This window comes from Neomonachus schauinslandi, chromosome 11 (assembly GCF_002201575.2).
Source record: "Neomonachus schauinslandi chromosome 11, ASM220157v2, whole genome shotgun sequence".
NCBI lineage: Eukaryota > Metazoa > Chordata > Mammalia > Carnivora > Phocidae > Neomonachus > Neomonachus schauinslandi.
The window spans coordinates 74,319,987-74,464,165 of NC_058413.1; the positions used below are offsets into that span (position 1 = coordinate 74,319,987).

General features: G+C 38.3%; 1 protein-coding gene across 2 annotated transcripts; it reads right to left on the reverse strand.

Annotated features, from left to right (window-relative positions):
- Positions 1-6,413: 6,413 nt before the first annotated feature.
- On the reverse strand, positions 6,414-121,070 carry MTMR2 (myotubularin related protein 2). Of its 2 annotated transcripts, none has more exons than XM_021679109.2 (15): positions 120,739-121,070; positions 76,995-77,100; positions 52,974-53,049; positions 49,442-49,536; positions 49,176-49,286; positions 45,494-45,595; positions 40,694-40,777; positions 33,678-33,827; positions 32,731-32,919; positions 21,900-22,085; positions 18,803-19,009; positions 13,535-13,627; positions 10,206-10,319; positions 7,908-8,084; positions 6,414-7,227 (listed from the first exon to the last, which is right to left on the reverse strand). In XM_021679109.2, exons 1-15 carry the CDS (start codon positions 120,816-120,818, stop codon positions 7,066-7,068), a joined length of 1,932 nt encoding a protein of 643 aa, XP_021534784.1. In that variant the 5' UTR covers positions 120,819-121,070; the 3' UTR covers positions 6,414-7,065. The 2 variants fall into 2 exon arrangements, with proteins under 2 accessions (XP_021534784.1, XP_021534783.1); XM_021679108.2 differs by lacking the exon at positions 120,739-121,070 and adding an exon at positions 111,157-111,172.
- Between the last annotated feature and the right edge of the window lie 23,109 nt (positions 121,071-144,179).

The window sequence follows — 144,179 nt, forward strand, 5'->3', positions numbered from 1 at the left end:
CTAGTGACATGGAAAATATTTTCTTGTGTCTCAACCACCATCTCAACTATTAAACTTTTGTTATCACTGTTTGAATTTCAGGTCATTAAACTGTGTGACACTCATTTTTCATTGTAGTGGCTCTCAGTCCTAGTTAGCAGAAGTTTAATGGTGTTAAAAACCTACCCCATCCCACAGGTAGGAGTCAGACTCTCAACTCCAGCTTTTAATACCTTCAGGTGAGAGTTGAAAACAAGAAGATACCAATACCTCAGTCTCCTTATCTGAGAGTTTACAGCGGAGGAGTATGCTGTTCTCCATCTCTCTTGTGAGAGTGCTATTGCAGTGGATTTCAAATACAAGTATCTTCTACGTGGAAGATGCCGATATGAATACCAGGCTAAGTAAGAAGGGTATGATCCAAGGTAGGTGGTAGACGTCTGAATTATTCTAACACTTGTGTGGTGAATGAGCACAGGGCTGTGAGGATGCAGAAGAGGAGGTTAACATCCTGGAGGAGGAAGTGATGCTAGACTCTGGAGAACTGGAATTAGTCATAAGGGAGAAGAGTTCCAGGTCAACAGGATAAAATAAAAAGGGAAGAGGCCAGATTCTGCAGTTCACGTGGGAGAGCTGCGAGCAGCTGAGTGGTACTGGTGCGTAGGAGTCGAGGTACGCACGTGAGACTAGAAGGGTAAGCCGACGAGTTACAGGGGGCTAAAGAGCTTTGACATAACCACACGGGTCTCAATTTTGTATCCCAGATCATAAAGGAAGAAGTACACCTGCACAACCGCTAGTCATAGATACAAAGTTACAAAACATCTGTCAACGCAAATATGAAGGTTGCATAAGCTGCTGACTTGGACGTAGTCCCACTGGTTAATTTTTCCTTTTCTTTTTTGTGCTTTTGGCATTATGTCCCAAAAAATATCAGGGAGCTTCCTCCTATGTTTCCTCTAGGAATTTTACAGCATCTTGTCTTATGTTTAAGTCTTTGGTAGATTTAAGTTTTGTGAGTGGTGTGAGGTAGGGGTCCAATTCCATTGTTCTCTGCATGTGTTTCTCCACAGTTTTCCCAGCACCACTTGTTGAAGAGACTATCCTCTCCCCATCAGGTGTTCTTGGCTCCCTTGTCGAGTAGTAGTGAACCACATATGCCAGGATTTGATTCTGGCCTCTCTCCTGTTCTATTTCTGTGCCAGTACCATACTGTTTTTATTACTATGGCTTTACTAGTATACACTGACTCTCGAACAACATGAGTTTGAACTGTGTAGGACTGCTTACACGTGAATTTTTTACAGTATTGTAAATGTATGTTCCTTACGATCTTAACCTTTTTTTTTCTAGCTTACTTTAAGAATACACTATATATACAAAATATGGGGGGTTTTTTTAGATTTTATTTAGGGGAAGCGGTAGGCAGAGGGAGAGGAAGAAGCAGGCTTCCCGATGAGCAGGGAGCCCGATGCGGGGCTCAATCCCAGGACCCCGGGATCATGACCTGAGCTGAAGGCAGATGCTTAACCGACTGAGCCACCCAGGCGCCCCAAAATGTTTTTTGACTATGTTATTGGTAAGGCTTCTGGTCAACAGTAGGCTAATATTAAGGGAGTCAAAAGTTATACTAGGATTTTAAACTGCATGAAGGGTCTGCACCCCTAACTGCCATGTTGTTCAAGGATACCTCTGGTGCTGGTCTTTTTTCTTGAGATGGCTTTGGATATTTGGGGTCATTTGTGGTTCCACAAAAAATTTTGGATTGTTCTATTTCTGTGAAGAACGCCTTTGATATTTTGATGGGTATTGTGTTCTGTAATTTTTTGGCACGTAATTTGTTCATATTAGTTTCTTATTCTGTGGTATCAGTTGTAATCTCTCTAATTTTGAGTTTTCTTTTTCTTACTCTAGCTAAAAGTCTGTCAATTTTACCTTTCAAAGAACCAGCTCTTAGTTCAGTTGACCATTTCTCTTGTTTCTCTGGTCTCATTTATTTCTGTTCTGGTCTTTATTATTTTCTTGTTCTGCTAACTTTAGGCTTAATCTGTTTTTTCTACTTTCTTGAGATATAAAGTTAGGTTGAGATCTAATTTCTTAACATCCGTGTTTATTACTATAAACTTACCTTCTTTCCCTTTTGATTTCTTTGACCTATCTATGTGTTTTTGAGGAATATGTTGTTTAGGTTCCACATATTTATAGATTTTCTCATTTCTCCCTTGTTGATTTCTAGTTTCATACCATGGTGGTCAGAAAAGATAGTATGATTTCAATCTAAATTTGCTGAGATTTGTTCGGTGTCCTATCATATGATCTGGAGACTGTTCATGTGCACTTAAGAACAATGTGTATTCTGTTGTTTGATGAATTCTGTGTATGTCTAATAAGTTCATTTGCTCTAAAGTATGATTGCATTCCACTGTTCACCTTGTTGATTTTCTTAACCCAGAGCCTTAGATCACTAGGCCACTCTTCTGCACATCTTCCTTGTTGACTTTCTGTCTGGATGATCTTCCCATTGGTGATAGTGGGGTATTGAAGTCCCCTACTCTTATGTTATTGTCTATTTCTCCCTTAAGATCTGTTAGTATTTGCTTAATGTATTTTGGTGCTCAGTTGTTAGCATATATATTTACAATTGTTAAACTTCCGTGGTATATGGACCTCTTTATCATCATATGACCTTTGCCAGTTTTATGATTTTTGGCTTGAAGTCTATTTTGTGTAAGTAGGCAATGCCTGTCTTGTTTTGGTTTCTACTTGTTTTGAATGTCATTTTCCATCCTTTCACCTTGAGCCTATGTATGTCTTTAGAGCTGAAATGAGTATTCTGTAGAGAGCATATAGATGGGCCTTGTTTTGTTTTTGTTTTTGTTTTTTACCTATCCAGCCACTCTGTGCCTTTTGGTAAACTCAATCCATTTTACATGGAGGGTGATTATTGATATGTGAGGAATTACTACGGCCATTTTATCTTTTGCCTTCTAGTTTATCTCTCCGTTGTTTCTTTTTCCTTCTGTTTCTGTCTACCTTTGTAAGCTGGTGTTTGTCCTTGGTGATTTGCTCAGTCTCCTTTTTTTGTTTTGGGTCTTTGCTCTAAATTTTTGCTTTATGGTTACCAGAAGTTTTACTAAATAAAACATCTCATTGGGGGGGTGGGGGGGGGAGAGTCATTTTATGCTGGTAAAAGTTTATCTTCATTTACTAATTTCATCCTTTTATACTTTATTAGCTGTCACAAAAGATCTCATTATGCTGTGAATTGTTACCAGATTTTAATAGCTATCATTTTTAATGCTCTTTAACCTTTATGCTGCAGTTATTTTTTATTCTAAAATAGTTTTCTGTTGATCACCTTAAAATAAGAAGGTTGTGTATTGAGATCTTTTCAGCTGGAAGATCTACTTCTGACGTTTCTTGTAAGGCAGTGTTAGTGGTGGTGAACTCTCACATTTTATTGGTTTGGGAAATCCTTTGTTTCTCTTTCATATCAAGGATAACTTTGCCACTTAAGAGTATTTTTGCCTGGCAATTTTTATCTTTTCGATTGTTTGAATAGGTCATTCCATTCTCTCCTAGCCTGTAGAATTTGTGCTGAGAAATCTGATAGCCTAATGGGGGTGGGGGGGGGGGGGGGGTTCCCTTGTAGATTTTTTCCCCTGGCTTTATCATTGACTTTTGACAGTTGCATTACAATGTGTCTTGGAGAAAGTCTATTAAGCTTTGTATTCTTGTATATCCAGTTCCTTCCCCCGGTTTAGGAAGTTTTCAACCGTTATTTCTATAAACTCTGCCGCCTCTTCTCTTTCTGGTATAACCATTAATCTTATGTTAGCTTTTCTAATGGAGTCTGGTAATTGTTATAGGTTGTGTCCACCTTTTAAATATCTTAGTTCTCTCTCCTCTTCCTCCTGAATCATTTCTAAACCCTTATCTTCCAGCTTGCTTATTCTCTCTTCCATCTGATCTCCATTTCCAATGCTCTCTAATACATTCTTCATTTCAATGAGTTTGTCAGCTTCAGATTTTCATTTTGGTTCTTTTTTAGAATTTCAATCTCTTTGGGAAAGTACTTCTTAATGTTCATTAATTTTATTCCTAAGTTCATTGAATTGCTTTTCTGAATTTCCTTGTAGCTTGTTGAATTTTGTCCTGTTTTGAATTCTTTATCAGTTAAATTGTAGTATTCCATGTCTTTGGGTACCATTGCTGGAGAATTGTCATTGCCTTTTTGTGATCCTGTGTTACCATGATTTTTCATAGTGTTCAATGAAATACGCCTGTGCTGCCACATGTAAAGTAGCAACACCTTTCTTATTTACCGAAGGCCTTGATTTTAATACTTCATCAGGTTGGTAGTTAGAAGCCTTTCTTTTGTTTTCCAGAAGGTGGTGCTATAGCACTAGCTTTTGGGTTTTCTTACTGGAAGTGACTCCCTGCTAAAGTTTGATGTGTGCTTAAAGAAGATGGTATTAAAAAAACACACTGGGGGGGGGGGCGCCTGTGTGGCTCAGTGGGTTGGGCGTCTCCTGGTCTCAGCTCAGGTGATGATCTCAGGGTCTTGAGATCCAGCCCCACCTCTGCTCCATGGGGGGTGCACAGTGCAGTCAGCCTGAGACTCCCTCTCCCTCTGCCCCTCACCCCATGCATGCACGCCCATCTCTCTCAAATAAAATCTTTGGTTTGGTTTTGTTTCTTAAAGACTAGAAGCAGAGTGGGGGGAGGATGTGTGCTTGGCACTTGGGGCTTTAGGTGTGCCCAGGGTCTGGTAGGGCAATCCCAGACTGGGGGATTCCCAAAGGCCCGTGGATGGACCTCTTGCTGGAATCCCAGGGCATATGGCAGGAAACATGTCCCTTCAGCTCTCTTTGGCGGTTTTTTTCTTCCCCTCTACCCAGTCATGGAGGTCTCTCCTCAGAAATCTAGGTGTTCCTGAAAAGCAACAGAACCCTCTAGCTGCAGCCAGTGCAGCTGAGCACTTTCAGTTACCCCCTTCTCTTCTACCACCTCTGCTAGAGAGGTCACCGCCACATAACTCCCTTGGCTCCATAGCTTCCTTTGACTTCAAGTGCACAGATGGATGTCCCCGTGTGATGTGCAGAGGCGCTTATATTCAGTTATGGATGTCCAATGGGTTGTTAAATCGAAGGGGAGGAAAGAGGAATGTCTCATGCCATCATGATCCTGACTTTACCACCAGGGGATTATCTTAAATGCACTCCACTTTGGAGACTCCTGTGGAAGGTGAAAAGGAAACCCGTGGAAAGTCTTAAAATGGTTAAGTGATAGATTTGCATTTAGATTGCTCTGGCCTTTGAATGGAATTTAAAGTGGATGTGAGGGTACTGAGGCTGGAAGCTTGAAATTCTTGATCTCTTCAGTTATCCATATTCTTTTATGTGATATCAGACCAAGATGATCAAGGCTTAAATAAGGAAGATGGTAGAATGGACAGAAAAGAATGGATATGTAAAATATGTGGAATAGAAAACTTAGCTTCAGTTGATAGGCTGGCCACTTAAATACCATTACTACTTTACTTAAAATGAGTATCATACAAAGACCAAATCATCTTGGTACTAATTTTGCTAATACTGGAGGTTCTAAGAGAAATTATAGTTCCTCACCACGAGACCCAAGAACAGGGCTGAGGTCCAGACTATGGTGAATTAACAAGTGAAAGAATACTGCATTTTTGAGTACTGTTTGATTTGAGTATTAGAAGCAAAACGGGTTGAAATTGAACATTTCAATTTGGAGCAGGTGCTAAGCCACCCCTTTCTTCAAAAACTTTCCAAATAACATTTTTGCAAAAGACATTTCAGGCAAACAACTTAGGATAAGGACAACGTTTTAAAAGTCAGTTGAAATTTCCTTTTAATTAAAGACCCAAAGGGACAAGAAGCTCCTTTGTTACAGTACATAACATATGGCTCTTAAGATATCAGGGAGTCAAATGTTTATACCAGGGCTGAACTGTTACCAGCAGGTGAACACTGAAGCAGTATTTCCTTTACTGGCATTGAGACTAATACATTTGTACGTGCAGTAAGTTCTTTGGTAGACTTAATCTTTCAGTGGAATTACAGAATTTGCCAAGTAGTAAAATATTTTATGTAAAATTTGAGCATCGTATTTCTCACCCATAAGCTATTTGTACAGCCTTCAGGAAGAAAGTCAATCCTAGTGAACTTTTAAAATATTGCCTCAAAACTTAACCAGTTAACTTCTGTGTTCAGACACACACACAAAACATTATTGCATAAATGCAATAAAGTAAGGTAATAATGAATTTGTAAAATACGTTTCATTATGTTTCTGGTAACTGGGCAAACGGAAACTAATCTGAAGGGTGTAGAATTCTTCGAAATCCTGGACGGCTACCACTTCTTCCTCCTCAGTCCCGCCCCCACCCCCACCCCCAAGCCCATCTCTAAGGCGTCTGTCTGGAACAGCTAGCTACTACATCTTCAATACATACGCCAGTAACGACAGCAGAAATTTCCAACTACTACTACGCCATAATAGCCTCAAGACTTTGCCATATCAGATATGAAGAGAGTGGGTGCAGAAGGGTGATCAAAGTAAATTACTACAGAAAAGAAAAACCCACGACGGGGGAAGGGAGTGTCTACTGATTTCTGAGCTTTCAGGCCATCGAGGCTCAGTATCTGTATAATGCCACAGAATTGCAGGGTCGGTGTGCTGAGATAAATGGGATGCTCCTTCCCTTTGTGCCACGAGTTCTTTTCCAGCAAGAGGTATGTTTCTGAAGTGGTCTGTATTTTGATTTTAAAATCAGAAACTTGTTCCCACTGTGGATCTGGTATTGAAGCATCTTAATATTCTTTGGGTGACTTAGAAGATTAGTGGCATAATCGTGTAATTACATACAGGGTTATTTCACACACGCCACCTGCACTGCCACAGTTCTAAACCCATCCTGGAAGGATTTAAAATAAATACAGCAACTGCACTTCTCCCGGGGGTACGTTCTAACTTCAGAAGACTGAAGTTAGACTCCTAAAGCTGCCACTGTAATCCAGAGTTCATGGCAATGCCGGTCCCCCTTGAACAGTCCCTTCATACAACAGTTTGGACAGGAGTGACACACTGTGCAGGAGAACTGGCTCTCTCGGAGGATGAGGTTGATCGGTTGGAAATCTCTCTCTGGAGTTCCTCTACTTTTTTCTGAAGCTCTGCTCGTTTAGCAAGAAGTTCTTTATATCTGTTGTGAATGGGCTCCTACAAGAGCAAAACACCATAATGTCATTCAACAAGGCAATCCTAAACAAACCCAAAGTCAAATTGTTCTGGTACGTGGTCCTTTCCCTAAGTGCTGCAACGTGCATTTTCTCTGCTCTGGGGACCAGGCCGACCTTTCCAGCGCATCGGTGAGAATTAACTGGACTCTCTTGACAACACTGCTCTTTGAGTGGCTTTCCCAGTGCCCCCAAGTATTTTCTGCAGCTGGTACTTAAATACAACAAACAACTAAGTAACAAGACAATCTAAAAGCCAAAACTCAAAAGATTTCCTATCACTTGGTTGCAGATTTTTAGTCTTTTAAGCAGTTCTAAGTAGTATATATTCCATAACATGTTTCAAAATGGACCAGCATCTGCCAGGCTTTTAATTTTCTTAAAGCTATTTCCTCAAACCTATTAAAATGACCTGCAGAAGTCATCCAATCCACCACACTCATTTTCCTGAGGAGGGACAAAAAGACAGTGATTCATCCAGGACCATACAAGCAAAAGCAGGGCAAGAATCAAGTATATTGCTGACCCCCATGTAGTGCTTTTTCTACTATACAACTATTAAGAGGAAAAAAAGTTTTAAATATATCTAATTTTTCTAGTTGCTTTAAAGGTGACGAACCTAACCGATGAAAACTCCCACTGTCTACTGGAGAGCATGCGTACCTGTGGTTTCATCCGGGGATTCCACCTGACGTAATATCCCACCCAGAGCTCTAGGTGGCGCATGCTGGCTACTGGATAAAGGACGTGATTGGAGTAGCTCCCATAGAGAGGATTAGTGAAGTCTTCCAGCTGGCTATTTATGTAAGACCACAGCGACACAGTCCTTTTAGGAAGATTCTGTAAAGAAAGTAACATAGGTATTTTTGATTATTAAAATCTCTTTAGAGGGAGAGGACATGGACACTTCAGTAATAGCCCCACTTTCATTCAAACCAGAGAATACTAGAAAACACTGCAGTTCATTCAAAAGTTAAACAAGTTCCCACACCAGCAATTCCACTCAGGTCTATATACCAAGAGAATAGAAACACATGCACACAAAAACCTGTACACAGACGTTCAAATCGGCATCCTCATAAGAGCAAAAGGAAGAAACAACCCAAAAGTCCATCAACTGATAAAATGGATAAAATTGGTATATTTACATAACAGAATAATACTTCACCATGAAAAGGAATAAAGTACTGATGCATACTACAGATTGAACCTTGGAAACATGCTAAGTGAAAGAAGCCAGACACAAAGGCCTCATCTTGAATGATTCCATTTATAGGATGTATCCAAAAGGGGCAAATCCAGAGAGTAGTGATGGCCAAGGGACCAGGAGAGGAGACTAGGGAGAAACTGCACAAACAGGGACGCAGTTACCTCTCAATGTTCCGAAGCTAATAGTGGCAATAGTTGTACGACTCTATATAAACTGAAAACTACTAAATTATACACTTTTAATTTTATGGACTGCAAATTACAGCTCAGCAAAAAAGATTCTTTTCTTAAAATCAAGATATAGTTAAATCCTATTCAAGCCTCTCAGAAGATGAGAAAAAAGTATCTTTGGAACTTAGGTATTTTTACTTATCTAACATTCGGTAAGTTTTTTTTGTTTTGTTTTTTTTAAAGATTTTATTTATTTATTTGAGAGTGAGAGTGAGAGAGAGCATGAGCAGGGTGAAGGGCAGAGGGAGAAGCAGGCTTCCCACTGAGCGGGGAGCCCAATGCAGGGCTCAAACCTAGGACTCCAGGATCATGACCCGAGCCAAAGACAGACACTTTAATCAACTGAGCCACCCAGGCGCCCCAACATTCGGTAAGTTCTTAAGCGCCTCCTCTGCATGGGAATACTGACTGCAGGCTGGCCACTGAAGATACGGTGTATTCAAAATTTCCTGGGGTGCCTGGGTGGCTCAGTCGGTTAAGCGTCTGCCTTTGGCTCAGGTCATGATCTCGGGATCCTGGGATCAAGTCCCATGTGGTCGGGCTCCCTGCTCGGCGGGGAGCCTGCTTCACCCTCTTCCTCTGCTGCTCCCCACCTCTCCTGTGCTCGCTCTCTCAAATAAATAAATAAAATCTTAAAAATAAAATTTTAATACCTGCCTTCAAGGAACTTACAGTCTGCTACATGGTAATTACCGTAGTGTTTTGTAGTTTGTTTTATTTAGCCACACAATAGTAAGTACTATTTTTCCCAATTTACCAAAGCAGAAATGAACTTGCCCAAGGTTACACCAGAAGGGATAGATCTAAGATTTCAACCCAGGCAGCCTGGCTCCAGAGCAAGCACTCCCAGCATGACTAAAACTAGTCTGTAACCACATTTTTAGAATGAAAATTGATGCAGAGGGAGACACCAAATCAAGAGGATTTGGAATTTCATACATAGGATAGATAATGTATTTTGAGGTCAGAAGTAAAACTTGAAACGTCATCCTTACAGGGTTTCTTCTAAGTAATACCAACCACTTACCAGTGATGTCTCTGGTGAAGCAGGGAAATGGTAACTTTCTACATAGTATCTCTTCAGTGTTTGGATGTTTTACAGTATTATTTTATAATTAAAAAAAATTAAAATGGCTCATATGTATGCACAATGTATTTGGGGATCTCTTCATTCGTATGTATATTTTTTGCTAATTAGATTTTTCTGTACCTGCTTTGAAGGATTTCCATCCTGCAAGGACTGGAGCTCCTAAGATTACACAGACTTCAGTTCTCTTTAGCAGACACTACTATTCACCTGTAAACGCACCTGGTACCTTCAGCCTCGCACCAGAGGTACTTAAAAACAAATCAGGCTCAGATATATGGAGAGAAGTCCTATTACAGTATGTGAGAATAAAACATGACCAAAGAAATCATCCAAGAGGACTATTAAGTTGAAATCTATCAGAGAATGCACCCTCCTAGGGAACATCACACATATTGGGAGTAGAGCGGGGAGGGTCATGGCTCATATTTTACCTCTTTTCCTCTCTGATGTTCACTGTTACAGAGGAATGTTCCAAATAAACAGCTATATAGATGGTCCAAAATGGTAATGAGAAAATATTCATTGAATTCAAAAGCTGTAGGAAACTGCAAATTGAATACCACAAACATAAAATTATTAGGACATTTTTTCAAGCATATTCATCCCCATATATGGGCAGATTCTTTGTAATACTTCTTAAAATTAGGTTAAACAATATTCAAAAACTATGTATTTCTAAGCCATTATGGCCTTATCTGTTTCATTTTCTGTTCAAAAATCACTCTACCACTTTTCTGAGATTTCTCCCCAAGAGAAATCCTTTTCTTGTGCAGCAAGTTTGAATGGTGTGACCCTGGTGTGTTCCTGTATCTCCTGTATCTGTTAATCCTAAACGTGGAGAGGGATGAATTTTGACTTTGGCAAATCTGGCAACCCTTAGCCTTTCTTTGCCAAAAATGACCATAAACAACGTAATAAGATTTTCTTTAAATTTTCAGCAACATAGTTCTGGTTTTAGGAATTACACAAAAAATATCACTGTCTCCAGAAAATGTCAGCAATGCACAAAAATAAAGATCCAAGGCAGACGTGCAGATCACTTAAAAGCCAGCCTAGTCAAACCTGAGTATCCTGTAATCCGGTACTTTGGCAGCCTCTTTCTAACAAAAAGAAAATGCACTTTCTCTTTAACCTAGGACAAGAGCTTGACTAGATATCTTAATATTACATAAACAACCAACTTGGGGGGGGGAGGGGAGGGGACTTATCAAGGATGGATGACAGACGCCAGGAGGGAAAGAGTTCGTATAATCCATCCTTATCCATCTAATACTTCAAAATTTTCACGTAGTCTCCTTGAAACTTGTACCAATTCTAGGACTGTGAAAAAGAAATTCTGTGAATATTTGGACTGCAGATTTGGGGACTAAACATTGGTTCCAAGTTTTTCATAGAATGATCCCTACCTAGTAGTGCAAGAAAACAGCCTGAAGCGCATGCACAAGGGATAGGGATGAAACCACCTTTGCCTCGACATTTCCTAAATTTAGAAGCAGGGTAATACGGCAAATTTCTCGAACAATGAAGGCTAACTAGCCTGCCTTGAATGATAATTTCTGTGGCTGCAAAGCTGAACCAGGTGACCGGAGCACATACCAACAAAAAGCCAATTACCTGTAAGAAACTTGGTCAAATCCCATTCATTCATTACAAAATAAATCCCATCCCCTGTATTGTTAGACACCCTGAACAGCCTTATTAGCCAACTGTGAATGCGCTGACTCATTAAACAGCCATCCAAAGGAGCTAAGCCTGTCATCAGTTTCTCATCTTTTTGGACAAAGCACATGCTCAGTCATGAGAAGACGAGAGCTGCAACAGCGGCAGGTCCCCACCACATAATGGGGGTAGCAGAACGGGAACCGCTGGGAGCACAGGAGGAATATTTCCTCCTCCTAACGGGTTTACAATCTGAAGGGCCCTTCTCCAACTGCTTCCTGACCCAGGAGTGAGGGGCTGCGGCCGAGGGTGCGGGGACAGGTAGAATCTGGCTAATCACCACATAACTGGTGTCATTTTGACAAATGTGCTTACTTAAGTCTCTGCACCTAAGTTCAATTATTTGTAAAACTGGTGATTGCCAATAAGCATGTCTACCATGTTCTATGTTCCAGAATATCATACAGAAAAACAGAACTAGATATCTAAAATAAAGACTCATCACTATATGATGTATTTTCAGTTCTATCAGAGAAACATAAGAGTAAACTGATTTTCTATGCAGTAACTTAAGCTCAAAATTCAAGTGAAGCTGCTTTTAGATCTGTAGCATGCGATAAGTGAACACAATTACCGAGGAAGATACTTAGAGTGTACTCTTCTATGCAAACAATTGGCAAATGTGATTTTATTACTAACAAACCAGAACTAATATATTCACACATGCTGCCCCTTCAAGGTAATCGCCCTGGGAAAGCAGTACACCCAGCTATCAATGGTGCCATGGTTTCAAACAGCTTTTAGAGCCTTTTTATAGGGCATATTTACTTTTTGCCAAGAGTCAAATGTTATTTTAAAATCAAATATGGTAATGGTCAATAGTGGGCCTTCTTGTTTTTGGTCAAACACCCAAAAAAGGATTGGCAAGGATCTGTAGAGCTGCTATACTAACTCAAGAGCAATCCCAAAGGAAAAATTCAAACCTAGTCCAAGAAGTAGTAAACACCATTAACTATGCGGTTAGTATCTCCCCTCCTCCCAACACACCAAGGGCCTTTTATACAACAGAACTGGAACTGTCATACACATTTGCAGTATATACATTAAAATACCAGCCTCATCATACCATAGTCGTATCTACTACAACACTTCATTTAACCCAGCAGCTTTCAAAATAACCCACCCAAACTGATACATGCTTCCAGGGGAGATGCTTATATAATTGGTGTATTTCCCCTGAAGATCACCATTCGTTTTCTTTTAATGAAATAACAGGATTTTCTTGAAGCTAAAGTATAATCCTCAAGCAAAGCAGAGCCATCAACCGCCCTATTTTATATTCATGTGGCAGGCTCATGAGAAACAAACCAGACTCCCAGTTGTCTGAGGTCTAATAAACCCTTGGCTAAATAATTAGCTGACATAGCAGTGAGCTGTAGCCAAGGTCTGAGATGATTTCTCTTGAGTTAAATATTTTTAAGACACCAACGCTTTGCCTCACTAGCGAAGTGATCCCATAATAAACCAGGTGTTTTTCAATCTCCTCTGATATCTTTCCAAAAGACAAAATCCATTACCATTAATATTTCAAATCAGTTTGCTAGAAAGTTAATAGAAGGTCTAAAAAACAATCTCTCCATACCTAAGAACAAAAAGAACTGAATCTATTACATACCTACCTACCCATAATTCCCACATAAACATATTTTTCCATTAAAATTACTTAAAATAGGATTTTATTTTGCTTGAGTGACCTAGCCTATTTCTTCATTTCCTTTACCTCTACCTTTCTTAGCAATGTATAGATGAGCTTCCGGGTAAATATATTGCCATTATTTAACTACTTGTCCAAAACAAAGGAGGAAACCTCTTGGGTTATTATTAATGCTACTGGTTGAAATTTGAAGTGTTTAATACAATCTCCAAATAATATCCTTTAACTTAGTTCATAATGTAACAACAAGTAATAGTTCTATTACCGAGAAATCTTCCAAGAATTTCCATTTTACATGAAACGCAGGATAGTTAATCACTGACCAAACCTCCCAATTCTGGATGGCTTAAAAGAAAGATGCAAGAATGACTATCCCAGAGAAGTTACCTGTCTTGTCATTTGCCAGACACAGTCAATAAACTGAAGAAAAACAGGCGATCTGTCTGCATCTGCATGGTTCTTATCTCCATGGCCAAGTCTCTGAAGCAGAAAGAGTCAAATATGAGTTTTGTGGAATTTTTTTTTTCATGGAAATAACTTTATTTTCCAATAAAAGTAGTATCTTCTAATATTTTTTATAGTTCAAAAGTCTTTTTAAGAGAGCACAGCAAGGGGAAGCCTGTGTGGCTCAGTCACTTAAGGGTCTGCCTTCAGCTCAGGTCACGATCCCAGGGTCCTGGGATCGAGTCCCGCATCGGGCTCCCTGCTCTCTGGGGGGCCTGCTTCTCCCTCTGCCCCTCTCTCACCGGCTCGTCCTCTCTCTCAAAAATAAATAAAATCTTAAAAAAATAAATTTAAAAAAGTAAAAGCACAGCAAGGAAAACAGAAATCACTCACAGTCTTACCAAGCAAAAGTCTCTATTACCATTTTAATGTACAAACTGCCAGATTTTTTTCTGACATGAGATGCTTGTAATAGGAAATCACAACTTTGTTTATTAAGTGGAACCCAGATCTTAAAAGGTTAATAATGGAAGACAGGAGCAGTCAGACCCTAGAACCCAGATATCTTTGTCCCAGAGATTTAATATTCCCTAAGTATTGACAGTTACTTGGGGCACCTGGGTGGCTCAGTTGGCTGAGCATCTGCCTTCAGTGCAGGTCATGATCCCGGGATCCCGGGATTGAGTCCCGCATCGGGCTCCCTGCTCGGCAGGGTGTCTGCTTCTCCCTCTGCCCCTCCCCCTGCTCATGCTCGCTCTCTCTCTCTCTCTCAAATAAATAAAATCTTTAAAAATAAATAATTAATTAATTAAAAATACATATATTAACAGTTACTTATCCAACAGCCTCAGGAAGCACCCGTCTCCTTTAACAACCTGGCCAGTGAGTGCAGGAGACCTGTTGTTATCTTAGCTCAGCTGTCTTTATCAAGAAGAATCACATCAGCACAAACTCTTGAAAACCTTTAAGGAATGCCTGACATCTGCCTTCCAAGCATGGAGTCACCTACTTTCTCAGTTTTTTCTCTTCTAAGGACCTTTGCCCCAGATGACTGAAACAGACCCTCCACACTCCAACAAAACAGTGATTCTAAGAGCCTGGTTCATAAATTTCCAGGGTCGGGGCGGGGGGGGTCTGTGACATCAAAACCATTTTCAGAATAATACTAAGACATTATTTGCCTTTTTCAATGCACTGACATTTACACTGATGGTGCGAAAGTGACAAAGGAGAAAACTCTGGGTTCCTTAGGAGAAACCAAGCAAGGCACTGGAATCAAGCTGGTCGAGTCGTGTCATATCCTGCCTTGCCACACACTCGCAGTTAAATGAAGGGGGGGGGGAGCCAGTTTCTTTGATGAAGCAGTAAATATTAATCCTGTTAAATCTCTCCCCTTAAGGACAGCCTGTGTAACAAAATGGGAAATACACATAATATTCTTCTGCTGCAAATGTAAGTTGATGGTACACCTTTTCATGGAACATCATTTTGACTTGAAAGAACAACTGACATATGAACTATGGTTATTAAGACCTGAAAGTCCTGAAGACCTTTTTTTTTTTAATGTACAAAGTGAATGTGTCATCTCAAGGAACACTATGATAAAATTCAAGCTCTGAGTGCACATTAGATCTTTGGAAAACTACCTGCCACTATAAGCTTGATAACAGACTTTCCTGATAAAATCATTGGTGATACTCACAAATGAGGTATTATGATAGTATATAAGGAAATGCATTAACACTGGAAGAGCTGTATAAGTCAGTAAGGCAGTATTTTCCAAAATAACCAATCCCTGATGTTACAGAATCATGCATGGGTAAAAGTTCTATTCAAAGCGCAAGACAGACCAATGGAATTTAATGGAACAAACAACGAAAAACTCATTGATCTAGTTTTGGATTCCACATTACAAGTAACCTCGAAGAAATTAGCATTTGTTAAATTTTGGCACAGTATGAAGACTATCCACAACTCCCTGAAAAAGCTTTTAAGACACTCTCTGATTTTCAACCTGCATATCTGTGTGTGGTCAGATTTTCCTCATTTACTTTAAGCAACAGCACACATTGCAATAAACTGAATGTGGAAGTAGTTGTGAAATTCGGCTGTCTTCTAATAAACCAGACATGAAAGGAATTTGCAAAAAATGTAAAACAATGCCACTCTTCACATTAAATTTCTGTTGTTGTTGTTTTGGAAAATACAGTTAGTTTTCTTGAAAATTTTATTTAGGTTAATATATAGTAGTACTATGTCCTGAATGTTTGTGTCCCCCGCCTCCCCCCCAAAAAATTCATGTTGAAATCCTAATGCCAGATGTAATGGCAGGAGTCGTCGTCTGGGAGCTGCTAGTCATGAGGGCAGAAGCCCAATAAAGGGGTTAGTGTTATCAAAAGACCCCACGGAGCTCTCTCGTTCTCATCACCATGTGAGGACACAGAGAGGTTGACAATCTACAAACCACAATCTAGGGTCTTCCACGGTACCTGACTATGCTGACACCGTGACCTTGGATTTCCAGCCTTCAAAACTGTGAGAAATAAATTTTTTTTAAAGATTTTATTTATTTATTTGACAGAGAGAGACAGCGAGAGAGGGAACACAAGCAGGGGGAGTGGGAGAGGGAGAAGCAGGCTTCCAGCGGAGCAGGGAGCCCGATGCGGGGCTCGATTCCAGGACCCTGGGATCATGACCTGAGCCGAAGGCAGACGCTTAACGACTGACCAACCCAGGCGCCCCGAGAAATAAATTTCTGTTGAAATTTTACAAGCCACCCAGTGTGTGGTATTATGTTAGAGCAACCCAAACAGACTAAGAAAGGTTTATTATTTAATTAATATTTAAAAATTTTTTTAAATTTAATTTCTAATATGGTAAATATTGGTAGATACAAACCATATAAACAAAGTTCTTTGGGGTCATCAAGAATTGTTAAGAATGGAAAGAGATCCTGACATCATGACTCATTACCCTATATTAACCAGGTGAATGTACCCTCTTGACCAGTTGTCTTTTAATTGTCAAATTCTGCTTTCAGATAAACAGGGCGGGGGGGATGGAGTAGGGAACCAGAGTTAGCAATCTAGGAATCCACAGCAACTTCCAACAGTCTTAAATGTTTACTATTTTGGTCACATTGATATGAACACGTGCAACTCTGGATGACTAACACTTCATTCTTTGAAGTAAGAGGGTTTTTGTAATGTTTTTTTCGTGGTTAGTTTATTTTAGAGAGAACTCAAAAATGTGAGCCATCTGAAAAGATACTCCAGATGCCCAATTTTATTTAACAGTTCAAGTTCAAAAGAGCAGACTACCTTTAAATGTCTGTTTCTTTCAAGTTAACTGTTGACTCTTGAGCAACACGGATTGTACGCGAGTTCACTTAAACGTGGATTTTTTACAGAACTGTAAATGTATTTTCTCTTATGATTTTCTTAGTAACATGTCCTTTTGTCAGCTTACTTTATTGTAAGAATACAGTATATCATACATACAACATAAAAAACACGTGTTAATCGACGATCTTATTGGTAAGATTTCTGTCAACCATTAAGTTCTGGGGAGGAGTCAACAGTTATATGTCGATTTTTGACTGCACTCCTAACCCCCACATTGTGCATTGTGCAAGGGTCATCTGTATTTATAAACACTGCTGGTATGCCCTGGGAACTACAGAATAGTAAAGGTTAACATTCGAGACAGCCTCTGGGTAAACATCTTTCAGAAAGTCTTTCAGCTAATCTAGGAAAACACTGCCAGGAACCACGCACTCTCAGTGGCTTCAACGCCTCTGACAATCTGACTCTCCCCCTCCATGATTCTCTAATCCCACCCTTCCCTCAACTCTACTCTTGCCAAGCTCAATCCCATCTAGACTTTTGCGCACCCTGTTCCTCCTTTTGGGGAAAATATTCCTACTCCTCACTCTAAATTCTATGATTACAACTAACAGAGATGAGCAGTATATGAAAACCAAGGCCTACGCGGTTACTGTTCTCAAGTTTTCTGATTGCAAATTTAGTGTTTAGCAGAAACACAACTAAAAACCACATGAATGTTTATTTAATTAAAAGGTGCATGAATCCAAAGTATGATGTAGCAAAAAAGCAAAACTGAAAGCTTAGTATCCTTTGAAAGGGACACAATAACCCCATTCCTCTATTTTAGGAACTGGGATTAGTTCTGGGTACCACATTTGATGAAAGACATGACCTAAGTCCGGAGGACAACGGGGGTGAAGAGGGGATTGAGATGGGAAACCCTGAAGAAAATGAATGCTTAGCCAGAAGAACTAAAGTTTATGCATGACATGGGTAGACAACTACTTCCAAATACTTGAAGGGCTATCTTATTTGGTTAAGTAGTCATATTTGTTCTTGTCTTCAAAAGGGAAATGGGAAGGAAATTTTGGTCCACTATGAGGAAGAACTTTCTAGTAGGCAGACTTTCTGAAGTGAGACTGGACAGCCTGAGGAAGAGCCTGACTGCTGCTTTCTGGAAGTGTAAATGCAGAAACTGAACAGTCATTTCATGGGGACACCGCAGAAGACATCCAACAATGAGGCCTGGACACTGAGGTCCTGCCAACTCAGATCTGACACGGACAACAACATCAAAAGGCACTGAGGCAAACAGAGGGCGCAAAAATTTGTCCTTTCCATAAAACCAACTGGAACACTCTCCATACATATGCTCGTTACAGTGTTAGTACTTTAAGAAGGATAATCGAAAAGCCGTTTTATTCCCCACTCTGAGTTAAATTTTTTTTTCTCTGATATTTCTTTTGGTCCCAGCCTGATTTTTTTTAAGACCCTGTTCCTGTGTGAGCACTGCTACTCTGAAGTATTCTTAAATTAAGAATAACAATTAAGCCATCCTTGGCTTCTTTTGCATGGAGATCAGAAGAGGCCTGTAATTCCACAACCGCTCCTGCTAATCTGCATTTAAAGGCAGAGACACGGGCACAAATGAAGGCATGGTACCTGATGTCGTCGCCCTCCCCCAGCACTCATCACAGAAGAGACACATGACCCGACAGCATGAGAGACTATCCTACCGCTTTCCACAACTAACGAGAAAGTTCTCTCTAGAAGTTCACCCCTTTAGTAAAGGGGTGGTTTCCCCTGAGTAATGAATAAAAGACACTGTTTTCACATGCCTTATGCAGGATGCATGTCATACATGGAGTCAGGGTTCTTTACTCACAAGCTGAAATCGATGACCAAAGCTTAGCCATTCTTTTTCCACAAGGACTTCAAAGCCTCGGATGCTCCGATAGTACCCATCGAGCATGAGCATGGCAAGGGAAGTCAGCTGAGCTGTGCGGTCCCAGCCGTCACTGCAATGCACTATCACAGACGTCTTCCCGGACTCTACCTTGTCAGCAATCCGGAGAGCCCCCGCAAGAATGAGCTGCCAAACAGATTTTTAAGTGAAATTTTTAAAAAATTAAGTGCTTCCTTCTTCAAAATTAACTAACACAGTTTTACTACAGATGACTGTCTCAATAACACATGAAGAAAAAAACATCAGTCCCTTCCTAAAAAGAATTTTTTTTTTTTTTTTTTTTTTTTTTTTTTGATAGAGAGAGACACAGTGAGAGAAGGAACACAGGCAGGGGGAGTGAGAGAGGGAGAAGCAGGCTTCCCGCCGAGCAGGGAGCCCGATGCGGGGCTCGATCCCAGGACTCCGGGATCATGACCCGAGCAGAAGGCAGACACTTAACGACTGAGCCACCCAGGCACCCCACCTAAAAAGAATTCTTGTAAGTGGCAGAAGATCTATAATATTTTGCCTTTGTACCTAGAAAAATCTCATAAATCCAGGCTCCTATTGATTTGAACAATGAAAGAGTCAAATGATGGGTATCTCTGGGTTCTGTACAAATCAACAGTATGAGTGAGAGAAAAGAAGGATTAAGTTTTAAAGAGATCTTTTTCTAAGAATCTTCAAATATTCCAAGATCATCTATTTAAATAAAAAATAATATGCCAAATGAAGTCATACACATTAAACAATCCCTACTTAACCAAAACAGAATAAGTATGAAAGCAATAAAATTGGATCTCTCTTACTCTATAGCTTCTATAGCATTTATTTTACTGTTTTTATATATGTCACATAGCTTACAGCAAGCACAGTACAGAACTTTAAAGCTACTTTTCTGTTATCAGTATGAATGACAAATTCTCATCAGATCAATATATTACTATATCAACTTAACTGGTATTTGAAATAATTTCAGTTATTTTTTTAAATATGCAGACAGTGCAAAGTATCTTTTCTGAAGTTGATCTTGAGTTAAAACTAGACAGAATTAGATATAACCAAATAAGAAACACAAAAGTATAATATTCTTTAAAATGAATAATACAGTCCCATTCTTCTCTGCAATGGCTAGACCATACATACTTACAGAACAGTATGGGTCCACAAACACGGATCAGAATGAAAGAGAGTAGATTTTCTAGGCTTGGAGAATCTCGTGATAACTTCCTTTTGATTTTAACTATAGGCATATTCTGGAACTGGGGTACTCCGAAGCAATGTCAATCTTGACTATGCATCAGAATCACCTGTGAGCATTTTTTTAAGTGTCTGGGCTCCATTCTTCACTATTCCTGGCTTACTATTTTAAATATCTTCCACTTGTAATTCAGTGGATATCGAGACTTAGGAATCACCGACCCGAAGGATTAGAACAGCTGGAAAGTTAAGACTGACCAGGGAGTTATCCAAAGTGGTTAACTTTCTTCCATGGTCATCTCCTTCCCTCCTTCCCTCCTTTCCTCCACTCCCCCTTCCTTCCTTCCTTCTTTCACTTATAAAATAAACATTTTGGAGTGCCTTACGATGTGGCAGGCTCTGCTCTAAGTGCTGGAGACAGCAGTGAACCAAAGAGACAAAGGGCTGGTACATTCTACTCCGGCGAGGCCAGCCAGATGCAAGTAAGTAAGAAAATATGTACTGTGCCAGAGGCACTGCCCCCTGCTGGTGGAGCTGTTATTTTGTAAGGTGTGGTTGGGAAAGGCCATTCTGAGAAGGTGTTATTTGAGCAGAGTTCTGAAGAAGGTGAGCAGGTAGCTTTGCTGGTGTGAGGACTGCGGGTGGAGAAGGCAGCCCAGGCACAGCCGATCTCTTATACCTCTAAGGAGACTTGTTTCTGTTAGAGCAAGCTTTTTGGAGAGACTGTTCTATGCGCTGGTGGAATGCCTTGCAATTTACTGAAGCTGACACTGCAATTTATGTTTGCTTTCGCTTCCAATCAAGTGTTACTGTTTACTATTTACACTTCACAGGCTGTAACAGATGGGCCCCCAGAACATGCTCTCTGACTGAGGAGTGTGTGCACTCTGCTACACTCAAGCTTCTAAGCATCTGGGAGAGCAAAAATAAAAATAATCTCTAATTCTCAATTAGGTCAATTTGGCCTTCTCTTCAGTTCTGTCTGAATTTTAGATTCAAATGTGAGCACATGTCTGCTCCTTATCATGAAAAATCTCATTTCCCTTTATTTCACAGTATGAATGTGTATGTGGCTATAGAAGTCTGTATCTCGGTACGCTGTGTTACTGAAATTTAGAACACAGATGAAAAAAGTTATGTAACCATACAAAGTGCAATCACATCCGGTGTTCCAAACATGCCAGTGACAGGTTGGGCACATTAGTGTTCACAGGGCAGTCTCCACATCATTTAGCCTTCATACCCTTCGTTCGACTGCTTCGCCTCCCTTCTCTGACCAGAATGCCTCTCGCTTCACTAGTCGAGCAACACAGATTTAGCGGGTGCCTGTTATTCACAGACACAGTGCTGCCCTAGCTCCTGAGGGGTCCAAAAACACTAATAAATTACCCAGCCCAGGTTTCCATGAATTAGGAATATACTCCAGGTGACACAAAGTAATTAACTGAAGTGTAAGGTCTTACCTGATGAGTTGGAAAGAGAAAGTAAAGTGAAAAGTGCAGAGACAATGGAAGTGGGTGCGATCCGGGAAGACTTCATGGAAGAGAAGAAATAGGAACTGGGGTCTGAAGGATGGGTAGAATTCAGACAGGGCGGGGAAGAGAGGGGAAGAGAAGACCACAACAGAACCAAATGCACAGTATCGAAAACTAATTCATTCAAGCAACACACCTTAGAAGTACTTACAATTTTCAAAGCAGTTATCAATTTTTTCATTATACAGAAAGATACCTTCATCTTAAGTTCAATTGTAAGAAAAGTGCCAAAATAGAGGGGCAGAGAAAGTCCTTGTCTGATATTCTGTAATAATATAAGGAAATAATAACATATCCCTAACCTTAATATGTTCAAGCCAGTGAGTAGATTCCAAGTTAGACAACCAGTGAGTCTCCTCAATGTTAGGGTACACAATCTCCTTCAGTTTTCGTAATGATTCTCTCATAACGTGAATATTGTGGATATCCAGAAAAACTAGTTCTGCATTTTGATAGGCATCTTCACTCTCATAACCTCCACCCTTCGCCTGGGGAAAAAAAGCACACACCACAGGAAATCATAAATGAATGTACACCCACTGCATGTAAACATATGTGAAAAAGTGCCATAAAATATCCAATAACATGAAAGATGATACATATTATTTTCTTTTTCTTTTTTTTTAAGATCTTATTTATTTGAGAGAAAGAGAGAGCGACAGAGAGCACGAGCTGGGGTGGGAAGACAGTAGGAACAGAGGGAGACGGAGAAGCAGGCCCCCCCCGCTGAGCAGGGAGCCCGATGCAGGGCTGGATCCTGGAAACCTGGGATCATGACCTGAGCCGAAGGCAGATGCTTAACCGACTGAGCCACGCAGGCGCCCCGATGATAAATATTACTGATGAAGAGGAAAACTCCATGGGAAAATGTCAATGGCTCAGGACACCTTAACACAGCCACTCCCTACTACACGTTCTTCTTTATAAAACAGGAATATACACTCTAACCCTGACTTCCTTAGGTGGCTGTTTTAAATTAAATGTGATACCATATATGAAGGTCCTTAAACATTTTTAAAACACTAAATTTTTCCTACCTATATTTCCAGTTCTACCCAAGCATAATTTATTAGAGAAGATTGAAATCACCAGCTCTGTATGCCGGGACGACGTCTAGCTAGTTTCGTACTGGCCCATGCTTCTTCAGCTCCCTTCCTCGTCACCTCATTTTAATCTTAATATTTGCAAAATGCTTTGCAATCATAATGACTTGCTTCTATTGCAACCACATAATTATTTCCAAATAAAAAGACGGAACAAGTATAACAGCACAGAATACCATAGCATACTAGGACAGCCACTGTATAAAAAAATTAAGTGTTCATATGACTCACACCATTGAAAACTACAAAACCCACCAATGCCTAACCAACAACAGATTACCAAAAAACAGAAGGTCTGTTTCTAACACTGACCGTCTGGGAAATAGTTTGGATTCAAGATTGGCACAGCTACAAAGTTAACAGTGTTTCAGTGGGTACCTGTTAACAAGGATTATTCCTGGAGCATGGGAACTGAACAGGTCAGGGGTAAGAGACACTTTCAGTTCAAATTGGTTGCAACAAATTCTAGAAAGATGGCAGTGGAAACTACACAGGCCAGTCACACAAACAAACAGAAAATGCTCTGGAATCAGACAGTTGTAGAACTTTGTGAGTATACTAAAAACACTGAAATATATACTTGAAAAGAGTGTGTTTTCTGGCATGTGTATTAGATTTCAAAAAAACTGACATTTAAAAGAAAACAGAACAACTAGACAGTAAAACCAAAAACACACAAATCATTTAAAACAGAAATGGGGACAAAGCATTCTGTGAAACCCCAAAACCACCCACAGCCACAAGATCTGAATGCTGTCAGTTAATATGTGGGAAGAAGCAGAGGAAGCGATGGATATAAAAGGACTGGAGAACAGGAGAACCATGAGAGAGCCTTACACTTTTTAGTGTTTGTTCTGCTTCCCGTGTTGGCCTTCATCTTCCAGAACTATAAGGAAGCCCAACAGGTCAATCTAAGAAGTGCAGCTGAAAACCAGGAAGGGTTCCGTCCATTCTAACAGCCCATGAATCTAACGGATCTACAGTAGATCTAAAGGGGCCAAAGCAGTCTAACCTTTCTGAACTCTCCTAACAGACCAGCCAGGGATTGCTTCTGCTAATAAGCACATCATCAAAATTGAGCAGAGTCAACAGAGGCAAAGGAAGAGAAGGTCCAGAGAAATAAGACAAAGGAAAAGAAGTTTCAGGTAAGGGAATGGGGTGGGGGAGGTATTGGGTGGGAGAGACAGGACAGAGCCAGGAAATCCCAGAAAGTAAGACTTCATATTTTTTAATGCTACATGCAAACAATAAAAGAGGCAGCTCAGTGAAATTAGTTCTAACTTCTGGGTACACCTAACTTCTGAGTCATGGCTTCTAACTGAACCAACCACCCTGAAGGTTCAGGAAAACTAATTTCACCTAAAAATGAATAATAGGAAAGGATCAAGGTCAAGTCTCAGAGGCACTATCTTAAAAAGAGAATGAGCAGCATTCATAACATATCCTCTGAAAATGCCTCTCAACACTGAAATCTCTTTTCAAGCAAGCTAAAGACATTAAAAAATAATACCAGGCATGAAAAACAAAATAAACTGGAATTAGAAAACTCAAAAATGAAGTGACAGAACTTGGGAACAAATTAGAAATAAAAGGAAAAAAATCAGGAAGACTAAAGAAGAAGAAATACAAGAGTAAATAATACAGCAGATAACAAGTTAAAAGAAATAGAGAAAAGGAAAATATTTAAAACCAAAATGAAATTAGAAAGACATAAGAAGGAGTCAAGAGAAAGTGACAAATGATGAAGAAAGGTGAAGAAGAGCCAACACAAGAGTCCTGAAGAAGAAAGTCAGAGCAAGGAAACAGAATGTTAAGAACAATGATTAAAGAAAACTGCATGTATTTTTTTAAAAAATTGGAAATTACATATTGAAACAGCACACATGCATACCTGAGAATACAGACCCAGGAACACACAGCATGGAGACATATTCTGGCAATAACTGTACTTCAAAGGAAAAGAAAAAAGTCCTTTGAACATCCAAGTAAAAAGAGTGACGTAGAAGGTAAAGAAATTTAGTTTATTGTTAGCCTTTGAAGCTTTATGCCAAAAGAAAATAAGCAACATATTTAAGAAACTCAGGAAAATCACATGTAAGCTAAGGGTTTTATGTCCAGCCAAACTGACTTTCAAACTTTAATAAAGGACACAAGCTCCTATTAGCATACAAACAGAGTATTGTTCCCACGAATGCTTGCTGAAATATTTAGAGAACAACTTCAGATGATGATGATAATAATAATAATAATAATAATAATAATGTCTAGAAAGTCATCCATATACAAATTGCTTGTGAGCACAAAATATACAGCTATTTGTCGAAGTCCGAGGTAAAAGGGAAACTGTTCAAAAGGGAGAACGTGTTAAGGCTATATCCGCTGACAATGTCAATATAATACAATGTATTTAAAAGTGGGGGAGGATGGGGAGAGCAAGTGAAAAACAATTAACTTTCCAGAAGGTACTGGTGATGGTGGTATTAATACTGTTATTCTGAGATTGGTAGGATAAAGCACACAAGTAATTATGAAACATACATATCATCCCCTGAGTCTTTGAGAACTGGGATTGCTGGTGTGGAAGAAAGGAGATACATATGTAATTTAGAAGAAGCTACATAAAAATTGTTTAGCACTGAATTTAAATTGAAAACACCAGTAGGAACTCTTGAGGTACTTTACCTCTAAAAATATGTAAATATTCCCTAATCCTATTCACTGGAAAGACCTCAAAACAGTACAAATCCAGTAGCAGATATCCTCAGCACCCCAGACGATGGTTTGCAACACCATTTGGTACTAATAGGAATGAGAACTTCTTGGAGAAATAGCTGTTTTGGGCACCTGGGTGGCTCCGTTGGTTAAGTGTTTGCCTTCAGCTCAGGTCATGATCTCAGGGTCCTGGGATACAGCTCCACATGGGGCTCCCTGCTCAGCAGGGAATCTGCTTTTCCCTCTCCCTCTGCCACTCCCACCTGCTTGTGCTCTCTCTCCCTCTTTATCTCAAATAAAAAAAATAAATAATCTTTAAAAAAAGAAAAGTAAAGAAACAGCTGTTTTGAGGCTGTGGCTAGGCAATGCACAAGACTTTCTGATGAGTCTGGTATATCTCCCTATACCAGATAGCGAAGATTACTACAGTTATATCGAAAGAACTCAGGAGATAACTTGAAAAGCCTCCCTCTGACCAAAGATGAGAAATTTTAACTTCAAAAAAATATTATCTGCGGTGGATTAGAAGACGTTGAATATGTTTAAATACATGCATTCATAACGATACTTTAAAAAATCAGTCACCTTCATGGGATGACAGGAAGTAAGCTCATCACTGGGAAAACTGACCTAAATTGCTGGTTAACCAAACTATAGATAAAAGAAAGTGTTTCTTTACAGAAAGAGTTCAATCAATAACTGAAAGAGAAATCATGAAATTAAAACACCACCATTTTGGAGTTAATGTATCTAGGCACTGAGCATTAACAGCTGCTAACACCCCAAAAAAGAGAATCAGCCACAAATGATGTGCCTCCTGATATGTTCCCTATAGCCTTGCCAAAGGTATCGAACCTGGATCTGAATAAACCTCTAAATTCATGTGGAAGAAATTCAAAGGACAGAAAAAAGTTGAACCATACCATGCATGCAACAGCAAAACTTGGGACTATGGAAAACTCTACAGATAAAAGGTCAAGAAAAGAAAGTGAAAGGCAAGGGGAAGATTACAGATTAAGAGAGACTTAAAACACAATATTTAAAAAAACAAGGCTAAACTTGAGTCTAGGGATATATACTTCAGTAATGAAATATAAAGAAATGCAACAAGATGACTATTATAAAAGTTAGGATAGCGGTTACTTTTAGTACAGTTAGAAGGCTGAAGCAGGGCACCCATGGAAGACTTAGTGGCTGGCAAAGTTTTAATTCTTGACATGGGTCATGACTGCAAAAGGATTTGTCATATTCAAATTGATTAGGTTATATAAAACGTTGAGAGTTCACGTTACAAGTATTTGTTGCAACAAGGATGTACATTTTTGCAAATTAAAAAGCCAGGGGGTAGGTGTGGAGATTGGGTGAAGGTAGTCAAAAGGTACAAACTTCCACTTAAAAGATAAGTTCTGATGACTACTGTTAACCATACTATATTATATATTTGAAAGTTGCTAAGAAACAGACCTTACAAATTCTCATCACAAGGAAAAAGAAATTTGTGATTATATGAGATGATGGATGTTAACTAAACTTATTGTGGTGATCATTTCATAATATATACACATATCAAATCATTATATTGTACACCTCAAAATTATGCCATGTTCTACATCAGTTATATCTCAATAAAACCAGGGGGAAAGACATCAGGCTGGTAAACTGAATCGACCTTCCTGACGAATACTGACCGTATGTAACAAAACTCTTAAAAAACACATATTTTAAATTTTGATACAGTCATTGTATATGTAGGATACTCTTTTAAGGAAATAAAGATGCCAACAAAAGATATTTATTTCAGTGATATTTAAAATACTAAATACTTAAACACCCAATACGAGAAAAATGACTAAATGAATAATGACACAGCTGTAATAAGTACTATTACAGTGTTTTTCAAGAATATTGTATTAGATGAAATAATTCCTATAGTATTAAGAGGAAAACCAAAGAAACAAAATAATCAACATATAAGTGTACCAAAAAGTAATGGGGGAAAATACAGCAAAATATTAGTGGATATGGGTGATTTTAATTTCCTTTATCTATGCCTCCCGAGTTTTTCTATACTGTCTAGTACATATCTTGTAACCAGGAAAATGTACCAATAAATAAAATATATCAGTTGTTAAAAAAAGAGGGGCTTTCCATACTGACATGTAAGAGAATGCTTTAAAAAAATAAGATAGGGAATATAACTTTGCCTTACCACCTTTTCTGCATTACATTTCTCCTTCCTTCTCCTCTCATGCTAGGAAACATACTAAGTCCCTCTCCTGCTAATTCAGAGTAGAGTTTTGGAAGGGAAACAAGTAATGACTGGAAAAATACATGCTAGTCCCTGTGCTGCCAGCTTCACGTACTCATTATCTCATTTCTCCTTTAAGGGGAAACATTTACAGTTTAATAGAGAATGCCTGCAACTCACAATGCCCTCAAAACACTAAATAGGATGGAAATAATTAGGCACACACACCATAATTTAATTAAAAGGATGATCATCCCACCATTGTTTATAAAAGCAAAAAACCCAGAAATAAACTAAATATCCAGTAACAGTTGATATTATTAGTTCTTGTACCATTAAAATAATGTTATAGATAAATGTTTATTGGCACAGAAAGATACAGTGTCAGTGTTTTAAAAAAGAAGTTACAATTATCCCACTGTTTCAAATATATGTGTGCATGCATATACTCATAGGTCCAGAAGTACAACCAAATTTTAATGGTGTTACAGGATTTAGAGTGTTTTAAAATATGTTCTTCTTTTTGCTTATCTGCATTAGCTGATTCTATAATACAGATACATTGTTTCTTGGGGGTTAAAAAGGTAACTTACTAAAGCTAATTTATATCCCTTCTCTCTCCTTCGCCTATGGCAGATTTTGTCAACCGGGCAAAAATTTCTATTTCCACAATGTAAATATTTGTTCTACAGCAGAAACCAGGGCAATTGCTCCAGCTAAGTGCAAGTATGCAGTGTGAATAACTTGATTAGGTGAAGGGCAGGGAGAAGGGGGCATCACTGGCCACTGAGAACACTGCTTTCCAATTCCTACAGCCATGCTGGGCAGAGTTTAGTCAGACATACGCTCAGTTAGTTGTCAAGTTTGGAGAAGGGAGAAGGAAACCAGTTAACTGCTGAATAGTTATTTATTATGTACATGAGCACAGGGTTATGCACTACTTTTTATTAGATGAGTTTTGCCCCCAAGACAACCCCGTTAGCTATTATTATTCTCATTTTGCAAATGAGCAAATTAAGGTCTAAAAAGAGTAAATAAACCATCCCCACATACCACTTCACTTTGGCTGCATCAGAGCCAGCCGGTGCATGTGTAGCCCACATAGAAGACACCCAGTGAGTGGCCATGGGGATTGTTTCTGGGCCCTATGGGTCTGAAACATTGGAGGAAGAAAAATATGTTCCACATGAAAAAACAAACTAAAACACCAAAAAAAAAAAACCTTAATGAAATGGAGATAAATAATTTACCTGATAAAGAATTCAAAGTAATGGTTATTAAAGGTGCTCACCAAACTTGAAGAATGGATGAACACAGTAAGAACTTCAACAAAGATATAGAAAATTTTAGAAAGTACCAAACAGAAGTCACAGAACTGAATAATTAAACTGAAAAATGCAAGAGGGGTTCAACAGCAGACCAGATGAAACAGAAGACAGAATCAGTGAGCTGGAAGACAGGGTAGTGGAACTCATCCAAAAAGAATTTTTGCAAAAACAAAAAAGAATTTTTAAAAAGTGAACATAGGGCGCCTGGGTGGCTCAGTTGGTTAAGCAACTGCCTTCGGCTCAGGTCATGATCCTGGAGTCCCGGGATTGAGTCCCACATCCGGCTCCCTGCTCAGCGGGGAGTCTGCTTCTCCCCCTGACCCTCCCCACTCTCATGCTCTCTCTATCTCCTTCTCTCTCTCAAATAAATAAATAAAATCTTTAAAAAAAAAAAAAAAGTGAACATAGCCTGGGGCACCTCGGTGGCTCAGTTGGTTAGGTGACTGCCTTCGGCTCAGGTCATGATCCCAGGGTCCTGGGATCGAGCCCCGCATCGGGCTCCCTGCTCAGCGGGAAGCCTGCTTCTCCCTCTCCCACCCCCCAACTTGTGTTCCCTCTCTCACTGTCTCTCTCTCTCCCTCGCTCAATTAAATAAATAAATAATCTTAAAAAAAAAATTTTTTTTAAAAAGTGAACATAGCTTAAGGGACCTATGGGTCAACATAAACTGAAATGACATTTGCATTATAGGGGAGCCAGGAGAAGAGCAAGAAAAAGGGGCAGAAAACTTATTTGAAGAAATAATGGCTAAAACTTTCCCTAGAGAAAGAGACATTTCAGTCTAGAGAGTTGAAATAAGATAAACCCAAAAAGAGCCATACCAAGTCACATTATAATTAAAATGTCAAAAGTTAAGGATAGGAAAAAAATCTCAAAAACAGCAGGAGAAAAACAACTTGTTAAATACAAAGAAACCTCTATAAGACAATCAGCAGTATTTTAGCAGAAACTGTGTAGGCCAGAAAAGAGTGGCATGATATATTCAAAGTACTGAAAGGAAAACCTTCCTACCAAGAATATTCTTTCTGGCAAGGTTATCATTCAGAATTGAAGAAGAGATTAAGAGCTTTCCAGACAAACAAAAGCTAAAAGAGTGTATCAGACTTAACAAAAAATGTTAAAGGGACTTCTTTAAGCAGAAAAGAAAGGGCACTAATTAATAACAAAAAAATATATGAAAGTAAAAATTTCACTTGTAAAGACAAATCTACAGTAAACATAGTGCATTAATAACTTATAAAGTTAGTACGAAGGTGAAAAAAATAGTGAAAATAACTATAACCATAATAAACAGTTAAAGGTACACAAAATAAAAAGTTGTAAATCTGACATCAAAAACATAAAATGTGTCAGGGGGGAGTAAAAGTGCAGAGTTTTAAAATCATTCAAACTTAACCCGCTATCATCTTAACACGACTGTTACATAAAAAGGCAGTAATATATGAGCCTCATGGTAACCACAAAGCAAAAACATGGTACTGAACAACCAATGGGTCAACAAAGAAATCAAAGAAGAAATATAAAATACCTTGAGACAAACGAAATGGAAATGTAACACATCATAATCTATAGGACGCAGCAAAAACAATCTTAAAAGGCAAATTTCTAGCAATGCAGGCCTACCTGAAGAAACAAGAAAATAGTAAATAAATAATCGAACTCTACACCTAAATAAAGTAAGCCCAAAATTAGTAGAAAGAGGAAAATAATAAAGATCAGAGTGGAAATAAATGAAACAGAGACTAAAAACATAACAGAAAAGATCAATGAAACTAAGCCAGATTAATAAAATCAATAAACCTTTAGTTAGACACACTAAGAAAAAAAAGAGGGAGGGCTCAAATAAATAATCAGAAGTAAAAGAAGGTAAGTCCCAACTGATACCAAAGAAATACAAAGGATCATAAGAGACTACTCTGAACTATTATATGGTTCACAGTAATAAACTGGACAACCTAGGGGAAAAAATGGATAAATTCCTAGAAGCATAGAATCTTCCAAGACTGAATCAGGAAGAAAACAGAAAATGTGGATCACTAGCAAGGAAATTGTATCAGGACAAAAGTCCAGGACCGGACAGCTTCACCAGTGAATTCTATCAAATATTCAAAGAAGATTTAATACCTATCCTTTTCAAATACCTACAAAACTGAAGAGGCAGGAACAATACCAAACTCATTTTATGAGACCAGCATTACCCTGACACCAAAAACAGACAACCCCCCCCAAAAAAATTACAAGCTAATATCCCTAATGAACATAGATGTGAAAATCCTCAACAGAATATTACCAAATTCAACAATACATTGAAAGGATCATACACCATGATCAAGTAGGATTCCAGGGATGTAAGCATGGTTCAACATCTACAGAACAATCAACAAGATATAACGCATTGACAAAATTAAGAATAAATTTTATTTTTTAAAAAATAGGCAGAGGATTTGAATAGACATTTTTCCAAAGAAGACACAGATGGCCAACAGGCACACGAAAAGATGCTTAAAATCACTAATCATCAGGAAATGCAAATTATAACCGCAATGAGATATAACCTCATACCTGTCAAAATGGCTATTATCAAAAAAATAAACATGATGGAAAAAAGTATGAAGGTTCCTCAAAAACTCAGAAATAGAACCACTGGGTATTTACTGAAAGAAACAATAACACTAATCCAAAAAGATCTGTGCACTCTATGTTCACTGCAGCATTGTTTACAATAGCCAAGATATGGAAAGAACCTACATGTCCATTAATGGATGAACATGTAAAGAAGATGTGGGGTGTGTGTGTGTGGGTGTGTGTTTGTGTGTGTATATACACAATGAAATACTACTCAGCCATAAAAAGAAATGAAATCTTGCCATTTATGACAGTATAAATGGACCTGAAAAGTATGATGTTAAATGAAATAAGTCAGACAAAGACAAACACTGAATTATTTCACTTATATATGGAATCTAAAAAACAAAACAAATGAACAAACAAACAAGACTCATAGACACAGAGAACAGAATGGTGGTTGCAGAGTGGAGGGTTTGTCAGGGAACAAAATCGATGGAGATAAGGAGGCACAAATTTCCAGTTATAAAATAAATGTCATGAGAATGTAACATACTACATGGGGACTATAGTCAATAATATTGTTATTGTGAATTTGAAAGCTAAGATGGTAAATCTTAAAAGTTTTCATTATAAGGAGAATATGTTGTAAATTTGTATGGTGACAGATGGTAAACAGACTTAATGTGATCATTTCACAATCTATACAAATACTGAAATATGTTGTAAACCTGTAACTAACATAATGTTGTATCTCAATTATACTTCAACAAAAAGTGAACAAATAAAAAATTAAAAGATTAAGTAACTAACTAGGGGCACCTGGGTGGCTCAGTTGGTTAAGCATCTGACTCTTGATTTTGGCTCAGGTCATGATCTCAGGGTCATGAGATCAAGCCCCGTGTCAGGCTCCGCACTCAGCGGGGAGTCTGCTTGAGATTCTCTGTCCCTCCCCCTGCTCACTCTCGCTCTCTAAAATAAATAAATAAATCTTTAAAAAAAAGAGATTAAGTAACTAACTCAAAGTCATACCATCAAGTAGGAGAGCCAGTATTAGAATCTACATCTTTGTCACTGGAGAGCCTGAAATCTTTCTACTACACATGGTGGCTCCCACCAAACCCAGCCAATTCATGAAACTATAATTGTAATCTTAATTACTGAAAGACAATCTCACCTTATTGGCAACAGCATTGACACTTGGCCGGGCATCAAATATAAAGATTTTATGAGACTGGGCATTGGAGTCCATGATAGCTTGAAGGTATTTTTCATCTTCTTTGCTTCGCTTTCCACTCACTCCTACCATGGGCTGGCTACACCGAGTGATAGTGGCTTGACTTTCAGGATGAATCCATGATAAAACCTTAATGGGGGAAAAAACAGTGACACACTCTTTATATATTTCTCTGTTTATAATTCTGCTCAAAAACACTTCTCTATAAAATTCTGCTTTCTGATTGGTTCCAAAGCCTAACCACAAAAGGCTATTCAAGGCTGCTATAAAAATCATCACCTTTCTTTCAAGCCAACTCTGGCATATGGAAAATTTGGTCTAATCCTTTAATCAGGTGTTGATTTACATAAGTCATGACTATTCAGAAGTGTTGTCTCTAGAATCACAGTACATTAAAAGGGGGTTAAATAAACCCCTTAAAGTTTTATTACTAAATCAGCAAACTGTCCAACTATAAAGTCTTCAGAATCTATGACTTTTGTACCTAAAATTATTTGAGCCAATCTTTCTAAAACACAGTAATTCATCATAAATTTGTAAAGTTTTCTTTTCTCTAGGATTTAAAGGAAAAGAGCATTTATCACCATGATTAAAGAATATATAATAAAATAAAGAAATAGTGAACAATACAGAGCCAACTTTGTTGTCGAGTTAAGAATCACAATTCTGTGCAGTTCTCTCCTACCCATGTCAGACTCTCCAGAAACTTCTTTAATCTAAGTCTTTCCTCCAGTTTTAATTTTACTAAATAACTCATTCTCTAAATCCCCATAATAGACATGTTGCTATAGCTATTTTTATCCTGCATGCATTCTCCCGTTCATTAACCTCAGCATTACATAGAGTACAAAAGCATTTGCAAAGTCTCACCAAAGCTTCACACTTACTGGGATACGGCCCCTTGATCTGAAGGATGCCACTCTCTTTAATTCGTCATCAGGAATATTTGCCGGCACAACCAAGAGGGCAGGATATGTATCACAAAGCTCATAGCGTTCATTTATCTTTGTTATTCTCCAGCTTTCATTTGGAATTCCCTACACATGAAATAGAACGTAAGACAAATTACCACCTAAAATATTAAAAGACATTGAAACAGAAGCCACCTTATTTAACCTCTCTTATCTCCACTATCCATCTCTTAAGTTGCTGGAATAGTTACTGTCTACTTGTAGTGACCAGGCTTTTAGGATGAGTTAATGTAGGGATCTATGTTCATTTTGATGCTCAATTATATATTGAAAGATTTCTTAAATCATTAAATACTGATAGATTGCTGGGTCCGTGCTAAACATATCCAATGGGAAGGACACAGTAAGACTGCAAATGTTCCCTGTCTTAAAAACAAAAAGTTTCACTGAGCTTGACTGGATGATTGATTTTGCTGCCATTCATCTACATAAAGAAACTTCAGGGAGCAGGTACCCAGTATCCATCAAAACGCTATACATATATTTATCATTTACATACCTAAAGTGAATTTTTCCCTCCTAAATTATAGTACTAATGGGAATGTTGCTAATCTAACACATATTATAAAAGCAAGGGAGTAACAAAGCAAAACCAAGAGGCAAGAAATACTTTAAAAAACTTTTTAAAAACACATCAATTATTAAGCTCTCATTTGATCCTTCAATATTAGCTAAAACTAGTCTACTACTTCACATAAAGGGTTACCCAAATAAGATACTTACAAATTTTCCATCTTTCATTCTACAGAAAATAAAGCCATTAAATTAGTTGGAACTAAGAAAATATATATATTTAAAATTTTATGGACCCCGACAACTCATATAATCAATCAGAAAAAGAAAGAATTGAAAGATTTCTTTATTATAGTTTTAAAAACTATACTAAAACTACTAATTATAGTTTTTTTTTTAAAAAAAACCTTTATTGAGTACCTATCATGTGCCAGTACATGTCAGCAACCTCTTTACACACACACACATGCACATATTATTGTATCCAGGTTTTGTTAACTCCATTTGATAGATGAAGAAACAAAGGAGGTAATAAAGAACTCCGTGTACATTGCACATCTATCCTTTTTATTTAAAAGTACATTGTTCTTTAAAAAAAGAAAAATTAGTATCCTGGTTCACGGAATTGTTATAAAAATCTGAAATCAAAGGGAAGAATGTACTCTCCTTTAAAGAGGTATTTCCCAAGTGACTGCCAAACACCCAAGAGGGTATGAACATTAAGTAAAGAGAGAAAATTCCCTCCCAGTAATCATATGGTAAATAGAGTTTCCATGAATTCCGAGCCATGGTCCGTTTCTTTACCAGTGCCTTACACTCTATACCCTATTTAATTAGCCTTGTCCCAACCTGCTTCTTACGATATACATCACCCCCTCCCTCTTGCTTTCCTAACTTTTTATATACTAAACAACTATTCAGGTAAGATCCTTTCTTATTTTTAGAAATAAAATAAAGACTTAATTAAAGGCTTAAAATATGTTTCCATGCTATAACAAAAAAGAACAATGAACTGGCAAGTTTATAGAGGTGATACTCAAGCAAAACCTCAGATACAACTCATCCCTCTCCCTTACCCCCTTACATCCAATCAATGACGAATTTCTATGATTTTTCCTTCTAAAAGTACCAAAAGAAAACTTTGTTCAGTATTTTCAATTCTCATTGCAACTTCCCTAATTCAGGCCATTATCACTTCTCTCCTGTCCCTCTGCAATCCATTCTCCATGCTGCCTCTACAATAATCGTCTAAGAAGCAAGTTATCATGCCATTCCTCTAAAAACTATCAATGGTTACCTATTCCTTTTCACATGAAGCATAACTCCTTCACCAAGATGGCATTATAGGTGTTCTTGACTTTGCTCCCCCTCACAAGAACAACTGACAACTATTCAAGAACAAGACAGCACTGAGAGAATCCTCGAACATGGGACTGAAGCAATTCCTGCACTTCAGAGACCCAGACAGACTGCATTAGAAGCATAAGACAAGTGTCCCTCCCCTCTAGGCCAGCCAGGCACCACACAGAAAGGTGTCCCCTGAGCCATAGGAGACAACCAGCACCTCGCCAGTTTTGTGGGTCACCTTGTGGGAGCCCCTACTCTGATCTTGCACCACAGGAACTGTAGGGGAATCCGTGGGGCTCAACCACTGGGGATCTGACTGTGATGGAGAAGTGCGGACAGGCTTGCAACAACCAGCACATGGATCCTGACAAACTGAGTTCATACCTCCTGGGGCCAAGGAGGAATCCATATGGGTGGTTTTGCTCACCTGCAGAGCGGAGTCAGGGGCGCACACACTCTGACCAGGGAACTCAGCAGGGTGCAGAACTCCCTAATTTGGACCCTCAAAGGAGGAGTTTTGCCAGCCCTAGAATTCAGTTTTCCCACCCCCAGGCCAGAAGCTAAATCACTGCCCCACACACTGCAAAGTATCTTCCCACCCCATCTGACCAAAAGGCCTGGCAAAAACTGGAAACAGTGTGGACCAGCAGCACTCAAGCAGGGAGACAGGAGAGAAGAGCTGACTGCCCCCGGAGCAAAGCCAGTCCTGGGAATGCAGCAATCCCAAGAAAGGAGTTAATTCTTAGCTGGGGCTGAGGGGTAGCTCTTGGCTCTTCCCAACCACTAAGGCTGTTTGGGAAATTGAGAGTAGCTAGTGAGGCCCCTCCCCCTCCCACCAAGGCAAGGAAGCTAAAACACAGACCAACCAGTTGTGGAGAGTGTCTTCTAGCCCCATCTGACCAGAAAGGGCAGGCAACAACTCATGGTAGCAGTGTAGTCCAATGGTACTCAAGCCAAGAAATGGGCAGATAGCCAAGAACAAAGCTAGTGGCCCTGTTTGGTCAGGGAACTTGGGGATCTAGATCAACTTGAGTTAACACAACAAAGAGCTTTACTGGCTTTAGAGCTGTTTCTCCTGCTGCAGCCAGGAAGGGAATCTAACTCACTGCCCTGCTCATTGCTGAATAAAGCTCTCAGCCTGTCTGGCCAGGGACCCTAACTAGAGAACACAAGAAGCTCCATAGCCCATTCAAAAGCCCTATGTACAACGACACTAGAACAGAGCACACAGCCCATGGCTTCTCCAGTGTGCAGAGTAAAACCAGTGGCCCTGCTGGACCAGGGAATTCGGTGAAGAGTTAGGCCTGATTTGGGTCCCCAAACAATGAGCCTTGGGTCCCATCATGCTGTCCTGCCAGGGCAGGAAAGCTAATTAATAGCCCCATCTACAACTGAATACAGTACCCAGTCCCAGCAATCTAGTATACCTGATCGGAGAATCCAGGTAACTGTAGGGCCCATCCTACAGCCTCACTTGGGTAGGGAACCAAGCCAGCAATCCCATCCAACTGCTCTCAACCAGTAGCACACCCTTCCCAGTCTCTGTCCTCAGAGTTCAAACAGTTGCCTTGCCCCAAAACAGACCATAATAGTAGGCCCCGCCTGCCCAAGGACAGTGCCAGCAGACATTCCCAGACACCCAAAGTGAACTGATTAGTGAAGAATGGTCTCTGCCAAAGAAAACCTATAAATTCTGGAAGAAAAGCCCAATCATTCAAATGTGCAGATACCAATGTAAGAAATCAAGAATCATGAAAAATCAGGTAAATATGATACCACCAAAGGAAACTAACAAAGCTCCAATAATTGACCCTAAAGAAATGGAAATATATGAACTGTGAGACAAAGAATTCAGAATCCTCTTAATGAAATTTAATGAGCTATAAGAACACACAGACAATTAAACAATGATGAGCAAAACAAGAAGTTCCACAAGAAAACAGCGGGCATAAAAAAAAGAACAAAAATCCAGAAATCCTAGAGTGGAAAAATACAATAACTGAACTGAAGAATTCAACAGTTTCAAAAGCAGAACTCAACCATACAAAAGAATCAGGGACCTGGAGGATAAGATATTAGAAATTAACCAGTCAGGGACACCTGGGTGGCTCTGTCGGTTAAGCATCTGCCTTCAGCTGAGGTCATGATCTCAGGGTCCTGGGATGGAGCCCCACATCGGGATCCTTGCTCAGCGAGGAGCCTGCTTCTCCCTCTGCCTGCAGCTGCCCCTGCTTGTGCTCTCTCTCTCTGACAAATAAATAAATAAAATCTTAAAAAAAAAAAAAAGAAATTAACCAGTCAGAATAACAAAAAGAAAAAAAGAATGAAAAACAGTGATGAAGAAAGCCTACAGGAATTATGGGACACAATGTAAAGAAACAACAGTCACATTATGGGAATTCCAGAAGAAAAGAAAGAGAAAGGGACAGAAAGTATTTTTAAAGTAATGATTGAAAATACCCTGAATCTGGGAAAAGAAATGACATCCAGATCCATGAGGCCCAAAGTGCCCCAAATATGTTGAACCTGAACAGGGATACACTGAGACACATTACAATTAAAACATCAGAAGTCAGGATGCCTGGATGGCTCAGTCGGTTAAGCATCGGCCTCCAGCTCAGGTCATGATCCCAGGGTCCTGGGATCGAGCCCCACATCAGGCTCCCTGCTCCGCGGGAGGCCTGCTTCTCCCTCTGCCTCTACCTCCCTCTCCCTCTATTTGTATTCATCACTGTATATTTTAATCATCAGTTTACTTCTTTGACTCCTCCACTAAATATATGCTCTTTGGAAGTCAGGATTATGTCTTCCAGTTTCACAGACTCAGCCACTAGTATATGTAGTGCTACATAAATTGGATGGATGGATGGATGAGTGAAGGAATGATTAATGAATAAATCAATGAATCACAAGGAAGCCTTCATAAGAAGCAAAATTAGTTTCTCAGGGTTTCTTAGACAACATGGAGTCAGAGCTAAGATGGTTGGATCACCGGAGAAGCATACATCACCTGAGATCCTAATGTACTACCCCCAACCCAGGGAGGTACTCTCATCTCTCAATCCCTTCTCATATCCTTAAAAAATTCCTCCCAGGGAGAACTACTACTACCAGTGGGACTGTGTCATATTCTTCAGGAAATTGGAAAGGTGGGGGTAGAACCACTGACTTAAATTACACTAATGGCTATTGTGTTCCTATTCTTAGATAAGGTGATACACCTATCTCCACTAAAGGAACTGCCTTCCAAACTGAAAAGTGGGGTTGACTAGTCAGCATACACTCTTCGTAAACACAACTACTGATCTTTGGCATACATATTTATAATTGCCCTGCAAATCATTGTCCTTCAGTTAATGTATCCATTTTTCAGAGTCAAGTTACAACCCAATTAACTGGATTATAGCTTTCCTTAGTTATTTACATTCCAGTGCTAAGGATAAATTCTGTTTTCCTTGACTGGACTTGAGTGTTTTGCAAATTTGTTAAGCAACACATCTATCTACCTTATGACTGAATATTTCTGCAGAAGACCATGTTCATTTCCTTAAGACTGACTTTTACTGTTTTAGCAACTTGATGATTTTTCTTGATCTTATCCACAAATTTCAAGGGTCCTCTGTATAATCACTACATGCATCAAGAGTAAAGAAACATCCTCTTACATGACAAATTTAAATAGTTATTAATAATTTTGCCCATTAAAAATAATGTATGCTCAGCACTATAATGTATCGGTCTACAGAATTAATGTGGCTTTCCCCTTGTGTTTTAGTGGCTGCACACAATGAAGCTCACGAGTCATGATTTCTGTTTTTAGAAAGCTTTACAAAGTAATAAAAACAATAATAATCACTTGGATAGATTTCTTTGGTTAATAAAATACCTTCCTGTATATTACTAATCCTTCAAACATTCCTATAAAGCAGTTCCTATGACCAAGTAAAAAATAAAAGCACTGTGACATAAATGACTCATTCAAGAACATATACCTAAGACTGAGAACTAAGTAAGAGCTAGAGATATGAAGAAAAGACTCAAACTCAGTCTTCTAAATGCTCGGGAATTTGATTGTGGTAACAGTTACACAACTTTGTGCATATGTTAAAAGCCAGTGGACTGTACATTAAAGTGGTACAATTTATGGTATGTGAATTATACCTCAACTTTAAAGAAAAAAAGAATAGGCAGGTCTGTATGTTCTGAGATGGTATGTATCCTCCAAAATACATTAAATGAAAAAGAAGGAATAAAATCTCTGAAAGCATACATAGGTAACCAGCAACATTATTTCCTAAAAGGAAAGGAACTGGGGTGGCTGGGGGACAAGGTTGTCCTGGAAGGGAAACCAACCTTTCAATTCAAATTCAATTCAAATTCAACTTCTGCATTTTATACAGAATGCAAGTGTAACCACTTTTAATTTTTTTTAATTGAAAAGAAAAAAAAGAATACTCTGATGTGTTCTCTTTAGTCTTAAGGTTTATATTAAAAGATATTTCCAGACTGAATTCTGCTTTCATCTCTTACTGTGGTGAATCGCACTGATAGGTTTTCTCATAGTAAACCAACCCACCTTAGTCATGTTGTATTATCTCTTTTGTATATTATCAGATTTGATTTGTTAACATTTTATGTATGTGTGTCCTCTATGAAGATCTAAAACTTTCAAAATTTCATGGGGAGCTAAGTTATAAGCAGAACTACTATGAAATTTTTTCAGAATTATATTATAGGATACCCAAAAGAGAAAAAGATGAGTGAATAATGGTGAATGGTACATAAGAATATTAAAATGTAAATATATTTACCATTTTATTTTTATCATTATTAAACATTTTTAATAAGCTGATTTACTTGTTAGCTCTTAGATAAGTAGAGATTCATAAAAGATCACTAACATAGTCTCAAAACAGTTTAAAGAAACTGAAAGGTAGACAAGAAATCAGGATTAGCCTTCATTAAAACAACAACAAAACCCACACAACTATATAAAACTATATACTTCTACCCTTAAGTTTTTTGTTGTAATGAATACAGAATATTAAAACTAAAAGAACAAAAGTACTTACCTGTCTTCTATACTCTAAAAGAGAGTCATATAGCTTCCACCCATTTTCAGGGAACACTTCTTTGTATTCAAAAGCAAAAAGAGGCTACAAAACAGTAAACAGAGGTAATAGCTACAAAAAGACATTTCAGGAGGTCATGAATCAGAACTCAATCTTTATACGAGGAATTCTTAATCGCAGGAAACAAACTGAGGGTTGCTGGAGTAGGGGGTGGGGTGGGAGGGATGGGGTGACTGGGTGATAGACACTGGGGAGGGTATGTGCTCTGGTACGTGCTGTGAATTGTGCAAGACTGTTGAAGCTCAGATCTGTACCTCTGAAACAAATAATGCAATATAGGTTAAGAAAAAAAAGAGAAGAAGAAGAAGGTAGTGGGAGGGGAAGAATGAAGCGGGGGAAATCGGAGGGGTAGACGAACCATGAGAGACGATGGACTCTGAAAAACAAACTGAGGGTTCTAGAGGGGAGGGGGGTGGGAGGATGGGTTAGCCTGGTGGTGGGTATTGAGGAGGGCACATTCTGCATGGAGCACTGGGTGTTATGCACAAACAATGAATCATGGAACACTACATCTAAAACTAATGATGCAATGTATGGGGATAATATAAGAATAAAAAAATTAAAAAAAAAAAAACTAATGATGTAATGTATGGTGACTAACATAACATAACAAAAAAAAAAAAAAGAAATGAATCTTTATCATACCCAAAGTTTTCATTTACTTATCTGCAAGGATATTTTGTAGTGGTGTCTTTTTTTTTATATTGCTGTTTTGGCTCTTGTTTTAGAATTTTGAAAACATATTGTTTTTTTCATATTTTTCAAACACAGAGAAAAGCACAGGTATCTTCTCCCATTCTGTCGGTTGTCTTTTGGTTTTGTTGACTGTTTCCTTTGCTTTGCAAAAGCTTTTTATCTTGATGAAGTCCCAATAGTTCATTTTTGCCCTTGCTTCCCTTGCCTTTGGCGATGTTTCTAGGAAGAAGTTGCTGCGGCTGAGGTCGAAGAGGTTGCTGCCTGTGTTCTCCTTTAGGATTTTGATGTACTCCTGTCTCACATTTAGGTCTTTCAACCATTTTGAGTCTATCTTTGTGTGTGGTGTAAGGAAATGGTCCAGTTTCATGCTTCTGCATGTGGCTGTCCAATTTTCCCAACACCATTTGTTGAAGAGACTGTCTTTGTTCCATTGGACATTCTTTCCTGCTTTGTCAAAGATGAGCTGACCATAGAGTTGAGGGTCCATTTCTGGGCTCTGTATTCTGTTCCATTGATCTATGTGTCTGTTTCTGTGCCAGTACCATACTGTCTTGATGATGACAGCTTTGTAATAGAGCTGGAAGTCCGGAATTGTGATGCCGCCAGCTTTGCTTTTCTTTTTCAACATTCCTCTGGCTATTCGGGGTCTTTTCTGGTTCCATACAAATTTTAGGATTATTTGTTCCATTTCTTTGAAAAAAGTGGATGGTATTTTGATGGGGATTGCATTGAATGTGTAGATTGCTCTAGGTAGCATTGACATCTTCACAATATTTGTTCTTCCAATCCATGAGCATGGAATGTTTTCCCATTTCTTTGTGTCTTCCTCTATTTCTTTCATGAGTATTTTATAGTTTTCTGAGTACAGATCCTTTGCCTCTTTGGTTAGATTTATTCCTAGGTATCTTACGGTTTTGAGTGCAATTGTAAATGGGATCGACTCCTTAATTTCTGTTTCTTCTGTCTTGTTGTTGGTGTATAGGAATGCCACTGACTTCTGTGCATTGATTTTATATCCTGCCACTTGACTGAATTCCTGTATGAGTTCTAGCAGTTTTTGGGTGGAGCCTTTTGGGTTTTCCACATAAAGTATCATATCATCTGCAAAGAGTGAGAGTTTGACTTCTTCTTTGCCGATTTGGATGCCTTTTATTTCTTTTTGTTGTCTGATTGCTGTGGCTAGGACTTTTAATACTATGTTGAATAGCAGTGGTGATAGTGGACATCCCTGCCGCGTTCCTTACCTTAGGGGGAAAGCTCTCAGTTTTTCCCCATTGAGAATGATATTCGCTGTAGGTTTTTCATAGATGGCTTTTATGATATTGAGGTATGTACCCTCTATGCCTATACTCTGAAGAGTTTTGATCAAGAAAGGATGCTACTTTGTCAAATGCTTTGTCTGCATCTATTGAGAGGATCATATGATTCTTGTTCTTTCTTTTATTGATGTATTGTATCACATTGATTGATTTGCGGATGTTGAACCAACCTTGCAGCCCAGGCATAAATCCCACTTGGTCGTGGTGAATAATCCTTTTAATGTACTGTTGGATCCTACTGGCTAGTATTTTGGTGAGAATTTTTGCATCCATGTTCATCAGGGATATTGGTCTGTAATTCTCCTTTTTGATGGGGTCTTTGTCTGGTTTTGGGATCAAGGTAATGGTGGCCTCATAAAATGAGTTTGTTTGGAAGTTTTCCTTCCAAAGGAAACAGTCAACAAAACCAAAAGACAACCGACAGTATGGGAGAAGATATTTGCAAATGACATATCAGATAAAGGGCTAGTATCCAAAATCTATAAAGAACTTACCAGACTCAACACCCAAAGAACAAAGAATACAAACAAGAAATGGGCAGAAGACATGAACAGACATTTTTCCAAAGAAGACATCCAAATGGCCAACAGACACATGAAAAAGTGCTCAACATCGCTCGGCATCAGGGAAATCCAAATCAAAACCTCAATGAGATACCACCTCACACAGAATGGCTAAAATTAACAAGTCAGGAAACGACAGATGTTGGCGGGGATGCGGAGAAAGGGGAACCCTCCTACACTGTTGGTGGGAATGCAAGCTGGTGCAGCCACTCTGGAAAACAGTATGAAGGTTCCTCAAAAAGTTGAAGATAGAGCTACCATACGATCCAGCAATTGCACTGCTGGGTATTTACCCCAAAGATACAAATGTAGGGACCCGAAGGGGTACGTGCACCCTGATGTTTATAGCAGCAATGTCCACAATAGCCAAACTGTGGAAAGAGCCAAGATGTCCATCGACAGATGAATGGATAAAGAAGATGTGGTATATATATACAATGGAATATTATGCAGCCATCAAAAGGCATGAGATCTTGCCATTTGCAATGACGTGGATGAAACTGGAGGGTATTATGCTGAGTGAAATAAGTCAAACAGAGAAAGACATGTATCATATGACCTCACTGATATGAGGAATTCTTAATCTCAGGAAACAAACTGAGGGTTGCTGGAGTAGGGGGTGGGGTGGGAGGGATGGGGTGACTGGGTGATAGACACTGGGGAGGGTATGTGCTCTGGTAAGCACTGTGAATTGTGCAAGACTGTTGAATCTCAGATCTGTACCTCTGAAACAAATAATGCAATATATGTTAAGAAAAAAAAAAAGAAGATAGTAGGAGGGGAAGAATGAAGGGGGGGAAATCGGAGGGGGAGACAAACCATGAGAGACGATCGACTCTGAAAAACAAACTGAGGGTTCTAGAGGGGAGGGGGGTGGGAGGATGGGTTAGCCTGGTCGTGGGTATTAAAGAGGGCATGTTCTGCATGGAGCACTGGGTGTTATGCACAAACAATGAATTATGGACCACTACATCTAAATCTAATGATGTAATGTATGGGGATTAACATAACAATAAAAAATTTAAAAAAATAGAAAAGCACAGAGACCTACCGCCAAGATGTATCAAATGCTAACATATCTCCATATTTCCTTCAGATACAAGCTGTTTAGGTTTCTTCTAAATAATCAAAGTCTTTACATAACAAAAGACATCTTCCGACATAATTAAGTAGTTTGACATCACAGATGTCAGCAGTTAAGCAGCTGACGTTAATGCTACATTTTCTTTTTTTTTTTTAAAGATTTTATTTATTTATTTGACAGAAAGAGACATAGCGAGAGCAGGAACACAAGCAGGGGGAATGGGAGAGGGAGAAGCAGGCTTCTTGCCGAGCAGGGAGCCCGATGTGGGACTCGATCCCAGGACCCTGGGATCATGACCTGAGCCGAAGGCAGACGCTTAACGACTGAGCCACCCAGGCGCCCAATGCTACATTTTCTAAAACATACTGAATAAACATATTATTTTTTTGGCATGCGATCAGTGTACCAAAGAAGAAAATCTAGTTTATCATTTATGTAGACAGAATGACAGAAACAACTATGATGAAAAACATTCAAACAAGAGTCAAAAAACCAGTACTGATTATAAATTTTACTCCCTACTAGCTGTGCCCATATTAATTGCTTACCTGCCCCTGGTTTCAACTCTAAAATAGGGATAAATAATATTTACCACCACGGGGCTAATGTGGAAGTTAGATTACGTAATGTTAATGAGGGAGCACCATTACTAGCAGATAGCAGGAACTCAGCTAAGTATTTGCCCACTCTTTCCTCCTAAAATTGCTAGACTTAACTCTCAGCTCCTAATTAGAAAGATTGCAAATAAATAAATAAAATCTTAAAAAAAAAAAATAAAAAGGAGATCTCAAATCCTAATGAAGACCACAGATAGCTTTTCATCATGGGAACGCCTTCTATAGAAAGATCATATAATTACAGAATGTCAGCGAGCAGGAATGGACCTCAGAAATCAGCTAGTCCAGTCCTTCTCATCTCATACCTAAAAGAAAGTGCTCCAAGAGATTAGATTAGACCTAAATTATGCATCTGGTTTAATGGCAAAGTAGGATCACAAATGTAGATTCTAGGTAGCCTGTAAGTTTCTTTATACTACGCCAAAAATTCAATACACATTTTTCAAAGATAAAAAACTTACCAGGTTATTAGAGACAGGAAATGCATATTTCATTAGATTCTCAAAAATGGATCTTCTTGTTCGCCCCTCAGGTTTATGAGCAAACCGTAAATTCCGAATATCCTAGAAAAGATTTAGGATCCAAGTCATCGATCCCTGTTCACCTTTTATTTAATGAACACATATGGAAATATCTTGTAAAATGTTAAGATCTGTGAATGTGGGATACAAAAATAAGACAACAGCCCCTGGAGGCAGGGAAATCACAATGCCTATTGAAAGAAATTAAAAAAAAAAAAAAAAAAACCCACAAGGCACTCTAATACAAGGCAAAATTCAGAGGACAGAAATTTTATTTCTGCTTATTTACTCAAGATAGGCCAGTAAAGGAGACACCATCTGAGCAGGCACTAGAGATAAAAGATACTGTATCTGAAGCTCACTATCATGACTGATACACAGCTCTGTGAATGTCCTTTCCCTGTGAAAGCCCATTTTTTGTCATGAATTTCCCTATTAAAAAACCTGATTAGCTCTTGTTATATTTCATAAGTGTCTTTGGTCCTATTATGCCTGGTGATAACTTTCCTACTTATGATCCCTTCCCAGGGCTCATTTTCATTGGATTTTCATAAGTTTCCTGCTACTGGACTGATAGAATCAAACTCTGCTTAAATCTCTTACTCCTCTCCATGTCCAAGTTCTTCAAACATCTCCTGGCAGATAAACTCTCAAATATTTGGTTGATATCATCCTGGCTCTACAGTCAGATCTAAAGCCCCAGGCTCCCTTTTGTTATTTGTCCTCAAGCAATTTTCTATGCTCAGGATCAATGTAGATATTCATGTTCTGGTTTACTGACATCTTAACTGCACTAAGAAAAACTTGGGGATTAAGGATAATTTCAAGACTACCCGTCTTGGGGCACCTGGGTGGCTCAGTTGGTTAAGCAACTGCCTTCGGTTCAGGTCATGATCCCGGAGTCCTGGGATCGAGTCCCACATCGGGCTCCCCGCTCAGCAGGGAGCCTGCTTCTCCCTCTGACCCTATCCCCTCTCACGCTGTTTCTCTCTCTCTCTTTCTCAAATAAATAAAAAATCTTTAAAAAAAAAAAAAGGGGGGGGCGCCTGGGTGGCTCAGTCGTTAAGCGTCTGCCTTCGGCTCAGGTCATGATCCCAGGGTCCTGGGATCGAGCCCCGCATCGGGCTCCCGGCTCAACGGGGAGCCTGCTTCTCCCTCTCCCACTCCCCCTGCTTGTGTTCCCTCTCTCGCTGTCTCTCTCTCTCTCAAATAAATAAATAAAATCTTTAAAAAAAAAAAAAAAGACTACCCGTCTTATCTAAGTGTTTTAATCTAAGCAGAATTCAAAATAGCTTTATTATACCCCATTCTGTAAAACTGAATACAGGAACACTGCACTTTAATGCACCTGCAGTACATGAACAAGTAGGACATTTTATTACAAAGCTGATCCAAAACTAGGACGCTGGCTTTACCTTATTTTAAAACAAACATGTGGGGAAACCTAAGTTGATACCTTGTTTTTCCCTCAGTAAATATCTTTACAACTAGTAGAGATATTCATAATCACTCTGTTAATCACAGGGTTATCTAAAAGTACCATAGACGGGGCCCTACAAATGTTTGGGTTTGTCGATAATGGTCTTGTTCCATGGAAAAAATTGTATTTAAAATGATTAAGATTCCAAAGTCTCCCTCTTTCACGTCCGCTTATATTCTACGCTCTATTTACTATTAGGTTACAGAAAAGTGATCAGGAGACAATGTGCTCGACACATGGTTGACAGCTATTACACCCTTCTGACTATGAAGGAAAACACATAGAAATAACTACCAAGTCATTACCTTTATTACTAGATTTATATAACTTTTAAGATTAGCATAAGAAAGTAATTTGAAAGTTAGGCATGTGCTGTTGCTTTTACTTTTGGCACTGGCAGAACAGCAGGGAAAAAAAAATAAGGTGATCTAGAATTGAAATGTGCACGGGTGTTAATTAGGCCATAATGAGAACAGCAACCTATTGAAGTGGCACCAGGTATGAAATAACTATGACTGAATAGAATGATGAAAGTGTAAAAATCTTAAGTTTCATTCAAGTATCAACACATTTAAGGAATACGAGTTAGACATCATCAAAGCAAAACCACAATGGGATCTCTCCTCACACCTGTCAGAATGGCTAAAATCAAAAACTCAAGATGGGGCACCTGGGTGGCTCAGTCGTTAAGCGTCTGCCTTCGGCTCAGGTCATGATCCCAGAGTCCTGGGATCGAGCCCTGCGTCGGGCTCTCTGCTCAGCGGAAAGCCTGCTTCTCCCTCTCCCACTCCCCCTGCTTGTGTTCCCTCTCTCGCTGTGTCTCTCTCTGTCAAATAAATAAATAAAATCTTTAAAAAAAAAAAAAACTCAAGAAACAAGTGTTGGCAAGGATGTGGAGAAAAAGAAACCCTCATGCACTCTTGGTGGGAATGCAAAGTGGTGCAACCACTGTGGAAAACAGTATGGAGGTTCCTCAAAAAATTAATAATAGAACTACCCTACAATCCAGTAATCACATTACTGGGTATTTACCCAAAGAATAGAAAAACACTAATTCAAATGGATACATGCAACCCTATGTTTACTGCAGCATTATTTGCAAAAGCCAAACTATGGAAGCAGCCCAAGTGTCCACCAGTAAATGAATGGATAAAGAAGATGAGAGAGATATATATATGTATGTATATATAGAATGGTATATTACTCAGGCATAAAAAGAATGAAATCTTGCTATTTGCAATGACATGGATGGAGTTAGAGTATAACGCTAAGCGAAATAATCTAGTCAGAGAAAGACAAATACCATATGCCTTCACTCACATGTGAAATTTAAGAAACAAAACAAATGAACAAAAAAAAGAGAGAGAGAGAGCGACAAACCAAGAAACAGGTTCTCAACTACAGAGAATCAATGGTTACCAGAGGAGAGGTTGGTGGGGGATGGGTGAAATAGGTGAAGGGGATTAAAAGTGCACTTATCTTGATGAGAACTGAGTAACATATGGAACTGTTGATCACTATACTGTCCACCTGAAACTAAAATAACACTGTATATTAACTACACTGGAATTAAAATTTTCTTAAAAAGTACAACAGGTAAATTCTTTGAGTTAAAGAATATTCATGGCAAAGATAAATATGGGGAGGAAAATTAAATGGAGCTGATCATGAGAAAAAAAAGAATAGGAGTTAGGTAAGAAAATAGGGAAGGTCTACAATGTCAAGTTTTCCACACCATTGTTTCAGGAAGCAGAAAAATTATAAGAACTAGAAATAGGAAACAGGCGCTGATGAATGTATCAGAGCCAGTTCTTCCACTACAAAGTCCTATGCCTTAACTGCCCAGCCTTATGTTTCTAATTTGTAAATTAAAGGTAATAATGTCTGTCATGCCTACTTCAGATATTTTGAGGCTCAAGATGAAATAATCAATGTCAAAGTACCTTGTACTGGGTCCAAAAGAATTCAAGCCTAATTCATGATAGATCACCTTTTATTACTCCTAAATGTTGTTGTTTGTCTTCTAGAATGATGTTCCAGTATGAAATGTGCTTGACAGTTTGGAAACCAGTTTCTACACAAAGGCTCTATTTAATAGAAAGCTTTTCAAACCAAATAAAATTGCATAAATATAACATTTACCTTACACACAGTTTCTAGTCCGTAAGAATTTTCACCTCGACTAGAAGCACCACCAATTTTTTCTACTCTACTTATCACACCAAGAGAGGCATCTAAAACAAACGGGGGATCCTAAAGGAAGGAAAGAAAAAAACAATTAAAACTGAGCAATTGACACTGTACAATTATCTTAATTAGAAATGCCTGAATTAAAAATGATCAAAAATGAACAAAACTGCAAAGAACATACAGATGTACATATAAAAATCTAATCCAACAAGTCTTACCCGTTCCATGCTTTTAAAATATAACCTGTAATTCGTGACAGTCAGAGTTCCTCGGACAGCACCAGTGAATGGACATATATAAGTTACGTCTTTGGCTGCAAAAGCAAAGAGTCCACAATTTACTATACATCATGCACTACTAAAAACTGTACTCTCGTCTTTTCACAGGTGAAATGTACTAAAATTCTGACTGCTGTTCCAACCTATGCTCAAAAAATCACAGAATCTGTGTTCCAACAGAACTCAGAAGCCAAATGCAGGCTTCCAACCATGCAGAAATCTGGGAAGGGCAGAAGAGGTAGAGATAACCCCGACCCTCAGACAGGAGACGAGACTAGCCACTATGCCTGCTGGATAAAATGCGTGTGGAAGTTGGAGTAGCGGGTGGAAGGGTAGGAGTAATGGTGGTGAACAACTGCAGATGTCACAAGCCACAGTCACCAGTCATCACAGTTTCTAGATCACCTCACCCACCTTCTGGTCAGTCTAATTTGTCAACATTCTTCTAAAAATACATCTGAATTATATATCAGAAACTCCTGACCTGATTATACTTACGGTGAAAATACTGTAAGAGAAATGCAATGTATACGAAATACAATTTCTTAGAAAGGTAATAGTAAAATAAGAGGACTTTATATTCCTGACCAAGCAACTGATGCCCAACTTTGTAGAGAAACAATCACAAGCATTGTTCTATTAAATGATAAATGATGAATCTACACAGTATAATGCTTTTTAAAACATTCATTAATTAAGCAGAATAACTCAGCTACCACTAGCTCAAAATAGTATTTAATATGGTAGAGTTCATAATGCCCACTATAAGCTTTTTTACATCTTAAAATATTTATAAATCCCTGGTATGTCATTATAGCAGCAAAGGAGCAAATAAAGGAATATCTTCACCACTCCAGAAAGTAAGCCACAACTAGGAGCAATAAATTGCTAAGAACTTCCCAAGGGGCTTCTGGGAAAATGTAGGGACATAAAATACATTTAATAAGGTATTACAACTTCCTGACTCTGCTTTTTACTCACCACTTTGAAGGACTGAACACTTTGTATGGAATCTGAAATGAGACTGATCTTATAACAAACATTTCTAACCTTCAAAACAGTTCCCTCAGGAATGTTCAAGTATGAGCTACATTTTTTAAATCGTTGTTTCCAATGCATGTTTCATTCAGAGGGACGCTTTTAAAATTAAATAAACCCATCATTATGAAAAGATACACAAACTTGCCTCGCATACACTTTCTTGCCCTTATAAATTTTTGCCTCAAGTAGAAAAGCTTTATTCAATGCTACTAAAACATTTCTAGATTCTTTTCAGAGCCAGTTTTCTTACACAAGAAAATCAACCTCATTCATCTATATGCTGCCACAAGATATGTCCCTCTTAGCCCCACGGTTTTGTTACATCTTAGCTTTTATTCTAAAATCATGAGATAATACTCATGAAAGTGCTTCCAAAATTGAAAGCACTATACATACATAAGGGTTTATATCTATGTTACTATTATCATTGATCATTTGTTCTGCCCCCTTTATCCTCCCTTCTCAGTCTGGTGGCAGCTAAATCACACTGAAGAGAGAATTTGTGCTTAGCAGGGTTTGCACGAAGTAGACGAGAGATTATGACCAGGAACCATATCAGAGCAAATGACAGTAGTAACAACCAGCACTGATGGCCTTGCACTTCAGAGTTGATAAAGTATTTTTCACCTGAGTACCTCCTTTAACCTTCATAACAAACCTTGTATATAAGACCTATAATTACACCTACAAATTTTAGATGAGATACCAGGGCTCAGAGAAGTATAATGAATAGCCTAGTATTTCAGAACCAGGAACCGCTAAGATTAAGACTTGAAAGCAGTTCATCTGACTACAAATTCAAATCTCTTTCCATCACGTCATGCAAAGCTAAGCCACTAACACCATCTGACTCCTGTGTTAAAAGGTTGAAATACTGTAGTCTGGGGCTCTCTCTACTTCTGATATGCCCAGGCCACAATACCCTGAGACGGTTACTTCCTTAAAGCATGCTGTTGATGTTCCTAACACTACTCTAACTTTTAAAAAACTAAACTGAAGATTAACATTAGGCCAACTAAAAATCAAATGTCTTCTCTAGAGGAATTAACATATTCTGGGTTATTCTAGCCTTACACTTTACGGTCAATGTCATTTTTGCATATAATCAAGTCTAGATAGATAATTTTGAATCAGAATATTTAATATATTAGGTATTCCTCTAAATTTTCCAATACTGATACTGCCTAGTGGTACCAAAAGAGCTTAGATTTACTAACCCTCTCAAATTTTCACTGAGTTCACAGGGGAAGAAGCCATAATATTTTCTGTGAGGCAGACTAAAATGACCTTGAAAATAGATATCTGTAAGGATATAAAATATATACAAACAAATGTAATAAACGAGAGCATGCAATCTGTACAGAAAGAGAGGCACAAAAACATATGCTAAGTAATACAGTGAAGGGGAAGTCCACTCAGCTGTGGGATCAGAAAAGGTTCAAGGAACAGAGGCATGTGAGTTGTGCCCCCATGGCAGGTATCCATTAGATGGGCAGAGATGGTGAGATGGCACTCAATGCACAGGAAGAACCGAATCCAAGATACAGGAGTGCAGGAGTAAAGGCCCTACCTGGACAAAGGTCAGTATACAGTCTGGCTCTCTCTACTTCATACTGTATCATACTCTCTTCACTCCTCAATTTCCCTCCCTGATTCCTCTTCTACCACATGTTGTAAATTGACAATAAAATGAAAAGTGGTGTTTCTTTGGCTAAGAAACCATTTACTTTATTCTCCTAATACATTACTTTATTCCTCAAAAGCTATGGTATTTTGTAGATTACCACACAGATTTAATAAAGTAAAACCATGAGGACCAAAAAAAAAAAAAAAAAAAATCTTAAATGCTTGCTGCCAGTCCATACAGTAAGTTAATGCTTAGTTCTTTAGGCTGCAAAAGAAAAGCACCTACATGCAAACAGCTTGCTTTGCAATGGAGATGAAATATCTGTATCCAAAAATTGACACGAATTTATTCAAAGTAGAAAAAATAAAGGAAACAGAAAGAAAGAATGTGTTTCAAGAAAAATTACTCGTTACAAAGTGACAATCCAATGTTTCATCTAGGCAAACCAGTATCTTACTGCAGTCATTCAAAATAATGAAATACTCTCTTGAAAATTCATCAGCAGTTTAAAAAAAAAAAAAGCCCCCTACTTTCAATGAATGTAAAGCAAACCAGAGAAGCAGCAGCATATAATTCAATTTGCATGTTTCCCTATAGTCCAACTACAAACATAACCAGCAGGTGTAGTGGATCTAGGCGTAGAGAACACACCATGTCGGGAAGGGTGGCAGTAATGAGTGCTGCCAGACAGGAGGTGTCTGTGAACCTGCAGACAGTGAACCTGTTCCCTATACATTGAGAGTACTGAATAGCCTGTGCACTCAGAAAGGAGAAGGAAATTCAACAAAAAATACCATTACAGACCCATGTCTTTAATATTTTCTCCTGGAAGCAAGGGTGGTTCTTCCATTTCTGCTAATTTGTTAGATTCCCTCAGGACCTGGATTGGAAAGGGGAGGAGGGAGCAAGAAAAGAAACATGTTTTATTCAAAGGCTACTTTTTCACTCCAATTGCAATTGAGCATGCTTGCTTTTATTTAAAGTTATAACAGTATATCACACATACTACTTTAAATCAAACTGTAGAAACTGTGGTGTTGGCATGTATAACACGTAAAGTTGCTGTTTTTCTACCCAGCATTTACAAGTGCCTACTTCGTGTAAGGTACCGTACAAAACACTTGACATGTTTTCTCAGTGAATCCCACAACAGCCCTGTAAAGGGTAGGTGTTATTATCCTCATTTCCTAAATGAAGAAAAGCAGGTCAGAAGTGACAATTAACTTGTTCAAGATCACACAGCTAACAAGTCAGAATCTACGTATGAATTATAGTTTAGTGGACTGCAAAGCCCATGTTCTTTCCATTAAGCCATGCCCAGGGGTCTTAGTGCATTTAAACCAGGGTAAAATCAAGTTCTTATGTACATTTAATGTTTAGAGAATTTGCAAATGATGGTGATAAGGTATCTTGTTGAAAAAGAGATATTAGGGGCGCCTGGGTGGCTCAGATGGTTAAGCGTCTGCCTTCAGCTCAGGTCGTGATCCCAGGGTCCTGGGATCGAGCCACGCATCAGGCTCCCTGCTCAGCGGGGAGCCTGCTTCTCCCTCTCCTTCTGCCTCTCCCCCTGCTAATGCTCTCTCTCTCTGTATCTGTGTGTCTCGAATGAATAAATTAAAAAAAAAAAAAACCTTAAGAAAAAAATTTTTAAAAACTGCATCTTAAAAAAAAAAGAAAAAGAGATATTAAATAAATTAAAATCATGATCAACAACTGTTACTGAATAGTTACCTTACAAAGGACGCTACACTGGATTCCAAGAATGTATAGATACAGAAACATGGCTGTATAATGGATTTACAACCCAAACCACACACACACACACACACACACACTCTGTCATATGCTAAATATAAATACGTCCCCCTAGCTACCATGAGCCTCCCCACCTCTGCCCCTTTCACTACCAAACAATAATCTTCATTGTCTCTGATTTTTTTTTTAGCTCCCATTAATTCCTCAACATTCTGCGATCTGGCTTTGCCACCAAACCCAATCATTCTAGGGAACCCACTTTTCTTCCCAATCACCTCCTCATTATTAAAGATAATGAACATTTCTCAGTCTTTATTTTTATCTCTTAACGACATTTGACACTGCCTATACTTGCCTGCTTCTTGAAAGCATACTGTCCTGTTAAACTCTTCCTTCTCTGACCATTCTTTTTCAATGACCTTTAATTCCCTCTCCTCAACCTTCCCCATTCCCCAGAGGTTTGTCCATCTCACTTTACTCACTTCCTGATATCTCATACCTTATCTATGACTTCACCTAACTTCAATCTATGCTGCCCCCAGCCAAGAGTTTTCTCAGACTCTAGGTTCCATTCATCCCACTACTAACGTTCCTCCCCAACCAGATGTCCCCCAGACACCTTAAACTCAATAGATCTCAAATTAACCTGTGTTCCACACTTAGCAAAGGACACCAGCATCTATTTGGTTGTCTAAGCCAGTTTTGGGGGAGGGCGGAGCAGTGATGTCTGTGCAGACTCAGGCCTTCTGCTTCAACCTTGACTCGTTTCATTAGACTGAGAACCAATACCGCTAGAAAAAAGATGCTCAGTTTTTTAAGTAGCTTTTGACTCTTATTTCCTTCAGTCCAAAAAGTAGACTTAGAGTCTTCAAAAGAAGGTAAAAAGGAAGAAAAAAACCACTGCTGCTTTAAAGGTCACCTTCTGCAGGCCCTCAAACTCGGTTAGAGGTCTCTTCTGTGTGAGCTCCTATCCTAGCACTTAACCACACCACTCTGCTTATCTGTTTTCTTGCTACCAGACTCTGAGAGAAGAGGTATCATATCTTATACACTCCAGAATACCGAAGAGAAATATAACACAAGCCATATATGTAATTTTTAATTTTCTAGTAGTCACATTAAATAAATAATATTGTCATTTCAACATGTAGTATTTTTAAAGTATTAATGAGATATTTTATACACTTTTATTCATACTAAGCCTTTGCAACCCAGAGTGTATTTTCTACTTACAGCATATTTCAATCTAGACCAGCCACATTTCAAGTGCTCAACAGCCATATTTCTAGTGGTGCCCATATTGGGCAGTACTAGTCTAATGAATCTAATTCTTTTTTTTTTTTCTTAAAGATTTTATTTATTTATTTGACAGAGAGAGAGAACACAAGCAGGGGGAGAGGCAGAGGGAGAAGCAGACTCCCCACTGAGCAGGGAGCCTGATGCAGGGCTCGATCCCAGGACCCTGGGATCATGACCTGAGCTGAAGGCAGACGCTTAACCTAATGAGCCACCCAGACACCCCGAATCTAATTCTTCTTGATAATTAAGTCATTCTTTAAGTTAGGTGCTTAGGGAGGATTAGACAAAATGGTTAGACATTATTGCCATAGCCCAATGTTCACCTACAGCCAATAAACTAAGAACTACAAAGAACAAATTAATTCTGTTCAATAAACTTACAATCTAAACAAATTATATCATACTTTTGAAAGTTTAACTATTTGTTTCATAAAGTAACCTTAACGCAATACCTAAAGATCTAAAACATATACACACATATAATTTTTTATATTCTGCACTCTAAAACTCATTCATATTTTTGAATGGCATCTAGTTGCCAGTTCACGATACAACCTTTTATGAAGTCATAGAAGAAAGAGGGTAGGAGGAGGGAGGGAGAGGGGGAGGAAGGATGAGCCTATAAAGATGCAGAAAAACAGGATATAAACTTACAATATGCAAATATATAGACCTTTCCTGGGTTCAAATCCTGACTGTGCCACATGCTAAGTGCTCTTGGGTAGAGTGCTCAACTTCTTTATGCCTCTATAAAATGGTAATAATCATACTACCCCACAAAAGTGTTAAATGAGTTAATACATTTAAAGCATTTATACCAGTGTTGTCACATAATATATACTTAATAAGTGTTTCCTATTGATCACAATAATAAAAAGTCAGACTAACAACTGATGACTAGAATCTGGTAAAAATTTCTACTAATTATGAAAACAACAGAATTAGATTGAAAGATACAAATAACATAGTACATAAAGAACAAAAATCAAACATGCTACACGTGTGAAAGATCATCAAAAATGCTTTATCCTGAGACGCCTGAGTGGCTCAGTCAGTTAGGCGTCTGTCTTCGGCTCAGGTCATGATCCCGGGGTCCTGGGACTGAGTCCCACATCGGGATCCCTGCTCAGCACAGAGTCTGCTTCTTTCTCTGCCCCTCCCCCTGCTCATGCACACACTCTCTCTCCCAAATAAATAAAATCTTTAAAAAATAAATAAAATAAAATGTTTTATCCTTTGCCTATCATCTACTACCTGACTTGGAAATACAAAGATTATGTCCCTTACAAAGCCACAGGAGTTCCTACACTGCACAGGTATACATCCTTATAGCTGCTACAGTGTTGTTCCCCAGGACTTACTGTCTTTCTATATCCCTACACTCAGAAGAAAACTACAAAGCCCAGAAAATGTGCGTTGCATACAGGAACAGAGAGGAAGGCAGTTCTGGCACAAACACATGGTAGTACAGGAGGCGTAATCTTTGTAAGTAAAGCTTTATAAAGTGAAAAAAAAAGGAGACTCAAGCAAGTCGTGCACATTGAGAGCCATACGTTCTCTTATACTTGCTCTGACCAGCATGTCGGAGAGCAAGACAATGAGGAGAAGCCAGTCAAGATCCCGTATCTGCCCAGAAAAGCTGCACCAGATGGCAGACTTTTAGCAATAGACATACACTAGAGGATATACATAAACAACTCACTTTAGAACTGAAGGTATAAAAAGGAACTCAAAAGAGTGAACAGAGCAGGGCAAAGGGCAATCCAGATCCTTTGTTGGCAAACGCTGATTATGAACAAATCTATCCTCATATAGAAGAGAAAAAACAGGGCCTACAAAAAAAAAAAAGATTATTTGACAAGGAAGAGGAGGTATCAGCCTGAGGCTCAACAAAAAAGCAGTATTCTGAAAAGAATTCTTTATAGGCATTAGTAGAAACATTTATAAGCTATTTGGTATACCCAAAAGGAAATCAACCATATTCCCTAAGAAATAAAAACATAAAGTCATAAGGAGACACACAGTGAGACTAAGAAAAATGGGTAAGATAAAGAATGATTGCAAAAATTAAAAATGTAGCAACAAAATTTGTATTGGAAATAAAGAACTGAATTGATTATTCAGAAAACAGCATTTATGTTGAGGGCAAACATGAAAACTGCTCTAAGAATTTGTAGGAAAAAAAAGATAAAACCCATGAAGGAAGATGATAAAAAACCAATAAAAGACTTCTATTTCCCAAAAGAAAAAAAATCGAAACAGAATAGGAGCAATAATCCAATATACAACTGAGAACATGCTTTTGAAATGAATAAAGATGTTCTAACTTTGATCAAAATAGTTTGCCACGTTCCACATAAAAATGAACAGGGATGCATGGGTGGCTCAGTCGGTTAAGCGTCTGCCTTCGACTCAGGTCATGATCTTGGGGTCCTGGGATCGAGTCCCACATAGGGCCCTTTGCTCAGTGGGGAGACTGCTTCTCCCTCTGCCTGCCGGCCACCCCTCCCCGCCCCCCGTTCATGCTCAAGCACACTCGCTCGCTCTCTCTCTCTGACAAATAAATAAATAAATCTTAAAAAAAAAATCCGTGAACAGAGGAGCACCTGGGTGGCTTGGTGTGTTAAGCGTCCAACTCTTGATTTCAGCTCAGGTTATGATCTCAGGATTGTGAGATGGAGCCCCGCGTCAGGCTAAGTATGGAGCCTTTTTAAGATTCTTTCTCTCCCTCTTCCTCTGCCTCTCCCCCCGCTAAAAAAAATCAATGAACACAGATATATCTAGGTGAATCGCAGCAAAATTTTTTTTTTTTTTTTTTTTTTTTTTTAAGATTTTATTTATTTATTTGACAGAGACAGACACAGCGAGAGAGGGAACACAAGCAGGGGGAGCGGGAGAAGGAGAAGCAGGCTTCCCCGCCGAGCAGGGAGCCCGATGCGGGACCCGATCCCAGGACTCCAGGATCATGACCCGAGCCGAAGGCAGTCGCCCAACCAACTGAGCCACCCAGGCGCCCTCGCAGCAAAATTTTTTAACTGACAGAATTAAAAGACAACCCATCAGAATATAGGCCAAAAGAGAGAGGTCTGGGGGAAGTTGTGCACAAAAACAAGATCAGGCCAGCTTCAATCTATCTGTAAAAGTATATTCTAGAAAACAGTAACAAAATGTTACCAAATCTTTGAAAGAAAATGCTGTGACCTCTCTGACATGTTTGATGGCAACAGGTATTCTCAGATATGCTAAGTCACCAAAAACATAACCCACAAGTCCTGCTTTTAAAAAAGAAAAAAAAAATTACCTGAGGCAATAATTAAGCCGAAAAGGGGAAATCAAAATTAAAACTTCTATATAAGAAATTTGTGATGTATAGCAAAGACTTAAGTTTTACATCTTCACTACCCTCCTGCCCCCCCAAAAATCCATTTACTGCCACTATACTAAACTCTCTGAATCTTAGTTTCATCATTTATATTATCAAGATCTATCTTACAGGTTTGTGAATATGAAATGAGATAGCTGCATCATAAAGGACTTTGCAAGGTGCTATTAAAATGTAAAACATACTTATTATTCACTTAGTAGCATCAAGGTAAGTTTTTACTGTTTCTTTCCACAATGGCCTAATCACATGGTGTTTTGTTCCTCTGCTCTAAAATAGACAGCAATTAATATTTGAGACTGCATGTCATAAATCTCTCTCACCCCTGAAAATTTAGCTACAAAATAACAGGCATCTTGCTATTTCAAGGAAAGCAGCAAGAAGAGTGATGTCAACATCATGGCACTCTAAGATGGCCCTCATTTTTACTGCCCCTTCACATCTAAAATTTGGCACCTATCCATGAACCAAAGTGCCTCCACGGTAGCTCTGGAATCAAGGGACCCAGGAGGAGCCTCACCCACTCGTGCAGCAGGTAACAGGCAGACAGAACCAGGTACGGGCTATGGAAACAGCAGGAGCCGGTGAACGGCCTCCAAACCTTCTTGGCTGCAATACCTAGAAAACACTAACTTGGGCAGATCCCCATGGATGAGAAAGCCTTTACAGAAGTCCAGGTTTCTAAAGGAGAAGTTCCAGCACGCCACTGGAAGGAAGAAAAAAAAAAAAGTCTGGACACATGAGAGTGGGTAAGAGGAGCTTTGCCAGCATCACCCCTCCCCACAAGGTTCCACAGCTCAGAGAGAAAGCAGGTTGGCAATCCCTCCCATGGGGGAAAGGGGAAAGCAGTGAGTCAGTGCCCAGCTAAAGAAATCCATCTCTCTTCCACAGCACCCAAAGTAGTAAAACAAGAGCTCCACGACAGGGGGAAAGGAGGAGTTCAGGAAAGAGACAGATAAGAATTTCAGAGGGCATGAAAGGGATGCTGTTCTCCATTCTGTACTCCAATAGGAAGCCCACCCATAAGTCACTGGGAAAACCTCACCCAAAGATGCCCTCCTCTTGAGCCACAGGAACCCTCAGCATCCCAAGTACCAAACCCACACCCTCCTCACTCTGCAGTGAGTACAAAGGAACCCCCATCATCAGGCTCTTGGCAGATTTTTCAGCAGTAATCTAGCCAGGAGAGAATGAAATGATATATTCAAAGTAATGAAAGGAAAAAAACTGCCAGCCATGAATATCTTATCCAGCAAAGGTATCCTTCAGAAGGATAGGATTGAAGGAGAGGACTGAAGAAACAACACTTTCCCAGAAAAACAAATGCTGAAGGAGTTCGTCTCCACTAGGTCTGCCTTGCAAAAAATGCTGAAAGGAGTTCTTCCAACTGAAATGAAAAAAATGCCAACAGAAACATAAAAACATATGAAAATATACATCTCACTGGTAAAGGTAAATATATCGTCAGATTCAGAAAACTGATTCTGTAATAGGATAGTATGTTAAACACTTAACTATTTTATAAAGGTTAAAAGAAAAGAATATTAAAAATAACTGTAGCCAGTATAATTTCATGAATACGCAATATAAAAAAGAGGTAAAGTGTGGCATCAAAAACATAAAAGGTTCAATGCAATCTCTATCAAAATCCCAATGACATTTTTCACAGAAATAGAACAAAAAAATCCTAAAATTTACATGGAACCACAAAAGATCCCAAATAGCCAAAGCGATCTTGAAAAAGAACAAAACTAGAGGGATAACAGTTCTTGATTTCACACTATATTACAAAGCCATAGTGATCAAAACAGTATGGTACTGGCATAAAAACAGACATGAAGATCAGTGGAACAGAATACAGAGCACCAGAAATAAACCCACATATATATATGGCCAATTAACTACAACAAAGTTGCCAAGAATATGCCATGGGGAAAGGATAGTCTCATCATCTCACACATGATGCTGGGAAAACTGGACAGCTATGTGCAAAAGAGTGAAACTGGGCCCCTATCTTATAACATACACAAAAATCAACTCAAAATAGATTAAAGATTTGAACATACTCCTAGATAAAAACACAGAGGGTAAGCTCCTTGGCATCAGTCTTGGCAAAAGTTTTTTGAATTTGACACCAAAAGCAAAGGCAAAAAGCAAAAAAAAAAAAACCAAACAAATACTTCTGCATAGTAAAGGAAACCAGCAACAAAATGAAAAGACAACCTACTCGAATGGGAGAAAACATTTGCAAACATGATACGGGGTTAATATCTAAAATTTATAAAGAACTCCTACAACTCAATAATGTATTTGGAAATTTTTATAATAAAATATTAGGTGGGCGGGGGGGGGAGGTGGAGTAAGGACTTTAAACTTGACCAGTCATGCAAAGGAAAATCATGGGAGGCCTCTGATAGAGGTAAATGACACAGTTAAGGAGGTATACAAAACTAAATATGATAAAGGTGAAATTATAATAATCTAAGAGAGAAATACCAAAATCCTGGATTACTCTGTGGTAGTAGAAATAAAAAGGAATATTTGATACTTGTTGGAAGAAGTGATCAGATTTGACCCTAAGCTTATGAAACAAATACAAGCAATTATTTGAGTAACACTTGATAATTTTTACTTCAGAAGAACTGCATTTCAGATACTTCAGTAATAAAGAAGAAATACAGATTCAACAAAACAAGAGGAGAACTCAAAAACACCAGGGTCTACCTTCCTAAAATGGGGTCTGAAGAATGAGGACAGCAAACCCAGATTGATTCATTAGGTCTTTCTGCATTAACATAGAAATATCTTTAGTGTAGAAAAAGTCATAGGACTCTCAGATATGAGAGGAGGAGAGAAGTTCCCTGGAATACATAAAACCTGATACAGATACATGAGATCCCTCCCTGCCTCAGGAACTCTGCCTGCATCAGTGGATAAGATGATATAAGGTCTGCTCTTTGATAGCATTTAATACAGTATTTAATCCTTTTCTTATTATTAAGAAAAATCTATTCATCATATTAAAATCTTACTGGTGGAAAAAAGCCATCCATACAGACTGAAATTTATAATTCTTTTATTCCTAAAACATAATTCAGTTTTGCTCTCTCCCCAATGAAAATGTTCCCCATTTTCTTCCACGCCCTCTTGATCAAACTATTTTCAAACTGCTCAGTAACTTTCCATGTGACTTTAAGCTACCTCCCTTTCTCTCCCTCTCTGTCCCTTTCTCTCCAATCAGGAAATTACTATAGAGGAAATTCAAAAACCTTGTCTATAATGATGATCTGGATGTGAGCAAGTTTATGGGTCAGTTTTCACATGGAATGCCAGATGACAGAAAAACAGGAAAGGATATTTTGTAAATCTGCAAAACACTGCATTATAATCACCTGAAAGGGAAAAATGAGTCTGTAGAAGTTACAAACTACCCTCCACAGTTTCTTTATATACTAAAACTGTGAAGGAAAAAAATTACTCATTCTTCATTAGGTAATTCTAGTAAAAAAAAAAAAATTGTTAACATCAATTTTATTTTTTTATACAACTTGACTGACAAAACACAAAGTAGGCAAATGAACCATACCAACAAAAATCTGAACAGGGTAGAGCCACAAACTGGCATCTGGGATAAATCTTATTGGTTATATATTTGAAAGTACAAATTTGAGCACAGGGAAGCCCTTTTTTATTATAACACTGCCAAGGACAATTTGGTTTTCACTTGAAACCACAACTACCAAAGGCTGGATAACATTATATCACCATCAATGATTCAACAACAAAAAAGAGTAAGTAAAGAGGAACAGTCTGGAAAGCATCACTTCATGCTAGGAGTTAAACTGTGCCTTCCTCCCCCTAATAAAGATAGGTTCAAGTCCTAAATGACAGTATCTGGGAATGTGATCTAATTTGGAAATAGGGTCACTGCAGATGTAATTAGCTAAGATGAGGATATACTGGAGTCAGATGGCCCCTAACCTGATATAACTGCTGTCCTTATAAGAAGGGGACCCCATGAAGACACAGAGATAAAGGTGGGTTTTTCCATAATTCTCAGTGGACACCAGCTAGGTGTCCTACAATTAAATTATTACACTAACACCCACAAGTTGCAAAGACTCCACGTGCTAAGGTCTCTCGGTCCACACAACTGACCCCCACTTCAAGCACCGATCTCAAGTCCTAGACTGTCACCTGTACATCTGACCAACCATCCATAAGTCAGGTCCCCATGACTCCCCTTCCCAAGTTCAGCAATTTGCTAGAATGGCTCACAAAACTCTGGGCCACACGTTATCCACATTTACCTGTTTATTATAAAGGATACAACGCAGAAACCGCCAGCTGGAAGAGCCTGGAGGGCAAGGTACAAGGTAAGAAGGTGTATGGAATTTCCATGCCCTCTCTGGGCAGGCACATCACCCTCCCAGTACCTACAAGGATTCACTAGTCCAGAAGCTCTCCAAACCTTTCAGTTAGGATGTTTCTATGGAGGCTTCATTACTCAGACATGAGTGATTCAATCATTGGCCATTAATGATTAAATCAAACTCTAGCTCCTCCCCCTTTCCCAGGGAAGGGAGTGGGGCTGAAAGTTCCAAACCTCTAGTCACAAGGGCCGTTCCCCTGACAACCAGGCCCCCATCCTTAGAGGTTTTCCAAACATCACCTCGTTAACATAAACTCAGGTATAGTTGAAAGGTGTGTGTTGTAACAAAAGATGTTTCTTTCACTTTTATCACTCTGAACTGTTTCAGGAGCCAGAAACCAAAGCCAAATACTATATCAAAAGATCCTCCTACGGCTCTTACCACTTAGTAAATGACGAAGGTTTTAGGAGCTCTGTCCAGGAGCTGAGGATGGAGACCAAAATACGTGCATCTTATTATATCACACTACGACACTTGCAGAAGTGTGAGAGGATAAATCCGTGTGTCCGGCGCCACTCAGTTCGCGGCGCTCTGTTACAGAAGCCCGCACAGTGAGCACACCCAAGATCAAGAAAAACTTTCAAATCTGCATCTTGAATAATTTTAAATGCAAGCTGTTCTTAACTGTGAAAACTTGAAGTATTTCAGACAATGAATGGATAAACTGTGGTACATCTATACAAAGGAAGATGATTCAGCAATACAAAGATGAGTTTTCAAGACAAAAAAAGAAACGGAGGAAACTTAAAGGCATGCCATTAAGTGAGAGAAGCCAATCCGGCTAGGTGTTAGATGATTCCAACTATACCGCATTCTGGAAAAGGCAAATCGATGTAGACAGTAAACAGATGAGTGGTTGTCAGGGGTTCAGTGAAAGGGTGGGGGGAGACAAACAGGCGGAGCACAGAGGATTTTCAGGGCAGTGAAAATACTAGGCATGATACAGTAAGGGTGGAAACGTGTCATTATACATTTGTCAAAACCCACAAAATGTACCACACAAAGAGTGAACCCTTATGTAAACTACGGGTTTTAATTAATAATAATGTGTAAGTATTGGTTCATCAATTATAACAACTGCACCACTAATACAAGATGTAAATAAGAGAAACTGTGGGAGTGGGGGCGGGGGAACATAGGGCTGCAGACTTGTTATTTTCTAATAACTGAGAACATTAAAATAACCACAATAATGACTACTATCTATGAGCAACATCATTTTATAACAGAAAGATCTTATTTAAAACCAAAAAGTTAGGGGCGCCTGGGTGGCTCAGTCGTTAAGCATCTGCCCTTGGCTCAGGTCGTGATCCCAGGGTCCTGGGATCGAGCCCCGACTTGGGCTTCCTGCTCAGCTGGAAGCCTGCTTCTCCGTCTCCCACTCCCCATGCTTGTGTTCCCTCTCTCGCTGTCTCTCTGTCAAATAAATAAATAAAATCTTAAAAAAAAAAAAAAAGTTAGGAGGATGTACTCTTGTGATACACAACAGTCCTTCTTTGATAAAAAGATGCCTCATAAGAGAACATCTGTCAAAATGAAATAGAAGTAGCTAGGTAGACAGATGAAATATTCTCTTAATTAATTTCATTTCACCCCACACCAAGGAAAATAAAATCATGAACTGACCTAGCTAATGCACTGCTTTTAGAAGATCATTATTCACCTAGTGCTTATGATATCCCTGAAAGAGAAGTAGTAGTAGTGCTATTCCCATTTATAAATGGGGTAACTGACCCTTAGAGAAGTCCAGCAACTTTTCCAAGGTGACATAGACCTTGCAACCGCAGCTACACTTGATCTTTACTACACTGATCTTATTATGTGTGATTATGCTCATGGCATGATAGCATCCTAGTGCAACTGTACAGCAAGCAACTGGCATGAGGGGTGGGAGGCTGAGAAAGAGATCAGGACCAGAGGTTAAGAGGTGGAAGTCATCCATAAAGAAACGGTAGCTGAAGACACGAGGTGGGGGGGAGAAAGAGCATAAGGAAGAAAGAAGCGAGTCAGGGAGTGAGCAAGGGCTGAAGGACACATTAGGGTCATCTCTTCTGGCTGAGGAGAAAGGAAGAGCTAAGTGTACAAAGGAGGGGCAGTCAGAAAAGAAGCGAATCAAAAATTGTAATCAGGTTTAAAATTGGGGGCCATCATCTTTGACTCCTCTCTCCCCCTATCTACAACATTCACGCAGCTTTAACACATTACCTCCACATATATATGTTTTCAAATCTGTCCTTTGCTTTGCATTATTTCATTACCCTAGTACATGTCTTTTACCAATTTTTACTTGGAATTGTTCAAAGAGCCTCCAAACATGTCTCCTTGTTTCCATTCTACCTGCCTCCAAGTAATTCTACCTGTTTGTGTATCCACCGTTTCTTTAACTCCTCCCCCCACAATTCCCAACAAATGGTAACTTATACACACTGTTCAATTCTTGATTTTTTTTAACTGTCTTGAATATATTTTCATATCGACATGTGGAGATCCACCTCTTCTTTCCAAAGACTGCATGGTACTCAATTATAAACATATAATCACCCCCCCAAAAAACATTTCTATTGTTTCCAGACTTTTGTCATTACAAATTTTAGCATCAACCTGTCAAGTTTTAACCACATTATTTACAGAATAAGCAAGAATTAAAATCTGAACACTATTGAGCATTTCTATCCCTCCCTTAAGTATATATACTTAAGTATATAAGTATACTTAAAATACTTTATTTTCATAATAGGAAGCTATTGATTCTTACATATCAAACTTGGCTTTTAGTATGCTTTGTAATTTTTGTATTGAAAGTTGGACATGACATACTAGGTAAAACGAACTGAAATAAGCAGGCCTTTAGCGATGCGGTGGCGACGTGTGGAGGTGGGAAGGGAAGTGTTCCATAGTCCTATGACTAAGTCCTATAGTCCTCAGTCTTTGAAGGAGTTTGTGCCCCTGGGTCATAATACTCACAAGTGCTTCTTAGTCTCCACCCCCAAGGTGGGACAGGATGGCTAGAGGTTATTCGAATTTGTATTTCTACTTCTCTTCCCCCAGGTAGAAGACTAGAGGCTAGAATTGGGTATTTCCCTTCTCCCAGGTCGGGTAGGCTCTGACAAAACCAGGTAGGATAGGCTAGTAAAATAGTTTCTCTTGAGGGTAGGCCTTACCAAAAAGAACAGAATGTTTTGGACATATTTCAAACTGGCTATTTTTCCCCTCCCTCTGCCAGAAAGCAAGAGATTTTTCTCACTGTTCTGTGTGGAAACCTGGTAGGGTTTTTGTCAGTAAAACTCACAAAAGTATGAAGACCTCCTAGATGTAGGGTGTCCTGGAGTTATTAACTCTGACTTGCCCACACTGAGCCTCCAGCAATTCATCAATTACAGTTCCTGTTTTGAAACCCCATACTGGTTCCTGAGAAGGTTTCTGCTTGTGGGTTTCTGCTCTACCTGTCTGTCCAATTTGGAGGGCAGCAATTTGCCCTGTGACCTCAGTTCTCTGACGGATCTAAGAAGAGTTGTTGACTTTCAACTTGTTCTGCTTTTTACTTGTTACAACAGAGTGATGATTTCCAACCTCCTTTTTATAACTAGTCATCTAATTAAAGTCTTTTGTTTCTAATAATATTCATTTGATTTTCTTGATTTCCAGGTAAAAATATGCCTACCATGTATTTCTCTTATCTAATTGCATCGGATAGTACTTATACACAATGCTAATTAACGTAGGCATGATAGTAGCTAACCCTATCTTGTTCTTTAATGCGAATACTTGTTTTAATACTGTACTATTAAGTAAGATGCTTACATAAATATTTACCTATTCCTTTCTAATTAAAAAGTTCTAAAAATCTGAAAGAGATGTTGAATTTTGTCAAATATCTTTCCTTATGTGCCTTCTCTGTATATATAAAGATTATATGGAATCATGTGTGGGTTGTAACAGAAATTATATCAGCAGCACTTTCATTATGCTCAGTCTTGAAGTCTGAAACACTTCTTGTCTTCTCCAGAATTAGCATATTAATTAGTATTCCACCTAATTAAATAACCTTTAGGCACATATACTATTCCTTACCTCCTTACTATCAACTGAATACAGTCAATATTATTCCTGTTGCTTTCATATTTATCATTTTTTCATACTTTCTGATTTTTAAATAATCTCTATGATTCTATTGTAATTATTTGGCTCTTTTTACTAATTTTAACACATTAGGAGTTTTTATTCTTTTAAGCCTTATGGGGGTTTGTAATATCTTCAAATCACATCAGATTAATTACAAACCTAAGAGAATGGTAGGCAAGACATTACTTGTTAGAGCCTACCCAACTGCTGCCATCATAAGCTTGTGGTGAGCAGAGCTGAGGAGGTTTTACTCTGATACCCAGCCTTGTAACTCTAAAAATAGAAATTTTTAAGGAAGAGTTTCTACGTACTACATACTAAGTAGTAAAAGTGTTGGTGATTCTTTTTCCTTAAGCCTATTTCTATTTCTCACAAATTTTTATTTCATTATATTACTTTCATTAAAAAAAAACTAGTGTTATAAAAGATAAAATCTTACAAAAGAGAGATGATGGTAACTTTGGAGAGAAAAATTTCAGTTAAATGGAAACCATGAGAGTTTGGAGTGAAATCATTTCCCTATTAAGGATAGAAATGAGACAACTGTGAACATTTTCAAGTGGATTTTGGTGGCTTTTTGAAGACAGAAATGAATTAGTGACTACCTTCTGTCTCTCTTCCAAATTTTCCTCATATAATTTCTTCAAAGTTTTTTTCAACATTTAACTCTCTGATTATTATCCATTTATCTTCTATCAGGAAAAAAAGATCATAACGGACTGGAATCACCGGATGGGGCTGAGTCTATTATTAACATACTGACCATGATCTGTTTCACTGAAGAGCAGAAGGGAGTACATTCCAGATGTGTGAGCCATCATGAATGGAAGTGGGAATGAGCACATGACATCTAAGGAACTATAAAAAGAATCCCAGTTTATAGAGGTAGGGTTATGTTTTGGAAAAGATGGACATACGGTGTGATAGTTTTGATGGGACCAAACATGGAGAAGCTTGAACACAAGGCTTAGAAGTCTACACTTTCTGTAAGAAACAGGGATCCCCTGGAAGAGTTTTTTTAAAAGACTTATTTTTTTGCCTTCGGCTCAGGTCATGATCCTGGAGTCCCGGGATCGAGTCCCGCATCAGACTCCCTGCTCAGCAGGGAGCCTGCTTCTGCCTCTGACCCTCCCCCCTCTCATGTGCTCTCTCTCTCATTCTCTCTGTCTCAAATAAATAAATAAAAAAATCTTTAAAAGACTTATTTTTTTATTTATTCCAGAGAGAGAGAGAGAGAGAAAGTGGGGTGAGGGGCAAAGGGAGATAAGCAGACTCCCCGCTGAGTGGGAGCCCAACACAGGGCTCAATCCCAGGACCCTGAGATCATGATCTGAGCCAAAACCAAGAGTCAGACACTTAACCAACTGAGCCACCCAGGCTGCCCCCCTCCCTGGAGAATTTTTAAATAGGGGTATCACATTATGAAAGTGACTTCAGAGGAAGAAGCCTTATGATGGTGCACTAGCTAAATCAGAGAATGGCAAACCTACCAGACAAAAGACCTAGGGGACTATTAAGAATGAAAAGACCCATGGGGTGCCTGAGTGGCTCAGTTGGTTAGGCATCTGCCTTCAGTTCAGGTCATAACCCCAGGGTCCTGCTCAGCGGGGAGTCTGCTTCTCCCTCTGCCTCTGCCACTCCCCTTGCTTGTGCTGTCAAAATAAATAAATAAAATATTTTTTAAAAAAAAGAATGAAAGGATAATGAGCATCAACAACTTCATATTTCTCATTCTCTTCTACTGATTCAGTCAACAAATTTTTCCTGAGTACCTTCCACATTCTAGATACTGAGCTCTAAGGATACAACAGGGAATAAGGCAAATATATCTGCCCTCAAGGGGCTTACAGCAAGTCTTTTTTTTTTTTTTTTACCCAATGAATTTTTCTTTAAATTCTTATTTTTAATAAATGCCCTCCAAATATTTTCTCATAAGTATTTTTAAATGTAGCAGCACTTTACCTGTAATATAAACTTTAGAATGTTCTGCTTTAGAATGTTTTAGAATGTTCTGTCCTCTTTGCTCCCATAGTATGCCTTCTTCATAGTATCTATCATGCAATAATCACTGATTTCCTTACCTCCTTTCCCACTACATGACTCTAAGCTTCATAATTGCAGAAACCATGTCTTAATGGACACTGTTTCCTCAGAACACCCAGGAAATTTTAAGAGAGTGCAGTGAGTTAATGAATAAATACACAGATTTTATTTGGAACTATGAATAAAACACAGAATTTCCTTCTTCCATTTCCCAGATATAGCTAACAAGTGGTTTCAAGAGTCACTTGATGAGGCGTGCTCCTCAAACTTTTCCACCAACTAAACAAAGCAAATGAGAGGACAAATGTCTCCAGTGCTGCAACTGGCCACAAGTATGAAATAGCTTTTAAGTCACATTCATTCAGGTACTGTTCTATGCAGTAGGGATATAACTAAGGGTAGAGCTTAAGATTAGAGAGGTCAGATGAACAGTAATTAATAAGCAAGAAAAGGTCCTTACCATTTTAGCACAATAAAACTTAATTTTTTTATAAATAAAACTTTCTAAATTTATTTTTTATTTAATGATAATCTTTTATGGTTAATATTTTTAGGTCTCATTTAAGAATTCCTTCCTGATGAAAGTAATAAAGATATTATCACATATTTTCTTCTAAAATTTTAATATTCTGATTTTCAATTTTAGGTTTTTAATCTAATGAATTCATTGTCTGTGTATGTGTGAATTAGGAACTCAACTTTTTTTTTTTATTTCAATATGGCAACCCCAGCATGATTTCCAAATAGTTCATTCTTTCCCCACTGATTTGTTACACCATCTCTGTCATATAGAGAGTCCCTACAAATATCAGTCATTCTTGAACTCTGTCAGGTGTCTCCTTGATCTATTCTGTTCTAATTACTTTAGCTTTACAAACTAATTAAGTGAATCCCCCCTCTTCATTTTTCCTCCTAAATAATCTTGACATTTTACCTTTCCACATAAATTTTAGGATCAACTTGCCAAGTTCTGCAAGACAAACTTTTGAATTTGGTTTGAAATTATATTGAACTAACAGATAGATACTGAAAATATTTGACATCTCCAGGCGATTGCATCTACTCATCTATTTATTTAGATTTAAGTTCTTTAATAAAGTTTATAACTTTCTCCATAAAGTTCTTACACATCTTTTATTAGCTGTATCCCTGAGTAATGTACTTTTGTTGCTCTTATGACTGGAAATCTTTTTAAAATCACACTGTCCAAACATTTTTGTTAAGGAACAGAAGCATGATTTATCTTTTTCAAAGTTATCTTGTATCCAGCAACAGTGTTGGTAGTTTGCATATAGATTTTTCTTAAATTGTCCATATAGACAATCATCTGTAAATTAAAAAAGCTTTCTTTCTTCCTTTTATTTCTTACATTATTTATTCTTTTCTTATTTACTGGCTAGGAATTCTAGCATCATGTTTCTAAGTTTAAAGACTATGCTTCTAACATTTCCCCACTAAGTATAAGACTTTATTGTGGAGTTTTGAGAGATATCCTTTACCTGGCTAAAGTTGTTCTTTTCAATTTGTAGACTCTCAAGAGTTTATGTCAGTGTGAGCAGTAGTGGTGTTAACTTCTGTTAGTAAGTGCTAACTTCAATCATTTTTCCTCTGGCTATTGAAATGACTATGTGTAATAGATACTGTTCACTGTCTATTTAATATCTGCTCAATGAGTCTTAACTCATTCTGACTAGATTTGTCTATTTTCAGAACATGTCAACATTCATGCACTCTAGATAAGAAATAATCCAATTATCTCTGACCTTTGTTTCATAAAGAAAATATGAATAATATAACATAAAAAGATAAGCAAATTTACTTGATGTAAGCCTACTAAATATTATAAGATAGGGGCAGATAGCTAAAAACAAAACCCAAAATATTACAATTTTTATCTCATATACATAATATATACATATATACATAAATTATATATAAGTCATATAGCATATATATTCTAAGATCAAACAGGCCTTCTAAAACAGATAAAAGACATAAAGTACAATTCTATTTTAATATTTGATTTTGAATTACAGACCAACATTGGTATAAATGCCTTATTGCAGACATCTACAAAGGAAATGTTGCATAGCCCAACTTTTATCTTTTAGTCACCACCATTTAAGGAACTTACTTTAATTAAAACCCAATGCTATACAAACTACACTTTATAAACAGAGCAATGCATCTGAATTTTTAAATCCTGCATTTCATAGAAATTATTTCAGTCAGCAAATAAACCAACCAGACACCAGTTTCCTAGGTTCTTAATTCCACTAAGTGTCAAACTTTAAAAATATGTTCTTGGAACTGGAGGGTGTTATGCTGAGCGAAATGAGTCAATCAGAGAAAGACATGTATCATATGACCTCACTGATATGAGGAATTCTTAATCTCAGGAAACAAACTGAGGGTTGCTGGAGTGGGGGGGGGGGGGGGGGGAGGGGGTGGCTGGGTGATAGACATTGGGGAGGGTATGTGCTATGGTGAGCGCTGTGAATTGTGCAAGACTGCTGAATCACAGATCTGTAGACCTCTGAAACAAATAATACATTGTATGTTAAAAAAAAAAAAAAGAAGAAGAAGAAGATAGCAGGAGGGGAAGAATGAAGGGGGGTAAATCGGAGGGGGAGACAAACCATGAGAGACGATGGACTCTGAAAAACAAACTGAGGGTTCTAGACGGGAGGGGGGTGGGAGGATGGGTTAGCCTGGTGGTGGGTATTAAAGAGGGCACGCTCTGCATGGAGCACTGGGTGTTGTACACAAACAATGAATCATGGAACACTACATCAAAAACTAATGATGTAATGTACGGTGATTAACATAACAATAAAAATTTTTTTAAAGTCTACCATAACAGGAAAAAAAAAATTCTTATTAAAGAAAGCCTAATCTTAAAAACTGCAGATTTATAAAAAAAAATGCATTTGCATTAAAATTTTTATATGAAAGAGGGGTGGAGAAAAAAGGGGGGAGGGGAAAATTTTGTATGACAGGATTTTTTTTTGAAACTTTTTTATTGAAATTAAATAAGTTCCACTGCCAAGTGAAGAGGAAATGAAGCAAACAGAAACACTCTACAATTATTCACTAAGGAAGCACAACTGAATTTACCAAGGCTGAATTTGTGCTCAATTTTTCAGAAACGTATGTATTGGATTTTACCTGTATATGACTCTTTCCACAACAAGCAATGCTGAAAAGGTGAAAAATACAAAGAGAATTCCACTTGAATAAATACAAGTTTCAGATAACTAGCATAGTTCCATACCCCCTCTAATTTTCCCTTCTTTTTCTGATGCAGAAGCAACAAATCTTGTTTCAATAAGAAATCCTCAACAGAAGCTTTCACATTCAGCTGTTAATCAATTTTTCAGGAAAGTGTCACTGCATAATACCTATAACAGAAAACTTCTATAATTTGATTTAAGATTCTCAGTGAAATTGGATTAGCTTTTCAGCGCATGGTGTTTTTTATACTTCTATTTAAAAGCTGTTACTAAAGGAGCTTTAAAAAGGTTAAGGCTCAGGGCAGGGATAAACAGTTGAGGCTATGTGGAGAACTCAAAGTCTAGAGGTTAACCAACTTCAAATCATCTGTGAATGATGATTTTCACAACTACCATACCAAGCCCCTCATCTCACGCATAGAGCCAAACCACCATCAGGCAGAAAACAACACATAGCTGTCTGCAGTTAGGTCCACCTATAATTAACTAGCACACTTCTATTTTATGGCCACTAAAGGTATACATACTAAAAGCAAAATATCCATCAACTAACAAAATTGAGGAGAGGGACGATCAGATCTTTACTACAAAAAGCCTCTTTTTCTGATTATTTAGAAAAGCAATTTTCATTTATTAAGGAAGTAATACTGAAAACTGCTATTGCTACCTCAAAAAATGTATTAACGATATTCTTTGTCCCTTAAGAAAAGCTCACTACACATCTGAAAACTGCAGCAAAGTCACAGCAGGCTAGTCTCTCGGGGTAATGTGCTGTACAGGAATATGACCAACCTGAGCCCAAGTAAGGGCAACACCTAGCTGTGTGCCTTAAAACACAGAACTTACTTAATCTCTTCTGAATACCAGGTTTCTCACTGGTCCCATGGAGTAACAGTATCTGTCTCACAGGACTGTTGTGAAAGTTAAACAAGATGAGGCATGTATCAATGTTTATCAGTACCAAATTAGATTTTTTTTCAAGTATTAGAAGCACATTCTTCTTCCCACCCCACATCTGAAAAGAGCACATATTTGCAATTAGGCTGCATTTTTTAAAGGATACTAACCTTTAATGTAATGTTAATCATTCGTCTCCCTTCCACAATTGAAAAAAAGACTAGTAATCAAAGATAACTTTAAAAATGAGGGAACAGGGTAACAGGCAGCCTACACACTACTAAGGAAAGTACAGTTGACCTTTGTTGCCCAAAACCATCTTCTCCTTAGTTTAACATTTAACAACTGTCTCTTCATTCTTCTCATAAAGATTCTGAGGGACCCTCTAAGTTGTGAAAGATGCTAAATTCATAAGGCACTAATAGAATTCCTACAGTCATGGAGCTGATGTAGAACTTCAAAAGATTCCCTTGGTATCCTATAGTGCTAAGAAAGTCAATAATTCGGTACATTTTTGTATCTAATGTTAAATCTGAAGGGACAACATGCATAAAATAATACTCCAGACAAACATGCATATATGATCACCCTACCCATGATATTACTTCCAAATAAAATGCATGCAAATGACCTTACACTTCAGAAGGAAAATAACTTTGTTCCTTTTTGGGAAGGAAGGAAGGAAGGAAGGAAGGGAGGAAGGGAGGAAGGGAGGGAGGGAGGCAGGGAGGGAGGACACCTAGTGCCCAGATCTTGGTTTCTAATACCATTCTCCAATAAAAGAAACTGGGCTCCTTGAGAAATGGATGACTATTTTAAGACTGAGGCAGGAAATATCAAGATGAGCCTGGAGTATCCTGTAGTGCTTACTTAGTAAAGTAGTAACACAGAGCTCAGAACAAAACAAAAAAACCACAATGATGGGAAAACATCAAAGGGACAGAAGATCTGACTGAAATAACTCTCAATTTGGAGTTGGGACAATTTGAGCAACAAAGTAGTACTGAATTAAAATCCAAAATATACAGTAGATATCTACAAGTAAATACTGATATAAATAAATAGCTGCATAAAGCAGTAATTGAGAGAAAAGAGACAAATCTCCATACAGAAGAATTACGAAAAATGTATGTAGATGTTCCACTCTCAACAAGGTGGGCTTAAATGTGGGCTGTGCACAGCCACTTCCTTCCAGAGAGTATAGTATAAAAAGGAGGGGGTAAAAAACAGTATTTTGCAGTGAAAAACCCTAATACTACGTCCACCAAGTGATTAAGGTTAACATCAAAAGTGATAAATCATGCTGACAGTATATACCCTTGACATGATGTGATGAAGATGGCCCTTTACCTCTGTGGTCTTCTTCCCCAAAAGACATAACGCCGGTCTATGGGTAAAATATCAGACATTCTATAAAACATCTGACGAGTGCTCTTTAATATTGTCAGGATCATCAAAAAACAAAGAGTCAAAAAGCCTGTCACAGCCAAGAGACACCTAAGGAGACATGACTGCTAAATGTAATGGGATATCCTGGATGGGATCCTAGAACAAAAACAAGGAGATCAGGTAAAAACTAAGGATATTTGAAAAAAGTGTGGGCTTTTGTTAATTATAATGTATCAACATGGGTTCATTATTTTTGAGAGATGTACCATACAAATGTAAGACATTAATAATAGAGGAAACTGGAGGTCAAGTATATAGGAACTCCCTACCATCTTTGCAATTTTTCCATAAATCCAAAAAGTGTTCTAAATTTTTAAAAATATCTAATAAGAAATAAATTACAATGTTTAATATACAAGTTAACATTATGACCCTCATTTTGTCCCAATATAAGTCGGTCACTCTTACTTATATGTAAGGTGTCGAGGAAATGAAGTAGACCTGCCTTCAAAAAAGCTGAGAGCAGAGGCCACCTTTCAGTATCCTGCAATGTACTGCAATTCACATGTGTGCCTAGTTAAATAGTTTAACTAAATTAACCCTCACAAGAACACACAAATGGTTTATTTTGAACCATTTATTTATACTTTATTTCAGGCAAGAAACAGCAGGTTGAATATTAATAATGCAGGCATAGCAAGGAGCAAAAGTGACATTTCTCCCATTCCCAGTATGAGTTCTTCATCAATCACAACACAAAATTAAAAATAAATTATGTGGGGCACCTGGGTGGCTCAGTCAGCTGGGCATTCAACTCTTGGTTCTGGCTCATGTCGTGATCTCAGGGTTGAGGTACTGAGCCCCACATTAGGCTCCATGCTCAACACGGAGTCTGCTTGTCCCTCTCCCTCTGCTCCTCCCCCTGTGCTTGCTCACTTGCTCTCTCTCTCTCAAATAAATAAATAAAATCTTAAAAAAAAAAATGATGTTTTTAACTAATATAATCTGCCTAGAAGTGGGCCAAAAAAATTCACAGGCCTTCAGTGGATTTTTATTAACATAATGAATAAACAAAAGTTCGATACATATATAAAAGATATGTTTTTAAATAGCAACAAATTAAGGAGAGGGAACAATGGGTTTATATCCATTATTATTAATGATGAACCCTGCCCTTAATGTATGTTATGCATCAAGATAACAGCTAAAGACATTATGAAGCCTTCATAATTAGCACAACATATATCCAGATTATAAAGATAAATCTTTATTATTTTTAGTGATGTTTAAAGTCAGGTTATACCCAAACTATTATTTTATGACAATTCACAACATATAAGGACAAAAAAGCAGAAGCCTTTACAGATATTTGTAATCTGTATTCTTATATTTGTTGGATTCTGTTTTGAAAATGAAACACAAGAAAAAGATACAGTCTCAGTATATGCTCAACAGCAAATGACTTCATGAATATAAACAATGTTCTCATTAAAATTGTGAGAGTATAACCACTGGGAAAGCAGCCACTTTGTCAGGATAAAAAGACTCTAAGGTTTAAGGGTTAGCACTGCACATGAAATTCATTTTCTCCATCATTCAAAGATAAGCAGCTCTAGAAAGGCAGATGAATCCAAAAACATACAAAGTGCTACAGGATATCACTGGTGCGGTTAATTTCATAGCAACAAGACCTTGAACAAATACAAGAATATTTAAACTATAATGAGATGTGTAGCAACTATAGTACAATATTTAAGTGACTTAGCTCCAGAACTGGACTACGTGAGCTAGATTAGCTAGAGAATTTATTAGTGATGAGACTTTGGACATGTTATTAATCTCTATGAGTTATTATTATCCCTAGAATGGTGATGAAAATAGTCTCTACTTCATAGAACTGGAAAAAGTATTACAAGAGATATTTCATTACAGGACTTAGAACAACACTCGGGACATGGTAAGTACCCAAAAAAGGTTAGCTATTAGTGGCTATCATTATGGGAGTAATCATGAAAATCTTTTATACCACAACAAACCCCATTATCTTTTTGTAAAGAACTTCAAAGTTATCAAACTTAGAAATGAATTACACACTTTTCATTTACAAATAAATAAGATTTCCAAATCTGCTGACCTGTTCTGGGCTATTTTATAGAGACGTAAGTCTTGGGAGACGACTCCATCAAGATCTCCTGCTTACTTAGTGCCAGGCTATGTTCACAGTGTCGGCCACAAACAGCTAACAAACAATACATCAAAATAGCGTACGTACCCTCAAATCAGGAGAAAAGTTGTCTGCAGAAGTTGAAATGGAGTCCGATGATACTACAGAAGCTGATTTTGTATGCACCGAATTCTCTGAATGAGACGTGGAAGCACTACAAAATACAAAAGCAAGTGTGTTTCAACAATGGGGGCTTTAAAGAACAATGTCAGAATTTTTACTAATTATTACTCCATTATTTATTAAAACTTCCATTGCCAACCAGTCCTACTTTGCCTGTTCAAGCCTATCTCTAAATACGAATAAATTACAAACTCTCCACACCTGCAGGGTTAAGTATTCTCACCACATTCCCTCTGGACAGACTTCCCCAGTACTCCTGAATAAACTCTCGGCTAATTCTTTCTCTTTATTCAACCATCCATTCATTCATCCAATGACCACTCACTGAATGATCCAATATATAAAACCATTACACCAGGCACTAGGATTTGGAGATAAATATGATATAGCTTAGCCCTCATGTTCACGAAGCTCACAAACTGTGGCAGAGACAGACAAATCAATAAATGGTGTGTTGTGATAATGATACTGAGCCCTGTGAAACTGAATAAAGGAAGCCCCCTTTAAAATAGTCAGGAGGCGGGGTGCCTGGGTGGCTCAGTCGTTAAGCGTCTGCCTTCGGCTCAGGTCATGATCCCGGTGTCCTGGGGGTGTCCTGGGATCGAGCCCCACATGGGGCTCCCTGCTCGGCGGGAAGCCTGCTTCTCTCTCTCGCTCTCCCACTCCCCCTGCTTGTGTTCCCTCTCTCGCTGTGTCTCTGTCAAAAAAATAAATTAAAAAAAATCTTTAAAAAAAAAAAATAGTCAGGAGGCAAGAAGGGGGAACTCTCACACCCTACTATTCTTTGCAGCCCTCTGCATTCCCAACAGGAAGAAGCCTGTATTTTACTACTCCAGTAGGAGGAAGATTTTCTCCTTGCCTGGCAACAGCCCAGCCAAAGAGACTGTCACAACTCAGCCAAATAAAGCCACTACACTTCAAACACTCAGTTTAGTCCAATGGGCTTTGTGTTTATAACACGAAGTTTATAACTGCTTCTCTGAATGCCCCCTTTTCCACATAAAAGAGTCATTCCTCTCCTTTGTTTTCTGGACTTGCCTATGGTTTTGCCATAACTTGCATGTCTCAAATTGCAATTCTGTTATTCCTCAATAAATCCATTTTGCTGGTAATGTAACTGACAGTTTTACTTTCAAGGTTAACACACTACAAACACAGAGAGAGACACAGAGACAGAGACAGAAACAGAGAGAATGCACTGTGGGAGAAAGGAAAAGGAAGAACCCAACTTTACCCAGGAAGTTCAGGGAAGATTTCACAGAGAAGATGTTCTTTGAACAGTCTTGGAAGACAGGAAATTGCCAAGCTGACAAACAAGTAAGGGAATTCTAAAAACATACAAACAAAAAGCACTGCAAAGATACAGAATAATCAAAGAGCCCAGAACACTTGAGAAACTACAAAGAGTTCAACAGGGCTAGAGAAGCAGGAGGACAGAAGCTATAGAAAGATGAGCTTGTCTTTGCACTTATATCTTTCCACTAAATCAAATTCTATACAAGCCTGTCTTAAATACCTACTTCTTCCATTAAATAATTAAGTAATCACAATTTAATTAAATTACCCCAATTACCCCAAAAGGGAGAACTGTGTCTTCATTTTCCACAAAATCTACCACAGTGCCTATGTATACTGTTAACATGTATTATGTTTGTTAAATTCCAAAACATAATGACAATATACCTATGCCACAAACTGAATGATCTACATCATTTCCTTTTATCAGTAAAACAAATTTAAAATTATTTAAAGTAAAAAAAAAAAAGGGTGGAAAAATCTCAGACACTTTGAAGTTTAAAGTTCTAATTAAAAAATATATTTTTCAGGCGCCTGGGTGGCTCAGTCGTTAAGCGTCTGCCTTCGGCTCAGGTCATGATCCCAGGGTCCTGGGATCGAGTCCCACATCGGGCTCCCTGCTCGGCAGGAAGCCTGCTTCTCCCTCTCCCACTCCCGCTGCTTGTGTTCCTGCTCTCGCTATCTCTGTCTCTGTCAAATAAATAAATAAAATCTTTAAAAAAATATATATATATATATATTTTTCTAAAGCTCCATTCCCAACATACTGAAAGTCTTCCTCACACCCAAAGTCAAAATTTTTTCATTAGATTTTGATAAAATAATCCATCTTGAGATGTGACACTTAAAAACCAGATTGTTTTAAAATTTGTCCACCATAAACCTGCCTGTAACAATAACTAAATTATTTATACACTGTGAAAATCATCTCCTCCAAAAGAAATTGTCACTTCATTTTCTCTTGTTCCATTTTTAAGCTTTACTGGAGTGTGACTGTTAAAGCCGAACTGTGTAGGACACATGAAGGTGTACAACATGATGTTTTGATATACGTATATACCATGAAATGAGGACCACAACCAAGCTAACGTAAACATCCATCACCTCACATCATTACCTTTTTTGAAGGGGGGGAGAAAATCTGAGATCCTCTTTTGGCAAGTTCAAGTATATGACACAGTATTACTCACAACAGTCACCATGCTATACATTAGGTCCCTGGAACTATTCACTTTATATCTAACACTTTGTCCCTTTTGCTCAGTATCTCTCCATTTCCCCCTTTTCAGATCTATGGTTTGAAAGTATTTTCTCATATTCTGTAGTCCCTTTTTCATTTTGTTGTTTCGTTTGCTGTAGAGAAACCTTTTAGCTTGACATAGTCCCACTAGTTTACTTTTGCTTCTGTTGCCATGCTAGTGGTGTCAGACCCAAGAAACCATTCTCGAGACCAATGCCAAGGAGATTTTCCCCTGTTTTCCTCTAGGATGTTTACAGATTCAGGCCTCACATTTAAATGTTTAATCCATTTTGGTTTGATTTGTGTGTATGGTGCAACATCAGGGTTCAATTTCATCCTTTTGCATGTGGATATCCATTTTTACCAAAACCATTGTACATTCTTGCCACCCTTTTCAAAGACAAGTTAACTGTGTATGTGTGGTTTTATTTCTGGGCTCTCTATCCTATTCCACTGATCTATGTGTCTTTTTATGCCAGTACCATACTGTTTTGATAACTACTGCTTCGAAATATAGTTTGAAGATGGGAAGTATGATGCCTCCCACTTTGTTCTTCATGTTCAAGACTGCTTTAGCTATTTGGGGTCTTTTGTGTTACCACAATGATTTTAGGATTGTTTTTTTCTATGAAAAATGCTACTGGAATTTTCAGAGAATGCGCTGAATCTGTAGATCACTTTGGTCAGCATGGACATCTTATGATTAGTTCTTCTACTCCATTAACACAGCATAATTTTCCATTGATTTATGCCTTCAGTTTCTTCCATCATAGTTTTATAGTTTGCACAAGTTTTTAACCTCCTTGGTTAAATCTGTTCCTAAGTATTTTACTCTTTCTGATGCTACTACAATGGAATTGTTTTCTTAATTTCTTTTTTGGAGGATTTGTTGTTAGTATATAGAAACACAACTGATTTCTGCATGTTGATTTTTGTATCCTGCAACTTTCCTGAATTTGTTTATTAGTTGTAACAGTTTCTTGGTAGAGCCTTTACAGTTCTCCATTTATAAGATCATGCCATCTGCAGAATGTTTGGGGTTTTTTTTTTAAGATTTTTTTATTTATTTATTTGACAGAGAAAGAGAGAAAGCACAAGCAGGGGCAGTGGCAGGCAAAGGCAGAGGGAGAAGCAGGCTTCCCCTGGAGGAGGGAGCCCAATACAGGGCTCAATCCCAGGACCCTGGGATCATGACCTGAGCTGAAGGCAGATGCTTAACCAACTGAGCCACTCAGGCACCCTGCAAAATGTTTTTATATATTCATACAACGTGAAAATCATCTCTCCCAAAAGAAATTCATTTAAATGGATTAAAAACAGTATTCCAATTGGAACACTTCGTAACATTTTTTTCAAATGCAAACATATATTTATTTTATTAACTATTTCAAGGTATGACTGTAGTTGTTATTTGTTTATACCCAACAACATATAATAATACTACACAAAGGAGCAGTCATAAGAAATTCTATTATCTAGTTTTGTAATGTAAGTATAGAGAAACTGACAGAGAATGTTTTCTCCCTTTCTTCTTTTTTCTGTTTTGTTGTTGTAGCCAACTTCTTACTAATTAAATGCCATCTGTGTTAAAATAACAGGTAAAATAATCAACTGGCACAGTACTTTGAGAGACATTATTTGTTGCCGACTCCATATGCATACATACCTCTTTTTTCTCCCTGACTTTGATTAGGGCAGTTTGTGCCCAGCCCAACATGACATGCCTCCTTTTGGCTCCCCTGTGGTTGGGAGAACCGTGTGACACAACTATGGTCAATGAGATTTAAGAGGAACTATGTTAATAGTTACAGAAACTTTTTATTTTCGTAATAAAGGTGAGCAGGAACAGCAGGTTAGCCCTTAACCTTTCCCACTTTCTCTTGACTGGAACAAGAATGTAAAGCTTAGAAATACTGTAGCCATCTTGTAAACATGACCAACATGCTGGCCTGCTAAGAACAGGGAGCCAAATAACAGGAAGAACGTAAGTCCTCATGGTATCACTGAGCAGTTGAATCCACACCAACTCCCTACTTATGGGATTTTTTTATGTAAAAAAATGAAGTTCAATTTTTTTAAGATTTATTTATTTATGAGAGAGAGAGAGAGAGGTAGAAGGTATGCACAAGTGGAGAGAGGGTGCAGAGGGAGAGAATCTTCAAGCAGACTCCCCGCTGAGCATGGAGCCCGATGCAGGGCTCGATCTCACCACCTATGAGGATCATGACCTGAGCCAAAACCAAGAGTCAGATGCTTAACCAACTGAGCCACCCAGGCACCCCTGAAGTTCAATTTTTAAAATCACTGTAATAGAGTTTTATATTCTGTATAGCCAAACAATTCTAAATGATATGGCAACCAGCACCTCATAAAGTCTACTTTGGGCAAGTTCACATGTGCAATACTACTTGTTATACATATGACCTTCTGAGAGAAGACAAAATTAAAGACAATAAAACACAATGTGGAATTATGGGTAGCGTATTACTTAGAAAAAATAATTTTGACAGAGAAGATATAATAGCATGTCCCACTGAAAAACCAAAGGGTTCTTTAAAGTCAAAGTATGAAGTAAATATATCTAAGGGAAATAACAAACAAAACCAGGTTCTGTAATTAATAACTTGCAGTCTCGGATTCAAAGAATCAGTGCTTCAAGCATAAACGTGGCAAATAGCTTTTAATTATTAACTTCTCTTTCCAGACATGCATAAACATGGGTAGTAGATATTATAATCCACCGTGTTATATGTGAAGAAGCACTGATGTGTAGTTCAATGTAACCAGTTTACAAAAGGCTTTAAACCCCAGGCAAGCAAGGAGAGACTGGAAGAGATAGGGCCAGGGTATATCCTAGGGCTGTTCTTGTGATGATGGCAGACATACACATACGCATACACACCACAGGAGAACTATTCAAAGTTCTCCTGGTATAAACAGGAAGTGCTGCCCTTTATGGCCAGAATGGAGGTGGCCAGAGACACCCTAGAAAGCAGAGCTCTATTTTCAGTGGTTTTTTCCTTCTGTCAGATGCGCTCTGTGCATGCTTCTGATCGCCACGGGCCACCGGTATAATACAACCTAATGTCCACCGCCCTTTTCCACTGCTCCCTTGCTTATGTTGAGGTCAAACTCTCTATGTTGATCTTTTATGAACCATTCCACAAACAAGCTCTGTATTTCCCTGAATGCACATCTTTGCTCATGCCATTCCAAAAGAGAATGCCTCTTTATCCCCATCTATTTATTAACATCCTACCGACTCTTTAAGACCCAGTTAAAAAGCAAGCTTTCCAAGAAGTCCTCCCCTGCTGTTCCAGCTAGAACTAACCTCTCATTCCTCTGCACTTTCACAGACTTCTGCCTATACTCTATAATTACACCTAACACTTGCCACATTAGACCAGAGTTCTTGGGTTACATGGCCACCTCTTTTTTAAATTATAAACTGCTAGAGGGTAAGAACCTTGTAACTGGCAAGGCATTTGAACTCAGAGCAAAGACTGCAGTCTGCTAACCTCATTAAGTAACCAATACTACTTTGGTCCTCACTTTTCCTAGGCCCACAAACTTCAAGGCAGTCAGTCCAAACATTCCTGCTATCCTGGTCATCCTGAGCCTCTCTGCAAAAATGCCAGACCTTCTTCTCTATGCTTCCTCCATCTATTTTCCCTGCTCAGGTCTTCTTTCAGCTACTAACTCTTCCTAACCTTTACACCAGAATCTTTACTTCAGAGTGACTCAAATGCCTCACATCTTCAACGGAATTTTCCCTCCACCTCTCTGCCTCAGTTGACCCCTCCTCCCAGGAACCCACTCCCCTGTAGTCTCTTCTAAAGGAGACTCTTCTCCAGCATCTTAAACCCAAAGGTGACAATAGCACTTCCCCAGCTCCACTATCATGTTTCTACACTAGTATTACTTTTCCATCTTCATATGTAAAAGACTGACTCCTCCTCCTCCTCCTCCTCCTCCTCCTCCTGGCATTTGCATCTACAGCTTCCCTGTTACTGTTATCCACCTACCTTGTAATTACTCCTCACTCACTCATTAAGGACTTTTTCAGTTGTCTGACTTTCTCTTCTCCAAAGCTTCTCTCTGCTCCAAAGCCATCATCATGGGAATTTTAATACCCACAAGGATAAACCAGCAACCACCTATCTCAAAATTCCTCAGTTCCTACACCCCTCACCCACATTCCCACATCAGCAATGTGCTTCTGTGGTCATACCCTGGACTTCATCATTTCTGGGAACTACTCACAGTGTCTATAATCTTAAACTCAAGGAAACCAATCCCTGTCTAGAGACAGATGGTATCCTTTCCAAATATCTCACTTTTCTTAACTTTTCCTTCATCTAATCTTCAACACGCTGGAGACAAATCATCCCTCAGCCCCTCAACTGGTCATTATCCTTCATGCTTCTTTGCTCGCCTTCTCCCTCTCACTTCTCTACTATCTTACCTGAAATGTATAGTAATATTTTATAATCTCTTTGGCAAACCTTCAGCATCCTTATTTCTTATCCATTGGCCATCACTGCTCTGCTAATCCCTAAATTTGTATCAATATAACTATCTATCATCTCAGTGCTAAAGCTTAGCTATAATGGAAGAAATCTTCAAACTGGGACTGCTTAAGACTCACAGTTAGAAACATGAGCTAGGCAGTGTTCAGCAACCCATCACAACCAATCAATCCAAAGTCCTATAGAGTCCACCTCCCTATCACTTCGAATGCATCCATTTTTCCCTCGTAATTTTTACTGCCTTAATTCAACACCTCTTACCTGGACTACAGCAAATCACCTGTCTCCTTTCTCCTACTCATCCAATATATCACCCCAAACCAATACCAAAGTGATCCTTCAAAAACAGAGATCTGATAATATCATTCCCCCAACTTAAATTTTCAGTAACTCCTCAATCCCTCCCAAATTGAGCCCAAACTCCTTAGCATAACGCTTGAAGTCTTCCATGATCTGGCCCTTGTTCTATATAACTAGCTGTAGCTTCAACTCACCTGAAGCCATTGGGAATGGCTTGCAGATTCCCTATTTCTTCTAGCCATTTCACACCTCTGTTCCTTTGCTACCCCTGCTGACATTGCCTGCAGTGTCCTTCATAGACTTCCATGCCCTCTTTGCCTCTATTCATCTTGTAGGCATGACTCTTCCTTTACTGTACACTGGATATATTTTTATAATAACTGTATACTTTATTGCATTTAATCATCTACAAGCTCCTCCTCTTATATTGTTACTGTCTAATATAACAATATTGTTATTGTATACTATTCCAAGATTCTTTCTTTACCACAGATCATTTCCCCTCCTTGCTCTCAATAAAACACGGAAAGTGTCTGAAAAAAGAATATCTGGCACATGTATTAGTTATTATTTATAACAAATGAATATTACTGCACATGTATTATCCCCCAAGTCAGATTAGCTGCATAAATACTTATAATGGCAAAGCTGCTGTGTCACCTCTTATTAATACTATTTCTGCTGTGACATATTACAAATGAGAATATAAATCTCCCCCAGTGACTGTAACCAAAGATTTACTAAAGGGGAAAAAACCGCAAGAACTACAATTAAAGACCTGGTATTTACAAAATAAGAAGTTATTATGTCTCTTGGACAGTATTATGTTAGAAGTATTAGAAAAATGAATATTATCATCATTATAGAAGCATGTGTCTTGGCACTATGAATGCCATTTTTTTTTTTTTAAGTAGATTCCACAGCCAGTGTGCAGCCCAATGCGGGGCTTAAACTCATGATGCTGAGATTAAGAACTGAGCTGAGATCAAGAATCAAGGACACTTAACTGACTAAGCCACCCAGATGTCCCACTGTGAATGCCATTTAAAAATGAAGTCCGTCATTGCTATGGACTGAATTATGCCCCCACCCCAAATTCTTTTTTTAAAGATTTTATTTATTTATTTGAGAGAGTCAGAGATTGCGAGCGAGAGCACGAGTGGGGAGGAGAGGGAGAAGCAAACTTCCTGCTGAGCAGGAGCCGATCTGGGCTGGATACCAGGACCCCGAGATCATGACCTGAGCCGAAGGCAGAAGCTTAACCAACTGAGCTACCCAGGTGGCCCCCCACCCCAAATTCCTATGTTGAAGTTCTAACCCCCAATGTGACTATAATTGGAGACCGGCTTTTAGGAGGTAATTAAGGTTAAATGAGGTCATAATGGTGGGGTTGCTAATCCAGTAAGATTAGTGGCCCTATGGGAAGAAGAGAGAAAAAGCCTGCCTCCCCTTTTCCCCCAATTCCTTCCCTCCCCAATCCACCCCCCCCCAACAATGAATGCACCTAGGAAAGAGGAAAGGCCATTCGAGGACATAGCAAGAAGACAGCCATCTGCAAACCAGTCAAAGAAAGACCTCATTAGGAACGAAATTGTCTGGCAACTTGATCTTCGACTTCCCAGCCACCAGAACTGGGAGAAAAAAATTATTGTTGGTTAAGCCATCCTGTGGTATGGAGGAGCATTACATAATAAAAAGAACTGTTCCTAATTCTATCAGGTGTGATTATGAGATTATGTAAAAAAAAAAAAAAAATGCTTTTACTTTTTATTTTATTTATTTTTAAGATTTTATTTATTTATTTGACAGAGACAGAGCAGGAGAGCACAAGCAGGGGGAGCGGCAGAGGGAGAGAGAGAAGCAGGCTTCCCACTGAGCAAGGAGCCCGATGCGGGGCTTGATCCCATGACCCTGGGATCATGACCTGAGCCAAAGGCAGTTGCTTAACCAACTGAGCCACCCAGGCGCCCCTACTTCTTAAATATGTGCACTGAAGTATGTAGGAATAAAAAGACATGATTTACTTCAAAATAGTTCAGGAAAAAAAAGAACAAGGAAAAGAGATAAAGCAAATACGACAAACTATTCAGTGTGGGTGATGGGTCATTAGAGGATTATTGTACAACTCTCTCTTTTGTGTACACTTGAAAATTTCTTTAGGGGCGCCTGGGTGGCTCAGTCGGCTGGGCGTCTGCCTTCAGCTCAGGTCATGATCCCAGAGTCCTGGGATCAAATCCTGCATCGGGCTCCTTGCTCAGCGAGGAGCCTGCTTCTCCCTCTGCCTGCAGCTACCCCTGCTTGTGGTCGCTCGCTCTCTCTCTGACAAATAAATAAATAAAATCTTTAAAAAATTTTTTTCTTTAAAAATGTAATAGCTTTAGAATCTTAAAAAAAGAAAAAAATACTAGTAATTTTAAGAACTCAGTATTTATTTGAACTCAACGACCAAGCTGTTGAAAAGCAGCAGTCTTAAAAGCAGTGGTGGGAAAAAAAAAAAAAGCAGCGGTGGAAGACAGAAATACCACTAGATGAAAATACAATTGCCCTAGGTTATAGTTCTGACATCATCAAAGAAGACATCTGTGACCCTGGGCTTTTCTCCCAATTTCTTAAAAACAGCTTTAAGTGCTCTAGAAAGAGAATGTTGAGTAATTTGCCCAAAGTCACACAGCTAGTAAGTGAAGAGCCAGCGTTGTCCAGATCCAGAGTAGGTAAATGAGAAGAAAAACACTTCTCTGAGAAAACTGTGAGTAGACAATGAATATTCATTCATTTGGCCTATTTTTGTTTTCCAGAGAACTACATTTCCCAGAACTGTTTACCTCAACTTAATAGATACTCCAAAGCACAAACTAGTTTCCAAGAAGAAACAGTTTGTAGTTTCCTTTCTTCCTCCCTTTTCTTTCACATTGAATATAATTTTTATTTCCCATTTTCATGTATCATTCTGGCAATAAAACTTGGCTGAAAAAGCCAGGACCAGCTCCTACCTACATTCACCTCAGAGATGTTAGTCTCATCTGTCCTTGCTATATTTTCAAATCTACAAGCATAATTTTCCTCAAGCATCACTCCAACAAATCCTTAGCACTTGCATTTAGTATGACTAAGGTGCTTATACAGGCACCCCACGGCCTCCAAATCGAATTAAATCTCATCATCATAGCTTTCAGTGTCAGGGCTCTCCACCATACCTAATTCTAGCCCACGCTTACATTCACTAACGCTATACAAACCTCTTCCTTGCCACTGGTCATGAGAATCAAGCTCTTCCCACCTTCTACTTTGAATATCTTTTAATTTACTCTCTAAATGTCTTTTCTGACCAACTGTGGTTTTTAACTAAGTCTTCTGTTGAAGGTTCATTTTCCACGAGAAACCAGTCTTAAGTTATTCTTACTGGATCCTTCCAGTAAATCTAGGCATCCCAACATCTTTGCATGTGTATTCAGTTAGTTATTATGTATATACGGATATCCTATGTTTATATTGATTTGTTTTGTTCAAATTGATTCATTATACAGTACACATACTCCTTTTAAAGAAAGTTAACAATTACCAAACCCTTACTATGTACAAAACATTGGGTTATAGAATAGCCTCCGCCCTTGAGATTTCAGTCCTGTAAGAGACATCATACCACATCAGCACATCACTAATACCATGAGAGGTACAAACAAGTACTAGGAGAAAAGGCTCAAAGGAAATGGAAGTAATTTCAGGTTTAGAGGAAGGCAAAAAATACATTAAAATGAAGCATTTAAAATTGCTACTTCTACAGGTAAAATGGTCAAATATCAACTATTCCATATGGCTCAATGTGATAAAATGAAGAAGACAGAAAAAAAACTAGTTGGGTCTTTAAAGATTGTGAGGCACAGATCAGGGCATTGTATATTATAAGCATATGCATACACGAAAAGAAATTTTAAAAAACAGCTTGGGAAAGTATAGGGCATATTTTGTGGACAATGAGTAGTTTACTCAAACTAAGTGGATAAAAGGACAAAAAGGTAGCCTGGTGCCAGACACTGAGAATCCTAAATGCCAGGCTTAAAAGCCTTGCTAGGAAAAGGCAAGGGGCTCACAGTAAGATAACACTCCATGCCGCCTAGGGTGGCTACAATTAAAAAGATATATAATAACAAATGTCAGCAAAGATACGGAGAAATTGGGACCCTCCTACACTGCTGGTAGGGCTGTAAAATGATAAGAGCCACTTTGGAGAACAGCCTGGCAGTTCTTTAAATATGAAACAGAACTTCCAAATGACCCAGCAATTCCACTCCTAAATATATTCCCAAGAGAAATTAAAAGTATGTCCACACAAAAGAACACATGTATATACATAAATGTACATGAATGTTCACAGCAGCGTTATTCATAATGGCCAAAAAGTCCAAACCAGTCAATGTCATCCCCCTGCTAGAAATCCTCCAATGGCTTTCCACTTCCTCTTACCTCAAATAGCCTTCAAATCATTACAGGATCTGCTCCCCACCTCCTTCTCCAGCTTCCTCTTATACATCTCTCTCTCCCTCGCTTTTCCTCAGTTCCATCACACTGGTCTTCTTTGAGATCCTTAAACATGTTGGCCCTTCTGCAGGGAGCATGGTTATGCCAAACTCCTTCTTAAGTTTTCAGCTGAAACATCACCTCTTCAGGGAAATCTGACCAGATCCCTCAGTAGTTGTTGGCTCATAGCACTTTGTGTTTTTAGTTCTTTCTACCTAAGAAATCCTGTTCTGAGGTGCCTAGGTGGCTCAGTCATTAAGGGTCTGCCTTCAGCTCAGGTCATGATCCCAGGGTCCTGGGATCAAGCCCCACGTCGGACTCCCTGCTCCACAAGAAGCCTGCTTCTCCTTCTCCCACTCCCCCTGTGTTCCCTCTCTCGCTGTGTCTCTCTCTGTCAAATAAATAAAATCTTAAAAAAAAAAAAAAAGAAAGAAATCCTGTTCTTACTTTTCTTTACAAATGTTTGATTAACATCTATGTCCCCTAAAACCACACACTTCAAGAAAGAAGGAACCATGTCAATTTTGCTCACCATTCTGTTCCCAGGACCACTCAGGAAATATTTGTTGAAGTAATTAATGAGTGAAAGAATGAATGAGAATGATCAAAAGATTGGATTATTCTAATCAAAATCATCAGAGGCCATGACTAGAATATCCAAGACAAAATTAAAAAGAAACTTGGTAAAGGGAGGGAGGGATCAGAACAAGGATAGAGGAAGATAAATGATCTCATTTGCCTTCTGGAGTTACTGTGCATATATTATTTTATACATCATAGTGTCCCATTTCCACTTAAACACTTCTTAGCACACTGGGGCAAATATTTCTTTAAAGAGATTATGTCTTAAGTGAATGACAAATAATCGTTAACTGCTAGGAACTGGTTTTGGGCTATGTGTTATTTCCATTGGGATGGTTAATAGTTGGGAATTGAAAAATGAGGATTTTAGTCCTATCGAGCTAACAGCAGTATCCTTGGCCAAATGACTTACTCCCCATTCCCCGTTACAGTTTCATTATCTGTGAAAAGTAACAATTAGACTATTTTAGTGGTGCTTTTTGGTGGTCCTCTACCTCTTTGAGAATCTCAAAGCTATTCTCTGATTTGTTTACAATGTCAGGGACTTTCAGGTTAAGAACCCTGGCCTAGATGATCCCCCCCCCCTTTATTTTTAAGATTTTATTTATTTATTTGAGAGAGAGAGAGCACGTGCACATGAGCAGGGGAGGATCAGAAGGAGAGAGAGAAGCAGACTCCCCACTGAGCAGGGAGCCCAACATGGGGCTCAATCCCAGGACCCTCAGATGACCTGAGCCGAAGGCAGACACTTAACTGACTGAGCCACCCAGGCGCCCCTTTTAGTTCAATGTAGTCTAGCGCTTCTGAAATGAGTATTCTACCTTTCATTATATCCATACAGTATCTAAATAAATACTGAAAAATTAAATTGTCCACAAAGTGTATGTGTGTGTATCTATCTATATTTTCTAATTCTATAATTACAGCCTTAGTCTTAAATATGAAGTTAAGATTCAGACTAAATAGAAATATTCTAATATTTTATTTCTTACAATAAAGTCTTTAAGAGAATATTTGTGTATAATAAAGTCAAAGGGAAACTAAACCCAATAGCTACACTTATTTCAGGAGCTCTGGGCTATCACTGTGTAAATTCAACACCCCTGGTTATAGGTAAACAGAAATGACATCCTATCAAGAAATATAAGCTACAATTTCTTTAAATATTTTTATTGTTTTCATATTAAGTGATTTTACCAGAAACTAGATCTTTTAAAATGTACTGGAAAAATACTCTAATTTAGCTAAGTAATGATTCTTTTTCAAATTTATTACATTTAAAATATATATGTGTAATAATTAAGGGAAGAGACCCCCTAAAAATATATATATATGACTGGCTCAGTAAATCTTCTCTCTAAATAATTTCATCACATTGAACTGGAACAGAGAAATATAAACTCAATTGACTTGGGAACATCACCCTTGCCAGTCCCCAACATGGTCATGTTTACAAGGCTTTTTACTCTACGGTGTGCACATGTATTCTAACCTTGTGACCTTAGGCCACTGAAACTTAGTATTAGCTTCAGAGGCCTGACTCATCTGGAGTACTCCTCCGCCAAGGTGAAAAATGAAAATGTATGATTTGGAGTAATTCTGGCACTTGGATCTCTGACAGCACAGTCATTTTTCCTTCAAACACCACCTGTGGTTTTCCTTCACAAGTCTCTTTCCAAATCTACAGATCATATTCCATTTCTTACAAGGTTTGCCACCTTACACATCATAACAAAGCATCTATCCTCACTGGCTCCATTTTCTCAATACCCACTCACTCCTTAATCCCTAGCCATCTGGCTTCTGTGATTACTAATGATTCAATTGTAAAAAAAATATTTAAAAAAATTTTAAATGCTCTTTTCTCAGTTCTGATACTATAAATTCTTATCTCCTTTCACTAGCATATGGTTTGGGTTATCTCATATCTCAGGTGAAGAGTAATCAATACTCTTGAGCACCCACTATACTCAAGATCCTACTGTTTTAGGAACTCCTAAAGATAGAGATAACAGGCTTTCTGCCTTTGCTGACTTTTTACTCCAATGTACTTAAGTACACACACACACATACACACACACACACGCATATACACCACAATGCAAAATATGAAAAATAAATGAGAGGGACACCTGGGGGACTCAGTCGATTAAGCGTCTGCCTTTGGCTCAGGTTATGATCCCAGGGTCCTGGGATCGAGTCCCGCATCAGGCTCTTTGCTCAGCAAGGAAACTGCTTCTCCCTCTGCTGCTCCCCCTGCTTGTGCGCTCTTGCTCTCTCTCTCTCTCTCTCTGACAAATAAATAAATAAAATCTTAAAAAAATGAACGAGAGAGAAATAAAGCACTTAGAGGTCTGGAATTGAAAAACTCACATACAGCTTTAATTTATGGGCTTGAAGAAGGTTTTATGAAAGAGATGGTATCTGAGGTTAGCCAAAATATAGAAGAGGTTCAACACCTTCTCAACAATTTCACTAAGCAAAGAAACAGCATGAAAAAATCAAAGAAGTGAGAAATTAGGGGATATTAAAGCTGTTGCAAGACATAGACCACTTTGGTTGGAGTTCAGGATACTTATAACACACAATCAGAGATAAGCCTGAAACAGGTTTTGGTTTTTTGTTTTTTTTTTTAAAGATTTTATTTATTTATTTGACACACAGAGAGAGAGAGAGGAATCACAAGTAGGCAGAGTGGTAGGGAGCGGCAGAGGTCGGAGAAGCAGGCTCCCCGCTGAGCAAGGAGTCCGATGTGGGACTCGATCCCAGGACCCTGGGATCATGACCTGAGCCGAAGGCAGATGCTTAATGACTGAGCCACCCACGCGCCCCTGAAACAGGTTTTGATTAGACTGTAGAAGGTCATGACAAATACATGGATATTTAGATATTTAGTTCTGAAAGCAGTGAGAAGCTACTGAAAGTTTTTATTAGATTTTTTTTAAAAGATTTTATTTATTTATTTGATAGAGAGAGAGACCGAAAGAGAGGGAACACAAGCAGGGGGAGTGGGAGAGGGAGAAGCAGACTTCCCACAGAGCACGGAGCCCGATGTGGGGCTCCATCCCAGGACCCTGGGATCATGATCCGAGCCGAAGGCAGACACTTAATGACTGAGCCACCCAGGCGCCCCTATTACAAAGATTATTTTAAGAACAGGTCAAAGAACAGATGATAAGGGCAGGAAAATCTATTAGGAGACCTCCCCAAGTCAGAGGAACTGAGGGCCTAAGCAAGCAGTAAAAATGAAATACGAGTGGATGCAAGGGACACCATGGAGACAGAATCAATAGAACTTGGCAAAGAACTCGACATGATGAGAAAGGGAGAGAGAAGGGTCAAAATATGATTCCAAGTCTTGCTGACTCAGAAACCAGTGTGCCAAAATAGCAAAAAAGAAAAAGAGGTAGAATGGTGAGCTGAGAGTTCCATCTTGAAATTTTAAGATTGAGGTGGCCTCAAGGCACCTCATATACTAGTAGGCCAGAAGATTTCAGTCAGATTTTACCCGGCCATGCATTTGTTCATTCGTTCATTCATTCATTCATTCATTGGGGCAGTGTTGAGCTATTGCTTACTCAGGGCTGGATGACTGCACTGTGACAACATATGGGATACAGCAATCTTCCATGTGCTCCTAAACTGTAGCCTCACGGGAAAAGCAAACGCCCATTTAACTACCTAGGAATTGATTGTGATGAATGCTTTAAGGGCAGTTAAAAAATACTATAGGAGAATCAAGGAAGAAAAGATTCAATGTGACTGGGAAAGGTTGAGGCCGACCTGAAAGATGGGTCGTTTCTGAGGGACACTGGCCTGTTAGGATCTGATGGTAGAGTGGAAGAGGGAAAACATCCAAGACAGAGAACAGCATAAATAAACAGATGACTTGGAGACGCCGATGTGACCGGCTCTGTGGGTCACGGCAGGAGTGGAGGCAAGAAAGGCTGAACTATGTTTCATGAAGAAACCTGGATATGAAAAGCTCAGACTCCATTCTGGAGACAGTGGGAGGCCATCAAACATTTCTAAGAAGAAGTGTCATATATTCTGTTGGAGTTAGGAAGCACTGATTGGGGGGGGGAAATTCTATAGAAACTTAGTTAATATGTTACTGAATTAGGTCTTAATGGACAACTGAAATAGGCCACAAAATGACAAAAATAGGAAATACAGAAGAAAAAGTTTGAATGAAGTATGTGGAAATATGCACTAGATTTTGATGTTGATGATGATGTTGAATCTGAGGTTCTCACAAAATACCTACGTGAATGTGTTTATCAAGTAAGTGGCAACACAAAACTTTTCCAGTTTTCACATTTCCTGGAGAGGTTACAGCTACATTTATTTAGCTAAATCCACAACACTGAGTCATGTAACCTAGGAACAGCATATACAGCAAAAAGAGATGTGAGATTTAGTGAATAGAATTACATTTATTTTCACAAAATAGAGACTGGAGAAGCAGAAGTAGAGAGGTAGAAGTATAGAAAAAAATAGATGGAAAAATCAAAAGAAAAGTTTAGTGAAAGCCAAGAAGAGTGTTTTAAAAACCAATAGTTAACAGTATGCAACACTACACAGCAAAGGAAAATAAGAGAAAAATCCAATGGATTTATTAATATATGTTAAATCAACTAATATGTCAACATGGTCTATATAACGTTTTAGCAACAATAATCTAGTATGAATGAAAAAAACTGAGATAATGAGGCATGAACTGTCTCAACTTCTTGCCCCTCTCTCAGCAAATTTATCTACTTGCAAACCAACTCTTTCTCCCTTAGATGATGGATGACATGTCTCTTCTCAGGTTCAAGGCCAGTCTTTCCTCCCATGCTCTCCATTTTATCCCATCTGGTCTCCTTTGGAAAGTATGTGTGCACATGCGTGTGTGTGCATGCACAGGCTTTACACCACACTGGACAGTTAGCAGGAACTCAACCGTGAGTTGCTGAATCTATCTCGGCATCATTAACAACATACTGAATTCCACCTTCAACTACTCTACCAATACCACTCTCCCGATGTCATTACTGACCTCAGGAACCAAGGCAAGGGCGCCTGGCTTCTCTCAGTGCTCACCCTCCTTAACCTTTCTGCAGTATTTGATACTATTATCACTGCCTCCCTCTTGGGATGCTTTTCTCTCTAAACTTCCTTTGTCATTAAAATTTACTAGAGTTCTCTATACTCAAATATTCTTCTCTAGGTTCTTTTCTTCCAGTTGCCCTCTAAATATAGATAGATTCTCTTGAAAGTTCTAACCTTGGCTCTGTTCTCTGTACTCAATCTCAGAAATACAGACTCCCACAGCTTCACTTGTCACCTTTGTGCAAAAGCTTTTCAAACATATCTTTAGTCTTCTCAGTCCCGCATCCACAAATACTTGCTACTGGGACCATCTGGCCCCACCTTCTCTCCAACCTTATTTCTCTCTGATCCTGCTTGGCGACCGCCTGAACCTTACAATAACATTAAGCTGGGTAATAAATAACTAACACCAGATCATATTTTTTCAAATTGTTTCTTTCAAATGCAAATAGAAGTATCAGTTAACCAACTATTCTGATAGTCAGCCAGTGAATTATAGGATATTATCACTTCCAAAGACCTCTGAGATTACTCTAGTGAAACTCCTCTCATTTACACAAATAAAGTACAGCGCAGAAAAGTGAAGGGAATGGTTTGAAATATCTTATCAAATTAGTGGCAGAGCCAGCTATAGAATCAGATCCCCTTTTGACTAAATCACATTGCTTTGTATATGGAGTACAGAACCAAAAGGAGAAATACCCTCAGGGTGCTTATTCTCTAACTGGGGAGATAAAACACACACGCACAACACAGACACACCAAGACTTCTCCCACATAAGCTCACTGCGTAAGGATGAAGATCAGCGAAGAACAATCAAAGAATACTCCTCGGAGAAGATAAAGCTGAACTGGATTTAGATGTGGGTTAAGAATAAGACTACCAGAAATCAGTACCTTTAGGCCCGTTTCCCATAATTCCTTTAAGTTTTTAGACAACAAACACAGAGAACACAGTCTATGAGAAGACTAGATTGTTACTTAAATCCCTCATTTAGAATTCAATATAAAGCCAAGTGATATTGCAGGATCTGAAGTAAATAAAGATAAGGCTCCAATGACAATCTAGTATTACCTGACAGAAGGTTATTACTCTTTGACTCCTAATCCATTTCACTATGTACAAGTGCTTCATTTCCTTTTACTCCACTCACTAGCCATGTGGCCTTGGGCAGGAGGCTCTACCTCTCTGAGTCTTAGTTTCTTTACGTGTAAAATGGAGATGATAAAATCTACTTCATATACTTGGTCATTTATTCAGCTCCTTGTGTTCCAAGTAAGGCCACCCACTCTTCCCCAGCACCTACCCTCCATCAGCAGGAGTTAAGAAAGGGCATCAGAAATCCAAATGCTGGAGGAGTAAGACTGTCCCTCCATCTCTCCCCCGGCCTTACCACCACCACTGGGAAAAGTAAAGAGGTACCCCCAGAACTGTGGGTGACCCGTGCAGGATCTTAACCCTCCCTCCCCCCTCAACACTCACAGTCTCACCACACTCCATCTTAAAAAAACGTAAGGACTAACTTCATCATATCCTTTAGCTCTGTTTTCAACAGTTCCCACAAGAAGTCAGAAGTGCAGACCCTCATTGCCTCTTCTGATCCTATCTTCCATTCACCCCCAACTCCTGTACTTTGGATTTTCAAGGTCAAACATCAGCAAAATTTCCTCTACTCTCTCTCAAATGGCCTCTTTTTCACTCTAACTAAAGCCTGGTCTTCCCAAGGTCACTGCTCTCCCCACAGATCTTTTAAATGGAAAAATAAGGCCTCATTTTCTGTCCTATGCCCCTCTCCCACCACTGTGTCTGCAAACTGGGTGTTGTTCCTCATTGCCACTTGCAGACTACTCTTCCTGTCTGTGTTTAGAAACAACCCCAAGCCTTCGATCTCCTGCCATTAGACTATACCACCCACGACCAGTCCTTGTTGATGTCATCTACTAACCTCTAAGTCACTCTCTCTCGTTCCCTGAAGAATTAGCTCCAGGCTCACATCATTTTAATATTAATACAATGCCATAATTCTTACTGATTTCAATATCCGATATCAATGAGCATCCAACATCCTGGCCTCTCAGTTCCTGGACCTCCTCTCCTCCAATGATCTTGTCCTCCATTCTACCTCAGAGATTACAATCATACCCTAAACACTGGTACTACCAATTAACTATAAGCCCTCCTTAATTTAAATTTCAAACATTCCAGTGTCTGACCTCCAGCTCCTTCTCTCTAGCATACCAGTTAATCTATTTAATTGTTCAATCCTGCCAAGACCTCCACTACTATTATTTCATGTCCTCACTTCTGTCTTTCCCCAATTATTAACTTCTTGGCCTCTCATGACAATCACTCCCTTGCCCTTGATTGCTTCATGGTACTAACCTGGCAATACCCAAATGCTAGTTAAAGCCACCTCTCTGCCTACTTCAGACCGGCACCCACACAGATGAATCAGTACAGAGAAAACCATACAACCATAGAGCCTGGACTGGCTTCGAATTCTAACTTACCTCAACTAGGTCCTTAACACTACTCAGCAATCACACCACATTTCCCCAGTCCATATGCTCTCCCATTCTTCTCAACTATTTCGGGTCTTTCTTTCAGTCTTTTCTTTCTTCACTCTCTACCGCCCTCTCCATCCCGCAGTTTAGTAGATGATCTACATTCCTATTTCACTGAAAAATATAGAAGGAATCAAAGGAGATATTCCATAAGCTCCCCAACTACAACCCACGTGCATCTCTTACTTTGGAGAAACTGTCTATACTCTCAGGTAAGCTAGCCCCTCCACTGAACTCCAGCTCATCTCATCTATACAAGAAAATCTCCAGCGATTCTTCCCTCCAGTTCCTGCATCATAAAATTGTCCTTCTCTACACAATCATTCCAACAAGCATAAAAACATGTTATTTCTCTCAACCTCTCCAGATATCACTTCATTCCTCTGAGCTTCTTTCTAGCAAAACTCGTTGAAGGAGATGTCTATACTCACTGCCTCCAATTCCTGACTTCTCATTCTCTCTTGAGCCCATTTCCATCAGGCCAGCAAAAATGTTTTTGTCAAGGTCATCAAAAACATCCACTTTGTTAAACTCAGTTGTCAATACTTAGTCCTCATCTATCAGCAGCATTTAACTGATAATTGATCTTTCCTCCTTGAAATACATTCTACACTTGGCTTCCAAAACACTACACTCATGGCTACCCTACTAACTACTAGCCACTCTTTCTCAAAGATCTCCTATGGTTCCTTCTCACCTTCTTAACCTCTTAACATTGGAGTACCCCTAAACTCTCAGTCCCTGACCTCTTATCTTCTCTATGTATACCTCCCCTCCTTAATAATCTCACCCAGTCTCACTGCTTTAACAGCATTAAGTTGATCAACCCAAATTTATAGTGCTATCCCAGTTTTCTCTCTTGAATTCCAGATTCTAATAACCTATTTAACACCTCCAGGTGGACACCTAAGATGGCCAAAACCAAATTCCTACTCTTTGTCCTGAAACCAGCTCTAACATCTTAGTAAATGGTAATCCTGTCCTTCTCTACTTTCTTGGACCAAAAACTCTGGAGTCAGGAAATTTTGTTGGCTGCACCTTCAAAACATGTCCAGTATCCAATCACGTCTCTCCATCTCTTCTATCATCTCCCTCCTCTGGATGATCCCAATTGCCTGTAAACCAGTTTCCTTGCTTCTGCATCCCAGTGTGCTTTTTGTTTGTTTTTGTGGGGTTTTTTGGTTCTTTTTTTTTAAGAAATGCAGACTGCCTCATGCAGCACCTCATTTGGATGTAATTGGAGTCCTGGAAACTCAACTACCCTAATGCACCTTGAGAGCTTGTTTGGAGGTAAGAGCAGGGCAGCGCAGCTACTCGTATACCCTTGACCTAAGAAGAACGCTCGTCCTCTATCAGGGACAGTCATCCTCTTCAACTGAGAAAACAGCTTTGGGAGGCATGCACATGGAATGGTGAGGGAGGAAGGGGACACTCGTCTAGACAGCCAGATCACCCTCAGCTCTCATCCCAGTCTGTTGTTAACCCAGCAGCTGGAGTGATCCTTTTTGAAACAGCTGATATTGTCACTCCTCTGCAAAAAAACTTCCACTACCTTCCCATCCCACTCAGAATAAAAACCAAAGTCCTTAAAATGGCCTATAAGGCCTTTCACAATCTGCTCCCACCCTAGCCTCCCAGATCTTAACTTCTACTATTCTTCCTTCTGCTCCCTTGCACTATAATAGACGCCTGCTGGTCCTCAAACACATCAGTTATCTCTAACTCTCTTCTCCCATATTTCCCCTGTTTTTTTTTTCCTTCACTTCCTTCAGCTTCTTTGCGCAAATGCTCCCCTTCTTAGTAAGACCATCCCTGGTCATTTTATTTAAAAGTGCAAACCACTCTAAACTCATTCTCTATTCCCATCCTGCTTTATTTTCCCTAGAGTGCTTATTATCATCTGACATACTTTGTGTTTTACTTATTTATTTTATATCTCCTCCATTTAGTTAATAATTACTGACTGCTTACAATATGCCAGGAAGAGTTCACCTACTTATAAAGATTAAATGAAATAATGCATGCAAAGAGTTTAGCACATTACCTGACAAACAGAAACAACAAAACTATGTAAACTATTTTTACCAAGGGAGACTGGAATAGGACACCTCCTACTGCCATCAGAAAATGCTAGTTTATCAGAATAAGGTCAAACACAGGACTGGAGGAGTAAAACAAATGAGACTCTAATAATTTGATCCTTAAGGAACCAAGGAACTAAATTGTCCATAATCAAACAGTCTCTGCCACAGAAAACTTAATACAATTCATTTAAAACAAAACAAGCAGGGGTGCCTGGGTGGCTCAGTCAGTTTAAGTGTCCGACTCTTGATTTTGGCTCAGGTCATGATCTCAGGGTTGTGAGACTGAGCCTTGCATCAGGCTCCATGCTCAGCGTGGAGTCTGTTTGTCCCTCTCCCTCTGCTCTTCCCCCCTATTCACACTCTCTCTCAAATAAATAAATAAATAAATAAATAAAATCTTTAAAGAAAAAGACAAGCAAACAAAAATAACCTCTAGAGAAGGATATTTTATATTTCCCTTCTAGCAATCCATTCCAATTATTAAATCATTGTTGGAAACATAGATCCTTTCTGCTTTCATCACAAATTCCACGTACTACTTTATTTCATAACCAAAAAAGGATGTCCACACTTAAGCATTTAACAGTGGATTGTATCATCATACTAAAAAAGCATCTTCACCATATGAAGCAAGGGACACTTTGGCAAATGCTAGCACATAGATAAGCTACTCTCCCACTCCAATCAGGACATGTGAGTTTAAACTACAAGAAGAGAAAGAAAAAAACTGGTCTCATAAATCATGGAAAGTTGATTAGCCTTTCAGAGCACTGACTTCATATTACAAGTAGAAATAAAAATACTTGCTCTTTTTATCTCACTGGGTAGCTATAAAAAACAACTGAAAATGCTATCTGCATTGTAAGATTCTTTTATAGGTAAATCCCATTACTAAAAAAAAAGGGGGGGTGGGTGGGAATCCTGCAACTGATAATGTGCTAAAATGTGGAAAATGAAGTTACTGTTAAAATGTTTTAAGACTTAAGTTTAAAGCAAAAAAATAAATATGTATGGGGCTTTCTAAGAAACAAGACATCTTTTCAGGAAGACTTTCCAGATTCATTCAGCACATTCATCCTTAATTCATAGCTATTTCTTACTGGTTCTTTGCTAATGTTGTCAAGCAAATGTATGTTTTCTAGTTTGATAAAATGCACAAACTCGATAAACCCGTATTCACCAAGAAAACTTCCCAAATGAAAATGAGAACTCTTTAGAGATTAGCATTTAAAACATAGCCATTGTATTAAAAATGGCATCAAGGGCGCCTGGCTGGCTCAGTTGGTTAAGCAACTGACTTCGGCTCAGGTCATGATCCTGGAGTCCTGGGATCGAGTCCCGCATCGGGCTCCCTGCTCAGCGAGGAGCCTGCTTCTCCCTCTGACCCTCCCCCCTCTCATGTACTCTCTCTCATTCTCGCTCTCTCAAATAAATAAATAAAATCTTTAAAAAAAAAATGGCATCAATAAAATAATAGGCCCGATCTATTTACACTAGAGTAACTTAAAGGAAAAACTGATTTACAGGAAAAAAACATCAAATACATACTTGAGATGATCAATTCAATCAATGCAAAGAATAAAAGAATGGTGGGGAATGTCATAAAATATGAAAAAAAAAATCATGTCATCTCATTTTTGGCAAAAGCCAACTTAAGAATTTGGGCAAACAAATGAAAAGATGATATATAAAGATTCATAGATTAGTGGTCCAAATACATTTTTATTATTTTTTTAAGATTTTATTTATTTGAGAGAGAGAGAGTACAAGCTGGGGAGAGAGGCACAGGGAGAGGGAGAAGCAGACTCCCTGCTGAGCAAGGAGCCCAATGTGGGGGCTCAATCCCAGGACCCTGGGATCATGACCCAAGTTGAAGGCAGATGCTTAACCGACTGAGCCACCCAGGCTCCCCTCAAATACACTTTTAAATGGCCCTTATTTTGTAACAGTTTCACAGAGAGAGTTCAGTCAAGATTAGAAGAACTGTGGTGTCACTATTCAAATAAAATTATATTCACTGCATAGTATCTGCCTTAGTCAGTAAATGCCACCTCCCCTGCCCCTACACGCATAGACTTCTCCCAATGCATGCTTAACTGAAAAATACAATTATGCTTCCAAACTAAGCCATCATTCTCCATTATCCATATTCCATTTAATTGACTGGCTACAAAAAGCATCATTTCTTATATCCACGTCCTCTTTTCATCATGACAGTGGTCTTCCAAACAGAGCAGGAAGTGTTGAAGACGTAGGGCTTTGTGAATGATGTTATTCAATGACATTCAAAAGAATTCAATGTCAAAATGGTGACATTCGAATCATAAGGAAGACTAAAGGGTTGAGTTGCAATACAAGATGGTCTCAAAGTTCAAAGCTAAGATTCTATGATTCAGAGCAAAAGCAAAATTCTGGGATCACAAATGAGTTGAAGAGTTACAGTTCTAAATACTGGAAATATGTGCTAAACTGTGTTTCACTATGTTTTATATCCCTTCATCTCTTGATAGTTAAAATGCCCCCAACTTTTTCCTCACACACACACACACGCACACACATATACAAATGAACTATTGCCCCACATGTAAATGTGATTCAAAGACTTGTCCTTCCATATCATTTCTTAGCTATACTGCATAAACTTTCACCATGGAAAGACCCTCACCCAACTGCAACAACATGAGATTTTGTTCCTCATTTTTAATTAGTGTGGTCACTTTTCTGCTCAAATCTCTAATCAGAGTTGTTATTAAGAAATAAAATTAAGGGGTGCCTGGGTGCCTCAGTCAGTTAAGCATCTGCCTTCCACTCAGGTCATGATCCCAGGGTCCTGGGATCAAGCCCCACATCGGGCTCCCTGCTCAGTGGGGAGCCTGCTCTTCCTCTCCCACTCCCCCTGCTAGTGCTCGCTCTCTCTCTCTCTGTTAAATAAATAAGTTAATCTTTTTAAAAAAAAAAAGAAATAATGGGACACCTGGGTGGTTCAGTCGTTAAGCGTCTGCCTTCGGTTCAGGTCATGATCCCCAGGTCCTGGGATCGAGCCCACATCGGGCTCCCTGGTCAGCGGGAAGCCTGCTTCTCCCTCTCCCACTCCCCCTGCTTGTGTTCCTGCTCGCTCTCTGTCAAATAAATAAAATCTTAAAAAATAAATAACTAAATAAATTAAATTTAAAAAAGAAATAAAATTAAGTTATAATCATGATTCCCTTCTCTTCCTATCAGTCCTTCAATGGAGGTACAAAAAAAAGAAAAAAAAGAAAGAAACACTGACAAGGTTAAATATATAAGCCATATGACATGGATGGAACTAGAGGGTATTATGCTAAGCAAAATAAGTCAATCAGAGAAAGACAATTATCACATGATTTTACTCATATGTGGAATTTAAGAAAACAGAGGAGCATAGAGGAAGGGACAGAAAAACAAAACAAGATGTAATCAGAGAGAGAGACAAACCGTAAGAGACTCTTAACCATAGGAAACAAACTGAGGGCTGCTGAAGGGGAGATCAATGGGGGGATGGGCTAACTGTGTGATGGGCATTAAGGAGGACACGTGATGTAATGAGCACTGGCTGTTATATACAACTGATGAATCACTGAGCTCTACCTCTGAAACTAATAATACACTATAATTTAATTAACTGAATTTAAATTTTTTTTTAAAGTAGCAAAAAAAAGATTCAGAATAATGGAGAGTTAAGTGTACTTTCAAATAAAAACAGTCATAATATCTCTAGGGTAGGCAAAACATATTCCTGCCCTCAAGAGCATTAATACCTTTATTCAGATAAGTCAAGCGTGCTATGTCAAAAAAAAATCATAATAAAACACACATTTTAGAAAGTAATCAAGTTGTTACAGAAAGAATATTTTCTCAAAAGCAACAAAACTGATCAAAAGATAACTAGCACTATGCAATATGAATGTTAATAATACCAATTATTCTTTACACTTATTCATGTATAGACTCCATTTCCTAAGAGGCTCAAAATACCTCTTAGAATAAAACTATAATTGTAGTCTAACGTACTAAATTCTGATTGGTTATCAACTCTTAGGAAGAGCAGTTAAAGACTACATGAACATGCAAACAATTTACATTCACAAATGCATTTATCCAAATTTGTAGAGCAATGGCCCTTGTGAATGGGAAGTCACTCTCACCAGAATTCCCCCCTCCTTAACCCACTCCTCACTCCATCCTAAACCAGATTATTCTCTTGATTCCTAATTAAAAAGAATCAAATCAATCTTATTTAAATGCTAACTTCTGGTTCCACAAAATAACCAAATGAACACACATACACACATACATACAGAAGAACAGACCTTAGGTCTACAGTGAGTAAGAAAGGCACAATACAGAACAGCACTAGTCATACTCTGTTTTTTAATAGCCCTGCCACTGTCTTAGCCAGAGTGACACAGTTTTCCTTCCACCACAAGATCAAAACAGAAATCCCATCATCTGACTCTTAGTCATTCCCCCTACATTTACTGGTCTGCTGTTGTTGTAACAGAATGTCTTTTTCCTTTGCCACACTATTCCTAAGAACAGTGCTCCACCCTTTTGGTCTCATAAGTTCTACTATTTCAAAGTACAGCATTTAGGTGAACAGAGTTATACAAACTAATTGTTGGTAGGGGGACAGGAATTACTCTTTAGGTGCTTTTCAAATGAGTATCACTACATAAGTAAGATAAAGTCCTCTCCATTTTTCTATTTTTTGTTTCAGTTAGGACATTTTTTAAAAATTATACTCATTCCTGAGAATTAGTCAAGCTAAAAACTTGCAAATTGAGACCATTATGTCCAAACAAATAAATTTTGGCACCTACTACAGAAGTACTTCATGCCTCAATACTACTAAACTTACAAGCATCACTGTTAATGCTGTAAAGGTAGAGAAATCTGCCTCCAGAGAGGCAGCTTCTCACCTCCAAATATTCCCATGCCTCAAAGTACCCTTCAGCTTCCTTGGAAGGATGGAGACTAAGAATGTCAACCTCCAACTAGAAGCCTCTTAGCCATCTGCCCTCCTGCTCTTCCCATGTCTCCCCTCCATTTGGGGAGCAGGAACCTCATGAGTCTCCCTTATCACAGCCTCCCACCTATCTCTTCCACAGACGTCCACTAACATCAACAATGTATTATGTACTGGGGATAGAGCTGAAAACAGATTCATTTCCTTCAAGGGACTTACAGTCTAATAATGAAGGTGCCAAATCTGTAAGTATCTCACAATAGTACAGCATAGGAATGGAGGAATATAAAGGATGCAAAGTAAAGAAGAGGACAACAATGCACAGAACAAGATGTTGAAGTGCTTAGTGGCCGAAAACATAAGCTTCAGGGTCAGAGAGACTTGGGTTTCACCACTTAGCAAATAATAATTCAGGTAAGTTACTTAATCTCTGTTCTTTCTTTATAAAATAAAATAATGATACCTTCTAAGACTGTAATAAGGATCAAAAACATGATCTATATGAAGTTATTCGTGCTAAATAACTGGTAGTGGTAGAAAACGTTCAACAAATAGCATTGTGGAAATACAAGAGTATCCTCTTCAGAAGGGAAAACAAGATGAGATCAGAAGTAAGGGTCTCCTTTTAAGAAGGAATCCATTAATTAAATTAAAATGGAGCGAAAGCACTTGGCCCTAAAAGTACTTTTCACTTAGATCTTTACTGTAAACTGTCCTCATTTGATTAAGGTAACTGAATGTACAAACTTTTAAACTTAAAAAAAAGAGTTTGATGAATCACTTAAAGAACAAATATCAAAGTGAAGTTTTTTGTATATGTATAAATATATTTATGCTTTTATATTTTTGTTCTTATATACATACAAATATGTCTTCATATTTTATATATTTATATTTATACATATATTACACACCTTATGTAACTTCTGATATATCCAAACAGAAGACTGCCAAAAGCTTCGATCAGAAAACCATTACCTGTATTTTTCAATGTATCCTTTAGCAAAGCACTGAACCGCTCTGGCTCTACTGGTTTGCTGGACTGTGAATGGAATTATCATTACTTTATTGTCATTCACAGTACACTTGGAGGTATTTCATAATAACGAACAGAAACATAAAATCCAAGTCCTAACAGAGGCCATAAATATACTTACTCTTACCTCTCCTGATCTAATATTTCAAAATCCAATAAAAACATTTCTACCAAAAGTGAAAAAGTATGTCTGAAAACTAAAGGTACAGATAAACATACCAAGCATTATACACTCTTAGTTCAAAACAACCTGAAAACAAGGCACCTATCTTTTCCTATATCCTAGTAAACAAATGCCTCCTGAGGATTTGGGAGAGGTTGCATGTCTTTTATTTCCAGTTATTAATGACCATAGTCATTACATTAAAATCTAAACCACTTGCCTTATTTAAACCGCTTCACTCCCATCCGCCAATTTAACTTATCCTCAGTATTCCATGGAAAGAAAAGGTTCTTTTTAAAAAGTATTCTCTTGTAAGTAATGTCCTGAGCACATACATAACATGTTTGCCCAAGAACATTAAAGAATGTGGTCTATATTCTGACTGTGAACAAGCTCTTCGAGGAATGCAAATTTGCTTTCAGTACTTACACAATGGACTAGTGTCATACCCACTGTTCACGCTCTATTAGTCATTCTGTTCAAAATTTTATTTAAAAAAATAATAAAAGGCCTGCAGTGTGTATAAAACATTGGGAAACAAAAGACTTATTGTCAGAATATTTGCAGGATCCCCGAAATAGAAAAACAACTACCAAAAACAAATTAATTTACAGCTTATAATGATATTTTGAAATGCTACACCAGAATCCTAAATTTCTTAACCAGTCTGTAGAAAAAAAGATATGGCATAAATGATCTTATCATCATGGCATCGGATAGACAGAGATGAGAGACAACATTCTGCATTCTTCAGACACAAAGGGGATCTGAGCTCTGGGACAGCAGGAGCACATTGGCACTTAGTCTGGAAAATCCCAAGGTTCTAAGGTACATGTGACCTTGGGTACAGTTTAATTTGCATTATTTTGTTTTCAGGTCTAACAACCATATTTCCCAAAATAAAAGTCTGGGTATATAACTTGGTAATCCACCAGCAAGTGTGAAAAACCAGGCTGTAAAGGAAATGCCTTACATACTTCTCTTTTTTTCTACAGAGTAGTTTGTCTTCAAAGCTCTTATCTGGAAATATAAATAGGTAAAACAAGCAAAAGCCAAAGCATTCTAGCCAAAAGGAGTGTGTCCATAGGGGATGGGGTAAAAATGGAGTAGGAGGCACCCACCCTGAGTCCCAGTGCCAATCCCTACACCCTCAGCAACCTCTTAAAAGAATTTCTCAGAACTTCTAAATCTGACTCAAACTCAGACGAGAGCTAAAATTAAAACTTACATGGATTCATAAGTAGCCTAGAGGGGAAAAGTTATTTATATTTCAGCTTAGCTGAGAAAATGTCATACTCAACTGAAAATTGATCACAGCATTAGAACTCAAAGCGCACGACTCTAAAATTACATTTCCTTTTAGAAACAAGCACTTCCAACCCAAACTGAAATATAAGGTCAAAAATACTAAAAAAGGAGAGTTGACCTATGCAATAAATGCCTGCTCAAAAACACTTTTACCTGGACAAACGGAAAACACATAGGGAATTGATGCCTTAATAAATGACCTCACTTGTAATTTTCTTACCCCAGCATGCAAATCTGAATTAAGTATTAAAATGAGAAAGTCACCTATCCATTCTTCAGATTATCTAGAGAGATTTTTTTTTATCCTAGACAGAGAAAAACTAATTATTACTATTAATTGGTCACTCCTACAGTGTAATGAGATAAAACTTTTCTGCACAAACTTCAAAATCCCATAAATTAACACACGTATTTTGTCTTGTTTTGCAGCCATTAAGTTAAAACATTGAGTAGGAAAAGACTTCAATGTCTCTTTCTCGTTCTAGCCTGAAAAGGAATTAAAAATCAAATGTATTAGCATCATTCAGTCATGTATCTCTCCATAATTTTGAAAACTCTTCCAAATCTACGAGATTGGTCAATTGTTAAAAATCATAAATCATAACAAGACACTTTTTTCTTACTTGTTTTTGCCTTTTTTTTTCTCTATCTGTATAATAAGGATGAGGAACACATCTCTCTTTTTAAACGTTTTGTTTAAATATTAATACTGAACATTAGCATAGTCATTTACAAATGTCAAAGTGCTCTCATCCATACATTATCTTCATACATACTACCAACTCTAGGGCTAGATTGCCTGGTACTGAATTCTGGTTCAATCACCCTGTATGATCTTGAGGAAGTTACTTCACCTCTCAGTTTCCTCATCTATAAAGTGGGAATAATGATAATTCCTATACTTCGCAGGACTGTTACGAGAACTAAATGAATTAATATATGTAAAATATTTAAAACAGTGCCTACCACTCGGTACATACTACATAGCTGTTAGCTGTTTTTTTATTTTTTCTTATTGTCATCACCAATCCTCATATTTAGGCCTCACAACAATCCTATAAAGGCAGTATAGCACGTATCATTTTACCCTTATTCCAGATGAGGGAATCGGGCTCACAGAAATCAAGTGACACATCCAGAGTCACAGTCAAGAAGGAGAATCAGAACTAAAGAACCAAGGACTAAGAAGGAATCAAGATTTTTCAGTACATTGTGTTGTATCGCATCACAGTATTTTTTTTTTTGAGTTTATATAGTTCAATATACTTCTAAAGACTATAATTACTATCATTTTAAACATTTAAACACTCAAATAATTTTAAGCAGCACACCCTGATAATGATGCTGAGAATGAGTCTTTGATCCAAAAGATACCTGCATCTCTTATTAGTACTTCAAGAGTAGCAACATGAGTCAGACTTCTAAAAAGAAGTATGCACTGAATAATTAGGCTGGCTGACCAGATAAACCTGTCATCAACTTTCCAATATTCAGAATTTCCTTTAAAGAGCAAGATGTATACCCCATGAAACTTCAAGAATTCCATGTTATGATTCATGCTGGGCAGTGGAAACAATGGCATTTAGAGTCAAAGTTCCAGTTCCATCTCTTATAAGCAGGAGACAGTGAACAGTAATGTCACTTCTCTGAGCTTCAGTTACTCATCTGTCAGATGAAAACTGACCTCATGAAGCTGTTATGAGAAACAATGGAGCTGATGTAGGACAAACAGTGTTGTAGCTACAAAAACTATACCCAAATGTGTTAACATTACTATTAGCTACTTTGATTACACTGAGGGATAATACTGAGCATTCATTCATTCTTGCATGGAAAATGGCTGACAGAACTCTTCCAAAATAGAAACATCACCCTGAGTATTCTGTGTAACTTTATAAGGTGACAATCTGGATTAGATTAACACAGTGAAAGAGAAATTCAGGTATCCTGAAAAGTATCTATTCTAAAACCATGTGCTTAAAGGAGACTTAGTAAAATCTGACCACAAGAAACAAGAGAAAAGACCAAGAAACAAACATATGTATTTCTCTTTCTGATTTTAGACTAAATGATAGTGAATATTTTCAATTAAGTCACAAGGAAACTCAGCAGACATATGATCATCATAGCAGTAATCATAATACATTATATTTATGTGACATTTTACAGTTTTGAAAGCATTTCACACGTGTCATCATAGAAATATCACATTGTTCTGTTTGTTCACAAACATGTTAACATTCATAAAACTTCCACTCTCGGGCGCCTGGGTGGCTCAGTTGGTTAAGCGACTGCCTTCGGCTCAGGTCATGATCCTGGAGTCCCGGGATCGAGTCCCACATCGGGCTCCCTGCTCAGCAGGGATTCTGCTTCTCCCTCTCCCGCTCCTCCCTCTTGTGCTCTTTCTCTCTCTCACTCTCTCTCTCAAATAAATAAAATCTTTAAAAAAAAAAAAAAAAACTTCCACTCTCAGACACTCTTTAGTGTCCCAACATAAAAAATGAAGGAGTTAGACTACATAATAAAGTTCCCTTTTAGAGCTATCGTATTTATGATTTTGGGTCTGTGGCTAAAAAAGAGCAAAAACCATTTAATGGAAAGAAAATGCATAACATTTAAACCTATTAGAAATGAATAAGTGATTTTAAAATATCACTTTTTTTTAAATCTTATAATTAAGACATGTCTCAAAATACCCAGAAAATTGGGTAGTGGCATTTTCAGTTAAACTTACTAATAAATTCGAGAATTACAGAGTATCTCCCAAAAATTGGACAACTACTTTTACTAATGTAAGATTATAATTCAGTAACTATCAGTATACCATACACAATACAATATAAATTATACACAATACTAAAACTAAGTTAAACTCTTATGGTTCAGAAAATAATTTAGACTATTTCAGTCGCTCAAAGATACTGTGACTATCAGCCATAATGATTCAGTATTAAAAATATAAAATAACTTCAATTGCTTAATGTCTCTGGCTTGGTATATAAAGTATCAGATTCTGAACCAAGAAAATAAAACCACTTCTAAAAGTACCTCAGAGAATCCAAAAGGGGTAAAAAACAAAGTTTTAACATTAAATTATTCATATTACAGTTGAGCAAGCACCTACTATTTGCAAAGCACTATGCTAGCTACCATCATTCAAAAATTAAATCAAATCCCTTCTTCTCAGAAGCATAAAACTTAAAGGCCAAGTGGGAATAGTACCATGGCAGGGGCCAGGGTGGGGGGGTTCCTCTACTTGGACTACTAGGGTCTTTTTCTACCCAATGATTTCAAACTCAGAGCCAGTCACATATCTACTGAAGAAACAGTCCATGTTTTTCATGCACAAAACCCGTATGTGCATTTAATTTTTTCAATAATAGTAACGGATTCATTACAATTTTATATATACACAGGAAAGCTGCCTGGCCTAAAAGAAGTCACTATGTGATTTAGTGAAGTCTAGAATTGGAAGTCAGGAGATCACTTCTAACATTAATTAGCTCTGTGACTTTGAAGGAAACAAGACCAATCGTCTCTGGCCTTCTAACACATACTATACCTTTGGGTAAGTTATTAAACTTCTCTAGGTCTCTTTCTGCATCTATACAAATGTGTAGAGTCCAAAAAGTATCTGGATTGAAGGTACTCACTTTAAGCGCAGATTTTTGGGCCCACTCCCAGTGGTTCAGAATGTCTGCGCTGAAAGCTAGGAAGCTAAATGTCTCCTAAGTACCACAGGTAACTGAAATATGCAGATGGTCCTCAGCCACACTTAAGGTCATCACAAGTCCTAGTCACACCAGATGATCTCTAATGTCCCTAACTGTACAAAAAGATGACACAACTCATTTCAGTACCAAGGTCTTAGGAATTCTGGATCTAGCATAATGTGCAGGCCATAGTAGATGCTAAACAAATACAGAGAGGAAGAAAGGGAGGGAGGAGGGAGGGAGGAGGCTAGCTAGCAAACTGGTCCTATTTCTAGCTAAGAAACATACAAAATGGTAGTAAAATTAAAATTGAGTAAAACATCAGCAGCCAAAGAGCAAAGACCTCAGTCTCTACACACATTCAATTTCAAATATAACATGAGCCGTTCTCAAACAGCAAACTACTAAAGAGAAAAAGGGGAAAAAACAGTACACAGAAGCCAAAAGAATTTTAATGGAAAATTACTGATGACTAAAACATAGCAACTGTTTACTCCGGGTAGAAGAGAACACAGAATTTTAAGGACTGGGACTTGGAATTGGGACTAAAGTTTGAAGTTACTGGTTACTCAAAGGCATAAATTTCATTTGGGATAAAAGTATATGGATTCCAGAAATATCGGTGACAATATTAACTTTTGTCCATTTTTTAATTCCATTTTCCCATTCACTTACATTATAATTTTTGAGATGTTTTATCTTCACTTCTGATGATCTTCAAATGTCAATGGCTCTTAACACATTAACTGTAAACAAACACACAAAGGAACTTAGGGGAATTCAGATACTTAAGGAACCCTACAGTAAAGTATTCTAAGTTATTCTGTAAAGCCTCCAGGGGAGGGAGCGGCAGGAGGAGGCTTTGGTACCATGTTTACCTGCTGTATCCGATGTTCAAAATGTAATATCGTTCTAATGACACTATCCTCTTAATCATCAAGCAAAGAAAAAAAAAAAAATCAACCTGTCTTCTGTTAGAAGCAAAAAACATTCAAAGTCAGAAAATTCTCTCCAAATATGGACACTCTGGACTCACTGATGTACTGTGTATACATTAGCCTTTTCCTGCTCATCAGTGCAGCCAATCAAAGAAACTCATTTCCTTGCCACTACCACCCAATCATCCTGCCCTGGGATTGCCCTCTTTTGGGTCTAGACCTAGAACATGGTTTGGGCCTAGATCTAGGTCTTCAGGCATGATCAGGTCTTTACAAAGACCCTGACATTAAACAGACTTGGGTCCAAATGTCAAACTGCTCTCCCTAATCTTTGGTTTTTTCCTCTGTAAAATGGAAACAATAATACTGTTTATTTTATATAATTATGATAATATGAGAAAATGCATATTAAGGGATTTAGCACCATGCCCAGCAAGCACTCAAAAATGTTAAGTGCTACTATTTATATTAGTATTAACAATCACAACAATAATATTTACTTCTAGAACAACTGTCTACCACTTGAAAAGCAAAGTTTATCCTAGGTGTTTCTATTTTTACATACTGCCTTTGGTTATAATGGAAGAATATTATCTAATACCAGTAACAGAGGACATATGTATCATATAAAATTTTATTTTTGACCTTGCTGGGCATCCTGCTTAGCTCAAGAAAATTAAGGCTTGAAATCACTAGCCTGTCTTCAGCCAAAGTTATTATTCCTTTTGCTAATACACAACCTTCTAACAAAGTCCTACTTGCAGTGGTCTGTGAAGGCAATTTTGCTAGGAAAGGAGATGGATATATTTGTGACTCATGCCTTTTAAATCCTCTGAGCCCAAAGAATAATGCCATACCAATCCAGAGGAAACTTCTCTACCCTCTTCTACCCACTTCCAAATGTAATGATTAAACACCTATGTTTGACGTTACATGCTTAAAATATTAATATCTAAGTTCAGAAACAAAAATGCATAAACATGGATTTCTCTGAATTTTCAAGTTTTAAGGTCAAAGATACAAAAGCACACACAAAATATTGCAAAAGCATTCATAAACTAACATGGTCCCAAACGGCCAGTTTTATTTCCCCTATGGAGACCAAACCTTTAGAAATGAAATGAGAGAAAATACCTAAGTGGAAACCTGAGGCAATATTTTTGGGGGGAGATAAAACACATGGACACAAGGCTGGGAAGCAAACTGGAAACAGCAGAAGAGTAAGCAGTGTTGGCCACCATCCTCATTACCACCACTACTTTACCATGCAATTCCTTGAGGCCTTCAAATGAAATAAAAAATGAAATAGCACAGTTGATCATTCTTCATTTGATTTCCATCTGCCTTTCACTTAAAGAGTTGACAATTATGAAATGTATCCCTTTTATGTTATGATCCCAGGTTAGGACTATAAAAATCTGGCCCAAGATAATACACACAAAAAGTATAAAGTTAAAAAACTTGAGTTTAGAGTGTTCCAAGATACAGTTTTCTTTTCTGGCCTGCTACAATATATCATGTCTCTCAGCGTATTTTCTACTTTGGTCACTGCTCTTGCAAGTCTAAGAATGTCTCTGCCGTAAGTGAAGTATTGTTAACTTTAACCAGAAAACGTCTTCCTTGCTAAAATGATTCATTTATGCTATGGAGAAGTTGCTAACTATCTCCAATACCCATTCTCTACTATTTCCTACAGAAAGAACCTCCAATTTTTAGCTCAGCACAGGCTTCCCAGAAGAGACTACACACCCTAGCCTTCCCTTGTGGTTAGGTATGGCCATGGAACCATGTTCTGGCCAACTGGATGTAAGCTTAAAAGATTATATATAACCTCAAAAAAGTATCCCTTAAGAAAGAGAACATGCCGTTCTTCTTCCCTTCGTCCTTCCTTCTGACTACAATAAATGCAATGGTTCGAGTTCCAACAGCAATTTTGGTTCATGAGGTAACACTGCAATAAAGAGTCTGTGTTTTGTTTTGTTTTTTGGGTTTTTTTTAAAGATTTTATTTATTTATTTGAGAGAGAGAGTGAGAGAGAGAGCACAAGAGGGGGGAGCGGGAGAGGGAGAAGCAGACTCCCTGCCAAGCAGGGAGCCCGACGCGGGACTCGATCCCGGGACCCCAGGATCATGACCTGAGCCGAAGGCAGTCGCCCAACCAACTGAGCCACCCAGGCGCCCGAGTCTGTGTTCTTGATACTTCAGGTCCACTCTATCCAATCAGTATGGACTATCTCTGGGCTTTTATATGGGAGAAAAACTAAAATCATCTGTTTTAGGCCACAGTTAGTTTGGATTTTCTGTTATAATCTGTTAAACCTAAACCCTAACTTTAAAAAAATAAAATAAGAGGAATTTTCCAAGTATCAGTATTTAGGGTTTTTAAAGTATATAGTTCAAAAGATACTTTAAAAGTGAATTCTTATTATACTGAGAACATAGCATCTGCCCTTATCTAATCTAGGCTAACAAGTATTTAAAGAGCGCAAGAGCTAATCTCCTGCAGTAAGAGCCTTTGAAAAGTCATCAGGATGCCTGCCATGGTGCTACCACGTGCGGGGTGGGGGAGGAGCTGCGAAGGCGGCACATCCGTGGTCTGTAGGGATGGCAGCAGCGGGCACACACAGAAGCACAGTCAGAGGGACCGCACAACTAGTTCTGCGTTAATAAAGTTATAGCAAAGGGAACGGAGATTATTACTTTCGTTAAGAGGGCATCATCTCTAGTCCCTTTGATTTTAATAATTTTGTACCAATCTTTTTTTTTCTGATAGTTCCATTTTTAACCTGACTTCCTGTGGGAAGCAGGCTTATAAAATCACTGCCTATCCTTGACTATCAACTCTCAATAGTTTTTAATCCTATCCACAGATTTAACTAATTCAAACAATGGGACAAAGATAGCAAGTGCTTTACCTATTCAAAACTAATTTTCTTAAAAAGAAAAAGTACTCTCTACTAAAATCTAAAGAATTTCCACTGGTCAAGTCCTGATTCACATGCAACCTTTGGCCCTAGAGATTTTGAATACAATAGCATGAACTTGGCAGCTTTACAAAATAAACTTACTGATTTCTGGACATCTGTATCTGGGTTATTTCCTTCCCTTGGGCGTAATCCAGACTTCATTCGTTCAGGTGATGGCTTCCTGGAATTACTTATTTATATTTTTTTTCATTTATGTTACCACTAATGGATTTCACCAAGGACCTTTTTCTTTTTTTAAGATTTATTTATTTGAGGGAGAGAGAGCGTGCACGCGCGAGTTGGGGAGAGACGGAGAGAGAGAATCTCCAGCAGACTCCCTGCTGAGCATAGAGCCCCTCGCAGGGCTCAATCTCATGACCCTGAGATCATGACCCGAGCTGAAACCAGTAGTTGGACACTCAACCGACTTAGCCACCCAGGCGCCCCAAGGACCTATTTTTAAGAAAAGACCTAAAACATGTATTCCTGATGTTTTACTCATAGCTGAGAAAGAAAAAAACCTCAGGCAATTTCCTAAAAACCAGATGTCATAAATCCCTAAAGAGATGACTTTTACCTTTCACTACTTCAATCAATTTTTCTACAAAAATGCTTTCAAGTAATAGGCTTATGGTAGCAGTAACACAGACCTTAACTTAGTCTGTTTCAACAAATACTGATGGAGTTACTAGAAAACAATTAGTAAAAGACCTAAGGCAGTGGTTCTCAAACTCTAGTTTTAGTTTAGGATCACCTGCAGGACTTGCTTAAACAAACTGCAGGCTCCACTGCCAGAGTGTTTTATTCAATTACATCTGAGGTAGGACCAGGGAATCTGTATTTTTAACAAATCCAAAAAGGATGCTGATGCTACTGATCTGGGAACTACTGATCTACATTAATAGAAGACTACTGATGACAGCATAAAGAGGAAAGAAAAAAACACATATGGGACCCAATCTCAATTTTGGTACACTTGTATACTTTTGACTAGTAATTAACCTTTTTAAATTGTCTTTCAGAAAAAAATCTATACAGTAATTACTGAAGTTCACAGTAACATTGGATCTTATCTGACAGAACTTTCAAGTATTTTTAGGGTCCTGGAATAATGAAATACAAAATAAGTACGTATGTCCAATGTCTGACACAAGGTGCTAATTCTATTGCCAAGGCTGGAAGCTCAACCTGTGAGTTTCACTTAGTTCCATAACTAGTTTCTACCACTAATCCTAGCCAGGTGCCTCAGAAGACATGCCAAGAGTCACAAAGGGAGTGGGTAAGAATGTGTGATTGGACACAAATCTATCACCACTACTGGAAAACAACCCAAAAATACATTTCCTACCAACATATCAGCTCTAGAACAGAACTTGAGGCTGAAACTAGAGATGAAATCTTACAAAAAAATGTGTTTCAGAAATCTTAAAAACTCTTCTCCCTTTTCAGACTATAAGTACCATCAAAATTCAAGGAAACAACCAGGATTTGCTGTTTTCAGATGATGATAATTTTAAAGGAAGACATGTAACTTAAAAATGTAATTAGTTGAAGACTACTTTTCGGAGTATATTCAATGTACCACACTTTGATGTTTTTTATCTAAGTTAAATGTAAGTATATATATATAAATACATAAATATAAATACTAATGAATTTATAGACTAGAAATCAATTGATAAACCAAAATAATCTGAGACAAACAACTGGTGCCCAGAATAACTAGAGTATATGAGGGTATATAAAAGATGAAAGAAACAGATATTAAATAAAATGACTGACAAGATAAGTTAGACAGAAAGAGACCAAAATAATCAAGAGTAGCAGATGGAAAAGCAGGTAGGTTAAAGGAACACAATGTTGTGAAAATATATGACTGGGCACAGAAAAGATAATGTAGCCAATAAAATCAGCTCAGTGTCAAGAGGCGTCATGCAAGAATAACTTTAGCTTGAACTTGAAGTTGTGTCTTTACGGGCCAAATTCAACATAAGAAAACCCTTTTTAATCCTTTGAATGGAGACAGCAAATAAGAGAGCAGTGAACATTCAACATTTCTTTATTCAAACATTTACTAGACACCTATATGGCACTAGATATAATAGCATGTGATTATGCATAATAAAAAATAATCAAAGAAACCCACTCAGGCAGTGCATTTTATAACAGTGTACAAACTGAAAAAATGGAAAGCCAGACTAAGAAGGCAGAAATAATATCAATATAGTGACAAATCCTGCTGTATAACTTATACAATTCTAAGGCTCAGGCCTACCCTAGCTATCATATCTAGCCTACAGTACTGTTTTATCTATATCCTGTATAAATCATACTTATGTCAAGAATCAGAGCAAGGGCAACAAGAATTAAATTATGGAATGCAGCCAGATTATCAGGGTGCTGAAGTGAACTTTTTCACAACTCTCTCTCTGGGGCTGGACACATCGAAGAATGGACAACACAGGATATACAAGAGCTGCTGAACAGCTCATTGAAGTAGACTAACACCAAGCAAGATTCACTGAAGAAAGTTACTTTTTTTAAGGATGGAGGATGACATAACTATAGCTGACTAGGAAACTGCTATCTGGATATCATATAAAAAAATTAAAGGGCGCCTGGGTGGCTCAGTTGGTTAAGCGACTGCCTTCGGCTCAGGTCATTATCCTGGAGTCCCGGGATCGAGTCCCGCATCAGGCTCCCTGCTCAGCAGGGGGTCTGCTTCTCCCTCTGATCCTCCCCCATCTCGTGCTCTCTCTCTCTGTCTCATTCTCTCTCTCAAATAAATAAATAAAATCTTTAAAAAAAAAAATTAAATCATTCTTTTGTGGCCAAAAGCATCAAGCCTATGATGACCTAAAAGGCAAAGCCAGAAGCAGTAGCAGCTCTGAGACGACCACATATATAGGTACATAGACAGACAAGACTCAACATACATCTGAAAACTGTATTTATTTGAGAGAGAGAGTGTGCACGCCCGGGGGAGGAGCAGAGGGAGAGGGAGAGAACCTCAAGCAGACTCTGCAATAAGCACAGAGCCCGACTCCAGGCTCAATCCCACGACCCCGAGATCATGACCTGAGCCGAAACCAAGAGTCGGACACTCAACTGACTGAGCCACCGAGGCTCCCCAAGACTCAACATACATTTGGAGTGAACTACAGATCCCACAAGAGCCTGTCAACCAACTTCAATGGAGTGTGTCATTTTCAAAAAAACAGTGGGCGGGCGCCTGGGTGGCTCAGTTGGTTGGGCGACTGCCTTCGGCTCGGGTCATGATCCTGGAGTCCTGGGATCGAGTTCCGCGTCGGGCTCCCTGCTCGGCGGGGAGTCTGCCTCTCTCTCTGACCCTCCCCCTTCTCATGCTCTCTATCTCATTCTCTCTCAAATAAATAAATAAAATCTTAAAAAAAAACAGTGGGCAACCAGCAGGATTAGTGTAAAATTTTTCAGATTTATATTCTTCCTATTTCCCAGAAAAACATAAAAAACTTACAAATTAACACATTTAAATATAATATTTAAACTGAATTCATCTAATAGAAGTACCTGAAGAAATTAGATAGGTGTACATTACCAACTTCAGTTACAAATCTGACTGAAGTCTTTTTGCTAAATTGAAGAGAAACATGCAGTTACATAGTTTGCATTTTCAAACAAATAGGAAGCACATTTTTTGAATAAACAATTTTTCCTGGAGCTAAACTCAGCAGAAATTTACGTCAATCTAGTCTGTAAAAGATATATGGAACACACTGGACATATTCACTATTATTGTATAGGAGGTATCAAAACAAATTCACATGGCAATTTCCTAATTGAAAAATTGAAAATTTGAAATTGAAAATTTCCTAATTGTAAAAAACAGAAGGCATAAAAATAAACAATTTAAGGGCAACATTTCCGCAAAAGGCTGAGACAATACAGTCCAAACATAGATATTCTGCTTTATCATAGACTATCAAAGTAAAAACTTAAACAACTGGATAGCCACTTAGCATAGCTATTATAATCATGGTTGTCTACCCTGCCTCTGTATCAGAATCATCTACAATTGATTGTTTGCCTAGATTAAGTTTAAATTTAAGCTAACAAGCGTCTATAACGCAGCTATTCTATACTGTTGATCAACCAGGTGTAATGATTCATAAAATAAAAGACATGAAAAAATTTAGCAGGGTGAATTCTACACAGCAGACATTCAATAAATGTAATTTTTTCTACCTTCCAGAGGAAAGGAAAGAAAGCTGTCATTTTCCTGTGGAAAGTAGATCATACTTATATTTTTGTCCAGAGAGGACGACGCTAACATATTCTAGTCCAAACTCTTTCAAGGAGTTAGTTTTCTCAAATTCATATGTCAGTAACATAATTTTTTAATTAAGAATTAGATGCATATATAAACTTTAAAGTTACTGGGTTTTCTTTGGGGGGAATTAAATGTACTTAAATGGCACAATTAGATACATTAATTTGTAATAAATTTTTTTATTTAGTATAATTTCAAAATCCGTAAAGGGATTTTGTATAATTTCAAAAATCCGTAAAGGGAATATCTTAGTAGTTGATAAGAATGCATCTTAATCATTATTGTCATTGAGATAAAGAATGATAGAACTTTAGACTGCCAAGGGACCTTACAGGTTTTCTAGATCAACTTCTTTATTTTGAAAGATGAGAAAACTGCAGACTAGAAAGGTTAAATGATACAAGCCAAAAAGCTAGCAGAGCCAGGGACTTTAAAGACCCTGAGCCTCCTAACTTCCAGTACATTCTTCATTCTAACAGACTATGCTGCCTCCTGTGGTTCTAAATCCTCTTGCTTGGGTGAGATTACTGGTTGCTTCACTTGTTTTCTTTACATTCTATTCTGAACCATAGCTGCCATTTGTAACTTTCCTATAAAATTACAATTTTCCAACCTGTTTTCTTCATAATTTTATGACTGAGAATGTAAATCCTCCACTTCCTAAATTTCAGAGTAATAAACATAAAATTTTTTAAATACCTGAAATAAATGTACAGTATATATGATTGCAAAGAAAAATTCTTCTCTCCTGGATAATTACATCTACAGATTCAAAAAAAAATTTTATTGAGCACCTCTGACATGTAGGGTCTCCGTTAAATGCTAGAGACAAGAAGATAAGTAAGATATGGTCCTTGTCCTCCAGTAGCGTATAGCCTAGGAGAAAAGTCAATTAAACCAACAATTACACTGTTTGTTAAGAACTCTGAAAAAGGTGTGGGCAGGTTGCTATGAGTGCTTTAGAAAATCTAATTTATAATGATGGAATCAGCTAATAGTTTCCCATAAGGTCTGAACAGTAATAGGAAAACATAGCTGTGTCACCCATATTTAGTGGAGTCCCAAATGAATTAAAAGAAAGAAACTTCAATTTACTCAGAGGAAAATGAAATTTGTGTTTTCACACGGATTAGTATCCAATAACTCTCTAATAATAATTAGACTGTTTTTTGATGGGAAAGAACCTGATTTCGTTGTGGCTACATAACAAACACAGGTCTTCTATTATTTCTTCCTAAAATTTTAAATCACTATTTTAAAACCAAAGGGAAAATATTCATCTAAAACATGTCTAGTTAATATTCACAACAGCTGTCTACAAAATTGCATACTAAAGTACTCCTCAAAATTCCAGGAAAAAAAAAATCGCATCTGGAACAAGAGAAATAACCAGGAGAACCGGTAGCCCAAGAAGGAAGAAAACTACAACTCATTACTCACTCCGGGTTAAGGACTGCTCAGATTCCTAGATAATGACGTTCAGCTGCAAGATTTAGAAAAGACGTACAGTGGGCATTTTTATTTACATTTTTAAAACGAAATGGGGGGAAGGGGTCAGAGTATAGGGAAAATCATTAAAGAGATATGGAAGTAAAGTGATGGAAAAAAGAGGAAAGGGTGGGCAAGAATCCCAAAATCAAAGAAACATGGACAGATGGAAGAAAGACTGGAGAATGGTTTGGAAAAGAGTAAAGAAAGGCTGAGAGGAAATGAGGGGTGGTGGCTGGGGGAAGGGCTGTCCAAAAAAATAATTCGAGAGGGAATGAGAAACAAGAGAAACTAATGAACTGGGGCTCCCTCAACCAGGGATAAAATGAGATCGTTATACGTAGAGTCACCGATAAAGCAGCAGTGAGTTTTAACCTCCCTTTTCCCCAGCCTCTAAACCCCGAAGAGGGAGAAAGAAGTGGTTCCCAAGTCCCTGGAAAGAAATTTGGGCGCAGCCTTCGGGAAGCAAGTCCAGGAGCTGGGGCACCATCCAGCGGGTCCCCGGCCCCTCTCCATCCCTCTCGGGCGCTAGGCGGGGCCCTGGGCATCCTGGTTACCTGGACAGGGAGTCCACGCTGGGCGGCCGTGCTGCGGCCGGCTGGGAGCCAAGACTCTCGCAGCTCGAGCTCTTCTCCATGGTGCGGCGGGGGCAGCGGGAGGGAAAGGCTGAAGCGACCTCCGCGGCTGCGGGGCGGCAGGAGCGGAGGGCGGAGTGCGCCGGGCAGGGGCCGCGGTCAGGCCAGCGCCGGCCCGGGAGGGAGACCGGAAGCGGCCATGTTCCCCCAGACTGCACCGCGCCCGGGGACTACCGAGGAGCGGGAGGACCCCGCGGCTCCCCTCCGACTCCAGCCCCGACGCGTTGCGCTCGCTACGTGCGCTCGCTGCGTACCCCGCGCTTCCTCTGGGCTGGGAAAGGGAGTGGCCCTTCCAGGAGTGAGAGGGTACCCAGAGGCTGGGGGAGACGAGGATCCCTTGGGAGGAGGGGGGAATTTTAGAAATAGAGAGGAATAAGGGAATACTAGGGCGAGGATCATAGGGATGGGGATGAGTGAGACAGGAGTGGTGGAGAAGACGGGGTAGTAAAGGCGTGCGGACAAACAGTAGGATGAAGGGGCAGAAAGGACGGGGGCGGTGCACGAAGAGAGGAAGAGAACATAGGGGCACACAAAGGTTCAGGGTGTTAGAGATGGCAAAGTGTTCACCAGATTTGGGGCTGGAAATAATAATTACATAATTAATAATTAAATAGTGATTAAAGGTTGCTTTAGCCAGTCAGACACGAATTCACATCCTGCCTCTGCTGGTCGCTTGCAGTGTAACCCAAGGTATTGAACATCAGCTTCCTTATCTGTAAAATAGGAAAAATAATAACTTCACAGATTAGATAAATTAATACATGTAAAATGCTTAAAAATTTTTTGGCGCATAGTAAGCACTCAAATATTAGCTGTTAGTATTACTACCTACTTCATACGTGTTGTTAGGATGTGATGCATATAAACCGTTTCTAAAACAACTTCAAAAAATGGTAGCTATAGGGCAGGAATATATAGGAAGGGGGCAGAGAAGTAAGAAGTGATTGGTATGGGAAAGATAGTAGAGAAAGTACAGGACATTTAGGAAAAAAATTAATGCTTTTCTCTTTTTAAGATTTTTTAAATTTTTTATTGTTATGTTAATCACCATACATTACATCATTAGTTTTTGATATAGTGTTCCATGATTCATTGTTTGCGTATAACACCCAGTGCTCCATGCGGAACGTGCCCTCTTTAATACCCATCACCAGGCTAACCCATCCCCCCAACCCCCCTCCCCTCTAAAACCCTCAGTTTGTTTCTCAGAGTCCATCGTCTCATGGTTCATCTCCCCCTCCGATTTCCCCCCTTCATTCTTCCCCTGCTATCTTCTTTTTTTTTTTTTAACATACATTGTATTATTTGTTTCAGAGGTACAGATGTGTGATTCAACTCCTATCTTCATTCTACCACCGGCCCAGCGTTGTAGAAAGGGCACTAGTAAAGCAGAAATTTTCAGTCCAACTATGACTTGGATTAAGTCTGTGTGGTGTGGAAGGGTGCAGGGGCAAAGCACTTTGGCATTAGTCCATTGTACACCCAAGGAGGTATGGAAGAGGAAAATGGGATCTGATAAATATGCAAAAAGAATTAGACACATACACTATTATATGTGGTAATGTTGGATAGGCGACAAACTTAAGCAATCTTTCCCTGCCCTCTCAAATTCCCCTGCAGAGCAGGAAGGGAGGGTAGAGAGATAGAACTGTGATAAGAGAATAGGAATTGGGTGAAGGGGAAATGCTTCTGCTGGTCATTTCTGTTTATGGAAGACACGGGAAGGACAAAAGAAGGAAAGCATAAAGGGATTTTTCTGATTGAGACTGAATCACAGTTACCTCATGTGTGAAGTATAAAATGATGCAAGGATTATTTCTGTAAAAAAAATAACAATGAATCATTTAAAAAACCTTCCTTGCTAGGATAAACAGAATTATGTTCATTTAAACTAGATTTAATTTATACTGACAACTGTTTTAAGAAAATCTTAAAGTATAGGGCCAGTGAAATACTAACTTGAAGTACATTCCCCAAAAGAACAACCTAACCTAGTTGTGTTCAGCATACTTATTAAAATAAAATGTTGGGGTTTTTTTAAAAGATTTTATTTATTTATTTGACAGAGACACAGCGAGAGAGGGAACACAAGCAGGGGGAGTGGGAGAGGGAGAAGCAGGCTTCCTGTGGAGCAGGGAGCCCTATGCTGGGCTTGATTCCAGGACCCTGGGATCATGACCTGAGCCGAAGGCAGACGCTTAACGACTGAGCCACCCAGGCGTCCCTAAAATAAAATGTTTTTAAGCACTTTAAAAGCCTTTGCCTTTCTATTCCATTCTCTAGCTTGGCAAGGATAGGATGGCAGCAGATAGTTTTTATTTATATAATTTTTAAAGAGGCCTTTAACTGTACTCCCCTAATAGGCAAAGAAAATAGGCAGAAACACTTAACAAGCATAAACATCTACAATGATTCATAAAAGAATTTGCTTATTGATTCCTAGTTTCTACCCGTCTTCCAAAATGCTGACTCACTGTCACTTGATACTTTGACATAGATTTTTCTAAGCTAAGTTTGGTGAAGACTGATGAGGAAGATCCAAGCACTCTCTACACCCCAGTTATTTTCTAGGACTGTGTTAATAGAGCACTTGAAACCACCTGCCTGATGATGTAACAATTTGTATATGAGTCTATCTGGTGATTAATAAAGAACAATAATGCAGGGCACCTGGCTGGTTCAGTTGGTAGAGCGTGTGACTCTTGGTTTCAGGATTGTGAGTTTGAGCCCCACTTTGGGGTGAGATTACTTAAAAATAAAAATCTAAAAAAGAAAAAAAACAGTAATGTTAGTGTAGAGATTTTAGAACCAGGCAAATCTGAATTGGGATCCTGACTCTGTTGCATGATTTCAATTAAGTTGTTTCTCCAACACTGCTTTCTCATCTCTAAAATGGGAATAAAAATATCCACATAAAAGGATTGTTTTTCCCTATACAGAGTTGGTTGCGCAGAAGGATCTCAGTCAATGGGTCTGTTGCTATTATTATTTGTTCTTCCTCTGAACTTATGTTTTACTTCTATATATTAAAGCAGTGATTTCTGAGAATGAATAACAAGCAAAGAATACTTTAATCTCAGCTGAAAGTTAAATTAGTGCTTAATTCTTTTTCTGACATGTTGGCTGCTGTGTCATATACCCAAGAGAAATCACCTTGATTAGGACTTTCTGCACCTCAGTTTTCTTGTCTTTTTTTTTTTTAAGATTTTATTTATTTATTTGATAGAGAGAGACACAGCGAGAGAGGGAACACAAGCAGGGGGAGTAGGAGAGGGAGAAGCAGGCTTCCCGCTGGGCAGGGAGCCCGATGTGGGGCTCGATCCCAGGGCCCTGGGATCATGACCTGAGCCGAAGGCAGACGCTTAACCCACTAAGCCACCCAGGCGCCCCAGTTTTCTTGTCTTTTAACAGAACACTTTAGCCTATCCCAGGTCTTCAGGAACTATTGCTAAAATTAAATTACAGCATAGGCTCATCTTGCAGCCGGGGTACAGGTGTGCAAGAGCACCTGGCTCCAGGGATCCCAAACAGACCAGGTTCAGCCACTCCCAGCTGACAAAATCCAAAGGCAGAGAAACTAGTGGTGGTGAAACAAGAAAGGCATTTATTCCAGTGAGGTCAACACTGGGAAAACAGCAGACTATCCTCTCAACTATCTCAAAGTGCTGAAAATACTTCAAAGTTGGTGGGTATGTGCAGGTGGGCAGTAAAGTAAATTGATCATTATCTTGGAGTCAGTCATGGACCATGGGCAGAGTCTTGCTGGCTCTGGACAGTCCTTACTGCTTAAGTGGGTAGTTTCTGTTCCCAATCCGGGGATGCTTTGCCCACAGGGTCTTTTGCCTGAGTTAAGAAATAAGCTGGAAAGAGGAATTTAATCAATTAAAAGGTATAGACTGAGGTCAAAATGGAGGTAGTTGAAGTCCTCTTTCAATCTCTCCTATTAAATGGTTAACTTAACACCTTCCCAAAAGTAATTTTTTTATTTGAAATCTGGGCCAGTGTTTCTCAAATGATCTGTGGGAAGAACAAGTGTTTTGTTTTTAATTTCCAAGCTGTCATCAACCAATGTTTTTTTAAAATAGAAGAATTAATTACTAAATAAATGAAACTTAAACAAAACCTGAAGGCATGCAATATGCAAGGCCAATTTTTTTTCTTATAAGTAATGGCTCTAAAATGACTTCATGAAAGTTACATGAAGGTTCCTAAGCACATATGCTCAATTCTGCTCTCATCTCATCATGGACAGGCAATAAATAGCTCATGTACAGGCACTGATTGGCAAACCACAATTTGAATAGCACTGACTTGGATCTATAGGTCTGTTGCCTATCAGCTTATCAAAGGATGTTTATTAGACAATCTGAAGCAGAATAAGAAAATAAATTTCTCTTATGATAGTAAAATGGTGGTTAGGAATGGACAAGTAGAGGGAAAATTCTCTTAAACACACATGCCAGAAACATAATCCTTAGATCAAGCATGCATAATTCTTTTTTCTTTTTTTTTTTAAGGGGGGGGGGGGAGGAATGAACAGAGAGAAAGGGGAAATCTTAATCAGGCTCCACGCCCAGCACAGAGCCAGACCCTGAGATCATGACCTGAGACACCAAAATCAAGAGTTGGATGCTTAACCAACTGAACCACCCAGGCGCACCCCCACCCCCAACACAGGGCTTGAACCATTGACCCTGAGATGGAGACCTGAGCCAAGACCCAAGAGTCGGATACTTAACCAACTGAGCCACCCAGGCACCCCAAGCATGCATAATTCTTATAATTTATTATTTATAGGCAAAAATTTAATTTTTTTATTACTTTGATTTAGAGAGTTCCTCTTCTAGTATGGAGAAGTAGACTTATAACAGGTTGACCTTTCCACAGGTAACAACTGGAAACTCCAGACAGTAAAACAACAACCTGAGGAGTCAAGAGAGTGGACAGAAGCACACAGAATCAAAATGTGTAGGAAGTAACCAATACAGAATGCATTTCCCATTTCGAGCGGCTTTGACCTATGGACAGACAAAAATTGTGGTGTGGTACAAGGTGGCAAAAACTCATATACAAAGCCTGCTATCTTTCTAGCCTGAGGAACCAAGAGAAAGGAGCCCAGGGCAGCTAGAGAATGAGGGAGGAATTCCAAAAAAGAGAACCAGAGAACTCTAAACTCTGTATATAAACTCAGACAATCTCTGGCTAAGCCCTAATTCAATTTGAATAACAAAGACAGAATGCAAACTGCTCAGATAAAAGAACTCAAGATAGAATATCCTTCTACTCTTCCAGATAAAGGAACTGAGGCAAGATTCAAGCTGTTACCCACTATTTGCAGGACAAAGTTTTCAGTTTGTTTCAAACTAAGTTAACTTCTTGCTAAACAAAAGCCTCACCACTTTAGAGAGGAATAAAACAGAATCCAGAAACTCCAAAACAAGGTTCATAATGTCAAGGACAAAATTTAGAATTACTTGGCATAAAAACTAATAGGAAAATGGGATATATTCTTATAGGAAAAGATAATGAGAAGCTAAATTCCAGATGACACAGGTGTTGGAATTATCAGACAATGGCTCAAAAGCAACTAATATAACTATGTTCAATGAGGTAAAGGAAAATATACTGTAATCAATGAAAAGATTTCATTCTTTTTATGGCTGAGTAATATTTCATTTCATATATATACCACATTTTTTTTAATTTTTGTTAAAGATTTTATTTATTTATTTGATAGAGAGACAGAGAGCCAGAGAGGGAACACAAGCAGAGGGAGTGGGAGAGAGAGAAGCAGGCTTCCTGCTGAGCAGGAAGCCCGACACAGGGCTCAATCCCAGAACCCTGGGACCACGACCCAAGTGAAGGCAGATGCTTAACAACTGAGCCACCCAGGCACCTCAGGAAATAACTTAACTATCCATTATAGAGTACTACACTACTACATAACTATTCAAGATCTCCAGGACACATTGTTAAGCAAAAACAAACAAAAATGTCAAGTAAAATATATTCGATATGTATTTAGAAAAATCAAATACATTTACATTCATGAATATAAATGAATATTGAAAGATCTGTAAGAACAAGTATCAAATTAGTAATCATTATCATCTCTTGAAAAGGAAAATTGGTTGAATCGAGGAAGGTAAGTATGAAATGAAATTTTAACTTTCTTCTCCATATATTTTGATATGTTAAAAACTTTTAATATCAAGCATGTAGTTATGTAAGTTGAAAAGCAATGAAAATAAAGAAGCAAATATATTATAAAGATTCCTATACTCTTTAATAATAATCATTAAATAATTTAAAACATTATTAAAATAAACAATTCTCAAATCTCTTTTATATTGCATTATCTTTATATTGATTGTATGTATATTTCTCTTATACAATATTATCACACTTTGTCTTTACAACAATCCTGTGAGGTAGGTAAGTAGGTAGATATTATTATCCTCATTTTATAGTGGAGGAAATATTCTTAAGTAATTTGCCATACTTTGCATTATTTTATTTACTGAAAATCCAGTCTTCCTTATCTTCAGATAGAGGCAATCTAATGAGTCTGTCATATAAGTGGAGTTTATAATTGTTCATACACAAAAGATAGGCATGTGGCTTTCATGCATTCTGCAGCGTTTTCAAAATTATGTCAATAGCATAGACTGATAATTTTCAAGAAAACCAAGATAATGATCTTAGGGATCATGATATAATTAAATAAATAAAATATAAATGTACTTTATAAACAATACAATGCTATGCAAAGATTAAATATCATAGTGGCCTCTCTGAAGTAGGAGATGGCTCAACAGGGCTACAAAACCTGAGCAGAATCCTGGCTTTAATACTTCCTACATGTTTGAATTTAGAGCAGTCATCCTCTCTGAGCTCCTGTAAAATGTCACTCAGATTCCACGTTCTCCCCCCATCTTCCTACATCATGCACAGGTGGCTGCACACACATACATTTCAGAATGTGAGAATTAAGTGAGATGATACATGTAAAAGCATCTGGGATGGCGCCTGGCACATTATATGTGTTCTGATGGTCGTTCTCTATGTAATTCATTAAAAGAATAAGGAAAGGCAGTATAGGTAAAAGGAAACAGATGAAAGAACAGAGGCTGAGGATTGCTGGAGTTTTGGCAGTAATTGAAGACCCCAGCATCTAGTTTTTTCTATTGACCTTGGGGACCTGTTAAACAATATCAATAGACTGAACTATCTGAAAATACATTTTTTTTTAAATCTCTGTTTTGAATCTATTCATCTCATATTTTCAGGTAATATAATCTCTATGATTGTGATTTAATCTAGCAACAGTCACTTTTACATTGAATAAGTTAAATTGTCCATTTGATCACAGTTCCTAAACTACACATCTGTGGACATGTTGCCTTCCGGTTTTGATTCATTAAAATTACTTTTGCATTCATGGCGTTTTCATGACTGCCTGATATATGACTTCAGGCATTGGGAAGCAGATAAAAGATTTCTGGCATCTTGGGAAGGATGAATTTGTCCTGGAAGAGATTACATCTTGATGTATTTTTATTGAATCTCCTGGAAAATGTTGTATGAACTGTCAAGCTTTGGTACCTGTTTTCAGTGTCTAATGTTAGGTATCTAATGTATATCACATTTATGTGGTGTGAGTTGCTGTTACTTTCAAGGTCATCTACTGCTTTTCTGTTCCAACTCATGATAACTGTAGGAGGTGTTTGAGAAAAACCACCTCTTCCTGACTTTAAATAAAGTTTGTGTTTGGGACTGAAAACTAATAAAAAACCTACTTATCTTCACTTAGGGCTGCAATTACTTTGAAACATTCAGATCTGAAGATAAAATTGAGTCAAAATAACTTGACATCTCTTTTCGCTTCTTTCTCTCTTGTCAGAGCCAGCTGATTTTGACATCTCTTTCCTAACAACTTTTCTATCCTCATATGAATGTTCTCACACCTTCTCCAAATCTTTGTTCAAATGTCTCCTTCTCAGGGTGCCTGGGTGGTGCAGTTGGTTAGGTGTCGGACTCTTGATTTTAGCTCAGGTCATGATCTCAGGGTCCTGATATCAAATCCTGTGTCGGGCTCTGCACTCTGTGGGGAGTCTGCTTAAGACTCTTTCTCCCTCTCCCCTTCCCCTCTAAAATAAATAAATAAATCTTTTTAAAAAAATGTTTCCTTCTCTACCTTGAAAGTCCTTTAAAAATTTCCTATACACCCCTGCATTCATATCTCCCTTATCCTCTTCTAATTTTTTTCATAGCGCTTGTCACCTTCTGCTTATCATATCCTTTACTTACTTATTCTGTCTATTGCTATTAAGTGTCACTGCCAGCTAGGAATTCTTGCTGGTTTTGCCCACTGATATGTCCCAAGCAGTGAAGAATGCTTGGGACAAAGTGGGCATTCAATAAATATATATTTGAATGAATAAATGAATGACTGTATCTCATAGGTGCCTCTAAGGAAATTCTTGACCTGATTTGATAGTGCTCATGAGAACACCAGCTAAACACAAGGGAAAATGGTGTTCACTCTTAACAATGTTTTGGGTGAGGGATGACTTTCTGAAGAATATGTTCCCCCAGCAGAATATATTTGTATTCTTTCTTCTTTAAGGCAATCTGTCCATCACTAGGTTTAATTCTAAAATGCATGTTCGGGGCGCCTGGGTGGCTCAGTCGGTTAAGTGGCTCACTCTTGATTTTGGCTCAGGTCATGGTCTCATGATCATGGGGTAGGGCTCCACACTCAGTGGGGAGTCTGCTAGAGATTCTCTCTCTCCCTCTCCCTCTCCCCCTCACTCTCTCTCTAAAATAAATCAATACATCTTAAAAAATAATAAAATGCATGTTCATTTCTTTGCAATGCTTTGCATTATTCATGATTTTTAATAACCTTATAGTTCAAGATAGAACAGTACAACAGAGATGAAAAAACAAACAACAGGGGCGCCTGGGTGGCTCAGTTGGTTGAGCGACTGCCTTCGGCTCAGGTCATGATCCTGGAGTCCCGGGATCGAGTCCCGCATCGGGCTCCCTGCTCAGCGGGGAGTCTGCTTCTCCCTCTGACCCTCCTCCCTCTCATGCTCTCTGTCTCTCATTCTCTCTCTCTCAAATAAATAAATAAAATCTTTAAAAACAAAAACAAAAACAAAAACAAACAACAGACCCAAATAGGGATCCAAAATAGGGATCTTTGGATCTCTGGATCTGAATTCTGAGGTTTGGATTTTACCATCACAATGCTGTTGTTAAATATTATTCATATACTCTGAAAGACTTAAGGCAAGTTAAATACTGACTTTTTTTAAAAATTGAAAAGCAAAGTAATAGGAAATCTCAAAAAACAGTGGCACGCTTAGGAGTAATTTAATGGCACAGAAGAAACGCCGGCAGAAAATGCCCCCCAAACGCCCCCAGCATTTCAGGGCTACAGTTTCAAAATATGGAGAATTTATATATGTGTTCCCAGGTCAGCAAGGTTTACATTAAGGAAATGTGCTTAAGTGAAATTGAGGGGAAAAAAAGAGATAAGTGCAAACAAGCTGGAGGGAGGTTAATTGTGAAGTGTGCTTTCAGGAGGAGTTGTACAAGGGCCAAACCTCCTTAATTAAACCCTTGGAATATAATTTCAGGTTTAATAAATTTATTCCCTACCAAAACCAGATTCATTAGGACTATTCAAACAGGTTTAAACTGATGCAATTGACTTAACAAACAAGGAACCCAAATTAAAAAGAGAAACCAATAGGGGTGCCTGGATGGCTCAGTCGTTGGGCATCTGCCTTCGGCTCAGGTCAGGATCCCAGGGTCCTGGGATTGAGCCCCGCATTGGGCTCTCTGCTCTGCAAAGAGCCTGCTTCTCCCTCTCCCACTCCCCCTGCTTGTGTTCCCTCTCTCGCTGTGTCTCTCTGTCAAATAAATAAATAAAATCTTAAAAAAAAAAGAAACAAATAAAGGATTTTGACTTAATAATCCATGTTTGCTCAAGAACAAAGGAATTCACTGGACAGTTGGCCTCTTCATCTACATTTTATCTTTATAAATATTTATCAAAGCCCTACTTTTTCACAAAAGTTGTGAGGTGGCTTATGACAAAATATACATGAAATTAAAACAAACAAAATGGCAAAAAAAAGGACCAAAAAATTATACAAAAAGAACCTTACGAGAACCTTAAAAGTTTCTCTGAAATAAACCTTAGACTTGGCCCTAAGCCTCCTGGCAGCCATATCTAAAAGTAAACACATAATCAGTTATATCATTCTCATTATCGAAAGGAAGAATCATATGAGTCTTTGAGAAGAGACAAAAGCTTTTTATAGCACTGAATTATACAAGAAATAGCTCTCTGAAATTTTATATAAAGGATATAAAGTGATTTATAAAATAACATTCTCAACAGCATTTTTATAATAAGTGCAGTGGCTTATTTTATATGACTATTTTTTTAATTTAAATTCAATTAGCCAACACATAGTACATCATTAGTTTTTGAGGTACTGTTCAATGATTCATTAGTTGCATATAACACCCAGTGCTCATCAGATCATGTGCCTTCCTTAATGCCTATCACCCAGTTACCCCATCTTCCCACCCCCCTCCCTTCTGCAACCCTCAGTTTGTTTCCCGGAGTCAAGAGTCTCTCATGGTTTGTCTCCCTCTCTGATTTCTTCCCATTCAGTTTTCCCTCCCTTCCACTACGGTCCTCTGTGCTATTCCTTACATTCCACATATGAGTGAAACCATATGACAATTGTCTTTCTCTGCTTGATTTATTTCACTTAGCATAATCCCCTCCAGTTCCATCCATGTCGATGCAAATTGTAGGTATTCATCCTTTCTGATGGCTGAGTAATATTCCATTGTATTATATGACTATTTCTTGTAATATTTTTTAAAATACGAATGGATAACACAGTTAGAAATAAGTACAAGTTCCTTTGGGAGCACTGAATAGGGATACTTAGGGCTAGTCTGGGATGCTTCCCAGAGATAATATAGGACCTTGAGATGTATGAGTTAGCCCAGGGAAGACAGGCAGGAAGGGCACTTGCAACAGAGCAAACTTAGGTCAGTACCTTGCTCTTGGAGTACTCTGATGTTAATGTAGTTATGACATAATTAATGAGCAATTTCTTGTTTATACGAGTAACTCAACAAAAGCTGCAGCCGCTACAATTCTAGAAACTTCAACTGAGTAATCCCATCTCAAAGTAAATTTGGCTTGGTTCCTATAAGAAGAGATGAAAATGGGGGGGAAAACTACATGTAGGTCACATAATATAATGTGCTCACAGCTGCCCTTCAAACCCTGGCAACATTCCTAAAATACAAAAAGGCCCTGAGATGGGTTTGGGAAAGCATGGACTCCTCAAAAGAACATAAACTGGGTCCTTCTTTAGAGGATAGAACTTCAAGTTTCCCTCACTCTGGTTCTCTCATTTTTTTTTTTTTAAAGATTTTATTTATTTATTTATTTATTTGAGAGAGAGAGAGAGAAACAGCACGAGAGGGGAGAGGGTCAGAGGGAGAAGCAGGCTCCCCGCTGAGCCGGGAGCCCGATGTGGGACTCAATCCCGGGACTCCGGGACCATGACCTGAGCCGAAGGCAGTCGCTTAACCAACTGAGCCACCCAGGCGCCCTGGTTCTCTCATGTGAAAGCTTTAGTTTCTTGATATTATTATCTGAAAAATATCCCATATTTTATGAGACAATACTGCCCAAAATTCTTTAGTGTCTGTACCACTGTAGTTAGGCAAAGCAAACAAACAAATATAATCTCTGGGAAGCCTGGTGCTGATCTTGAAGAGAAATCAGTAAAATATCAGGCTCTTATTAACGATTACATACAAAGTATTTTTATTATAAATATACATATATTAATGTTTGCATTTTGTAGAAATGAATACTCGTTTAAAGGCCAGCCAGAATGTATTCCTCGATTACATTACATAGGACAGCATTTGCCTACCCATACCATAGCATATCAATTGGGGTTATGTGCAAAAAGTCAAGCAAACTAGGAAATTCCAGTTTTAGAAGTAAATTAAACAGTTTTGTCTGCTACAGAAAAATTTCAAAACACCAGTGTCTCATATATCTCTAAGGATGCCTTCTAGTACTTTCCAACCTACTTTGGCAATGGAAATCTTGGTATGACTATATGTTGCAAAGACCCAAACTAAGTAGTTCATGAAATACACTTTGGGAAGCAGAGTTTCAAGAGGAAGAATTATACATAGAGGTGGAAAATCTCACTCTCGAACAAAGTCTTTACAATCTCTGAATCCAATTGTGTCACTAAGAGACTAATAGCAAATATTCATAAAGTAGCCTCTGACTTTATATTGCAATGGGAAGAGAAGCATCGTATTTTTGGAAAAATGTAGAGTTAGATCAATGTTCTTTCTAAAATCTGGACTTTCAGGAATGGAGCACCACATGTTTTAACTTTAAAGTTTAAGATAGTTTGACCATACTTCTCTGAGGTGAAATAGGCCCTGATATGTTTTGAATTTTTAAAATAAAAGCAAAAAGCAGATAATACTCATATGAAACATTTTATTTGTTTAATAACTCACACCCAGTATCAGTTAAATTTGGAGATCCACGTTTTTACCCATTGTTTTTAGAGATTATCAGTTTTCCTCTATGTCATAAAGAAAGCTCCTGTCACTGCACGAGTGCAAGTAAGTTCTTCTAGAAAGAAAAACTGCTTATGAAACATGCCAATATTTTATGCTCCAACTGAGACATCTGTGCACACAATTGACATTCAGAACTCCCTGGCACACATTATTTTATAAGCCTTTGCATATTTAGCTTTCAAACTCTATTATTATTGTATTTAAAAGAAGTGAAACTTTTTTTTCCCTAAATATTATCCACCACTTTTGAAATGCTAAAGTGAGAGCCTTTGAAATGAGTTTTGGAAAAAATCTTGAATAATCCACATCATCATAGATATGTAACACTGAAATGAATTCACTCAGTCACTGCCCTTTAACAGCTGTGTTTCTTCTTATAACCTTTAATTTTAATATTTGCAACTGTATAATAGTGTGGCTGCAGTGCCTTCTCTATGAATATACTTTCTGGATTAGATAGGGATGCAGAATATTTTTCCATAATAAAGTAGTCATCTGGATTGGATTGTCAAAATCTAATCCTCACAACAGCACTCTTACTGGTTTTGTGAAATGAACAAAGACATCTACTTTGACACACTCAGAGCAGGATTAAGACATCCTTCAAAACTCCTGATCACTCCAAAGATTAGCAAAAAAATCGCTGCTAACTTTAACCAAAAGACCAGATGTACAATAATCTTCTATTTTTCCAGTGAGTGTTGAAAGGCAGAATTATACAAATGGAGACACATATATATAAATGAGGTTTATATATCTATCTCTCTATATATATATTTAACTTTGCTTCAGTGGTTTGAAAAGTGACATATTGCTTTCAAGTTAGTATGAGAATAAGTAATGAGAAAAAACTGCTTTGAAGATGATTTATGCTATATTCACTCATATTGGAGATAATCTTTCTTAATATTTAAGTTTTATATTTTCTCAGGAATAAAAGTTAAAGATCAAGTTTATTTTTCCAGCATGCATAACCTCTATGCTATTCTATTCTTACCTCCCATTAGTTCCTAAATAAAGTCTTAAAAAAATCAAAATCTTAGTTCATTTCCTTAAGGTTTAATAGAGTAGATGTCCTCCTATATGGTATGAATAGAACTGATAGTTAGTCAGTTAATTTATGAAAGAAAATAGAATTGGATTAAAGAGAAGATAACACATATGTATACATGCATACCTACATAAAAATATACATACATTAAATGTTTTAACTTAAAACATAAAATTTAAACATTTTATAGCTTATAAAGTGCCTTCATTCATAAATCTTTTGATGTTAGTACCAAGGCGTTTCTTTTTAGTATGGTTTTGCTGATGGGAGGTCTCTGAAGTCTTTCTTGCATGAATCACATACATAATGTATCTTCCGATTTCATTAAAATGGAATGAAAACTTAAAACACATTCAAAGCAATCCAAGTGCAAAATCCTTGTACTTAATGATAGATTGGCTGATTGATTGCAATTCCCCTTCTGTCTTCCACATAGTAATTTGATAGCATTTAAAGCTTATTTATTATGAAACATGAAATACACAAAGTGTAAATAAAAAATAGATGTATCATTTCAGGAATAAAAATATAACTAACACTGACGTGTAACAACCAGGTTAAGAAATAGAATATTACCAGTCCCTTAAGAGCCCCTTTGGTTCCACACCCCAGAGGCAACCATCAGGCCAACTTTTATGATAATCATTCTCTCGTTTTTCTTTACAGTTTCGCTGTCCCATATATGTCATTATGATTTTTTTCTTTTTATTAACATATAATGTATTATTTGTTTCAGGGTACAGGTCTATGACTCATTGGTCTTACACAATTCACAGCGCTCACCATAGCACATACCCTCCCCAGTGTACATCACCCAGCCCCCTAGCCCCCCACCCCCTATTTTTTTTTTTTTTTAAAGATTTTATTTATTTATTTGACAGAGAGAGAGATCACAGGTAGGCAGACAGGCAGGCAGAGGGAGAGGGAGAAGCAGGCTCCCCGCTGAGCACAGAGCCCGATGTGGGGCTCGATCCCAGGACCCTGGGATCATGACCTGAGCCGAAGGCAGATGCTTAACCATCTGAGCCACCCAGGTGTCCCCCCACCCCCTATTTTTTTAAATAAATGGACTAGAGCTGTAAGCATTGTTCTGTGACTTGCTTCTTCCACTCAACAGTATGCTGATGTGCTTAGCTTATACCCTTCTACTGTAGTGTAGCTTTCACTTTTTTAAAATTTTATTTTATTTTATTATGTTATGTTAGTCACCATACAGTACATCATTAGTTTTTGATGCAGTGTTCCATGATTCATTGTTTTCGTATAACACCCAGTGCTCCATGCAATACGTGCCCTCCATAATACCCATCACCGGGCTAACCCACCCCCCACCCCCTCCCCTCTAAAACCCTCAGTTTGTTTCTCGGAGTCCATAGTCTCTCATGGTTTGTCTCCCCCTCCGATTTCCCCCCCTTCATTTTTCCTTTCCTTCTCCTAATGTCCTCCATGCTATTCCTTATGTTCCACAAATAAGTGCAACCATATGATAATTGACTTTCTCTGCTTGACTTATTTCACTTAGCATAATCTCCCCCAGTCCCATCCATGTTGATGTAAAAGTTGGGTATTCATCCTTTCTGATGGCTGAGTAATATTCCATTGTATATATGGACCACATCTTCTTTATCCATTCATCTGTTGAAGGACATCTTGGCTCTTTCCACAGTTTGGCTATTGCGGACATTGCTGCTATGAACATTGGGGTGCATATGGCCCTTCTTTTCACTACATCTGTGTCTTTCGGGTAAATCCCCAGTAGTGCAATTGCTGGATCATAGGGTAACTCTATTTTTAATTTTTTGAGGCACCTCCACACTGTTTTCCAAAGTGGCTGTACTAACTTGCATTCCCACCAACAGTGTAAGAGGGTTCCCCTTTCTCCACAACCTCTCCAACATTCATTGTTTCTTGCCTTGTCAATTTTTGCCATTCTAACTGGTGTAAGGTGATATCTCAGTGTAGTTTTGATTTGAATTTCCCTGATGGCTAATGATGATGAACATTTTTTCATGTGTCTGTTAGCCATTTGTACATGTTCTTTTGAGAAGTGTCTGTTCATGTCTTCTGCCCATTTTTTTTACTTGATTATTTGTTTTTTGGGTGTTGAGTTTGAGAAGTTCTTTATAGATCTTGGATATCAGCCCTTTGTAGTGTCATTTGTAAATATCTTCTCCCATTCTGTGGGTTGCCTCTTTGTTTTGTTGACTGTTTCCTTTGCTGTGCAGAAGCTTTTTATCTTGGTGAAGTCCCAAAAGTTCATTTTTGTTTTGTTTCACTAGCCTTTGGAGATGTATCTTGAAAGAAGTTGCTGTGGCCGATGTCGAAGAGGTTACTGCCTATGTTCTCCTCTAGGATTTGGATGGATTCCTGTCTCACACTGAGGTCTTTCATCCATTTTGAGTTTATCTTTGTGTGTGGTGTTAGAGGATGGTTGAGTTTCATTCTTCTGCATGTGGCTGTCCAGTTTTCCCAGCACCATTTATTGACGAGACTGTCTTTTTTCCATCGCATATTGTTTCCTGCTTTGTCAAAGATTATTTGAACATAGAGTTGAGGGTCCATATCTGGGCTCTCTATTCTGCTCCACTGGTCTATATGTCTGTTTTTGTGCCAGTACCATGCTATCTTGGTGATCATGGCTTTGTAATATAGCTTGAAATCAGGCAGCGTGATGCCCCCAGCTTTGTTTTTCTTTTTCAACATTTCCTTGGCGATTTGGGGTCTTTTCTGATTCCATACAAATTTTAGGATTGTTTGTTCCAGCACTTTGAAAAATGTCATTGGAATTTTGATCAGGTTGGCGTTGAGGGTATAGATTGCTCTGGGCAGCACAGATATTTTAACAAGGTTTATTCTTCTGATCCATGAGCATGGATTGTTTTTCTATCTTCTTGTGTCTTCTTCAATTTCTTTCATGAGTGTTCTGTAGTTCCTAGAGTATAGATCCTTTACCTCTTTGGTTAGGTTTATTCCGAAGTATCTTATGGTTTTGGGTGCTATTGTAAATGGATCAATTCTCTAATTTCTCTTTCTACAGTTGCATTGTTAGTGTGTAAGAAAGCAACTGATTTCTGTGCATTTATTTTGTATCCTGCCACATTACTGAATTGCTGTATTTTACCTCCCCCCAAAGTAGGTCCTAAGACAAAGATTTGGGTGCAAGTAGCTTATTTAGGAGGTGACACTGGGAAGCACTGAGAAGGAGTGTGTGTTAATGATCTAGTTATTGCTATGGGCTTATTCTTGCTGGGACCTCTGAAAGACTGTGTGAAACACACTTGAGATTTATCCACTAAGGGAGGAAGCTAGAGTATTTATCCACCAATTCCTGTTCTAAATTGGTTAAAGGCCACCCCGGGGCATTAACTTCCTGACACTAAGGATGCCGCCAGGCAGAGAGAGGCAGGAAGCAATCATCCTGCTCAGAAACTCTCCAGGATAGGTTAAGTGCATATAGGTTGGACCCTTTTTGGATCTGCTACAATGCACCTCTTGTACCACTCAGATCCACTCAAGCCCCACTTATGTTTACTCTATCCTGCCACTAATTTTCCGAGATTCAAGGTGCAGGTCCCTGAAAAGGGGAAAAATAGTAAAAGACAACAATAGGTGGATTAATGGGTCAAAGTACAGTCCCTGAGTCTGTAGTTGGTCCTAAAACTATAAGTGATGTTCACCCTGTCTTTTACCACCCATTGTAGATTTCTCTAGGTTGCTAGAAATTCTCTTGGGTGATTGCATGGTAGGATGACCTCATCCTTCATCTTTGAGGGAACTGAATCCTTGGTTATCATACTTTTTTCAAGACTAGTTTGTTGCAATTTCTTATGTGCTATTATCATTGGGCACGGAAGCACCAAATTCCCCTGCATCGGATAAAATTGAAGACATTATAATATAGAATTTTCCTGGACAAGAACATGGTATAATTTTCTATTTATTTGGTCTTTAAGTTATTTAAAATTAGAATTTGTCAATTTTATTCATGTATGGCTTTATATAATATGCACAGGATATATATTATATATATATCATCTGGATTTTTTGAATGTTTTTGATGTTATTATGAATTACATGGTTTTCAAGTCATACTTTTTAGTAGTTGGTGGAGTATAAAAATTGCTTCTTTGTATCGATCTAATATCAAGAAAATTTGTTGGATTCCTTGGGGGTTTTTTAAAAGGGTAGTCATATCAATTTGTGATTATCCAAATAATGTTTGTTTGGGTTCTCCTATGCAACTTTGGTGAATTTTATTTCATTTTTTTTTGTTTTATGGCACTAAGTAGACTGAGTAGAAGTGATAACAGTGAGCATCTTTGTCTTATCCCTATCAATTCTTAAATATTAAACCAAACTTGTACTTCAGGGAGAGACCCAACTTGGTCATTATGCACTGTGTTTTTTATATACTATTGGATTGTGTTGGCTAAAATTTGGTCTAGGATATTCAAAACTATGTTCATGAGTGTGGCTAGTCTGTAATTTCCTGTTATGTGCCATCCCAGGTCTTGTTTTGGTATCAAGGTTATGCCAGCTTTAAAAAAATAAGTTGGAAAGTATTACTTCTTTCTCAATTTTCTGGAAAAATTCCCATAAGACTGGACTTAACTCTGCTTTGACTGTTTAGTAAAATGCTCCTGCTATTCTGCTTTGTCTTGCTATTTTCCTGATAGCAAGATTTTGAACAAGTATCCCAATTGCTTTAACATTATCAGGTTATCCAAGTTCTCTGTTTCTTCTGAGCCAGTTTTGGTGAGCTGTATTTTGTGGTAATTCATCCATTACATCTAAATTTTTAAATTTATTGCCATAAATTTATTCACAGTATCCTATTATCTGTTTAATACTTACAGTTTTAATACTTGTGTTCCTTTCTAATTCCTAATACTGTTTTTTTCCCCCTTTGATCAGTCTCTCCAGTAGTTTGTTAATTTAAAGAACCAACTTTTGGGGTGCCTGGGTGGCTCAGATGGTTAAGAGTCTGGCTTTGGCTCAGATCATGATCCCAGGGTCTTGGGATAGAGCCGGGAGCCTGCTTCTCCCTCTCCTTCTACTGCTCCCCGTGCTTGTGCTCTGTCACTCTCTGTAAAATAAATGAATAAAGATCTTTAAAAAAAATAATCAACTTTTGGCTTTAAGTCTTTCAATTACATGTTTGTTTCTGTTCTTATTTTTATTTTTTTCTATTTTTATTATTTACCACCACTTTCTTTAGATTTATTTTGCATTCTTTTTTTAACTCCTTAAGTTGGATTTTAAAAATTCATTCTGAGCCTTTTTTTCCAGTGAAAAGCAATTAAGGGAATAAATTCCTCTCCCAGAACTCCTTAAGCAGCATACATGTTCTATTATTGTTTAGTTACAAGTATTTTATATATTTTATTACAGTGTTTTCATTGTCCCATGAGTTGTATAGGTGAGTTGTTTTCTTTAAACTTCCAAGATTTTTTAATTTCCATTTTCCACTTTTTATTTTTTAATTTCCAGTTAATTTTCATGGAGTTTTCCAAATTATCTTTTAAAATTCATTTCTAACTTAAATGAATTGTAGATAGGGAATGTGGTCAGTACAATACCAATCTTTTGAAATTTAATAAGGCTATTTTGGGCATATAATGTTGTCACTTTTCATGAATATTCTATGTATGCTTAAAAAGAATTCTCCCTTCTCTGGGGACAATACTCAATTCATGGTGATATTTCTAAGCTTCTATTTATTTTTTGAAAATATATTAAATGTAGGCATTCTATAGATGTCTCTTATTTCCAGTATCTAAGGTTTTGTGAGTCTTCTGCTGCTGCCTCTTGCTTGTGCTGGTTCTCCTTATGGTGCTTTGTTTACTCCTGTGTTTGTGTTTTTGATAATGGATCTGATGCTGGTTTTGTCTGTAAGTTTGTGGGGATTTTTTGAAGCCTCATAAGATCAATTGCATTTTTCTTCTGTTTCCTGAGGGTGCACCCAACTGGGACGGGGGGAACTTCACATGAAATTCTACACTCAGGTTTTGATGTTGTTGTTGTTTTTGAATACACAAATTTTTATGAATACAAATCCAAACTCATATGAATGCGGATGTTTGGTATATGTTTTCAAGGAAGAATTTTTCCCCTTCGTAATATACCAGAATTTATTTCATTTTCACCCTTACTCTGTTGGAGTCCCAGTTTTTATAGGGGATCTTATGACAGAATCCTCATCTTCAACATGCCTAGTCTGTATATCCTGTCCCCCACACCGTGGGAAGTTGCCACAATGCAAATTCAAGTTCTCCAGGGTTCAACAGAAACTGTCAGGGGCAAAGCTGACATTGATACTTGCATATGTCCAGGGATTCCTGGTTTTACTTCATTTCTGGGTATGGTATATGACTTACTTTTGTGGAAACTCACTGACCTATTTTTAAATGCCCCTGTATTTTTTTCTTTCTAAAGTAGATTTATTGTGATTTAAATCAGCGGCCATAAAATTTATTCCTTTAATGTGTCCAATCAGTGATTTTTAGAATTTTCAAAGTTGGGCAACCATCACCACTATCTAATTTTGGGACATATTCTTCACCCCCCAAAAAAACCCTTTACCCGTTAGCAGTCATTCTCCTTTCCCCCCACCCCTCAGCCCTAGACAATCACTAATTTACTTTCTTTTTTTTAAAGATTTTATTTATTTATTTGAGAGAGAGAGAGAGTATGTGAAAGAGCATGAGAGAGAGAGAGAGAGAGCACAAGCAGAGGGAAGGTGTAGAGGGAGAAGCAGACTTCCCACTGAGCAGGGAACCCGATGCAGGACGTGATCCCAGGACCCTGTGATCATGACCTGAGCCAAAGCAGATGCTTAACAGACTGAGCAACCCAGGTGTCCACTAATTTACTTTCTGTCTCTATGGATTTGCCTCTGGACATTTCCTAACACATGGTCTTCAGTGACTGCTTTCACTGAGCTAACGTTTTCTAGGTTCTTCAATGTTGTAGCATGTATCAGTACTTCATTCCTTTCATTGCCAAATAATAATCCCTTATATTAATATTTTGTTTATCCATTCATCAATTGATGGACACTGAAATATTTCTGCTTTTGGCTATTATGAATAATGCACTATGAATATTCATGGATAAATTTTTTAGTGGATATATATTTTCACATAAATTCTATGTTTAAGTTTTTGAGGCCCTTCCAAACTGTTTTTGAAAATGATTGTACCATTTTACTCTCCCACCAGCAGTATATGAAGGTTCCAATTCCTCCACATGCTTGTCAACACTTGTTATTGTCTGTCTTTTTGATTATAGACATCCTAGTATGTGTGAAGTGATTTGCATTTCCCTAATGACTATAAATATTGAGCATTTTTTCATGTGCTATTGGCCATTTGTATATTTTCATTGGTGAAAAATTTATTGAGCTTGCTCATTTTAAAATTTGTTTGTTTGTTTGTTTTTGAGAAAGAGGAAAAGAGAGAGAATCCCAAGCAGAGCCCAATGAGAGGCTTGATCTCACGACCCTGAAATCATGACCTGAGCCAAAATCAAGAGTCAGACGCTTAACTGACTGAGCCACCCAGGGGCCCCAAAATTGGGTTGTCTTTTTATTATTAAGTTGTAACAGTTCTTTATATGTTTTAGATACAAGTCCCTCATCAGATATATGATTTACAAATATTTTGTCCTATTCTATGGGCTATTTTAATGGTTAATTTTACGTATAAACTTGACTGGGCCACAGGTTGCCCAGATTACACACTATTTTTGAAGGTGTCTCTGGGGGCATTTCTGGATGAGATTAGCAATTGAATCAGTGGACTCAGGAAAGTATGCCCTCCCCAGTGTGAGTGGGTATCATTCAATCTGTTGAGAACCTGAATAAAACAAAAGAAGGAGGAAGAAGGAATTCATCCTGTTTCTTTTCTTTTCTTTTTTTCTTTTTTTTTTTTTGCCTTACTTCTTGAGCTGCAACATCTCATCTCATCTTCTCCCACCCTTGGACTCAGATTCACATTATCATTCCCCTAGTTCTCAGGCCTTCAGGCTCAGACTGCATTATATCACCAGCTTTCCTGGGTCTCCAGCTTGCAAATGGCGGGTCATGGGCCTTCTAAGTTTCCATAACTGCATGAAGTAATTTCGCATAATAAATCTCCCTCTCTCTCTCTCTGGATATAGATAGATGATAGATAGATAGATATAGATACAGATATAAACATATATATAGATATAGATATATAGATCTATCTCCTATTAGTTCTGTGGGTCTTTTACTCTGGAGATCCCTAACACGGCTCTCTTTTCATTTTATTGATAGTGGCTTTGAATCACCAAAGTTTTTTATTTTGATGAAGTTCAATTTATCTGTTTTTGTTGTTGCTTGTGTTTTTGGTGTCATATCTAAGAAATTATTGCTTAATCCAAGGTCATAAAGATTTACATTTGTTTTTTCTATGGACGTCATAGTTTTAGTTCTTAATTTAAGTCTATGAACCATTCTGAGTTTACTTTTGTATATGGTGTGAGGTAGGAGTCTAATAGCATTCTTTTGCAAGTGGATATCCACTGGTCCTAGCACATTTTTTTAAAAGACTGTTTTCCCTCTTCTAACTGTCTTGGCATTTTGTTGAAAATCATTTGACTAGTAATGTTAGGGTTTATTCTTGGAGTCTCAATTCTGTTCTATGGGTTTTTATGTCTTTGCTCATGCCAGTACCACATGGTTTTTATTTTTGTAGCTTTTTAGGAAGTTTTGAAATCTTCCTTTCTATTTTTAAATCTAGCATTTTAGTTATTTTAGTCAGGAGGACCTTTCAGTATGTTTCATCTGCATATTGCCATAAATCTAAGTCAATCATTATTTATTTATTCATTTATTTGTAGCAGAATGCCTTTAGTGAGAACTTCAAATAATTTAACTTAGCTTTCTTTTCATTTCTAATGATTTATTTCAGGTACACAGAAAGACATTAAAAAATGCAGCAATCATGTAGTCTCCATCCAGTTTAGAAAATAACATAATTTAAGTCCCTGTGTATACCTTTTCAATCACATTTCTTTAAATTCCCGCAACGATGATCACCATCCTGAATTTATGTTTATCATTCCCAAGAATGTCTTATACTTTTTTTTTTTTTTAAAGATTTTATTTATTTATTTGAGACAGAGAGAATGAGAGAGAGAGAGCACATGAGAGGGGGGAGGGTCAGAGGGAGAAGAATGTCTTATACTTTTATTTACCATCATTTCCAACAGCCTGTTCTCTTGCCATCCTCTGCTATAGAGGCTATCACACTAAATCCTTGACACCCAGCTTCTCTTGAAGATCTGGAAGTCCATAGACCCAGTCATGACTAATGAGCATGGGTAGGTCTCGGTAGGGTGACCTTTCCCAAATGAAAGTAAAGGCTTGCTATAGACAATCCTTTTTCTTTTCATAATTTTTCTCTTCCATTTTTCCAGCTTGGAACATAGGCATGATGCTGAGGTAACTATCTTGTCACCACAACTTGACAATAATGAGGAAGAAAATTTCTGTGCTTCTTCATGGCAGAAATGAAGATGGAAATAGCTTGGGTACCTGATAGCATTGTTGGACTAAGTTAGGACTGCCCACCTCAGACCCCTTGTTGCATGAGGCATTTGCAGCATTGCATTTCATCATCCA

Excerpts from the sequence above, each read along its gene's own strand:
- MTMR2 (XM_021679109.2), bottom strand. The coding sequence starts at position 120,818 with ATGGAGAAGAGCTCGAGCTGCGAGAGTCTTGGCTCCCAGCCGGCCGCA. Across the intron at positions 19,010-21,899 it reads ACTGGCTTGAACATATTAAG|CTCATTCTTGCGGGGGCTCT; the intron begins GTTAGGGATATG and ends TCTGTTTGGCAG. Across the intron at positions 10,320-13,534 it reads TCTGGCAAATGACAAGACAG|TTTCCTACAGCTTTTGAATT; the intron begins GTAACTTCTCTG and ends TTCAATTTGCAG.